The 144,179-nt window shown below is 42.2% G+C and overlaps 1 protein-coding gene and 1 long non-coding RNA gene across 12 annotated transcripts; one reads left to right on the top strand and one right to left on the bottom strand.

Annotated features, from left to right (window-relative positions):
- Positions 1-25,289: 25,289 nt before the first annotated feature.
- LOC129047790 (uncharacterized) lies at positions 25,290-27,724 on the bottom strand. Its single transcript, XR_008509541.2, has 2 exons — positions 27,549-27,724; positions 25,290-26,043 (listed from the first exon to the last, which is right to left on the bottom strand). It is a non-coding gene; the product is annotated as an uncharacterized LOC129047790 (long non-coding RNA).
- A 3-nt stretch (positions 27,725-27,727) lies between these two features.
- Positions 27,728-126,796, top strand: MELK (maternal embryonic leucine zipper kinase). 11 transcript variants are annotated; one of them, XM_054519699.2, is made up of 19 exons: positions 27,732-27,923; positions 34,986-35,084; positions 36,553-36,648; positions 38,543-38,628; positions 44,160-44,276; positions 49,230-49,373; positions 52,100-52,168; positions 54,272-54,364; positions 61,280-61,378; positions 82,639-82,707; positions 85,418-85,516; positions 95,185-95,271; positions 104,239-104,370; positions 109,711-109,833; positions 114,535-114,766; positions 118,489-118,585; positions 120,173-120,341; positions 123,940-124,043; positions 126,272-126,796. In XM_054519699.2, exons 3-19 carry the CDS (start codon positions 36,591-36,593, stop codon positions 126,447-126,449), a joined length of 1,956 nt encoding a protein of 651 aa, XP_054375674.1. In that variant the 5' UTR covers positions 27,732-27,923; positions 34,986-35,084; positions 36,553-36,590; the 3' UTR covers positions 126,450-126,796. The 11 variants fall into 11 exon arrangements, with proteins under 11 accessions (XP_009242543.3, XP_054375674.1, XP_024108378.2 ...); XM_063714145.1 differs by having other exon boundaries at positions 27,788-28,122; XM_009244268.4 differs by lacking the exon at positions 34,986-35,084 and having other exon boundaries at positions 27,728-27,923.
- Positions 126,797-144,179: the final 17,383 nt, after the last annotated feature.

Genomic DNA, 144,179 nt, shown 5'->3' with positions numbered 1-144,179 from the left:
ATCACTTGAACCAGGGAGGTTGAGGCTGTGGTGAGCTGAGATCCCGCCATCGTACTCCAGCCTGGGCAACAAGAGCAAAACTCCCTTTCCAAAAAAAAAAAATAATAAAATAAAAATAAAAAAATATATAGAATACTTCATTAATAATTTTTTCTGCCAGACACGGTGGCTCACACCTGTAATCCCCGCACTTTGGGAACCTGAGGCAGGAGGACTGCTCGAGCTCAGAAGTTTGAGACCGACCTGGGCTCATATCTACAAATATATTTTTTTAAATCAGCTGGGCATGGTGGCACATACATCTGGTCCCAGCTAATCAGAATGCTGAGTGGTGAGGATCACCTGAGCCCAGGAGTTTGAGACTGCAGTGAGCTGTATTTGTACCACTGTATGCCAACCTGGACGACAAAGTGAGATTCTATCTCAAAAACAATTTTTTTTCTAAGTGATTACATGTTGAAATCATATTATGTATCTATTGGGTTAAATAAAATATTAAAATTAATTCACCTTTTAAAGAAAACTTTTTAATATTGCTACTAGAAAATTTAAAGTTTGAACCCAGGAGGCGGAGGTTTCAGTGAGCCAAGATCGTGCCACTGCACGCCAGCTTGGGTGACAGAGCAAGACTCCATCTCAAAAAAAAAAAAAAAAAGAAAGAAAATTTAAAGTTATAATATGGCTTGCATTATATTTCTATGGGATAGCACTGCTAGAGAGAAATTGTGATGAAGACCCATGGGAAATGTATCAAAGTTGAAATACATGGAAAACTTAACTAAATGGTTTAATAAGTACATTTCAATAATATTTTTTAGCATTGTGTCAAAATTATAAAGTGGCAAAAACATTAGCTTTTCATAAAATAACCCTTACTAATGAAATTTAATGGTATTTGCATTTCATTACTCTGCCAATTTAATAATTGGTATTTGGTTCTAAGTCTGTTAAAAGGAGTTTTGAATCTTCTCTGTTACCTACTTGCATGCGCATTTGTTTTTTGTTGTTTGTTTGAGATGGAGTCTCACTCTGCTCCCAGGCTGGAGTGCAGTGGCACGATCTTGGCTCACTGCAACCTCCACCTCCCAGGTTCAAGCAATTCGGCCTCAGCTTCCTGAGTACCTGGTATTATAGGCGCGCGCCACCATGTCCGGCTCATTTTTGTATTTTTACTAGAGACAGGGTTTCACCATGTTGGCCAGGCTGGGCTTGAGTTCCTGACCTCAAGTGATCTGCCTGCTTCAGCCTCCCAAAGTGCTGGGATGACAGGCGTGAGCCACCATGCTGGCCTGCATGTGCATTTGCAATTACAAATGTAGTGACCCAGGAATGTTGTACTGACACTCACATTCTAGTAGATGCATGGCCAAAAACAATTTGATTTCCCAAAATGGTCAACAACACTCAGTAAGGTTCCCAACAAAACAAAGTACATTTTTCTTACATTTACACAGCAGTTTGGTTCCTGGAAAATTCAGTGAATGTTAAAACCATGCAAAAATACTTCTCTTTGTGTGTATGTGGCGTGGGGGCGTGTATGTAAAACAGAATCAGCTCAGATCATTATAAACAGATTTTTATCTTACAGGAATCTCTGGTGATACAGTGGAAAATCCTAAAAGACACAAAGCAATTATTTGCTATGAAGAGAGTGTGGCATCCCTGCCCTCCCCCATTACATGCTTATAGCATCTCAATATTTTGTAAACATTTTTTGGGGGGAATAATTATAGATTCACAGGAACTTCCAAAGAAATGTCCAGGAAGTTCCAGTGCACCCTTCACTCCATTCTCCCTCAATGTTAATATCTTCCATGGCTACAGTGCAATAACAAAACCAGGAAATCAACATTGGTACAATGCACAGAGCCTATTCAGATAGGAAACCAACATTGGTATAATCCTCATAGCTTCTTCAGACTTCACCCATTATACTTGCAGTCATTAGTGTGTGTGTATGTGTCTTGCTTTATATAACATTACCACATGCCTAGCTTTGTATAATTACCATTATAATCAAGATACACAACTGTCGAGTAGGGAGGGATCGTGGCGGTGAGGAGGCAGGACTAGATTGCAGCTCCCACTTGGATGGACAGAGCAGTGTGTAGCCTCTCGCACCGTGAACTTTTGCTCCAGAAGTACTGCGGGAATAGATCAGGAAAGCCAAGAGAACCCACAGACCCTAGGAAGGAAGCAGATTGCTCCTGCAGGACCTGGGAGACACCCTAAATACTGTGTTGGTATCCATGGCTGAGAGACCTACAGATGGTCACATCACATGACTCTGTGCAGACAACCCCCAGTATTAGCCAGGAGCCTGGTAGACCTGCTGGGTGGCTAGATCCAGAAGAGAGATAACAATCACTACAGCTCTGCTCTCAGGAAACCACATCCCTAGGAAAATGTTCCCACATCAAGGGAACACCCCATGGGACAAAAGAATCCGAACAACAGCCTTGATCCCTAGACCTTCCCTCTGACAAAGCCTATATCAATGAGAAGGAACCAGAAAACCAACTCTGGTAATATGACAAAACAAGTTCTTCAACACTCTGCAAAAATCACACCAGCTCAGAAGCGATGGATACAACCAAGAAGAAATCCTTGATTTTCCTGAAAAAGAATTCAGAAGGTCAGTTATTAAGCTAATCAAGGAGGCACCAGAAAAAGGCAGAGCTCAATTTAAGGAAGTCACAAAAATGATATAAGAAATGAAGGAAGAAATCTTCAGTGAAAAAGATAGCATAAATAAAAAACAATAAAAACTTCAGGAAACAATGGATGCACTTATAGAAATGCAAATGCTCTGGAAAGTCTCAGCAATAGAATTGAACAAGCAGAAGAAAGAATTCAGGGCTCGAAGACAAGGTTTTCAAATTAACCCAATTCAACAAAGACAAAGAAAAAAGAATAAGAAAATATGAACAAAGCCTCCCAGATGTCTAGGATTATGTTAAACGACCAAACCTAAGAATAATCGGCATTCCTGAGGAAGAAGAGAAACCTAAAAATTTGGAAAACATATTTGGGGGAATAATCAAGGAAAACTTCCCCAGCCTTGCTAGAAACCTAGACATCCAAATACAAGAAGCTCAAAGAACACCTGGGAAATTCATCGCAAAAAGATCATCACCAAAAAAAAAAAAAAAAAAAAATGGCCGGGCGCGGTGGCTCATGCCTGTAATCCCAGCGCTTTGGGAGGCTGAGGCGGGCGGATCACCTGAGGTTGGGAGTTGGAGACCAGCCTGACCGATATGGAGAAACTCCATCTCTACTAAAAATACAAAAATTAGCCAGTGTCGTGGTGCACGACTGTAGTTCCAGCTACTCAGGAGGCTGAGGTAGGAAAATCACTTGAACCCAGGAGGTGGAGGTTGCAATGAGCTGAGATCGTGCCCCTGCACTCTAGCCTGGGTAAACAGAGTAAGACTCTGTCTAGTAAAAAAAAAAGGATCATCTCCAAGGCACATTGTTGTCAGATTATCTAAAGTTAAGATGAAGGAAAGAATCTTTTTTTTTTTGAGATGGAGTTTCGCTCTTGTTGCCCAAGCTGGAGTGCAATGGCGCAATCTCGGCTCACCGCAACCTCTGCCTCCCGGGTTCAAGCGATTCTTCTGCCTCAGCCTCCTGAGTAGCTGGGATTACAGGCATGTGCCACCACGCCCGGCTAATTTTGTATTTATGGAGGAGACGGGGTTTCTCCACGTTGGTCAGGCTAGTCTTGAACTCCCGACCTCAGGTGATCCGCCCGCCTCGGCCTCCCAAAGTGCTGAGATTACAGGCATGAGCCACCTCGCCCAGCCCTACCTAGATTGGCGTTTATTATTATTATTATTATTGTTTGTTTGTTTGTTTTTTGAGACGGAGTTTCGCTCTTGTTGCCCAGGCTGGAGTGCAATGATGAGATCTGGGCTCGCCGCAACCTCCAATTGGCTGTTTTTACTTAGTATGATTCACTTGAGGTTCATCCAAGTTGTATGTGTTAATAGCTCTTTCACTTTTATTGCTGCGTAGTAATCCACGGTTTGAATGTTCCGCAGTTCGGCCATTTATCTATTGAAAGACATTTAGAGGCTGGGCGTGGTTGCTCATGCCTGTAATCCCAACACTTTGGGAGGCCAAGGCAGGCAGGATCACTTGAGCCCAGAAGTTTAAGATCAGCCTGGGCAACATGGCAAACCCCCGTCTCTACAGAAAAATGAAAATTAGCCAGGCTTGGTGGTTCACACCTGTAGTCTCACCTACTCAGAAGGTTAAGGTGAGAGGATCACCTGAGCCTGGGGGCGGGGGGGAGGAGGTCGCAGTGAGCTGAAATCGTGCCAGTGCACTCCAGCTTGAGTGAGAGTGACACTGTCTCAAAAAAAAAAAAACACCTTTAGATAATTTACAATGTTTGGCTATTATGAGTAAAGCTGCTGTGAACATTATTACAAGCTTGTGTGTGAAAAAAAAATTTTATCTGAGAAAAATGACCAAGAGTGAAATTGCTGAGTCATATGTTAAGTCCATTTTGGGTTGTAAAAAAAAAACAGCTCTGGCCGGGCAGGGTGGCTCATGCCTGTAATTTCAGCACTTTGGGAGGCTGAGGCAGGCAGATCACAAGGTCAGGAGTTCAAGGCCAGCCTGACCAACATGGTGAAACTCCATCTCTACTAAAAATACAAAAATTAGCCAGGCATGGTGCCACGCGCCTGTAATCCCAGCTACTCAGGAGGCTGAGGCAGGAGAATTGCTTGAACCCGGGAGGCGGAGGTTGCAGTGAGCTGAGATCGCACCACTGCACTCCAGCCTGGGCAACAGAGCGACACTCCGTCTCAAAAAAAAGAAAAAAGAAAAAGAAGAAGAAACAGCCCAAGTATTTTTCAGAGCAGCTGTACCATTTTATGTCCCATCCAGCAAAGTATGAGGGACTCAGAGTCTCTGCATCCTCACCAGCTCTTGGCATTATCACTATTTTTATTTTAGCCATTCTTAGTACTTTGACAATCAAAATTTGCCCACAAATTTCTAAAATATTACCCAGGTGGTAGCATTGTGTCTACTGAGAATCATTAGATGACTGGCTCTCAAACTAGGCTGTGCATTCGGATTGCCTAGAGCACTTTATAAACATACCTGTGGCTGGGTCCCTGCTTCACAGATTCTAGTTTAGTTGGTCTGGGATGTGACCTGGCCATCAGGAATTGTAAAAGTTCCCCAGGTATTTCAATGTACAAACAAATTCATGAATCATTGATACTATTCCCACGTCTCAGTCATTTTAGTCCTAAAGTTTCAAGATCCTGTGGATGAGATAAATCAAGGGTTGAGGCCAGGCGCAGTGGCTCGTGCCTATAATCCCAATACTTTGAGAGGCCGAGATGGGCGGATCATGAGGTCAGGAGTTTGAGACCAGCCTGGCAACGTGGTGAAACCCTGTCTCTACTAAAAATACAAAAATTAGCTGGATGTGGTGGCGTGTGCCTATAATCCCAGCTACTCAGGAGGCTGAGGGAGGAGAATTGCTTGAACCCAGGAGGCGGAGGTTGCCGTGAGCCAAGATCATGCCACTGCACTCCAGCCTGGGCGACAGAGCAAGACAATGTCTCGGGGGCGGGGTGGGGGAATCAAGGGTCGAGATCATTTCTCCAGAATAAGATTTACAGCTAGTGCAGCATTATTTTCCCAGCAGAATGTCAGTAGAGCTCAAAGGGGAAGCAAAAGTAACTGTGGCCTAACATGCTGGGTTAGAAGAAGAAACTTCTTAAAATAGATATATAAGACTAAAACTAAGTCCAAATTACATAAAAACAAACCACAAATGCCTAGGACGCATTTCAATTCCTAGACATATGATGTAGTGGTACCAAAAGACAGGCTTTCGAATTAGAAGTTCTGGCCAATCGCTGGGCATGGTGGCTCACGCCTGTAATCCCAGCACTTTGAGAGGCCGAGGAGGGTGGATCACTTGAGGTCAGGAGTTCCAGACCAACCTAGCCAACATGGCAAAACTCTGTCTTTACTAAAAATACAAAAATTAGCTGGGTGTGGTGGTGCACGCCTGTAATCCCAGCTACTCGGGAGGCTGAGGCAGGAGAATCGCTTGAACCAAGGAGAAGGAGTTTGCAGTGAGCTGAGATTATACCACTGCACTTTGGCCTAGGTGACACAGCAAGACTCCATCTCAAAAAAAAAAAAACAAAACAAAGACTTAGAAGTCCTGGTTTTGAGTTCTGGTTTTTCCACATAAGAGCTGTGGGATCTTGGATGAGTCATTTGACCCCTCTAAACTTCAGTTTTCTATCCCTGAGATCTGGAGTAATGATGAAAACCTCAGAGGTTTTTGGCAAAGCTTAAAGGGCCAGTATGTGCTGTATTTTTAACAAAAACATGCTGCAATTATGACACAATTATTACTGATAGGAAAATTAGAAATATTTGTTATCCAGACCTCATCCAACTCACTCTAACCAATATCTGATGACCACATTTTATGTAATATTTAATATATATTATCATGGCCAGGCACAGTGGCGCATGCCTGTAATCCCAGCACTGTGGGCGGCATGGCAGGTGGATCACTTGAGGTCAGGAATTTGAGACCATCCTGGCCAACATGGTGAAACTCCGTCTCTACTAAAATTCCAAAAATTAGCCGGATATGGGGGCGGTGCCTGTAATCCTAGCTACTCAGGAGGCTGAGGCAGGAGAATTGCTTGAACCCAGGAGACATAGGTTGCAGTGAGCTGAGATCACACCATTGCATTCCAGCCTGGGCGACAGAGCAAGACTTCGTACCCCCCCTGCCCTGCCCCCCCCAAAAAAAGGCCTGGTGCGGTGGCTTACACCTGTAATCCCAGCACTTTCAGAGGCCGAGGTGGGCAGATCACCTGAGGTTAGGAGTTCGAGACTAGCCTGGCCAACATGGTGAAACCCCATCTCTACTAAAATACAAATATTGGCTGGGCGTGGTGGTGGGTGCCTGTAATCCCCAGCTGCTCAAGTGGTTGCGGCAGGAGAATTGCTTGAACTCGGGAGGCAGAGGTTGCTGAGATCATGCCATGTACTTCAGCCTGGACTACAAGAGCATAACTCTGTCTCAAAAACACATACACGGCCGGGCGCAATGGCTCACGCCTGTAATCCCAGCACTCTGGGAGGCCGAGGTGGGCAGATCACGAGGTCAGGAGATCGAGACCATCCTGGCTAACACAGTGAAACCCCATCTCTACTAAAAAATACAAAAAATTAGCTGGGCATAGTGGTGGGCGCTGTGCCTGTAGTCCCAGCTACTCGGGAGGCTGAGGCAGGAGAATGGCGTGAACCCAGGAGGCAGAGCTTGCAGTGAGCCGAGATCATGCCACTGCACTCCAGCACTCTAGCCTGGGTGACAGAGCGAGACTCCGTCTCAAAAAACAAACAAACAAACAAACAAACAACAAACACCCCCCCCCCAAAAAAAACCCCACAGAATAATATAATTTTATTTATTTATTTATTTATTTACAGAAATAAGGTCTCATTATGTTGCCCAGGCTGGTCTTGAACTCCTGAGCTCAAGTGATCCTCCCGCCTCTGCCTCCCAATATGCTGGGATAACAAGCATCAGCCACCATGCCTGGCCCAGAATAATATAATTTGGGGCTTCTTAAGTTTAGTGTGCCTGCGAATCACCAAGGGATCTCTTTAAATTTCAGATCTGATTCAGCAGGTCTTTGGCAGGGCCTGAGGCTCTGCATTTCTTTTGTCGTTGTTATTTCTGAGACAGAGTCTCGCTATGTCACCCAGGGTGGAGTGCAGTGGTGCGATCACTGCTCACTGCAGTCTTGCCTTCCTGGGCTCAAGCAGTCCTCCCATCTCAGCCTCCCAAGTAGCTGGGACTGCATGCCACCACACCCGGCTAATTTTTTTTTTTTTTTTGAGATGGAGTCTTGCTCTGTCACTAAGGCTGGAGTGCAATGGTGTGGTCTCAGCTCACTGCAACCTCTGCCTCCCGGGTTCGAGCGATTCTCTGCCTCACCCTCCCAAGTAGCTGGGACTACATGCGCCTGCCACCACACCTGGCTAATTGTTGTATTTTTTTAAATAGAGACGGGGTTTCACTATGTTGGCCAGGCTTGTCTCAAACTGCTCACCTCATGATCTGCCCACCTCAGCCTCCCAAAGTGCTGGTATTACAGGTGTGAGCCACCGCACCCGGCCTAATTTTTGTATTTTTTGTAGAGACAGGGTTTCACCGTGTTGCTCAGGCTGGTCTCGAACTTCTGGGCTCAAGTGACCCTCCTGCCTCAGCCTCTGAAAGTGTTGGGATTACAGGCGTGGGCCACTGTGCCCTGCCAGGCCCTGCATTTCTAACAAGCTCTTAGGTGACATCTGTGCTGCTTGTCTGCTGACATTTTGAGTAGCAAAGATATAATTTTCAAATACCATAACTCAGCTTTAATAACTGTTAACTACTGGCCAGCTTTGTTTCCATCTTCTTATCCATTCTCTGCCCCAGATTATTTTGAAGTAAATCTTGGACATTCTATGATTTACCTGTATTTAATTACATATCTCATTGAAAACTTCAAAATGCTTCCTTTGAAAAATATAATCATAATAGCATCAGGAGCTCCTCAAAAGTTTAACAATGATTTCTTTTTTTATTATTTTTATTATTTATTTATTATTATTATTTTTTGAGACAGAGTCTCGCTCTGTCGCCCAGGCTGGAGTGCAGTGGCACAATCTTGGCTCAATGCAACTTCCACCTCACGGGTTCATGCTGTTCTCCTGCCTCAGCCTCCCGAGTAGCTGGGACTATAGGCGCCCGCCATCACGCCTGGCTAATTTTTTGTATTTTTAGTAGAGACGGGGTTTTACCATGTTAGCCAGGATGGTCTCGATCTCCAGACCTCGTGATCCGCCCGCCTTGGCCTCCCAAAGTGCTGGGATTACAGGCATGAGCCACTGCACCCGGCCTAACAGTGATTTCTGAGTATCATCCAGTATCCAGTCAATTCACATTTCCCTGATTGTCCCATGAATGCTTTTTTATTGTGATTTGTTAATATGTCTCTTCAGTCATTTTTTTATTTTATTTATTTATATATTTTTGAGATGGAGTCTTGCTCTGTCACCCAGGCTAGAGTGCAGTAGTGTCATCTCAGCTCACTGAAACCTTTGCCTCCCAGGTTCAAGTGATTCTCCTGCCTCAGCCTCCTGAGTAGCTGGGATTACAGGCTCTCACCACTATGCCCAGCTATTTTTAGTAGAGACAGGGTTTCACCTTGTTGGTTAGGCTGGTCTCCAACTCCTCACCTCGTGATCTGCTCGCCTCGGCCTCCCAAAGTGCTGGGATTACAGGCGTGAGCCACCATGCCCGGCCTCTTCAGTCATTTTTAACCTGAAGATTCTCCTTCCAGCTTTTTCTTTTCCTTACTTTTATTTATTTACTTATTTTTAAGAAACTAGGTATTTGTTCTGTAGAGTTTTCCAGTGTGGATTTTGCTGCCAACATCCTCCTGATGTTGTTGAGCATGTTCCTTTCTCTCTTGTATTTCCTATAAATTGGTAGTTGGATCCAGAGCCTTAATTGGATTCAGGTTTGATTTTTTTGACAAGGCTACCTAATAGACGGTGCTGTGCATTCCATCAGGAGCTGCCTCATGTCTTCTTGTCTTTCTGTCCATAATCTTTGTAAAGGAGTCATCGGGCCTAACAATGGAACCCGTGATTGGGGTCTGCTGCCACCGGGTGGTAGCAGCATGCCATAGCCGCAGGTTCAAGGAGTAGTAAAAGGAAAGAAACACTGCTGTGAGATCCCAGACGGTAGGACTTGTCCTCTTCATTGAACCTACAATAAATCATCATTATTCTCAAAGACGATACTTCAAAGCTACTTTTATTTTATTATTATTATTATTTTTGAGACGGAGTCTCACTCTGTAGCCCAAGCTGGAGTACAGTGGCGTGATCTCGGCTCACTGCAATCTTCGCCTCTGGGACTCAAGCGGTTCTCCTGCCTCAGCCTCTCGAGGAGCTGGGACTGGCGGCACCCGCCACCATGCCCAGTTAATTTTTTTTTTGTATTTTTAGTAGAGACGGGGTTTCACCATGTTGCCCTGGGTGGTCTCGAACTCCTAAGCTCAGGAGATCCACCCGCCTCGGCCTCCCAAAGTGCTATGATTACAGGCGTGGGTCACCACACCCAGCCTATTATTATTATTTTTTAGAGAGAGTCACCCAGGCTGGAGTGCAGTGGCACAGTCATTGCTCACTGCAGCCTTAACCTCCTGGGCTCAAGCTATTCTTCCATCTCAGCCTCTTGAGTAGCGGGGACCACAGGCACACACCACCACGCCTGGCTAGTCTTTTTTTTTTTTTTGCTTTTTGCTTTTGGTAGAGATGTGGTCTCACTAAGTTGCCCAGGGAGCAAAGCTACTTTTAAAATAAGGCCGGGCACTGTGGCTCACGCCTGTAATCCTGAACTGAGGCAGGAGGATCGTTTGAGGTTAGGAGTTCAAGGCCAGCCTGGCCTACATGGTGAAACCTCGTCTCTACTAAAAATACAAAAGTTAGCTAGGCGTCCAGGTGCGGTGGCTCACTCCTGTAATCCCAGCACTTTGGGAGGCCGAGGTGGGCGGGACACCTGAGGTCAGGAGTTCGAGACCAGCCTGACCAAGAGGGAGAAACCCTGTCTCTACTAAAAATACAAAATTAGTCGGCGTGGTGGCGTGTGCCTGTAATCCCAGTTGTTCAGGCTGAGGTGGGCGGAATACCTGAGGTTGGGAATTCGAGACCAGCCTGACAAACATGGAGAAACCCCATCTCTGTGGCTGAGGCAGGAGAATCACTTGAACCTGGGAGAAGGAAGTTGCAGTGAACCGAGACTGCGCCATTGCACCCCGGCCTGGGCAACAAGAGCGAAAGTCTGTCTCAAAAAAAAAAAAAAAAATTAGCCAGGCATGGTGGTGCATGCTTGTAGTCCCAGCTACTCTGGAGGCTGAGGCAGGATAATCACTTGAACCTGGGAGGTGGAGGTTGCAGTGAGCCAAGATCAGGCCACTGCACTCCAGCCTCGACAAAGAGCAAGACTGTCTCAAAATAAATACATAAATAAATTAAATTAATTAAATTAAATTAAACAAGGCTGCTGGGTGCAGTGGGCTCACGCCTGTAATCCCAGCACTTTGAGAGGTGGAGGTATGAGGATTGCCTGAGCCTAGGATTTCAAGGCTGCAGTGAACTATGATCAGCCACTGTACTCCAGCCTGGGTAACACAGCAAAACCCTGTCTCTAAAAAATAAAATAGTCTAATGCTGTCTAATAGCATGAAATAATAGTTACAATTTATTAACCCCAAGAACCTTATATCCATATCTCATTTAATTCTCACAACACCCAGGAATATTAAACCATGGTGTTCATGTTTTGTAAAACAGTGGTGATGCTAGAGTTTGGTGTCAAGACTTGTTCTCAACCATTTCTGTGCCAGTCTTCTGCTTTGGTCTATATTGGAGTCACCTGTCCTTCCTGTCTCCACCCTACATCCCCTTACAGTGGTGCTGTTATTTTTTCTGTTTGTCCCACTGTCCTCCATTGCCATCTATTCCCCCTGGGAGACTGAACTTTCTCTTTAGTTTTTTTTTTTTTTTTAAAGACAGAGTCTTGCTCTGTCGCCCAGGCTGGAGTGCAGTGGCACAATCTCAGCTCACTGCAAACTCCACCTCCCAGGTTCAAGCGATTCTCCTGCCTCAGCCTCCCGAGTAGCTGGGATTACAAGAGCACCCCACCACACCTGGCTAATTTTTGTATTTTTAGTAGAGACGGGGTTTCACCATGTTGGCCAGGCTGGTCTCAAACTCCTGACCTCAAGTGATCCACCTACCTTGGCCTCCCAAAGTGCTGGGATTACAGGCATGAGCCACCACACCTGGCCTTACTTTTCCTTTCTTTCTTTCTTTTTTTTTTTTTTGAGATGGAGTTTTTGCTCTGTTGCCCAGGCTGGAGTGCAATGGCACGACCTCAGGTTACTGCAACCACCGCCTCCTAGGTTCAAGCGATTCTCTCGCCTGTCTCCTGAGTAGCTGGGATTACAGGGTCCAACACCACGCCTGGCTAGTTTTTGTATTTTTTTGTTTATTTCTTTATTTTTTGTGATGGAGACTCCCTCTGTTGCCCAGGCTGGAGTGCAGTGGTGCAGTCTCGGCTCACTGCCTCTGCCTTCTGGTTTAATCAATTCTCCTGTCTCAGCCTCCCTAGTAGCTGGGACTACAGGCAAAAGCCACCACGGCCAGCTAATTTTTTGGGTTTTTTTTTGTTTTGTTTTGTTTTGTTTTTGAGACGGAGTCTTGCTCTTGTTGCCCAGGTTGGAGTGCAATGGCACGATCTCGGCTCACTGCAACCTCTGCCTCCTGAATTCAATTGATTCTCCTGCCTCAGCCTCCCGAGTAGCTGGGATTACAGGTGCCTACCACCATGCCCAGCTAATTTTTTTTTCTTTGTATTAGAGACGGGGTTTCACCATGTTGGCCAGGCTACTCCCAAACTCGGATGACCTGAAGTTGGAAGTTCGAGACCAACCTGACCAACATGGAGAAATCCCGTCTCTACTAAAAATACAAAAAATTAGCCAGGCGTGGTGGTGCATGTTTGTAATCCCAGCTACTTGGGAGGCTGAGGCAGGAGAATCACTTGAACCCGGGAGGTAGAGGTTGCAGTGAGCTGAGATTGCGCCATTGCACTCAGGCCTGGGAGACAAGAGTGAAACTCTGTCTCAAAAAAAAAAATGTATCCTTTTTCCCTCTGGGCTCCATGCAGGTCCCTTTCCTTCTCCATTTTTGTTACCAGCAATTTACGGTTTCCTTGATTATCATTTCGCTGATAACTATGTTACCAGAAAGGGCTCCTGACGCACATTCCAAGAGAGGGTTCTTGGATCTCACACAAGAAAGAATTCAGGGTGAGTCAGTAAAGTAAGTGAAAGCAAGTTTATTAGGAAAGTAAAGGAAGAAAGGAATGCCTACTTTACAGACAGAGCAGCCCTGAGGGATGCTGGTTGCCCGTTTTTATGGTTATTTCTTGATGAGATGCTAAACAAGGGGTAAATTATTCATGCCTCCCCTTTTTAGACCATATTGGGTAACTTCCTGACGTTGCCATGGCATTTGTAAACTGTCATGGTGCTGGTGGGAATGTAGCAGTCAGGACACCCAGAGGTCACTCTCGTCGCCATCTTGGTTTTGGTGGGTTTTGGGCGGCTCCTTTACTGCAACATGTTTTATCAGCAAGGGCTGTATGACCTGTATCTTGTGCTGACCTCCTATCTCATCCTGTGACTTAGAACGCCTTAACTTTCTGGGAATGCAGCCCAGTAGGTCTCAGCTTCATTTTACCCAGCTTTATTCAAGACGGAGTTGCTGTAGTTCAAATACCTCTGACAATTATACCCTCTTAGTTATGTGCTTTCTGTTCTCTTGGTTAAGGTTTGTTCGTTTGTTTTTGAGACAGGTTCTCTCTCTCTTGCCCAGGCTGAAGTGCAGTGGCGTGATGTTGGCTCACTGCAACCTCCGCCTCTGGGGTTCAAGCTATTCTCATCCCTCAGCCTCCCGAGAAGCTGGGATTACAGGCACCCACAACCACGCCTGGCTAATTTTTGCATTTTTAGTAAAGACAGGGTTTCACCATGTTTGCCAGGCTGGTCTCGAACTCCTGGCCTCGTGTGATCTGCCCGTCTCAGCCTCTGAAAGTGCTGGGATTACAGGCATGAGCCACTGTGCCCAGCTTTGGTTAAGGTTTGAAGGTGTCACAGGGTGAACTCCAGAATTGGGGTTCAGCCTGGGAGGCCCCTTGGGTTCCTGGCTTCACAGGAAGGAATTCACAGCCTGGTTAACATGGTGAAATGCCATCTCTACAAAAATACATATATTAGCCGGGTGTGGTGGCACATGCCTGTAATCCCAGCTACTCAGAAGCCTGAGGCACAAGAATCACTTGAACCCCAGAGGCAGGGATTACAATGAGCTGAGATCGCACCACTATACTCCAGCCTGGGCGACAGAGTGAGACTGTCTTAAAAAAATAAATAAGTAGCTGGGAGTGGTGGCTCACACCTGTAATCCCAGCACTTTGGGAGGCTGAGGGGGGTGGATCATGAGATCAGGGGTTCAAGACCAGCATGACCAGCATGGTGAAACGCTGTTTTTACTGAAAATACAAAAAATTAGCCGGGCGTGATGGTGCGTGCCTGTAATTCCAGCTACTTGTGAGTCTGAGGCAGGAGAATCGCTTGAACCCAGGAGTCAAAGGTTGCAGTGAGCTGAGATCGCGCCATTGCACTCTAGCTTGGGCAACAAGGGCTAAACTCCGTCTCAAAAAAATAATAAATAAATAAATAAAAATAAATAAATAAAAAGTAGCCTTCATAGGCAGAGCAGCCCTGAGGGCTGGTGGGTGGCTGTTTTTATGGTTATTATGGTTATTTCTTTATCATATGCTAAACAAGGAGTGGATTCTTCATGAGTTTTCCAGGAAAGTGGCAGGGAATTCCTGGAACCTAGGGTTCCTCTTTCTTTCAGAGGATATAGGGTAACTTCTAGACATTGCCATGGTGTTTGTAAACTGTCATTGCACTTGTGGGAGCTTCCTTTAGCATGGTAATGTATTATAATTAGCATATGATAAGCAGTGAGGATGACCAGAGGTCGCTTTCCTGGCCATCTTGGTTTGGGTGGGTTTTGACCGGCTTCTTTTACTGTATGTTTTATCAGCTGGGTCTTTGTGAACTGTGTCTTGTGAAACTAGTCCTGCTAAACTCCTGTCTCAAAGGAAGTGCCTTCATTTCATCATCAACATTCTTAAAATTTTTTTCCTTTTTTTTTTTTGAGACGGAGTTTCGCTCCTCTTGCCCAGGCTGGCATGCCATGGTGTGATCTCGGCTCACTGCAACCTCTGCCTCGCAGGTTCAAGCGATTCTCCTGCCTCAGCCTCCTGAGTAGCTGGGATTACAGGTGTGCGCCACCATACCCGGCTAATTTTTGTATTTTTAGTTGAGATGAGGTTTCACCATGTTGGTCAGGCTGGTCTTGAACACCTGACCTTGTGATCCACCTGCCTTGGCCTCCCAAATTGCTGGGATTACAGGTATGAGCCACCACACCCAGCCATGAACATCTTTTCATATGTTTAAGAGTCATTTGTTTTTACTGTCTGTTCATATCTTTTCCCTATTGTTATTCTGGTTGTTCTGGTTGTTAGCATTTTGTTTTGTTTTGTTTTGTTTTGTTTTTGAGACAGAGTCTCGTGCTCTCGCCCAGGCTGGAGTGCAGTGGCACCAGCCATCTTGGCTCACTGCAAGCTCTGCCTCCTGGGTTCACGCCATTCTCCTGCCTCAGCCTCCCAAGTAGCTGGGACTACAGGCGCCCGCCACCACGCCTGGCTAATTTTTTGTATTTTTAGTAGAGACGGGGTTTAACCGTGTTAGCCAGGATGGTCTTGATCTCCTGACCTTGTGATCTGCCTGCCTCAGCCTCTCAAAGTTCTGGGATTACAGACGTGAGCCACCGCGCCTGGCCTTTTTGTCTGTTTTTTTTGAGGCGGAGTCTCACTCTGTCGCCCAGGCTGGAGTGCAGTGGCGAGATCTCTGCTCACTGCAACCTCTGCCTCCCGGGTTCACGCCATTCTCCTGCCTCAGTCTCCCGAGTAGCTGGGACTACAGGCACCCGCCACTATGCCCAGCTAATTTTTTTTATTTTTAGTAGAGACAGGGTTTCACTGTGTTAGCTAGGATGGTCTTGATCTCCTGATCTCGTGATCCACCTGCCTCGGCCTCCCAAAGTGCTGGGGTTACAGGCGTGAGCCACTGTGCCCAGCTTAGTTTTTTTATTGATTTAGTTTTCCTTATTGATTTGGAGAAATTATGTATTAAAGAAGCTGGCCCCTTGTCCGTACATAAGTGATAAATATTTCCCACTTTTTTTGTTTGCTTTTGAATTTATTTGTGTTTTGATCATGTTGATGTTTTAATAGTTTTATATAATTGTGATGGTTAATTTTAGGTGTTGCCTCTACTGGATTGAGGAATACCTAGAGAACTAGTAAAGCATTGTTTCTGGATGTGTCTGTGAGGATGTTTCCTCACAGTCAGTGGACTGAGAAGGGAAGATTCACTCTTAGTGTGAATGGGCACCATCCAATTGTCTAGGGGCCCAATAAAACAAAAAAAGAGAAGAAAGGATTTCCTCTTCCTTCTTCCTCACTCCCCTCATCCCCAGAGCTGGGATATTCTCCTCCTCTTGCCCTTGGACATCAGAATTCCAGGCTTTTCAGACTTGGGACTTCAGGGCTTACAATCACCCTCCTGCAGGGTTATCAAGCCTGCGGCCTCAGAGTAAGAACTGTACCATCAGCTCCACTGGTTCTGAGGCTTTTGAACTTGGACTGAACCACAATACTGGCATACTAAGGTCTCCAGATTGCAGATGCCCTCTTGTGTCTCCCATAATCACCACAGCCAATTCTCCTTATTAATCCTCTCTCTCTTATATTTATATCTCTTTGGTTTTTTTTTTTTTTTTTTTTTTTTGAGATGGAGTCTCACCCTGTCACCCAGGCTGGAGTGCAGTGGCAGGATCTTGGCACACTGCAACTTCCGCCTCCCGGGTTCAAGCTATTTTCCTGTCTCAGCCTCCCGAGTAGCTGGGATTACAGGTGTGCACCTCCACACACAGCTAATTTTTGTATTTTTAGTAGAGACGGGGTTTCACCATGTTGGCTAGGCTGGTCTCGAACTCCTGACCTCGTGATCCACCCGCTTTGGCCTTGGCCTCCCAAAGTGCTGGGATTATAGGCGTGAGCCACTGCGCCCGGCCTCTTATATTTATATCTCTTAATGGTCATGTCAATTTGGAGAACCCTAACACAATAGTCTATTATTTTTTGATAGAAAATTTTGTTTAAAAATGCATATAATAGGCCAGGCGCAGTGGCTATTTTTTTGAGATGGAGTCTGGCTCTGTCGCCCAGGCTGGTGTGCAGTGGCAGGATCTCGGCTCTCTGCAACTTCTGCCTCCCAGGTTTAAGTGATTCTCTTGCCTCAGCCTCCCAAGTAGCTGGGATTACAGACACACGCCACCACGCCCGGCTAATTTTTTGTATTTTTAGTAGAGGCAGGGTTTCACCATGTTGGCCAGGCTGGTCTCGAACTCCTGAGCTCAAGTGATCCACCTACCTGGGCCTCCCAAAGTGCTGGGATTACAAGCTTGAGCCACCACACCCAGCCAGGAATGAACTATTGATATACACAACAACTTGGATGAATTTCCAGGAATTTATACTGTGTGAAAAAAGACAATCCTAGGTTACATGGTGTAAAATTCCATTTATATAGTTTTTTTGAAATGATAAAACTTCAGAAATAGAGGAGAGATTAGTGTTTGTCAAAAGGATAGGGGGTAGAGGTGGGGATAGATCCAGTGGGAGGTAGAAGTTGTTATAAAAGGACAACATAAGGGATCCTTGTGATGTTGGAACTTTTCATTGTCTTGACTATATTGGTAGGTACATGAACTTACACAGGTGAAAAATTATATAGAACTTAATGTACACATATACAAATGAGTAAATTGGGGAAATCCAAATAAGACCAATGGATTACTGAGCCAATGTCAATATCCTGATTATGATATTGTTCTTTTTGTTCTTTTTTTTTTTTTTTTTTTTGAGACGGAGTCTCACTCTGTCGCCCAGGCTGGAGTGCAGTGGCATGATCTCCTCTCACTGCAAGCTCCGCCTTCTGGGTTCACGCCATTCTCCTGCTTCAGCCTCCCGAGTAGCTGGGACTACAAGCGCCCGGCACCACGCCCGGCTAATTTTTTGAATTTTTAGTAGAGACGGGGTTCCAACATGTTAGCCAGGATGGTCTCGATCTCCTGACCTCGTGATCTGCCCGCCTCGGCCTCCCAAAGTGGTGAGATTACAGGCGTGAGCCACCGCGCCTGGCCGATATTGTTCTATAGTTTTGCAAAATGTTACCTTGGTTGAAACTGAGTAAAGCATACAAGGGATTTCTTTGTATTATTATTATTATTATTATTATTATTGTTATTATTTTGAGCCAGAGACTTGCTCTGTCACCCAGGCTGGAGTGCAGTGGTGCCATCACAGCTCACTGCAGCTTTAACCTCCTGGGCTTGGGTGATTCTCCCACCTCAGCCTCTTGAGTAGTTGGGACCGCAGGTGTGAGCGACCACACTGGACTGATTTTTATATTTTTTGTAGAGATGGGATTTCACCATGCTGCCCAGGCTGGTCTCAAACTCCTGGGCTCAAGCAATCTGCCTGCTTCGGCCCCTCAAAGTGCTGGGATTACAGGCGTGAGCCACCACACCCAGTCTGTGTTATTTTTTACTACTGCATATGAATCTGCAATTATCTCAATAAAATTTTCAATGAAAAATGCAGGCAATACAGTAGTTTAGAAAGTAAATACTAACAGTCTTCTCTCTCCGTGCCTACTCTAGAGAATTTCATTCCCTAGAGAGAATGTTAACACTATAATATATATTTTTCCAGACTTTTTTCTATACTTCCACATTTTTCTAAACAAAAGTGAGGCTGTGCTATTTATGTATCTCAGTAGCTTATTTCATTCACATAAAAAAAAAAAAACCAGACATCTTTCCATAGCATTTAGGGTTGCCAGATACAGCAAATAAAAATACAGGATGCCTATTTAAATTTGAAATGGCTGATCTTTTAGCATAGGTATGTCCCTAATATGTTGCTATTTTATTTAGCAATACTAATGGGAGTAGGCTTACTTAATTATTTTGAAAAATAATTGCATAATATTCCTCTGTATAACATTTTGCCTTTGCCTAATAATGAGGATGCTCTTTAGATCACAGTGTTCATCATCATTCTCATTAATACAGAGAGTCTCTTATATTTCTTTTTTTTCTTTTTTGAGATGGAGTATCACTCTGTCACCCCGGCTGGAGTGCAGTGGTGCGATCACAGCTCACGGCAACCTCCGCCTCCCGGGTTCAAGCAATTCTCCTGCCTCGGCCTCCTGAGTAGCTAGGATTACAGGCGTGCACCACCATGCCTGGCTAATTTTTATATTTTTAGTAGAGACAGGGTTTCACCACGTTGGCCAGGCTGGTCTGTAACTCCTGACCTCATGATCTGCCCACCTCAGCCTCCCAAAGTGCTGGGACTACAGGCATGAGCCACTGGGCGAGACGGAGTCTTGCTCTGTCACTGGGCTGGAGTGCAGTGGCACAATCTTGGCTCATTGCAACCTCTCCCTCCCGAGTTCAAGCAACTCTCCTGCCTCAGCCTCCGGAGTAGCTGGGATTACCGGCGCCCACCACCACGCCTGGCTAGTTTTGTTTTTTTTAGTAGAGATGGGGGTTTTACCATGTTGGCCAGGCTGGTCTCAAACTCCTGACCTCAGGTGATCCACCCACCTCAGCCTCCCCAAAGTGCTGGGATTATAGGCGTAAGCCACCAAGCCCAGCCTAAAACTTTTTTTTTTTTTTCAATCTTCCTCTGTTGCCCAGGCTAGAGTGCGGAGGTGCCATCTCGGCTCACTGCAACCTCCAACCTCCTGGGTTCAAGCAATTCTCGTGCCTCAGCCTCCTAAGTAGCTGGGACGACAGGCGTGTGCCACCATGCCTGGCTAATTTTTTGTATTTTAGTAGAGAAGGTGTTTCACCATATTTCCCAGGCTGGTCTTGAACTCCTGAGCTCAGGCAGTCCACCCGCCTTGGCCTCCCCAAGTGCTAGGATTACAGGCATGAGCCACCACACCTGGCTGGTACCTTAAATTTTAATTATTCTAACTCCTATATTTAATTCAGTGAACACTAAGAACTGCAGTGGAAAAAGCCTTGGCTTTGGATCCCTGGCTCTGCTTCTTACTAGATACCTAACCACCTTTTATTTTTATTTATTTTTTACTTTAATTTAGAGATGGGGGGCTGGGCACGGTGGCTCATGCCTGTAATCCCAGCACTTTGGGAGGCCGAGGTGGGCAGATCACCTGAGGTTGGGAGTTCGAGACCAGCCTGACCAACATGGAGAAACCCCGTCTCTACTAAAAATACAAAATTAGCCAGGCGTGGTGGCACATGCCTGTAATCCCAGCTACTAGGGAGGCTGAGGCAGGAGAATCTCTTGAACCTGGGAGGCGGAGGTTGTGGTGAGCCGAGATCACGCCATTGCACTCCAGCCTGGGCAACAAGAGTGAAACTCCATCTCAAAAAAAAAAAAAATTTAGAGATGGGGTCTTGCTCTGTCTGTCACCTGGGCTATGGTGCAGTGGCATGATCTTAGCTCACTGCAGCCTTGAACTCCTGGGCTCAAGTAATCCTTCCACTCAGTCTCCTGAATAGCTGGGACCACAGGTGTACACCACCACACCTAGCTAATACCTAATGTCCTTCGGCCTTAGTGTCCTCATCTGTAAAATGGGAACAGAAATAATTATTTTACAGGATTAGAAATAATGTATTTACAACCCCGTAATCTAGTGTCTAGCAGAGAAGGAAACTTAAGAAATAAATCATTGTTTATTACAGTAATGTTAAGATTCTGTGGTGAGTACTAAGGGATAAACAGAATTAAGATTCCTGAAATGTTTTGTTACTTTTTTTTTTTTTTTTTTTGAGACAGTATCTCGCTCTGTTGCTCAGGCTGGAGTGCACTGGTGCCATTTCAGCTTACTGTAACCTCTGCCTCCCAGGCTCAAGTGATCCCCCCACCTCAGCCTCCCAAGTAGCTGGGACTACACTATACCTGGCTTACTTTTTATTTTCATGTAATTTTTTTTTTTTGAGGTGGAGTCTTGCTCTGTTGCCCAGGCTGGAATGCAGTAGCTCTCTGCCTCCCCAGTTCAAGCAATTCTCCTGCCTCTGCCTCCCCAGTAGCTGGGATTACAGGCGCACGTGCCACCACGCCCGGCTAAGTTTTTTTTGTTGTTGTTGTTGCCCAGGCTGGAGTACAGTGGCACGATCTCGGCTCACTGCAAGCTCTGCCTCCCAGGTTCACGCCATTCTCCTGCCTCAGCCTCCTGAGTAGCTGGAACTACAGGCGCCCACTACCACGCCTGGCTAATTTTTTGTATTTTTAGTAGAGATGGGGTTTTACCGTGTTAGCCAGGATGGTCTTGATCTCCTGATCTCGTGATAGGCCCATCTCAGCCTCCCAAAGTACTGGGATTACAGGGGATTACAGGGGATTACAGGCGTGAGCCACCTCGCCCAGTCTTGTTTTTTTTGTTTTTTTTTTTCTTTTTTTGAGACAGAGTCTTGCTCTATCACCAGGCTAGAGTGCAGTGATGCGATCTCAGCTCACTGAAACCTCCGCCTCCCGGGTTCAAGCAATTCTCATGTCTCAGCCTCCCGAGTAGCTGGAACTACAGGCGTGCGCCACCACATCCAGCTAATTTTTGTATTTTTAGTAGAGATGGGATTTCACTATGTTGGTCAAGGTGGTCATGAACTCCTGACCTCTGGTGATCCACCCACCTCGGCCTCCCAAAGTGTTGAGATTAACAGGCGTGAGCCACCGCTCCCAGCCTGGATTTTCTCTTATATAACCACCTAACAACAGTTCAGTTATCAAAATTACAAAATTTAACAAATTCCTGAAGTAGTTTCTGAATTCAAATCCCTAAAGTATTTGTAATAGCTTCTTAAAACTATTTCCTTTTCTAGCAGGACTGTGACCAAAACCCTAATTTTCTATGGCTTCCCACTTGCCCTTGGATTGGATGTAAAATCTGTGCATGGCTTGTTGCCCGAGGCTGGCTAACCTGCAGGCCCACAGAAGGCAAAGGGCTTTGCACTGAGAGGCGCCTTCAGAGACTGGACGCCAGCCTTTTTTTCCCGTTCCACTGATGACTCAGCCACACGTGGCACTGAGATTCATGGCATTCACTCTGCCAACAGAGAAGCACAGCTCTCACCCTGCTTTGGCAGGCCTGGCACACTCCTATGCTGGCCCAGCGTCTGCTCTGGCTTTCTCTGAAATGTAAATCCATTCTTTTCCTGGTCAGCACACCTCCCAGCTCTAGCCTGGCACACAAGGCTCTCCCACTGGGTCCTCTGCTTACCAGCTCTTCCTCTTCTGCCTTCTTCCATCCTGTGCTCCACCCAACTGGCCTTTCTCCACGGTGACTTGTGTTTTCTTGCCCCCTGCTTCTGCACACATATTTTCCCCTGCCTGGGGAATGCTCTTCTTCCCCTGTTGGATTTTTCTATTATTTTCAAGGCCTAGCTCCAGTAGAAAATATTTCAATCGCTTCCCTCTGAGCTCTAAACAAGATAGCTACCTGCACTTGTATTTCGCACTTCTATGGGGTCCTTCATTAGTGTTAGCCAACCGTAGTATGGGTCTGTCTATGGGTCTGGTTCCTCTGTCTGTGAGCTCCCTTGGGCAGAAACCACGTCTCTTTTCTTCATTTCTCTGGTATTGCCCTGAACAGGGCCTGGCACAGGGTAGACATCGGTGACTGATGAAAGAATGAATAGCACAAACTACCCTGTGAGAGAGGGGCAGGCTTTTGAATATAGAGATGATGCATGGATGTGCACATAAATCATTTAAAAGACGGTTGTGGGTTTTATTATTGCTGCTAATGGTGTTGTTCTTGGTAGAGATGTTACATTCGGCTGGGTACCGTGGCACTTTGGGAGGCCGAGGTGGGTGGATCACCTGAGGTCAGGAGTTAAAGACAAGCCTCGCTAACATGGTGAAACCTCATCTCTACTAAGAATACAAAAAATTAGCCGAGTGTGGTGGTGCGTGCCTGTAGTCCCAGCTACTTGGGAGGCTGAGGCAGGTAAATTGCTTAAACCCAGGTGGTGGAGGTTGCAGTGAGCCAACATTGCGCCAGTGCACTCCAGCCTGGGTGACACAGTGAGACTCCATCTCAAAAAAAAAAAAGAGATGTTAAGATGTTACATCCTGGCCAGGCACGGTGGCTCATGCCTGTAATCCCAGCACTTTGGGAGGCTGAGATGGGCAGATCATGAGGTCAGGAGTTCTAGACCAGCCTGGCCAATATGGTGAAACACCATCCCTACTAAAAATACAAAAATTAGCCGCGTGGTGGCGCACACCTTTAGTCCCACCTACTTGGGAGGCTGAGGCAGAAGAGTCGCTTGAACTGGGGAGGCGGAGGTTTCAGTGAGCCCACTGCACTCCAGCCTTGGCAACAGAGCGAGACTCCATCTCAAAAAAAGGGAAAAACAAAAACATAAAAAAGGATGTTACATCCCAAATGGCCTGACCTACCCAGTTAGTGACTCTTTTTTTTTTTTTTCTTTTGAGATGGAGTTTCACTCTTTTTGTCCAGGCTGGAGTGCAATGGCGCGATCTTGGGTCACTGCAACTTCTGCCTCCTGGGTTCAAGTGATTCTCCTGCCTCAGCTTCCCAAGTAGCTAGGATTACAGGTATGCGCCACCATGCCTGGCTAATTTTGTATTTTTAGTAGAGACGGGGTTTCACCGTGTTGGTCAGGCTGGTCTTGAACTCCTAACCTCATGATCTGCCCACCTCTGTCTCCCAAAGTACTGGGATTACAGGCATGAGCCTGCCCAGTGGACCAGTGATCCGAGAGTTACAAGCTCTTCTTGTAACTGTTTTAGGGTACCATGAACTATACCCGTAATTAGACTGCAAACTTAATTGATAAATATTGTGTGTGTTCTGACTGCTTCACTGGCTGACTGTTCCCCGTCTCTTTCCCTCTCCTCAGGCGTTCCTATTCCCTGAGACACAACAATGTTGAAATTAAGCCAATTCATAACCCTACAATGGCCTCTAAGTGTTCAAGTGAAAGGAAAAGTCACACATCTGTCACTTGAAATAAAAAGCTAGAAATGATTAAGCTTAGTGAGGAAGGCATGTCCAAAGCTGATAGGCTGAAAGGGAAGCCTCTTGTGCCAAATAATTAGCCAAATTGTGAATGCAAAGGAAAAGTTCTTGAAGAAAATTAAAAGTGCTACTCCACTGAACACGTGAGTGATAAGAATGCGAAACAGCCTTACTGCTGATAGATAGTAGTCTGGAAAGAAGATCAAACCAGACACAAAATTCCTTGAGCCAAAGCCTAATCCAAAGCAAGGCCACAATTCTCCTCAATTCTGTGAAGCCTGGGAGAGGTGAGGAAGCTGCAGAAGAAAAGTTGGAAGCTAGCAGAGGTCGGTTCATGAGATTTAAGGAAAGAAGCTGTAGGCTGGGTGTGGTGGCTCATGCCTGTATTCCCAGCACTTTGGGAGGCCGAGGCGGGCGGATCAACTGAGGTGGGGAGTTTGAGACCAGCCCGACCAACATGGAGAAACGTCATCTCTACCAAAAATACAAAATTAGCCGGGCGTGGTGGTGCATGCCTGTAATCCCAGCTACTTGGGAGGCTGAGGCAGGAGAATCACTTGAACCTGGAAGGGCGAGTTTGTGGCGAGCCGAGATGGCGCCATTGCACTCCAGCCTGGGCAACAAGAGCGAAACTCTGTCTCAAACAAAAAAAAAGAAGACAAAAAAAGCTGTCTCTGTAATATAAACATGCACAGTGAAGCAGCAAGTGCTGATGTAGAAGCTGCAGCAAGTTATACAGAAGATTTGGCTAAGATCATTGATGAAGGGGGCTCCACTGAATAACAGATTTTCAATGTAGAGGAAATAGTTCTAGGTTGGAAGAGGAGCCATCTAGAACTTTCTTAGCTAAAGAGAAGAAGTCAATGCCTAGCTTCAAATCTTCAAAGGACAGGTTGACTCTCTTGTTAGGAGCTAATGCAGCTGGTGACTTGGAGTTGAAGCCAGTGCGCATTTGCCAGTCTGAAAATCCCAGAGCCCTTATGAATTATGCTGAATCTACTCTGCCTGTGTTCTATAAATGGAACAACAAAGCCTAGATGACAGTATAACTGTTTATACTACGGTTTACTGAATATCTTTTTTGTTTGTTCGTTTGTTTGTTTTTTTGAGGTAGGGTCTCACTCTGCCACCCATGCTGGAATGCAGTGACGTAATTACAGCTCACAGTAACCTCGAACTCTTGGGCTCCAGTGATCCTTCTGCCTCAGCCTCCTGAATAGCTGGTATTACCAGCATATGCCGCCACAGCTGGCTAAGGTTTACAGCATACCTTAAGCCCACTTTTGAGACCTACTTCTAAGAAAAAAAGATTCCTTTCAAAATATTAATGCTCATTGATAATGCCCCTAGTCACCCACGAGCTCTGATGGAGATGTACAAGGAAATGAATGTTGTTTGGATGTCTGCTAACACAACATCCATTCTGTAGGCCATAGATTAAGGAGTGATTTTGACTGTCAAGTCATTTTATTTACGAAATACATTTTGTGAGGTTACAGCTGCCATAGATAGTGATTTTATGCTGGATCTGGGCAAAGTAAACTGGAAGCCTTCTGGAAAGAATTAACTCTTCTAGATGTTATTAAGAACATTTATGGCCAGGCGCTGCTGCTCATGCCTGTAATCCCAGCACTTTGGGAGGCTGAGGTGGGCGGATCATGAGGTCAGGAGATTGAGACCATCCTGGCTAACACGGTGAAACCCCGTCTCTACTAAAAATACAAAAAAATTAGCCGGGCGTGGTGGCAGGCGCCTGTAGTCCCAGCTACTCAGGAGGCTGAGGCAGGAGAATGGCGTGAACCCGGGAGGCGGAGCTTGCAGTGAGCCGAGATCATGCCACTGCACTCCAGTCTGGGTGACAGAGTGAGACTCCATCTCCAAAAAAAAAAAAAAAGAACATTTATGATTTATGGGAAGAGGTCACCATATCAACATTAACAGGAGTTTGGAAGAAATTAATTCCAACCCTCATGGATGACTTTGAGGGGTTCAAGACTTCACTTGTGGAAGTAACTGTAGATTTGGTGGAAACAGCAAGAGAACTAGAATTGGAAGTGAAGCCCGAATATGTGACTGAACTGCTGCAATCTCATGATCCAACTTGAATAGATGGGGAGTTTCTTCTTACGGATGAGCAGAGAATGCTTTCTTGAGATGGAATCTCCTCTTGGTGAAGATGCTGTGATCATTGCTGAAATAACAACAAAAGATTTAGAATATTCCATAAACTTTGTTGATAAGGCAGTGGCAAGGTTTCAGAGAACTAATTTTGAAGGAAGTCCTATTGTGGATAAAATGGTATCACACAGCATCACATGCTACAGAGAAATCTTTCATGAAAGGAAGTGTCCATCGATGCAGCATTGTTGTTTTATTTTAGGAAATTGCCACAGCCATCCCAACGTTTAGCAACCACCACCCTGATCACTCAGCAGCATGGAGGCAAGACCCTCTACCAGCAAAAAGATTATGATTTGCTGAAGATTCAGATGACCATGTTAAATTAAGTTTAGCCTAAAGCTGCCTCCTTTTGCATTTTAAGTTCAGACTAACAATTTCTTTCTCTCTCTCCCTTTCTTTCTTTTTCCTTCCTTCCTTCCTTCCTTCCTTCCCTCCTTCCTTCCTTCCCTCCTTCCTTCCTTCCCTCCTTCCTTCCTTCTCTTTCTCTCTTTCTTTTTTTGAGATGGAGTACTTGCTCTGTTGCCCAGCCTGGAGTGCGGTGGCACGATCTCTGCTCACTGCAACCTCTGCCTCCCAGCAGAGAGAATCAAGAGATTCTCCTGCCTCTACCTCCTGAGTAGCTGGGATTATAGGCAAGCGCCACCACGCCTGGCTAATTTTTTGTATTTTTAGTAGAGACAGGGTTTCATCATGTTGGTCAGGCTGGTCTCAAACTCCTGACCCCAAATGATCTGCCCCCGCCCCCCACCAAAGTGCTGGGATTATAGATGTGAGCCTTTGCACCTGGCCTAACAGTTTCTCCATACATAGTGAATTGTAGACAACTACAATTGTAAACGTGTAAAGAGACTGTAACCTTGTAACAGGTAGCGAGTCTCAGTCAAGCACAGCAGCAGAGTTTTGGCCAATCACAGGTGGCCAACTGTTTAAACAGTGCTCAAAATAGTCAGAGGTTGAGTTGCAACCAATCCAGCTGTTTCCATACTTGACTGCAATTTCTGTAAGTCATTTTCCTTTTTCTGTCCATAAAGGTTATTTGAACATATGGCAGCCCGAATCACTGTGAATCTATTTTGGTTCCAGGGATTGCTGGATTTTGGACTCATTCTTTGGTCAATTCAACTCTGTAAAGTTTAATTTGTCTAAAGATTTTCTGGGCCGGATACAGTGGCTCACGCCTGTAATCCCAGCACTTTGGGAGGCTGAGGCGGGAGGATCGCTTGAGGCCAGGAGTTCGAGACCAGCCTGGCCAACATAGCGAGCTCCCGTCTCTACCCACAAATAATTTAGCCAGGCATGGTGGCGTGTGCCTGTAGTCCCAGCTACTGGGGTTCTTATTTCTCGTGGCAACACATTTTGGAGAGGGGGAGGTATTCCTGTCTTTGCTGGGTGGGAGAACGGCCAGTGGGCAAGGGAGGACGAAAATGAGAACTGTGACTGCCAGAGGGCACGTCAATTTTAGGAAGAGAACGTAAGAAAGTTGGGTTCTGTGGAGACTTGGCATATCCACGCCACCTGGAAAATCATCACGTGCCCTCCGGAGCAAGACCAAGGCCTCAAGTCACCCCTCGCAGCCCATTGGACCTCCCGGCCATCCCTTTCAGGGCTCCACAGCGACCTCGAACCGTTGCCCCGGTGAGAATCCCGCGGCACTGTGCGCGCCCCCGCCTGCCGTGCGCGTCAGCTTCTCTGGGATCCGGCGCCGCGCGCGCCCCCGCCGCGCCCCCGCCCCTTCCGGCCCGGGAGATTTGATTCCCTTTGGCGGGCGGAAGCGGCCACAACCCGGCGTTCGAAAAGATTCTTACGAACGCTGTACCAGCCGCTTCTCTCAGGACAGCAGGCCCCTGTCCTTCTGTCGGGCGCCGCCCCGCCGTGCCCTCCGCCCCTCAGGTCAGTTCTTCCGCCTGCCCGCCGCAGTCGCAGTTGATGGGTTGATGGCTGGGGTCTGGGCTGTGCGGGGCCCAGCGGCCCAAACCCAGTTTGCTCCTGGCTCTCGGGAGACTGGAGGATTTCATCGGAGCCCCGCGCTTCACCAGCCCTGTTCCCTGGATAAGATATTTGACCTTTCCGACCCTGGGTTTTCTCCTGCGTAAGTGGGGATAATGACCGTGTCTACTTAACAGGGTTATTGAAGAGGTGTTCAGGCCAAGCGTTTGCCACCTAGGAGGCTGCGATAGGTGTGAATTCCCATTTCCCGTTTCGTTTCCGTGACTCTTCCCCGCGAAAAAAGTTGACAGAAGGGTTTCGAGTTTTTTCTGTTTGTACAACTCAGTTTACTGGGGCAGTCCAATAAAAAAGGAGATGTGTTATCACTACCTTTTCAGAGTCCAAATCCATCCTCTCCTATCATCCCGGCAAAGTAGTGGCTTCAGAGGCTCACACTAAAAGGGGAATTTTTTTTTCTTTTTCTTCAAGACGGAGTTTTGCTCTTGTTGCCCAGGCTGGAGTGCAATGGCGTGATCTCGGCTCACCGCAACCTCCGCCTCCCAAGTTTAAACGATTCTCCTGCCTCAGCCTCCCGAGTAGCTGGGATTACAGACATCCGCCACCACGCTGGGCTCATTTTTTGTATTTTTAGTAGAGACGGGGTTTCACCATGTTGGCCAGGCTGGTCTCCAGCTCGTGTCCTCAGGTGATCCGCCCGCCTTGGCCTCCCAAAGTGCTGGGGTTACAGGCGTGAGCCACCGCGCCCGGCCTAAAAGGGGAATTTTCACCGAATGCTGTATCAGTAATAGGAGCAGCAGGGTTGCTCCCACCAAGAAACCTGGTGTAGGGTTGTGGGAGCTGGAAAGGGTAGACTCAGGGAAGGCTGCCCAAGAGAGGAATCAGGTCCATAGCACTTAGGACGGGTAATTACCTTTGGTATTTCTCCTTTGTTAGTGGAATGAGGTGAGTATCAGGAGCCTGGATTGTTGCTTAGAGGCCAGTGTTCCTAACTTTGGTTTATATTTTGGTTTCTGTTTCCTATGGAGTCTGGCTAGAAAGTCAGAAAAATCAGAAAAGCCCTTACTGGGCCTTCGTGGGCTTGTTTCTCCCAAGGGTCTGTCCTTTCTGTGTGATTACTATGGACCAACTAGATGGGCAGATCAATCCCAATGAGTGCCTCATTGTTGGTGCTCCCAGAAGCCTTTGCAAGGGAGCAGGGCAGGATGCTAATTAAATGTGTTACAGGCCACATTATAAACCATTCTGAGCCCGGCGTGGTGGCTCACGCTTGTAATCCCAGCACTTGGGGAGGCCGAGGTGGGCGGATCACGTGAGGCCAGGAGTTCTAGACCAGCCTGGCCAACATGGCGAAACCCCGTCTCTACTAAAAATACAAAAAAAAAAAAAAAAAAAAAAAATTAACCGGGCATGGTGGTGCATGCCTGTAATCCCAGCGACTGGGGAGGCTGAGGCACGAGCATCACTGGAACCCAGGAGTCGGAGGTTGCGGTGAGCCGAGATCTAGCTATTGCACTCCAGCCTAGGTGACAGAACGAGACCCTGTCTCAAGCAAATAAACAGACAAAACCCAAAACCCAAAAAACCATTCTGTATTCTACTTCCTGTTTGAAATTATCCTCAGCATCAGTGTCTTTCCAAGCTCTGTAGATAAGGTAAATGTATTTATGCGGCAAGTAATAGAATAGCCCAAATAATATTGTTAAAAAATGCCCCCAATTTGTTGCTATCCTTTGAAATTTAACCATAAACGTCTTCTCATTATCCCAATTCCTTGCTCTTCTGAGAAGTTAAAGACTCCAATTATAGGCCGGGTGCGGTGGCTCACGCCTGTAATCCCAGCACTTTGGGAGGCCGAGGCGGGTGGATTGTGAGGTCAGGAGTTCAAGACCAGCCTGGCCAAGATGGTGAAACCCCGTCTTTACTAAAAATACAAAAAAATTAGCCGGGCATGGTGGCACACACCTGTAATCCCAGCTACTCGGGAGGCTGAGGCAGAATTGCTTGAACTCGGAGGGCAGAGGTTGCAGTGAACCGAGATTACACCACTGCACTCCAGCCTGGGCGACAGAGTGAGACTCTGTCTCAAAAAAAAAAAAACTCAATTATATATACCCCCAATTCTTCTATTTATTTAGTCAAGCCCAGAAGGGCACTCAGGTGTCTGGGGTCTAATTTCCTTCTTCATTATTCACAGTTGAGAGGCTGTCTTCCACATTGACTGATAATATACCTCCTTCAGCAGCTACAAAGTTGGGTTACTCTGTTCCCAAGGCTTTTCTGTATTCTATATTAACAAACTCTAGAGGATAAACAGGGCACATGAGAATATTTAGAACCAGCTCCACATTCACAAAGATTTACAAATCAAGTATAATCTGCTATTAGTGTAGCAGTTTGTAATGTAAGCACCAGTTTTCTCATACAGCAGCAACAACGATATTGCCTTGATTCAGTAGCTATAATCTAGGCCTACATTGGTATTACTCATCCAAAGACATGGTGTAATTTGAGAGAAGGGGGTAGATAGAGAAAATGGAAGAAAGAAAGAAAAAAAAAGTGCATGGCTTCAGTCTTACCTTAGTTGTTAAATGGACAGCTTGCCCATCTCTGCTAGTTTTCCAGAGGCCATGACTGGGATGTTTATAAATTTATAACTCTTTTAGGAGAAGTCTATTAAGTTAATTATGACACTCTTAAATCCCTAATCTGGGAAGTGAATTCCAGCATTTTACAAATTGCTTTCTCTTTCTGAGTGACAAAATTTGAAATAGCCCAGTCCTTTGCATGGAATGTAAACGTGCATTCAGATTTATAGTCCAGTGCGCCTCCATTTCCATTCTCCTGCTCTGTTTCTTCTCCTGTATCAGGATTCCAAAGATTTCTGAGCCTTAGGTTGACCTCTATACTTTTACTGTTTTTATTGCCTTTTGGAATTTCTTAGTCCTATGGTTCCTGTTTGTTTTTAGGATGAGGTTCCAGTTTATCCCCACATTTGCCCCACTGACAAATGCCCTTTAAGATATTTCTGAATTAGTGTTGCTGTTTAAAGTATTTAATCCTGTGCCTTCAGGTGCCCAGTGAGAATAAATTTGTCCTCTGTGGTATCTCCTTGCCTTGAGTAACTTTTTCTACTCCAGTGGAAGCAGAATGTTTCATTTTCTATCAACAATTTTCCCTCAGCACTGGGACCTGACCTTGCTTCTTCTAATGTTTGCCTACCCTGTTCATGCAGATTTCGTTAGGTTAAATATTCAACCTACTTATTAAGTTGGGTCCAGTGTGATCTCTTCCTAGGAAATGGCTTAATATTGTTTATTTTATCGGAATGTCTTTTTGCATGTTATCTTTTTGTGTGCTATTTCTGCTTTGATGTTGAAGACTGAACCCTGTTTTTTAAAGCCGATTTAATTTTTTTCTTGAGTGTTGATATTTTTCCTTCTAAAGCTTCTGCTCTAGTTTTCTATTCATTGACCAAATTTTTGTTTGTTTGTTTTTGAGATGGAGTCTCACTCCTGTCGTGCAGGCTAGAGTGCAGTGGCGTGATCGCAGGTCACTGCAACCTCCACCTCCTGGGTTCAAGCAATTCTCCTTCCTCAGCCTCCCTAGCAGCTAGGATTACAGGTGTGCGCCACCATGCCTCGCTAATTTTTGTATTTTTATTAGAGACGGGGTTTCTGCATGTTGGTCAGGCTGGTCTCGAACTCCTAACCTTAGGTGATCCACCTGCCTTGGCCTCCCAAAGTGCTAGGATTACAGGCAGGAGCCACTGTACCCAGCTGGCTTTTTACTTGCTGATAATAATTTTCTTTTTCTCTCCAAGTAAAATGATTCATGGAATCAGTGTTTCAGGCATAGAAAAATGATATTTTTAAAATGTCCTTTGTGGCTCTTGGGGTTCTGATAACTTCATTCAGATTTTTTTTCCACCTCAGTTTTAAGAAGACTACTCATCATTGTATGAAGGGCCTTCTCTTATTAAACTCTGTCTTCCTTTATAAGCTCACCACACTTCTGAGGTCGAACTCACACTCTAGGTCTTTCAAATTCATGGCCATTATTAAGGCTTAGTAACATGCTAGTCACTCAGTTCTGCGTAAAGGCAGGGTGAAGAACAGAGAATTTGAAGGTAGTTTACGTGGCACTTGCCACTCATCAATTTGAGGCTTAAACAGGCTTGCTTGGCCAGGGCGATGGCTCATGCCTGTAATCCCAGCACTTTGGGAGGCCAAGGAGGGTGGATCACTTGAGGTCAGGAGTCTGAGACCAGCCTGGCTAACATGGCGAAACCCTGTCTCTACTAAAAATACAAAAATTAGCAGGGTGTGGTGTTGTTCGCCTGTAGTCCCAGCTTCTTGGGAGGCTGAGGCAGGAAAATAGCTTGAACCTGGGAGGCGGAGGTGGCAGTGAACTGAGATCGCACTACTGCACTGCAGCCGGGGCACCAGAGCGAGACTCCATCTCAAACGAACAAACACAAACTAGCCAGGAGTGGTGGCATGCGACTCCTGGCCTCAAGTGATCCACCCACCTCAGCCTCCCAAAGTGCTGGGATTACAGGCGTGAGCCACTGCACCTGGCTTCGACTAGTTCTTAAATTTTTAATTTTTGTTTATTTTTTTGAGACACAGCTTCGCTCGTTACCCAGGCTGGAGTGCAGTGGCGCAATCTCGGCTCACCGCAACCTCTGCTTCCCGGGTTCAAGTGGTTCTCCTGCCTCAGCCTCCCTAGTAGCTGGGATTACAGGCATGGGCCACCACGCCTGGCTAATTTTTTATATTTTTAGTAGAGACGGGGTTTCTCCATGTTGGTCAGGCTGGTCTCAAACTCCCGACCTCAGGTGATCCGCCCGCCTCAGCCTCCCAAAGTGCTGGGATTACAAGTGTGAGTGAGCCACCGCGCCTGGCCGTTTTTTGTTTTTAGTAGAGACAAGGTCTTGCTATATTGCCCTGGCTTGTTTTGTACTCCAGGCCTCAAGCAATCTTCCTGCCTTGGCCTCCCAAATTGCTGGGATTACAGACATGAGCCACCATGCCCAGCTAACGTTATGCTTCTTCCTTTTGCCACTCCTAGCTGTAGGTTTGGTATGGGTAAGACCTTAGCTATCTATGTTTTCAACATTTCAAATATTTGTCTTTTGCTCTTAAGTCTTTACAACTGTTACTGATTTTGTATGGTGTGAGATAGAGATCCAATGTGTTTTTTTTTTTCCTTCACCTCATGGCTAACCAATTATCCCAGCTTCAGAGCTGCATTTCCATCACCTGTTACCTCTAAAAGCCGCCTCAGTTCAGTACCTGTCAACTTTTACTTCCTCTAGGATCTTTGCACCTAAATTCCCTCTTTCTGGAATATTCTCCCTCTAATTCTTTGTGGGCTATGACTGTTAAGGCCTACAGACCAAAGACCACATCTGTAGTAAAAATCATTAGATGTATTTAGTTTGCTGCAGCAGGAGAAACCATACTCTTGAGAATTTTGGGTAGTCTCAGAGTGAGTTGAAAGGGGCAGAATGAGGGAAGAATGAGGTGGGGCTGAGGATGTCATTGAAGACAATGAAGTCAGCCAAATAAAGGATCTTTATTTTAACAACCTTGTATGGAAACATTGTTTACATGGTTATGTTCAGATTCTATTGAAACCATTGTTCAAGTTTTGATAGGAGTATCACAGTCTGATTACTGGCAGGGCTGATTTTTCTCAATTCTCATCCTTTGAATTAGAGCTTGGCTTAAATGTTACCTTCTCAGAAACCACTGTTGCTTATTTTTATTTCAGTATTTATTATAGATAATAATAATAGTAATTATTAGTTTTTTGAGACAGAATCTTGCTTTGTCGCCCAGGCTGGAGTGCAGTGGCGTGATCTTGGCTCACTGCAACCTCTGCCTCCCAGGTTCAAGCAATTCTCCTGCCTCAGCCTCCCAAGTAGCTGGGATTGCAGGCGCACACCACAAGGCCTGGCTAATTTATTTATTTATTTATTTTTGTGAGATGGAATTTCGCTCTTGCTGCCCAGGCTGGAGTGCAGTGGTGCGATCTCAGCTCACCACAACCTCCGTCTCCTGGGTTCAAGCTATTCTCCTGCCTCAGCCTCCCGAGTAGCTGGGATTACAGGCATATGCCACCACACCCGGCTAATTTTGTATTTTTAGTAGAGATGGGGTTTCGCCATGTTGGTCAGACTGGTCTCAAACTCCTGACCTCGTGATCCGCCCACCCCGGCCTCCCAAAGTGCTGGGATTACAGATGTGAGCCACTGTGCCCGGCCTAATTTTTTGTATTTTTTAGTAGAGACCGAGTTTTGCTATGTTGGCCAGGCTGGTCTTGAACTCCTGACCTCGTGATCTGCCCACCCCGGCCTCCCAAAGTGCTGGGATTATAGGCGTGAGCCTCCGCACCCGGCCTATAAATTATAATTATTAATTTGTTGTCTACTTACTTGCCTTTTGTCTTCTCCACTAGAATATACACTCCATGAGGGCAGAATCACATTTCTTCTCCATTATAGCCCTAGTGCCAAGGGCAGGTTTGGCATATCATAGGTGCTCAGTAAATATCTGTATGAATAAATGAATGAATAAGAGCAAATTCAAGAGTTTTCTAGAACTGCATTAGCAGTTCTTCCAGACACACAGCTGATATCTAAAAGTCAACCAGGAGGGTATTTTCCACAAGTAAGACAGAGATGGTATGAGTGTGACTTTGTATATTAATGTGCATAACAGGGCCCTACTCATTTCTATGGTTTTTTAAAATAAACTACTTAATTTTAAAACTCAGGGAGACAAAATCAATAAGATCTACCTAATTTTTTTTACAACTAATTTTTATATATTATTTGATGTATAATTAACAGTATATATAACCCACATAAGTTGTGAAGCATAATAATAAAATACATATCATATACATAATAAAATTGTGTATGACTGGGGTCTTAGTTTGGGTTTTCCTGATGACTACTGATAATTTTTTCATGTCTTTTTTTTTTTTTTTTTGAGACAGAATCTCGCTCTGTTACCCAGGCTGGAGTGCAGTGGCGTGGTCTCAGCTCACTGCAACCTCTGCCTCCTGCCTCAGCCTCCCGAGTAGCTGGGACTACAGGTGCGTGCCACCACCCCTGGCTAATTTTTTATAGTTTTAGCAGAGACAGGGTTTTATGGTGTTAGCCAGGATGGTCTCCATTTCCTGACCCTGTGATCCACCTGCCTTGGCCTCCCAAAGTGCTGGGATTACAGGCGTGAGCCACCACCGCACCCGGCCTTTTTTTTTGAGACGGAGTTTCACTCTTGTTGACCGGGCTGGAGTGCAATGGCGCGATCTCAGCTTACTGCAACTGCCGCCTCCCAGGTTCAAGCGATTCTCCTGCCTCACCCTGCCAAGTAGCTGGGCTTACAGGCTCCTGCCACCATGCCTGGCTAATTTTTATATTTTTAGTAGAGACACGTTTCGTCATGTTGGTCAGGCTGGTCTTGAACCCTGACCTCAGGTGATCTACCCGCCTCAGCCTCCCAAAGTGCTGGGATTACAGGTGTGCACCACCTTGCCCAGCTTCGTGTCTTTTTTTTTTAAATTATTTTTTCTTCAGGCAGCCTCCCGAGCCAGAGTAGGCTCAGGGACTCCCTTTTTCATGTTTTTGTTGGCCATTTGTGTTTCTTTGAGAATTTTTTTTTTTTTTTTTTTGAGACAAAGTCTGGCCATTTCGCCCAGGCTAGAGTGCAATGGCACGATCTCGGCTCACTGCAACCTCCACCTCCCGGGTTCAAGCGATTCTCCTACATCAGCCTCCCAAGTAGCTGGGATTACAGGTGAATGCCACCACGCTTGGCTAATTTTTTGTATCTTTAGTAGAGATGGGGTTTCACCATGTTGGCCAGGCTGGTCTCGAACTTATGATTTCGTGATCTGCCTGCCTTGGCCTCCCAAAGTGCTGGGATTACAGGCGTGAGCCACCATGCCCGGCTGAGAAAAGTTTTTTGTATCATTTGCTTATTTTGCTGTTGAGTTTTTCTTATTGTTTTGTCAGAGTTTATGTGTTTTCTATGTACATCCACTACTATATTTGTTGCAAGTATCTTCTCACATTTATGATTTTCTTTTTTTGATGGTGTCTTTGGATGTATAGAAATGCTTATTTTTATTTTTTTTAGAGACGTCTTGCTATGTTGTCCAGGCTGGCCTCGAACTCCTGGGCTCAAGCTGTCCTCCCAAGTGGCTGACAACACATGCACCACTGTGCCCAGCTGAAGTTCTTAATTTTAATGTTGTTTAATATATGAATTTTTTCATTATTATTATTAGTATTTTATTTAAGTGATCCTCTCCTATCCTGAAATAATGACAATATTCTTTAAAAAGTTTTAAAGGTTTATGTTTCATACTTTTTAAGTCTTTATCTGGAATTCATTTTTGTATATGGTGTGAGATAGGAATCCTTTTTTTCATATGGCCAATAATCAGTTTTTTCAGTATCATGTAAATGCATAAGACTTATTTAGATTTGCAGTTACAAGAATGGAGGAGATGATCTGGTATTGTTTCCTTTATTGATTATGTACTCTCTGTCTTCTAGGTTCTTTTTCTAATTCCAAATAAACTTGCAAGAGGACTATGAAAGATTATGATGAACTTCTCAAATATTATGAATTACATGAAACTATTGGGACAGGTAATTGTTATTTTTTTTTGGAGGCAGTGGATAGATCAACTATTTGAGAGTATAGATTATTTAGGTAGGCATGAGCTTTTTCGTCTAACCCATACAGTTTTAACAATTCTTCTACCTACTTCAGTAAGAAAAAGTGGAGCAAGCAGAGAGGAGAATAATAGGAGAAGCCCTGTAGGTTATTGCAAGGACTTTGACTTCTATTCTAAATAATAAATTTATTCTAAATATTTTATTTCTTTTTTTTTTTTTTTTTTGAGACGAAGTCTCGCTCTGTCGCCCAGGCTGGAGTGCAGTGGCGCGATCTCGGCTCACTGCAAGCTCCGCCTCCCGGGTTCATGCCATTCTCCTGCCTCAGCCTCCTGAGTAGCTGGGACTACAGGCGCTCACCACGCCCGGCTAATTTTTTGTATTTTTAGTAGAGACGGGGTTTCACCGTGTTAATTAGGATGGTCTCCATCTCCTGACCTCGTGATCCGCCCGCCTCGGCCTTCCAAAGTGCTGGGATTACAGGCATGAGCCACCGCACCCGGCCTTCTTTTATTTCTTGACTTTTATTATGAATTAAAGTCATTGGAGAGTTTTGAGTTAAGAGGTAATCTGACCTTTGTTTTTACAGAGTTGCTGTGGCTGCTTGGTAGATAAAAGGTTGGATGAAGGAGGGCAGGAGCAGAGGCAGGGAGATGTTAGCAGACTATTGCAATAATTCAGGTGTTGATGCTAGAGATGATGGTGGTGTGGATGAGGGTGATGTAGTAAAAGCAGTGAAAGGGGTGGGACATTGCACACACACATATATACACACGTATGTGTGTATGTTTTTATTGAGGTATAACATATAGTAAAATATGCAAAGTGCAGTAATCTCAGTGGAGTTTTACACAAATATATGTATACACATACCCGTATATTCCCTGCGTGGATCAAGACATAGACCATTTCCAGGGAGTACCTGCCTGCTTTCCCCCAAGGTAACCACTGATATATTTTGAAGACAGAGCCAATGGGATTTATTGATGGGTTGGAGTGCTAGAGAAAGAGAAGGGCTAAGGATGGTTCCAGGGTTTTTGGCCTAAGCACGAGGGAAAATGGAGTTGCCCTTTGTTGAAAGGAAGAAGACCATGGGAGAGACTACTAGGAAGTTCTTTTTGGAAATGTTAATTTGGAGATTTCTTTTAGCTGCCTGAGTGGAGACATTTATCCAGCTTTTGATCCAGTTTTGAAAAATAATTGCTTATCTTCAAAGTTTTTTTTTTTTTTTGAGATGGAGTCTCGCTCTGTCACCCAGGCTGGAGTGCAGTAGCGCGATCTCGGCTCACTGCAAGCTCCATCTCCTGGGTTCACGCCATTCTCCTGCCTCAGCCTCCCGAGTAGCTGGGACTACAGGCGTCTGCCACCATGCCAGGCTAATTTTTTGTATTTTTAGTAGAGACGGGGTTTCACTGTGTTAGCCAGGATGGTCTCAATCTCCTGACCTTGTGATCCGCTTGCCTCGGGCTCCCAAAGTGCTGGGATTACAGGCGTGAGCCACCGTGCCCGGCTTCAAAGTTTTAAAACTGAGTGGAAGTTTCATATAATTTATCTTTGGCCTCAGCAACTTTATATTGTGTTCTAGCAGTGTTAATTATAAAGGAAATTTAATTGCAGGGTTAATCATAAAGCAGATTTCTAAAGTGAGTTCTGTTTTTTTTTTTTTTATTACAAAGTTAGAGATACAGTATCATGGTAAAAACAAAAACCTTCAGCTAGACATTGGATAACAAGAAGCAACAGGAAAAAAAAGCCACAAACTTCTAGGAAAATTTGGCTTGATAGAGTCTTTTAAAATTATTATATATAAAAAGGTGTTTGTGCCTGAGTCCTTGCTTATGCTTTCATAATACGTTTTCCTACTTAGGTGGCTTTGCAAAGGTCAAACTTGCCTGCCATATCCTTACTGGAGAGATGGTAGCTATAAAAATCATGGATAAAAACACACTAGGGGTAAGTTTAAATTTATTTTAAAAATAGTCTACTTATAGATCAGTTTTGTGAATTAAAACCTGAATTGTTCTAATGTTCTAGTTACTGCTCTTAGAATAATATTTTTATAGCTTTTAAAAAACGTATAGATCTGTGGTTTTAAGAAGTAATCTGGGGGAAGGGATTACTTTGTTCTTCAGATTTTAATGCAGGGCAGTGGCACATATTTGAAGTCTGTAGCATCCATCTGTAGTCTGTAGGTGTTTCTGGATATTAATGTGTCCCAACTTTCTTTTCTTTTCTTTTCTTTCTTTCTTTTTTTTTTTTTTTTTGAGACAGAGTCTTGCTTTGTCGCCCAGGCTGGAGTGCAGTAGCGCGATCTTGGCTCAGTGCAAGCTCCGCCTCCCGGGTTCATGCCATTCTCCTGCCTCAGCCTCCCAAGTAGCTGGGACTACAGGCGCCCGCCACCATGCCCGGCTAATTTTTTGTATTTTTAGTAGAGACGGGGTTTTACCTTGTTAGCCAGGATGGTCTCAATCTCCTGACCTTGTGATCCGCCCGCCTCGGCCTCCCAAAGTGCTGGGATTACAGGCGTGAGGCACCGTGCCCGGCCCCATCTTTATTTTCTTATGATACTAAATATAAATCATTTTGGTACTATAGATAGGTAGATAGATAAATATTACGTCCTAGTTTTGTTTTTTTTTTTGAGACAGAGTCTCACTTTGTCGCCCAGGCTGGAGTGCAGTTGCACAATCACAGCTCACTGCAGCCTGTACCTGCTGGGCTTAAGTGATCCTCCCACCTCAGCCTCCTGAGTGGCTGTGACCAGAGGCACACGCCACTATGCTCGGCTAATTTTTAAACATTTTTCTAGAAACAAAGACTCACTCTGTTGCCCAGTGTGGTCTCAAACTCCTGGCCTCAAGCAGTCTTACCATCTCAGCTTCCCAAAGTACAGGGAATATAGGGGTGAGCCACTGTACTTGACCTGTCCCGGCATTTTATTCAAAATGGCTTTAGAAGTTATCTAATTAAATCCTTTTCCTAATCAGCCTGTTTTTCCTCTATGTGAATTCTTCCAGGAGGAACAGCTTGTTACCTCCTAAGGCAGCCCATTCAATTTGTGGTCTTGGCTACAATGTATAAAAAGTTATTTTTTATGTTGAGATAAAGCCTGTCTCTTTTGATGTTTTTTCTGGGGCTTCTATACCCATTCCAGTGTTTGAAGTCACCTTGAGTCATCTTTTTTTTCTAATTCCTTCTACCATTCTTTTTTTTTTGAGACGGAGTCTTGCTCTGTTACCAGGCTGGAGTGCAGTGGCGCGATCTCGGCTCACTGCAACCTCTGCCTCCCGGGTTCAAATGATTCTCCTGTCTCAGCCACCTGAGTAGCTGGGACTACAGGCGTGTGCCACCATGTCCAGCTAATTTTTGTATTTTCAGTAGAGACAGGATTTCATCATGTTGGCCAGGCTGGTCTCAAACTCCTGACCTCAAGTGATCCACCCACCTCGGCCTCCTAAAGTGCTGGGATTACAGGCGTGAGCCACCACTCCCAGCTTAACATTTTGTAAATGTTCTTAATTATCAAACATAAGAAATAATTTTTGGTTGGGTGTGGTGGCTCATCCCTGTAATTCCAGCACTTTTGGAAGCTGAGACCAGAGGATTGCTTGAGGCCAGGATTTCGAGACTAGCCTGGGCAATATGGCAAGTCTTGTCCCTACAAAAAATAAAAAAAAATTAGCCAGGTGTGGTTGTGCATGCCTGTAGTCCCAGCTACTTGGGAGGTGGTGGTGGGAGGATCCCTTGAGCCCAGGAGTTTGAGGCTACAGTGAGCTGTGATTGCACCACTGCACTCTAGCCTGGGCAACAGAGCAAGATCTTGTCTAAAAAAAGTGTTTTTTTGATGTTTTTATCGTTGGAATGAGATAGGGCTTAATATCAATTGTTACGTACTTTTTTAATTGTTAAAGATATAAGTTCTGATTAACACATAAATAAGTCAAAGGGAGCCAGGCAGGGTGGCTCACACCTGTAATCCCAGAACTTCGGGAGGCCAAGGTGGGCGGATTGCCTGAGCTCAGGAGTTTGAGACCAGCCTGGGTAACATGGTGAAAGCCCTTCTCTACAAAAAATACAAAGAATTTAGCTGGACATGTTGGTATACACCTGTAGTCCCAGCTACTTGTGGGGCTGAGGTGGGAAGATCACTTGAGTCTGGGAGGTCGGGGTGCAGAAAGCCGAGATGGCACCGCTGCACTTCAGACTGGATGACAGAACAAGACCCTGTCTCCAGAAAAACAAAAAAAAGTCAAAGAGTATGTAAGTAGTTTTGTTACAGCAATGTCATTAAATTATTTGAATTTCTTCCTAAATATATGCTAAAATCATACAGTGACCAGTATAAGAAATTAATTTTAATTATCTGTCAGTGGACAGTTCAGGCTTTCCTTCAGTTTTTTTGTTTTATTCAATTTTTTGTTTTCTATTTATTAATCTAAGAAAAAAGCATTAAAACCATTTTTCTTGAGCATTTAAACCTGAGTATCAATTAGATTAATTCCCTTAAGCAATTTAAATTTCAGGTATAACTTTAGTATGACTTACTTTAACACTTCAAATACTTAAATAGCAAACAAAATGTTATTACAAAATGTGTCATCACACTGCTGCTCAAAACTTATTCTAAAGCTTAGTATGACATTAATTCATGATTTCTAAACTTGTTTTTATATTTTCTGTTGTTATTATGCTTATTTTAGTTATTTCCTAGGATTTTAATAATATTTTGATTACTTCCATGGTTTTATTTATTTATTTATTTATTTTTGAGACGGAGTCTTGCTCTGTCGCCCAGGCTGGATGGACTGCGGTGGCGCGATCTCGGCTCACTGCAAGCTCCGCCTCCCGGGTTCCCGCCATTCTCCTGCCTCAGCCTCCTGAGTAGCTGGGACTACAGGCGCCCACCACCACGCCCGGCTAGTTTTTTGTATTTTTAGTAGAGACGGGGTTTCACCGTGTTAGCCAGGATGGTCTCGATCTCCTGACCTCTTGGTCCGTCCGCCTTGGCCTCCCAAAGTGCTGGGATTACAGGCGTGAGCCACCGCGCCCGGCCGATTACTTCCATGGTTTTAGTCATCAGGCTTCCTCCTCACAAAGAAAAAAGATGATCATACCAAGATAGTCAAAGTTACAGTTGATTCTTTGTCAAGACATGACATCTGGTTGCATAGTCTTGGGTAATTGGGTCCTGAGCCACTGGCCATTAAGACGGAGTCCCTTTTTATTTTATTTTTTTTTCAAGATGGAGTCTTGCTTTGTACCCAGGCTGGAGTGCAGGGGTGTGATCTCGGCTCACTGCAACCTCTGCCTGCCCGGTTGGAGCAATTCTCCTGCCTCAGCCTTCCATGTAGCTGGGATTACAGGCACCCGCCACCATGCCTGGCTAATTTTTGTATTTTTAGTAGAGACGGGATTTCACCATTTTGGCCAGGCTTGTCTTGAACTCCTGACCTCGTGATCCGCCTGTCTTGGCCTCTCAAAGTGCTGGGATTACAGGCGTGAGCCACTGCAGAGCCCCCCCGCCTTTTTTTTTCTGAGATGGAGTTTCGCTCTTGTTGCTGAGGCTGGAGTGCAATGGCAACCTCCGCCTCCTGGGTTCAAGGGATTCTCCTGCCTCAGCCTCCTGAGTAGCTGGGATTACAAGCATGTGCCACCATGCCCAGCTAATTTTGTATTTTTTTTTTTTTTTTAATTTTTTTGAGGCAGAGCCTCACCGTGTCGCCAGGCTGGAGTGCAGTGGCGCCATCTCGGCTCGTTGCAACCTCCACCTCCCAGGTTCAAGCGATTCTCCTTGCTTCAGCCTCTCAAGTAGCTGGGATTACAGGCACCCGCCACCATGCCTGGCTAATTTTTTTGTGTGTGTTTTTATTAGAGATGGGTTTTCACCATGTTGGCCAGGCTGATCTTGAACTCCTGACCTTGCCATCTGCCTGGATCGCCTGCCTCGGCCTCTCAAAGTGCTGCGATTACAGGCGTGAGCCACCGCACCCAATCGGAGTCCTTTTTTTTTTGAGATGGAGTTTTGCTCTTGTTTCCCAGGCTGGAGTGCAATGGATCGATCTCGGCTCACCGCACCTTCCACCTCCAGGGTTCAAGCAATTCTCCTGTCTCAGCCTCCAGAGTAGCTGGGGATTACAAACATGCGCCACCATGCCTGGCTAATTTTGTATTTTTAATTTTGTGTTTTTAGTAGAGACAGGGTTTCTCCATGTTGGCCAGGCTGGTCCTGAACTCCTGACCTCAGTTGATCCACCCACCTTGGCCTCCCAAAGTGCTGGGATTACAGGCATGAGCCACTGCGCCTGGGCCAGAGTCCCCTTTTTTTTTTTTTTTTTTTTTTTTGAGACGAGTTTTGCTCTTGTTACCTAGGCTGGAGTGCAGTGGCATGATCTTGGCTCACCGCAACCTCCACCTCCCGGGTTCAAGCAATTCTCCTGCCTCAGCCTCCCGAGTAGCTGGGATTACAGCCATGCGGCACCATGCCTGGCTAATTTTATATTTTTAGTAGAGATGGGGTTTCTCCATGTTGGTCAAGCTGGTCTCGAACTCCCAACCTCAGGTGGTCCTCCCACCTCATCCTCCCAAAGTGCTGGGATTATAGGCGTGATCCACTGCACCCTGCCTCAGGGTCCCTTTTTATAATGAAGTTTTACTTGTTACTTGATGATATCTCTAGGCTTCTGTCCTTTAAAGCTTTTTCAGCTTGGCTTATCTTCCTCTCCCCACCCAACTTTTTATTTTGAAAGTTTCAAGACCTCAGAAAAGATAGGAGACTGAGACAGTGAATACCCATATACCTTTCACCGAAGTTCACTGGTTTTTTGCTCAGCATACTTCTTAAACGGTGTTGCTGAGGCTGAAAGTGGTAGCTCAGGCATGATAACTGAGTAGTGTTTCTGTCATTTTCCTTGTTTGGAATGCTAACCTTCTAAGGAGTCTGAGATTGTTTGCTGGATGTTGTACTGTTGACCCACATGGAACCTGTTTTTCATAAAATCTCCAATGCCCTTTTTACGTACATGCAAATAAATTTTGCTATATTTTTCTGTAGTGTTGAACAATTTTTGGGGGGCTTTTTGATAGCTTTTGCTACTTAGTATTTTTTTTTTTTTTGAGACAGAGTCTCGCTCTGTTGCCCAGGCGGGAGTGCAGTGGCGCAGTCTTGGCTCACTGCAAGCTCCGCCTCCTGGGTTCATGCCATTCTCCTGCCTCAGCCTCCTGAGTAGCTGGGACTACAGGCGCCCGCCACCATGCCCGGCTAATTTTTTTGTATTTTTAGTAGAGATGGGGTTTCATCGTGTTAGCCAGGATGGTCTCAATCTCCTGACCTCATGATCCGCCCACCTCGGCCTCCCAAAGTGTGGGATTACAGGCGTGAGCCACTGCACCCGCCCAGCTACTTAGTATTAAAAGCTGTTAGTATTGGAGCTTGGAACACCACCTGAATAAGTTTATTGCTCATTCCATATGATGTTTTGTCACAGAGTGATTTGCCTCGGATCAAAACGGAGATTGAGGCCTTGAAGAACCTGAGACATCAGCATATATGTCAACTCTACCATGTGCTAGAGACAGCCAACAAAATATTCTTGGTTCTTGAGGTTAGTAGTATGTTCCAGATACCTGAAAACATTTGGTCACTTTATCAATAGTAAAAGAGAAAAGTACATTTCACTTGAAAGATTAGAAGAGATGTTAAGCGACTTACCTGTTTTGTTCCATTTGTAGCAATTTAGATCAAATAGATGTGTATAATAAATTGGAGATTCAATGTAAATGTCACTTTTCTAATACACCCCTAATGGGGTAGTATGGTTTAGTAGATAGAATATGTTAGAATTTTCTCCTAGAGGGAAGGACTCATTCTAGTTTTTTTTTTTGTTTTTTGTTTTTTTTTTTTGAGACGGAGTCTCGCTCTGTCGCTCAGGCTGAAGTGCAGTGATGTGATCTCTGCTCACTGCACCCTCCGCCTCCCCAGTTCACACCATTCTCCTGCCTCAGCCTCCTGAGTAGCTGGGACTACAGGCGCCCACCACCATGCCTGGCTAATTTCTTATATTTTTAGTAGAGACAGGGTTTCACCGTGTTAGCCAGGATGGTCTCAATCTCCTGACCTTGTGATCTGCCCGCCTCGGCCTCCCAGAGTGCTGGGATTACAGGCATGAGCCACCGTGCCCAGCCTCATTCTAGTTTTATATGATATATTAATTTCCTAGGGCTGTTGGAACAAATTACTACAGACTTGGTGGCTTAAAGCAACAGAAACTCATTGTCTGACAGTTCTGGAGGTTTGAAGTCTGAAATCAAAATGTCGGCAAGGCTGGTTCCTTCTGGAGGTTCTGAGGGGGAATCTGTTTCCTGCCTCTTTGCTAGTTGTTGGTAGTTGCTGGCAGTCCTTGGCACTCCTTGGTTTATAGATGCACCACTTGCATCTTGGCCTCTGTCTTCAAATGGTGTTTTCCTCTCTGTGTAGCTGTGTCTCTGTCCAAATGTCTCTCTTCTTAAAAGGACCCAAGAATTAGGCTTACCCTGATCCAGTGACAGTTCAACCCACAACACTGGGTAGCTTCCAGTGTCTTTTATGTAAACCAAGCAATTTCAAGTTTTAACTTGCCATTTTTGTCTTGAAAGATGTCTTTAGAACTTGTATTATTCAACTTGTTTAGTTTTCGTTAGTCTCAGCCAAATAATATGTAATTTGCACATGATTTTCACAGGATAGCACTGTTTTAAAAGCATATTTTAAAAATCATAATTTTGGCCAGGTCCTCTCATGCCTATAATCCCAGCACTTTGGGAGGCTGAGGCGGGAGGATCATTTGAAACCAGTGGTTTAAAACCAGCCTCAGTAACATAGCAAGACCCTGTCTCTACATACAAACAAAAAGAAAAAAAAAGCCGGGTGTGATGGCGCGTGGTGCACACCTGTCATTCCAGCTCCTCAGGAGGCTGAGGCGGGAGAATTGCTTGAGTCCAGGAGTTTGAGGCTGCAGTGAGCCATGATAATGGCACTGTACTCCAGCCTAGGTGACAGAACAAACCCCTGTCTCTAAAATATAAAAACAGAAAAATTATAATGTTGAATGTTTTGGATCTAGAGCTATTTTCTCCTGTTACTACACTGTAGATCTACCTACATGGTCCACATTTTAAAACCTCTTTGGTTTTAAAACTTCTTTGGTAATTTTAAAACCTCTTTATATTTTTAGCTGATCCCTTTGTTCAAATAAAATTCTTAGGGCCAGGCGCAGGGGCTCACGCCTGTAACTGCAGCACTTTGGGAGGCCAAGGCTGGTGGATTATTTGAGGCCAGGAGTTCGAGACTAGCCTGGACAACATGGGAAAACCCCATTTCTACAAAAAATACAAAAACTTAGCCAGTTGTGGCGGTGCATGCCTGTAGTCCCAGCTACCTGGGAGGCTGAGGTAGGAGGATCACTTGAGCCTGGGAGGCAGAGCTTTCAGTGAGCTGAGATCGTGCCACTGCACTCCAGCCTGGGTGACAGAGCGAGACTCTGTCTCAAAAATGAAAAAGAATTGTTAAAAAACAAAATCTCCCAAGCATCCATGAACCTAGGAGAAAATTTAAAAGGTACAAGAGAGTGGCTGGGTGCAGTGTCTCGTGCCTGTAATCCCAGCACTTTGGGAGGCCAAGGTGGGAAGATCACTTGAGCTAAGGAGTTCGGCACTAGCTTGAGCAACATAGTGAGACCTTGTTTTTACTTAAAAAAAAAAGAAAAAAAGGCTGGGTCTGGTGGTGCACACCTGTAGTCCCAGCTACTTGGGAGGCTCAGGTGAGGAGCCTGGGAGATATAGGCTACAGTGAGCTATGATTGCACCACTGCACTCCAGCCTTGGCAAAAGAGTGATACCCTGTCTCAGAAAAAAAGGTACAGGGAGTATATATTACAAAACAAAATCCTCTCTTTCCCCTACATCCCAGTCATCCAATATTCTTTAATTTTTAAATTTTATTATATTATTAATAGAAATGGGGGTCTTGGCCTGTTGCCCAAGCTGGTCTTGGACTCCTGGCCTTAAGCAATCTTCCCTCCTCGGCCTCCCAAAATGTTGGGATTACAGGCATGAGCAACTATGCCCCACCCTAGTCATCACATTTTCTTTTCTTTTTTTTTTTTTTTTTGAGACGGAGTCTCACACTGTCCTGAGTGCTGGAGTGCAATGGCGTAACTTTGGCTCACTACAACCTCCGCCTCCCGGGTTCAAGTGATTTTCCTGCCTCAGCCTCCTGAGTAGCTGGGATTATAGGCACGTGCCATCACCCCCGGTTAATTTTTGTATTTTTTAGTAGAGACGGAGTTTTACCATGTTGGCCAGGCTGGTCTCAAACTTTTGACCTCAGGCAATTTGCCCACTTCAGCCTCCCAAAGTGCTTGGGATTACAGGAGTGAGACACCGCGCCCGGCCCTCAAATTTTCTTTTCTCTGAGCCATTCATGTACTTTTCTTGTGTCTCTTGTAGATACCTACATATATTTTATATGTATGTGTATTTTATATGTGTGTGTGTAGCTTACACACACATGGTGTGACACAAATGGTCACAAATTATTACTTTGCACCTTGTTTTTTTCCTATGTAACAATTGATCTTAGAGACCATCTGAGCATATTAAGATATTTTAGACATTTTATTTCTCTTTATTTTGTATTTATTTGAAAATAATGAAGTAGGCTGTTTTCTTTTTGTAAAACTTACTGGATAACATTAAAAAATTTCCTATTGAGGTATAATTTACATAAAATAAAATGTACACATTAGGTATGCAGTTTGACAAATGTATATACCCGTGTACCTCCCACCCCAAAGTATAAAACATCTTTATCACCTCAGAAAGTTTTCTCCAGCCCTTTTGAAGTTTTCCCTGTAACCATAGCCACCCTGCCCTTACCAGCAACTACTCATCTGATTTCTATCACAGCAGATTAGTTTAATCTATTCTAGACTATGATGTAAATGACTCATCATACAGTATTCTTTTGCTTATTTTGTTAGGCTTCTTTTGCTCAGCATAATGCTTTTGCAAGCCACTATATCAATCTATAGTCTTAATGACTAACAGTACTGGACATTGTTTCATATCAATTTGTAAAGAGCTTCCTCTTTTTTTTTTTTTTTTTTTAATTACTGCCTAGAATTCCATTCCATGTCTATATAGTTTATATAGTATCAGCATTTAGGTCTGAATGCTGGTATTCCCCACAAATTCGTATGTTGAAACTTAATCCCCAGTGTGATAGTATTAAGAGGTGGGGCCCTTTAAGGAGGTGATTGTTATGAGGGCAGAGTCCTTATGAATGGGATTAGTGCCTTTATACAGGAGGCTTTAGGGAGCCTGTTTGCTCCCTTCCACCATATGAGAATACGTAGTACATGCCAACTGTGAGCAACAGAACCTCACTAGACACTGAATCTACTGGCACCTTGATGTTAGACTTCCCAGCCTCCAGAACTGTGAACAATACACTTCTGTTGTTTATAAATTACCCAGTATAAGGTATTTTGTTATAGCAGCCCAAATGGACTAAGACAGTTGTTTCCAGTCTTTTGCTTTTACAAACACTGCTGCTGCAGTAAATGATCTTTAAGGTACCTTTTTTGTTGTTGTTGTTGTTGCTTGTTTTTTGAGACGAAGTCTCACTCTGTCACCCAGGCTGGAGTGCAGTGGTGCAATCTTGGGTCACTGCAACCTCTGCCTCCCGGGTTCAAGCGATTCTCCTGCCTCAGTCTCCTGAGTAGCTGGGATTACAGGCGCCTGCCACCACGCCTGGCTAATTTTTTGTATTTTTAGTAGAGACGGGTTGGCCAGGCTGGTCTCGAACTCCTGATCCACCCACCTTGGCCTCCCAAAGTGCTGGGATTACAGGTGTGAGCCACCGTGCCCAGCCAAAGTACTGTTTTTTGATATGAGTGAGTACATCTGTAAGAGCAATAACTAAATGTGGAACTGTGAGGTCAAGTCTATATGCATTTGTAATTTTAATTGATATTGTTAAAATGGAAACCCAGCTCACAGAAAAGTGGAGCTGCCCTGGGAAAGGGATGGAAAGCCTTGAGCTTTGTGCTCTGGTACCTGTTCTGCAGCCTCTGAGATACCTCTGTAGACCTGGGCTCCTTCTGGTACAGATTGAAAACCACTGGTCTTTGGGATAGAGAAACAATAATTACTGCTGGGTTTTTAAATTTCAGGTAATTACACTAAATGAGAGTACATTAAGATGAGAATGGGTTTTAATACTTTGCTATAAAAATAGAAAACCCTGGGTGAGCTTTTTAAAATCACAGTGGTAGTTGGTTTTACTTCTACTTACTGGTAATAAAACTGTTCGAAGAAAGAGTTATTGTTCTCATTCCTGGAGTCATTATTGACTTGTTTGATCCTGAGAGTGTACTTTTGAATATACCTTACTCGGTTCCATTCCCTATAAAATCAAATTAATAATATCTCTGAGTTAAGTGTACTTTTTTATTTTAAATTTCTGTGAAGTGATTTTTAAAGTTGTAACAATATCTGTGATTCCATTGCTGTTGAAGTACTGCCCTGGAGGAGAGCTGTTTGACTATATAATTTCCCAGGATCGCCTGTCAGAAGAGGAGACCCGGGTTGTCTTCCGTCAGATAGTATCTGCTGTCGCTTATGTGCACAGCCAGGGCTATGCTCACAGGGACCTCAAGCCAGTAAGTGACTGCATCACAGTTAGATGCTCACCTTCAGCATCATTTACCTGTTATTTTTAGGTTTACAAATGATCTGTTTAGGAATCTGTCTTAGGTTTGCTTTTTGTTGTTGTTGTTGCTCCAGTCATACCTATCAGATTTCTTTTTTCCTCTTACTTTTTTTTTTTTTTTTGGAGGTGGTGTCTCACTGTGTCACCCAGGCTAGAGTGCAGTGGTGTGATCTCGGCTCACTGTGACCTCCGCCTCCCGGATTCAAGCAGTTCTCCTGCCTCAGCCTTCTGAGTAGCTGAGATTACAGGCACAGGCCACCATGCCCGGCTAATTTTTGTATTTTTAGTAGAGATGGGGTTTCACCATGTTGGTCAATCTGGTCTTTTTTTTGGAGACGGAGTCTCACTCTGTCGCCCAGGCTGGAGTGCAGTGACGCGATCTCGGCTCACTGCAAGCTCCGCCTCCTCCTGGGTTCATGCCATTCTCCTGCCTCAGCCTCCCGAGTAGCTGGGACTACAGGCGCCCGCCACAACACCTGGCTAATTTTTTATATTTTTTAGTAGAGACGGGGTTTCACCGTGTTAGCCAGGATGGTCTCAATCTCCTGACCTTGTGATCCGCCCACCTCGGCCTCCCAAAGTGCTGGGATTACAGGTGTGAGCCACTGCGCCCGGCCAGGCCAGTCTGGTCTTGAACTCCTGACCTCAGGTGATCCATCTGCCTTGGCTTTCCAAAGTGCTGGGATTGCAGGTGTGAACCACTATACCTGGCCTTTTTTCCTCTTTTGACTTCTGGAAGGTGTTTTTTTTATTTTTATTTTTATTTTTCTGTTGTTCACACAGGAGTGCAGTGGTGCAATTTTGGCTCACTGCAGCCTTGACCTCTAGGGCTCAAGTGATCCACACACCTCAGCCTCTTAAGTAGCTGGGAGTTCAGGTACGCACAACCCTGCCTGACTAATTTTTTAGTTATTTGTAGAGACAGGGTTTCACCATGTTGCCCAGGCTGGTCTGGAACTCCTGACCTCAAGCTGTCCTTTCGCCCTGGCCTCCCAAAGTGCTGGGATTACAGGTATGAGCCACCGCTCCTGGCCTTGGTAGGCTTTTTGGATGCATTTATGAGCATTCTGTGATCTGTCAATTGTGTGTGACTTTATAAATGTCTTGTTTTTTTTTTTTTTAAGCAAGATCTCACTCTATCACCCAGGCTGGAGTTCAGTGGCATGATCAGGGCTCACTGTAGCCTCAATCTCCTAGGCTCAAGTGATTCTTCCACCTCAGCCTCCTAAGTAGCTGGGACTACAGGCGTATGCCACCATGCCCAGCTAATTTTCTGTATTTTTATTTTATATATGTATGTATTTATTTATTTTTTTTGAGACTGAGCCTTGCTCTGTTACCCAGGCTGGAGTGCAGTGGTGCCATCTTGGCTCACTGCAACCTCTGCCTCTCAGGTTCAAGTGATCCTCCTGCCTTAGCCTCCTGAGTAGCTGGAATTACAGGTGCCTGCCACCACTCTCGGCTAATTTTTGTATTTTTAGTAGGCCCGAGGTTTTGCCACGTTGGCCAGGCTGGTCTCAAACTCCTGACTTCAAGTGATGCGCCTGCCTTGGCCTCCCAAAGTGCTGGGATTACAGGCGTGAGCCAGGGCGCCTGGCCGGAAACTATCTTTTTCCATCTGTTTATACTGAACTTGTCGATTTGAACTCACTCTTTTGGTTTAAATTTTTTCTTGGCACAAATTGTGTTTGCTTGTAATTGACCCTCAGAACACCAAGGAGAAAATAGGAGAAAATGGTTTATGCTAGTGAGTCTTGTGGGGAAGTGATAGAGTGATCGCCCAGGCTGGAGTGCAGTGGTGCGATCTCTGCTCACTGCAAGTTCTGCCTCCCGGGTTCACGCCATTCTCCTGCCTCAGCCTCCCGAGTAGCTGGGACTCCAGGTGCCTGCCACCACGCCTGGCTAATTTTTTTTTGCATTTTTAGTGGAGACAGGGTTTCACCGTGTTAGCCAGGATGGTCTTGATCTCCTGACCTTGTGATCCGCCCGCCTTGGCCTCCCAAAGTGCTGGGATTACAGGCGTGAGCCACTGTGCCCGGCCCTTTTTTTTTTTTTTTGAGTTGGAGTTTCGCTCTTGTTGCCCAGGCTGGAGTGCAATGGCACTGTCTCGGCTCACCCCAACCCACGCCTCCCGGCCTCAAGCAGTTCTTTTGCCTCAGCCTCCCAAGTAGCTGGGATTACAGGCATGCGCCACCATGCCCGGCTAATTTTGTATTTTTAGTAGAGACAGGGTTTCTCCATGTTGGTCAGGCTGGTCTCGAACTCCTGACCTCAGGTGATGTGCCTGCCTCAGCCTCCCAAAGTGCTGGGACTACAGGCATGAGCCATCGTGCCCAGCCCTTCTTTTCCCTTATATACTTCTTGTCATTTCATTAGTTTCTAGTCATTTTCAGTTTGTTGTAACCCAGACTTTTGAACAGAAACAACCTTAAATCGTTTTTACTCATTTTAATTAATTAATTTATTTTTAAAAAATGAGACCAGGTCTTGCTGTGTTGTCCAGGCTGGTCTTGAACACCTGGGCTCAAATAATCCTCTCCCATCTGCCTTCAGAGTGCTGGGATTACAGGCATGAGCTGCCAAACCCGGCCTTAAATCATTTTTAGAAATGGCTAGAGGTGGGATGTGATATAAGGAAGTCAGTATGCAGTTATCAAAATATCTTTGTTTTCCCAGGAAAATTTGCTGTTTGATGAATATCGTAAATTAAAGCTGATTGACTTTGGTCTCTGTGCAAAACCCAAGGTAAGTGCAGAAATAAGATGCATCTATGTTCTTTGTAAATGCATTCATTTCTTAGTGTATGATTTCGTCCCGACTTCCTCTTAGTCTTTATTGAGCTTGGTTGCATCCATTGAGAAGAATGTTAAATTTCATCCCTGGTATGGGTAATTTTTGTAAGTTCTCTAGATGATCATAACATGCAATCAAGATTGAGAGTCACTGCCCTAGTTCTAGGATTGGTCCTGCTGAAGACTCCATGGGTATGCTGTGAGAATTTGCAGTGCAGAAGTGATTTGAGGCTATTACAGCAAAAATGCTGACTTGACCAGTGCTTGCAGTTTGAGTATATTGCCACTAGATGATGCCTTTGTTTGTTTAGATAAAAGTTGAGAATTTAGTGCAAATCTGTTAACCAAATGGTTCTATAACTAACAATTAGTTACATTTTGAGAAACAATCCGCTTTCCTTTTAAAAGAAGGAAAAAGCCCATATGCACTTCTAAATTTATAACTGTTATATATTTCCTTAATTTGCATTCCATGGTTACGTATTGGTGTTCTCCAGCATAACTTCTCTTTGAGGTGACTTTGAACTTTCTGGCTCTGCTGTCTGCAGCAGATCTCCTGTGTGGCTGCCTGTTGGAGGCTTCCTCTGGAGTTCTCTAATCATGGTACTCACAGTCTCTAAAATGAGCTGTCTACACTCATTAAGAATGTTGAAATTGCAGACTTGTCTCAGGCTTTTGTAATCCCATGACTGTTTCCTGCCCCGATCAGAATTAGCTAGGTGCAGAGGGAAGCAGATTTTGCCCCTTTGGCAGAATGTCTGATTCTTTCTGATTTTTCTCTCCTTCCCTTGGCTCTTCAGAAACTATCAGTGGAGTCTTTTTTCTGGGAACCAAATGCTGGAAGGCAGGTTTTTTTTTTTTTTTTTTTTTTTGATTGACAGACATATAAAGAGAAAACATACTTTGAACAGATAAACTGGTTTAAGTTGTTCTCCATGGGAGGCAGTGGAGAAGGTTTGTGACAGACCCTGTGAGCCTTCATTTATGGCTGCCATGGATTACCCACACAGACACCATCTAAGGAAAGTGGGGTTGCCTGGGAGAGGATTGCCTCAGCCTTCTTCCGAGGAGCGCACTCCTGGGCATGTTGTTTCAGTTGTAAATGACATCTCACAATTCACAAATCCTTTGCCAGCTGTAGGAACTCTATACAGCTGTTGGACTGTAGCTTTGTTTTCATTATGTCTTGGTATTTCCGTGAGAGGGCAGAGGAGGATGAGCAGATTACTCATTTTAACAGATCTGGAAGCTAAGGGAGTGATTTGTCTTATAACTGCATCTAGAAAACAGACTTTCAAGGCACTGTTTTATGTAACATATTGCTTTTTTCCCTTTAAGAAAATAGAGCTCTTTTGTATTTGTAAAGATTTCATACTGGAGATAAGGTCCAGTAAATAAATTTTTCCCCCCTGGGATACTTGGGGATGGAAAGACGTGGATGCTTGGATATATGCTAGGCTTATTTATGTATGTGGGTATTTAGGGAAGTATGAACCTGATTTGACTGAGCTAAGGGGAAAGGATTTGTTCATGCCAGGTTGTAGTGGTGTTGGGAATCCGGAGAAGCAGAGACCACACGTGCATGCACACGTGTATACAGAGTATTGTGTTGGCTGCAGAAATCCTTTATTATGTGGGGTGGTTTTTCATCTAGCTTCTCTTTGCTTGTGCTCAAATAATTTTTATCAGCCAGGCGTGGTGGCTCATTGCCTGTCATCCCAGCACTTTGGGAGGCCGAGGCAGGTGGATCACCTGAAGTCTGGAGTTCAAGACTAGCCTGGCCAACATGGCAAAACTCCGTCTATACCAAAAATACAAAAATTAGTTGGGCGTGGTGGCACACTGCATGCCTGTAATCCCAGCTACTCTGGAGGCTGAGGCAGGAGAATCACTTGAACCCAGGAGGCAGAGGTTGCAGTGAGCCGAGATTGCGCCATTGCACTCCAGCCTGTGTGACAGAGTGAGACTCCGTCTCAGAAAAAAAAAAGAATGTTTATCAAGGTTTAATTCTCTTAAGGGTTGTAATTAATAAGTTTCATTTTTATCTTATTGGCAGGGTAACAAGGATTACCATCTACAGACATGCTGTGGGAGTCTGGCTTATGCAGCACCTGAATTAATACAAGGCAAATCATATCTTGGATCAGAGGTAATTATTCATTGATTAATTCATTATATAATCAACAGACATTTATATTGGTCACCTGTAGTGAGTCAGGCACTGTGCATTGGGGGTATAATGATGAAGTAAGAAATAATCTTGTTAATCAAAGAGTTCAGTCTATTTGGAGAGTGAGACATGATTACTTATAAATGAAATTAATAACTTGCAATAAATATAGTAACATATAATATACTTATGAAGCAGGGATATTTCTGGTGTCCTTGTTGTGGCTGCTTTTGTATTAAATAGTGCCATAGTTTGGACTTGTTAGTCTAGCTGGATAGAACAAAAGACCAAGGTTCCAGGCTCAGTTTCAGAGATGCTGGTTAGCACAGAGAAAACCTGTGCTTCGCCCATCCAGAGCTGACTCTCCAAGGCCAGCAGCCCTGTGTAGGAGTCCAGGCTGAGAAGGACTGGGCTTTGCCTGATTTATATTTGCTGTATCTCAAATTATCAAATTAGTCAGCTCCTGCCATTCTCTGGAGTACTAGTTTTGCTGATGTGAGTGTCATAAGATTAAAAAAACACTTTAGTTGTGAAAAGCTCAGGAAGTGCTCAGTTAAACAGGTTTCCTATTTCAGGACATGTCCAAATCTTTTTTTGTTTTGTTTTGTTTTTTTTTTCGAGACGGAGTCTCGCTCTGTCACCCAGGCTGGAGTGCAGTGGCGCGATCTTGGCTCACTGCAACCTCCGCCTGCTGGGTTCAAGCAATTCTCTTTCTTCAGCCTCCCAGGTAGCTGGGATTACAGGCAACTGCCATCACGTTTGGCTAATTTTTGTATTTTTAGTAGAGACGGGTTTCACCATGTTGGCCAGGCTGGTCTCAAACTCCTGACCTCAAATGATTCACCCACCTCGGCCTCCCAATTATAGGCATGAGCCACTGTGCCCAGCCTCCAAATCTTTTTTTTTTTTTTTTTGGAGATGGAGTCTCACTCTGTTGCCCAGGCTGGAGTGCAGTGGCACAATCTCGGCTCACTACAAGCTCTGCCTCCTGGGTTCACGCCATTCTTCTGCCTCAGCCGTCCGTGTAGCTGGGACTACAGGCACCCGCCACCATGCCTGGCTACTTTTTTTTGTATTTTTAGTAGAGATGGGGTTTCATCGTGTTAGCCAGGATGGTCTCGATCTGCTGACGTCGTGATCTGCCCACCTCGGCCTCCCAAAGTGCTGGGATTACAGGAGTGAGCCACCGTGCCCAGCTCCAGCCTCCAAATCTTTAATGTGCTCTTGTACAGTGTGATCCTTCAGGAAAGGAACATCACAGATAGCAGCTGGTCCGGATTTTATTTGCCTATGGGATCCACTTTTGATGGAGAGCATCTTTTGGAACTAGTGTAAGGAACTTTGGGAATACCAGGTTACTTCATAACATGAGAAGATGGGAACTATTTTTGGTGACTTTTTATTTTGATATAATCTCTAACTTACAAGATAGTGCAAGAATAGAATGAGGAACTTTGGTATATCTTTTACTCAAATTCACAGTTATTTACATTTTTCCTTATTTGCTTTATCATTCTCTGTATATATGCATATTATTTTTTTTGAATCATTTGAGAGTTAGCTAGAAACATCATATCCTTTTATTACTCAATACTTCTATATATATTTTTCCTAAAAGCAAAGACCTTTTCTTTTATAACCACACTTTAGTATCAAAATTTAACATTGATACAATTTATTGAATTCATAATTCATATTCAAATGGTATTAATTGTACCAATAATGTCCTTTATAGTTTTATTTTCCCCCCAGTCTAGGATATGGTGCAGGATGCATTTAGTTATTGCATCTAGTTATTGTGTCTCTTTAGTCCCTTTTAATCTGGAAGACTTCTTTAGGCTTTCTTTATTTTTTTTTGATCTCAGCATTTTTGAGGAAGCCGGTTATTTAGTAGAATGTACATCAATTTGAATTTATTTGATGTTTCCTTATGATTAGATTCAGGTTATGTATTTTTGGCAGAAATACCACAGAAATGATGTTGTAGCCTTCTTAGTGCATTATAGGAAAGGGACCAAATGTTTTCTGAACATTTATCATAGTCCTGGAATCATGCTGGATACTTTTTATTTTTAATCGTGCTAAGATACTAATAAGATAAAATTTACCATCTTAACTGTTTTAAAATGTATAGTTTAGTAGTACTGAAATATAACCACATTGTTGTGCAACCGATCTCCAGAGCTCTTTTAATTTTGCAAAACTGAAACTTTATACCTGTTAAACAATTCTTCATTTCTGCCTACCCTATTCCCCTGGCAACTACCCTTCTGCTTTCTGTCTCTGTGAATTTGACTAATCTAGGAACCTCATGTAAATGGAATCATAAAATGTTTCTCTTTTTGTGACTGGCTTGTTTCACTTAGCATAATGTCCTCAAGGTTCATTCGTGTTGTAGCATGTGTCAGAATTTCCTTTCTTTATAAGGCTGAATAATATTCCATTGTGTGTATATACCACATTTCGTTTATGCATTCATCCATTGGTAGATACTTAAATTGCTTCCACCTTTTGGCTCCTGTGAGTAATGTTGATAGGAATATGAGTATACAAGTATCTCTTTCAGATCCTGCTTTCAATTCTTTTGGGTATATATTCAGAAGCGGAGTTGCTGGATCATATTGTAATTCTGTTTTTAATATTTTGTGGAATCTCCATACTGTTTTCCATAGTGAGTGTACCATCTTACATTTCCACCAACAGTGTACAGGAGTTTCACATGGGCTGGGCGTGGTGGCTCATGCCTGTAATCCCAGCACTTTGGGAGACTGAGGTGGGCGGATCATGAGGTTAGGAGTTTGAGACCAGCCTGGCCAACATGGTGAATCCCTGTCTCTATTAAAAATATAAAAATTAGCCAGGCATGGTGATGCGCATCTGTAATCCCAGCTACTCGGGGGTTGAGGCAGGAGAATCGCTTGAACCTGGGAGGCAGAGGTTGCAGTGAGCCGAGATCATACCATTGCACTCCAGCCTGGGTGACAGAGCAAGACTGTCTCAAAAAAAAAAAAAAAGAGTTTCACATGCTGGATACCTTTAATAATTTTCAATTAAGCTCTACAGACTTTTTTTTTTTTTTTTTTGAGACAGAGTTTCACTCTTGTTGAACAGGCTGGAGTGCAATGGCATGATCTTGGCTCATCGCAACCTCAGCCTCCCGGGTTCAAGCGATTCTCCTGCCTCAGCCTCCCTAGTAGCTGGGATTACAGGCATGTGCCACCATGCCTGGCTAATTTTGTATTTTTAGTAGAGACGGGGTTTCTCCATGTTGGTCAGGCTGGTCTCGAACTCCCGACCCAAGGTGATCCATCTGCCTTGGCCTCCCAAAGAGTTGGGATTACAGGCATGAGCCACCACGCCTGGCCACAGACATCCTTTTAAGTGAATACTGTTACCTTATCCCATAAGATAAAGAAGATGAAGAAACTGAGGCTCAGAAATTTGGTGCCTTTGGAGGGTCACACAGCTGGTGACTGAGTGAGATTTGAGTGAAGTGAGGTACTGTTTCCACTATTCCATTTAGTTTCCCAGAAGGAGTGATAATCGTATGCCTGATCTCACAAGATTCCTAGAGGTGATGAGAATCTGCTGATTTGAGTGTATCTGGGTTTTTCCTATGTAATTTTAAATTGTTTTCTTGTCCATGTTAGTTCAATTTCCTATCCTCAGAGTGTCTAAAGGATAGTGGACTGAGGAGTCATTTGAGATACTTACTAAATGATGCAGAGCTCAGGGTGGTAACTCTCTCAGAGATTTTGGTTTCGTTTTCTGAGATGGGGCTTTAAGAATCTTCATTTAAAATACTAATAAAATAGTTGATTCTGATGTTCACGGTCCTGATTATGCTTTAAGGACATGTTCCATTGTAAATATCTCTAATTTCTTCAGTAATTTTTCATGGGAAATGGTTTCAGTTCTCTCTTCCTCCCAATTATTTTATTATCTTTTTTTTTTTTTTTTTTGAGACAGAGTCTCACTCTGTCTCCCAGGCTGGAGTGCAGTGGCATGACTGGTTCACAGTAGCCTTTACCTCCTAGACTCAAGCAGTCCTCCCACCTCAGCCTCCCAAGTAGCTAGGACTACAGGTGTGCACTACCACACCCGGCTAATTTTTTAAGTTTCTTTGTAGAGATAGGGTCTTGCTGTGTTTCTGGGGCCGGTCTTGAACTCCTGGGCTCAAGTGATCCTCCCACCTTGGCCTCCCAAAGTGCTGGGAGCCAGTTATTTTTTCATGTCAACTGGTAGTTTATGGATTTACTTGCATTTTCTTTGGTTTATGATTTTAGTTAATTTATTCTCATATTCAATTCAAAACAGTGAAGTAAAGGTACTTTAATTGAAAAATACTTTTTCTGCTTTCTTTTCTCTAATAAGTGTTGGTAGCACTATGGGGATGTTATTATCATTTTATTCCTCTTTAAGTTTAATCCTAGACATAATCTTTCTGTTGACTTCTTGTGTGTTTGTTTGTTTGTTTGTTTGTTTTTTGAGATGGAGTTTCGCTCTTGTTGCCCAGGCTGGAGTGCAATGGTGTGATCTTGGCTCACTGCAACCTCCACCTCCTGAGTTCAAGCGATTCTCCTGCCTCAGCCTCCCGAATTGCTGGAATTACAGGCATGTACCACCCCGCCTGGCAAATTTTGTATTTTTAGTAGAGACGGGGTTTCTCCATGTTGGTCAGGCTGGTCTGGAACTCCCAACCTCAGGTGATCCGCCCGCCTTGGCTTCCCAAAGTGTTAGGATTACGGGCGTGAGCCACCGCTCCTGGACTTTTTTTTTGTTTTTTGAGACGAAGTCTTGCTCTTGTCCCCCAGGCTGGAGTGCAGTGGCCTCCTGAGTAGCTGGAATTACAGACATGCACCACCACACCCGGCTAATTTTTTTATCTTTTTAGTAGAGACAGGGTTTCACCATGTTGGCCCTGCTGGTCTTGAACTCCCTACTTCAGGTGATCTGCCTACCTCGCCTCCCAAAGTGTGGATTACAGGCATGAGCCACCATGTAGTTCACTCTTACCTGTGCAACCTCTTTGCTTTGAATTTTTTTTGAGACGGAGTCTCGCTCTGTTGCCCGGGCTGGAGTGCCATGGTGTGATCTCAGCTCGCTTCAACCTCTACCTCCCAGGTTCAAGTGATTCTCCTGCCTTAGCCTCCCGTGTAGCTGGTATCACAGGTGTCCACTACCACAGCCGGCCAAATTTTGTACTTTTAGTAGAGACGGGGTTTCACCATGTTGACCAGGCTGGTCTTGAACTCCTGACCTCAGGTGGGAGGAGGCCCGTTTTGGCCTCCCAAAGTGCTGGGATTATAGGCGTGAGCCACTGCACCCGATCTGCTTTGAATTTAATACCATGAATGAGTGTCATGCCATCATGTCTCAATTTATAGATTAAATATTTGACATCTCTGAGGCATAAATGGTCAATTTCTGACCTCCTGCAACTTGGAAGAGTAATCAGGTGTTTGCTTCAAGGCAAATTGTTCACTTGAGACATCATAGTAGAGTCCTAATAATTTGATATGATTTGGTAGACAGGACTAGGGGTTAGATTTGGCTTATCTAGTTTAAGTACTACCCAGATATGTGATGCTGCTCAAGTTATTTTAACTGTTTTCTCTTTCTTTGTTTTCTTCCTTCCTTTCCTTCTTTCCTCTTTTTCTTTTTTTCCTCTTAAAACTTTCCTAAGCCTGGGAGGCAAATGTTGCAGTGAGCTGAGATTGTGCCACTGCACTCCAGCCTAGGCAACAGAGTGAGACCCTGTCTCCAAAAAAAAAAAAATTTCCTAAGGCTCAAATGAGAGTAAGAGCTGCGACTTCTCCTCAGCTAATGGTGGCATCATTACTGACTAAGGCCAAATACTGCTTGAATAAATCGTTACTGCTTAGGACTCATGGGACACATGGATATCACATATAAAGGTTAAGCTTTTTTCTGGGATTTTGAGATTTGTAGGACTATTTGTGCTGGTAGGCTAATTTCTAGTGTCTCTCTCTCTCTCTCTCTCTCTCTCCCCCCCCCCCCCCATATATATATGTGTATATATACATATGTATTTGAGATTTGTAGGACTATTTGTGCTGGTAGGCTAATTTCTAGTCTCTCTATATACATATATATATTTTTAGATGGAGTTTCACTGTGTCACCCAGGCTGGAGTACAGTGGCGTGATCTTGGCTCACTGCAACCTCTGCCTCTTGGATTCAAGCGAGTCTCCTGCCTCAGCCTCCCGAGTAGCTGGGACTATGGGCATGTGCCATCATGCCTGGCTAATTTTTGTAGTTTTAGGAGAGACAGGGTTTCACCATGTTGGCCAGGCTAGTCTCGAACTCCTGACTTCAGGTGATCCGCCTGTCTTGGCCTCCCAAAGTGCTGGGATTACAGGCATAAGCCACCAGGCCCAGCCACTTCTACATTTGAAAAGTCAATCATTGAACTTTATTAAAGTTCTCTACATAGAATTTTATAGTACAGCTTAGTCATACTTGCTGATTATCAGTAAATTTTAAGACATCCTCATGCCTGTTTACATAATCTTTATATGTAACCTAAACCTTCAGTAGCACTGTAGAATTGTCTCATCTTCTTATCATGTCCAACCCAGCCCAGCCTACTGGAAATTATTTTCTTTTAAGTGTTAGAGTCCAGCTGGAGGAGAGTGCGTTAAATTGGAAGTTAGGAGGCCTTCCTGGGTGGCCTCCAATTGACTGGGTGACTTTAGACAAGCCTCCTTAGCTTCAGATTCTCTGACTATAGAATAAGCAGGTTGAAGTGGTTGATATCTGAGTTCTTTTTTAGCTTTGTTACAACTCTGTGATTGTATCAAGAGTCCTACCATTCTGAAATATGTTTGAATTTTTGTTTCAGTAATTTTTCTTTTTCCCTCTTTCTTTCAGGCAGATGTTTGGAGCATGGGCGTACTGTTATATGTTCTTATGTGTGGATTTCTACCATTTGATGATGATAATGTAATGGCTTTATATAAGAAGATTATGGTGAGTATTACAAAGCATAGAATTTCAATGTAGAACTTTTCTATACTGAATAGTATATGCTTTCATTCATAAATATACAAAAACAGGCAAAAAAGTTATTCTCTGCTATTAGAAGTCAAAATCATAGTTATTCTTTGGGAGTGGTTAAGGAGTGGGCTTCTGTTCTGTTTCTCTTTTTTTTTTTTTGAGACGGAGTCTCGCTCTGTTGCCCAGGCTGGAGTGCAGTGGCGCGATCTCGGCTCACTGCAAGCTCCGCCTGTCGGGTTCACGCCATTCTCCTGCCTCAGCCTCCCGATTAGCTGGGACTACAGGCGCCGGCCGCCACCACGCCCAGCTAATTTTGTTTGCATTTTTGGTAGAGATGAGGTTTCACGGTGTTAGCCAGGATGGTCTCAATTTCCTAACCTCGTGATCCTCCCGCCTCGGCCTCTCAAAGTGCTGGGATTACAGGCGTGAGCCACCGCGCCCGGCCTCTGTTCTGTTTCTTAATCTGGGAGTTGGCTACACTTGTATACAGTAGTTCCCCCTTGTCAGCGGTTTTGCTTTCTGCGGTCTTAGTTGCCCATGGTCAATTGCGGTCTGAAAATTGGTGAGTTTATGTAATACGGTAAGATATTTTGAGAGAAAGAGGCACATTCAGGCCGGGCGTGGTGTCTCACGCCTGTAATCCCAGCGCTTTGGGAGGCTGAGGCTGGCAGATCACGAGGTCAGGAGATCGAGACCATCCTGACTAACGCGGTGAAACCCCGTCTCTACTAAAAATACAAAAAATTAGCTGGGCATGGTGGCGGGCGCCTGTAGTCCCAGCTACTCGGGAGGCTGAGGCAGGAGAATGGGGTGAACCCAGGAGGTGGAGCTTACAGAGCCGAGATTATGCCACTGCACTCCAGCCTGGGTGACAGAGCAAGACTCTGTCTCAATTAAAAAAAAAAAAAAAAAAAAGGCACATTCACATAACATTTTTAACAGTATATTGTTATAATTATTCTATTTTATTATGTTATTGTTAATCTCTTATTCTGCCTAATGTATAAATTAAACTTTATCAAACTTGTGTGTGTGTGTGTGTGTATATATATATATATATATATATATAGAAAGAAACATAGCACATATAGGGTTCATTACTATCCGTGGTTTCTGGCATGCATGGGTGTTTTGGAAAGTATTACCTGCTGATAAGGGGGACTACAGTATTCAGTTTTTGAAAACTCATTGAGGTGTACTCTTATGATATACAAACTTCTTTTTTTGTTTTTGGAGACAGAGTTTCGCTCTTGTTGCCCAGGCTAGAGTGCAATGGCGCGATCTTGGCTCACCGCAACCTCTGCTTCCCAGGTTCAAGCGATTCTCCTGCCTCAGCCTCCCTAGTAGCTGAGATTACAAGCATGTGCCACCACGCCCGGCTAATTTTTTGTATTTTTAGTAGAGTCAGTGTTTCTCCATGTTGGTCAGGCTGGTCTCGAACTCCTGACCTCAGGTGATCCGCCTGCCTCGGCCTCCCAAAGTGCTGGGATTACAGGCATGAGGCACCGCGCCCGGCCCAATATATAAACTTCTGTACATATACTTCCTCAATGAAAAGCTTAACAAAATAAAAACAGAATGCTGTGTCAAATCACATTTTCCTTTTGACTTATAAAATAGGAACCTCCTCTTTTCTTTTTTTGGAAGACAAAATTTTGGCTTCAGGGTACAATAAAACCACAATTGAGATCACCTACTGTAAGCTTTGTTAAAATCCTATATATCAGAGACAGAGAGTAGATAAGTTGTTGCTTGGGGTTAGGGGTGGAGAGTGACTGCCTGTGAGTATGGGTTTTCTTTTTGGGATGATGAAAACATTCTGGAATTAGAGGTGATGATTACACAACTTTGTAAATATACTAAAATCTACACTTTAAAAGGGTGAATATTATGGTATGTGAATTATGTTCGGTTAAAAAATCAAAAAAATCATAGGAAGGAAAATAGGAAAATTATTTTAAAGAATTAATATTTCAAAGCAAACTAACAAAAGAAGACATGTAAAGAGTAAGAAAGAACATCTTGTGTTCCATAGCAAACTGAGGTCAGGCTAGCAGAGCAGCTTCTCCGAATGCTTCACTCTCTTTCTTCTTCTTTTTTTGGGATAAGGTCTTGCTCTGTCACCCAGCCTGAAGTGCAGGAGTGCGATCATGGCTCACTGTAGCCTTGACACCCTGGGCTCAAGTGGTCCTCTCACCTCAACCTCCCAACTAGCTGGGACCACAGGCACTGCACCACTACACCCGGCTAATTAAAAAAATTTTTTTGTAGAGATAGGATCTTCCCTATGTTACCCAGGCTGGTCTCAAACTCCTGTGCTCAAGTGATCCTCCCACCTCAGCCTTGCAAAGTGCCGAGATTACAGGTGTGAGCTACTGTGCCCGGCCTTCTGAATGCTTCCTGAATCCAATTCTGTTTAACAAATATTTCCTGAATTTCTGCTTTATATAAGATGCTGAAAGGCATAGAAAAGACCTATGAAACTTTATTGCCCACCAGGGCCTGATTTCTTGTTGGAAACAGGTATAAGCTATCTAAAAACGGCAAAGAGTGAGGAATGCCATATTATAACAGAGTGTAAATGAAGTTAATATAGGAGTTGGGGTGGCTCTGGGAGGGCATCTTAGAGGAAGTGAGGTTTGAGCACGTCTTTAAAAGAAGGGTAGAAGTGTTTCAGAAAGGGATGTGGGCAAGAGCATTCCTGATAGTACAGATAGTATGAGCAAAGGCATAGAGGTGGGAGAGACGTGGGGAGGAATGGGCAGTTTTTTGTAGCTGGACCATTGGATCTCTAACAATTAGATGAGGAGACTACCTAGAGCAACTCTCACTTCTAGGAAGTAGCATACAGTGTTGAAAGTGGTAGACCCAGTTGGCTTGTTGCCCACTCTATAGAACACCAAGTCTAAGGACACTGAGTTCAATCTTCAACTTTTATTTGACTTATAGTTTTTCCTATATCCCACCTTGGAAGATTCTTTAAAGTTGATTCCCAAGCTTCAGAGAATAGCTTTGGGAAGAGATGGAACTGCAATAGTTCCAACTCCTTGAAGACTGAGGAGCTCTGATTCTGCAGGATCAAAGAGAAGCAGTGTGAGCGGTAACTATTAACACCGCCTTGGGGACCCATGTGTGTCCAGGCTTCTTCTTGTGAAGGGGAGATAAATGAGGCAGTGGGCTGGAGGCCGGCCTCCTAGAGCCTGCTGCTGTAGCCAAGACAGCTTGTTTTCCTCCTGTCCCTTCTTGAGCCTTCTTGATCTTTGCTGGGTAGCACTCGTTGCTTTGGCTTCTGCATGCGACTGTCGCAGCAGTTCCTGACTCCATAGAGCCATACCTGACTGCATCAACATCAGGATATGGGGGAGAGTAGGGTTAGGATCTTTTTGTGGCTTTAGCTCCAGTCAACAGAAGTGGTCTTTGGGCAGCTCAGTAACATTTATCCAGTTATACTTCTACAAAATATTAGGTTGGCCTCTTGAATTCTTCCCTCTTTTTGCTACTCTTTTCTGTAAAGTAGGACTGTGTTTTTTATTCTGAGGATAATTGTATTGTAGTATAGGTTGAGTATCCCTAATCTGAAAATCCAAAATTTGAAATGCTCCAACATTTGACACTTTTTGAGTGCTGAGATGATGCTCAAAGGAAATGCTTACTGGAGCATTTCAGGTTTTGGATTTTCAGATTTGGGATATTCAGTCAGTAAGCGTATAATGCACATATTCCAAAGCCTGAAATCTGAAACACTTCTGTTCCCAAGCATTTGGGTAAGGGATACTCAACTTGTATTATAAGCTGCTAGGATATTTTACCCTATTCTTGTTTTGGGAACTCCATCCCAAAGAAATAAGCTGACAGATTTCTCCAAAGTGAACTAGAATTGAATCTGCTAGCTGGTGTAACACGGAATATTACACCTCCTAGACTTCTAGAAAGACTATGTGGAAACAGATAATGGTAGAATTTCACTGTTGGAAAGCACCTGGGAAATCATGTTTTCTGACCCTTGTTGCTTGTTTTATATTTAATCCTCACTAAAATGTTTCCTGCCTTGGCTATGTCTATGTACTCTCTCTCAGGGTGGGGGAAGTTAGCTAATGGATTTAGTTCTTCCTAACCCTAGTTGCGCATTAGAATCGCTTGGGGTGCTTTAAAAAGTATTGGTTCCACCCCCAGAGCAATTAAATCAGAATATCATTGATGTTTTTGAAATTCAGAATCTTCAGAATCTCTACTATCTGTGGACTTTGGTAAATTATTTAGCCTCTCTGTGTCTTAGTTTCTTTGTCTGTAAAAATGGATGAAATAACACAGCATAGGGTTGTTGTGAAGATTAAATGAGTTAATCCATGGAAAGCATTTAGAGTGGTGCTCAATAAATGTAGCTATTATTTTTTTTTTTTGAGACAGCGTCTCGCTCTGTCGCCCAGGCTAGAGTGCAGTGGTTAGATTCGGCTCACTGCACCCTCCACCTCCTGGGTTCAAGCAATTCTTCTGCCTCGGCCTCCCAGGTAGCTGAGACTACAGGTGGGCACCACTATGCCTGGCCAATTTTTGTATTTTTAGTAGAGACGGGGTTTCACCATATTGGTCAGGCTGGTCTTGAACTCCTGACCTTGTGATCTGCCCGCCTCTGCCTCCCAAAGTGCTGGGATTATAGGTGTGAGCCACTGCACCTAGCTGCTATTATTGTTTTATTTTTGTTTGTTTGTTTTGTTTTTTTCTGTGACAGAGTCTCACTCTGTCACCCAGGCTGGAGTGCAATGGCGCGATCTTTGCTCATTGCAACCTCCGCCTCCTCAGTTCAAGCAATTCTCTTGCCTCAGCCTCCTGAGTAGCTGGGATTACAATCATGCGCCACCGTGCCTGGCTAATTTTTGTAGTTTTAGTAGAGAAGGGGTTTTGCCATGTTGGCCAAGCTGGTCTTGAACTCCTGACCTCAAGTGATCCACCACCTTGGCCTTCCAAAATGCTGGGATTACAGGCATGAGCCACCACATCTGGCAATTATTTTTGAGACAAAGCCTTGCTCTGTTGCCCAGGCTGGAGTGCAGTGGCGCCATCTTGGCTCACTGCAAGCTCTGCCTCCTGGGTTCAAGCGATTCTCCTGCCTCAGCCTCCCAAGTAGCTGGGATTACAGGCGAGTGCCACCAAGCTCAGCTAATTTTGTATGTTTAGTAGAGATGAGGTTTCACCATGTTGGCCAGGCTGGTCTTGACCTCCTGACCTCAAGTGATCCTCCTGCCTTGGCCTCCCAAAGAGGCTGGGATTACATGCATTTCTAAATGAGATTTGCCAGTATTTTGTCCAGGACTTAAAATTGGCTCAAAAATTAATGTGCACTTTTTTGGCAACTATCTTTGTATGTTTGGTTTTGGTTTCATGATTTGTATTAGCCCCATAAAGTTACATTGGGGAGTGTTCTTTCTTTTACTTTTCTTTGGGAGAGCTTAACAATTTTTTTGTGGATGTTTTGTAGAATGTGCTTGGAAGTTCAACTCCACCTGTGCCTTCTTTATGGAAAGATTTTTAACTAACATATAACATTTAACTAACATAGATCATAACATTTCATTTGAAGCTCTCTAGTGGCCTCTTTCTCCTCAAGTACAAGCCAGCGTTTGCCCTGTGTGCTGTGGGTTTTCCCCCGTGTAATGTGGCCTCCCATCACCTCACTGCCCTCGTGGTCTACTCCCTGCCTCACTTGTGCCACCCACATTGTCCTCCTTGTCATTTCTTTTTTCCCCTTTTTCTGGAACACGCTAAGGTGTGTCTGCCTCAGGGCATTTGTACTTACCCTTTCACCTGAAATGGTTTTCTCCAGGAGAGATGCTTTGTTCCCTCCCTTCTTTCAGGTCTCTGTTCAAATGTTCTCTAATCAGAAAGACAGCGACTTGTTTATGTGTTCATGTGTTTGTTCATTTACTCATTTATTCCATGTCATTTCACCTTAGGGAGGATAAAATAGTTACCAAACACCTAATATGTGCCAGGCGCTTTTCTAGATGTGTGGGGTGTATCTGTGAATAAAACGGATGAAAGATCCCTGTCCTCGTGGAGTTTATCTTCTAGTGGTGGGGATATAGAGAAAGACAATAAGCATAATAAGTAAATTTTACTAAAAGATGAGATGTACTTTGGAAAAGAGAAAAAAATTAAGTAGGATAAAGAGGAATCAGGAGTACAGATGGGGTAGTTGTGGAGGAAAGGGCCAGTAGGTTGCATGATTAAATAAGGGGGTCAGGATAAACTTCTTGGAGGCGAGATGTAAGGAGACTTGAAGGATGTGAGAGTGTCAAGTGGATATCTAGGAGAAAAATATTTCCAGCAGAGGGAACAGCTAGAGCAAAGACTGGGAGGTAGGAACATGCCTGGTGTTGTCAAGGGAGGGCGAGAGGGCCAGTGCAGCCTGAGTTTAGTAAGTGAGGAGGGCAGTAGGAAAGGAAACCTCGGGAACAGGTGGTCAAGCTGCTTTGGGCTGGGTAGGCTCTCATAAGGACTTTGGCATTTTTTCTACGTGAAATGGGGAGCCATTGGAAGCTTTTGAGGACATGATTTGGTTTAGTTTTTAACAGGATCATATTGGCTGCTATGTGGAGATGCCTGTAGGAAGTGAAGAAGAGAACCAGGGCATCTGGTCAGGAGGATATTGTAATGATTCAGATAAGAGATGGTGGCAGTGGAGGTGGTAAAAGGTGGGTAGATACTAGATGTCTTTTTTTTTTTTTTTTTTTGGGGACAGTCTCGCCCTGTCACCCAGGCTGGAGTGCAGTGGTGCGATCTTGGCTCACTGCAACCTCTGCCTCCTGGGTTCAAGTGATTATCCTGCCTCAGCCTCCTGAGTAGCTAGGGTTATAGGTCCTTGCCACCATGCGTGGCTAAGTTTTGTAGTTTTAGTAGAGATGGGGTTTTGCCATGTTGGCCAGGTTGGTCTTGAACTCCTGACTCAGGTGATTCACCTCCCTCGGCCTCCCAAGGTGCTGGGGTTACAGGTGTGAGCCACTGCTTCTGGCCTGGATGTCTTTTTTAAAAAATTATTTTTGTATTAACAAAATTAAAAGTAAAAGTAGACCTGTATGTGCAAAGGGTAAAGTAAAATTGACCCTTTGTATATACAGTAAAATTGACCCTTTGTATATACAGGTCTATGAATTCTAACACATATATAGATTCATATAACCATTGCCACAGTCAGAATGTAGAACAGTCTGGATGTCTTTTGAAGGTGTGGCTAACATGATTTGTGGATGGATTGGATGAGGAGAGTAACCTGAGTAGCTAGAAAGTTGGAAAATTATTAAAGGTATCTAGCATGTGAAACTTTTTTTTTTTTTTTAAGGCAGAGTCTTACTTTGTCACCCAGGCTGGAGTGCAGTGGTGTGATCTCGGCTCACTGTAACCTCTGCCTCCCAGGTTCAAGCGATTCTCCTGCCTCAGCCTTCTGAGTAGCTGGGATTACAGGCTCCCATCACCGCGCCTAGCTAATTTTTGTAGTTTTAGCAGAGATGGGGTTTCACCATGTTGGACAGGCTTGTCTCAAACTCCTGACCTTAGGTGATCAGCCTACCTCAGCCTCCCAAGTGTTGGGATTACAGGCGTGAGCCTGGCCATAAAACCTGTTTCTTAGAGGCAATCATTGCTATCACGTTTATCAGATTTTTATGTATTTTTTTTCAGACATTAGCCTGCATATGTAAGGAATTATATATTTATATATTTTCTCTTTCTGCTACCCCCTTCCCAGTTTTGTTTTTTTTTTTTACACAGATGGTAGCATACCATAAACACTGTTCTGCACTTTGTTTTCCTCCCTTAGCAGTGTGTCTTGCAAATCATAACACTTCATACCCACTTCAGAGCCTCTTCATTCTTTTTATGATTGCATAGAATTGCATTGTATGCACGTACCATAATTTATTTAACCAGTCCTAGGTTAATGGACATTTAAGTAATTTCCAAGTAGTCATTTGTACATTGTGAATATAATAAATCTGTAAGAAAATTTCTAGAACAGTTGTTGGGTCAAAGGTATGTGAATTAGTAATTTTGATAGATATCGCCAAATTGCTTCCCAGTAAAGTCCTGTTGGTTTATGCAACTACCAACAGTAGCATAATAATGCCAGTTTCTCCATATCCCCCCACCAATACAGTGTATCACTGTTTTTGATTGTTATGTTTAAGACTTATTTTTGCTCTGCAGGAATTTTTAGTTTTTATTTAGTGAAATTCATCAATCTTTTTCTTTCTTTCTTTCTTTTTTGTTTTTAGAGACAGGGTCTTGCTCTGTCACCCAGGCTGGAGTGCAGTGGTGCAGTCATAGCTCACTGCAACCTCAATCTCCTGGGCTCAAGTGATCCTCCCGCCTCAGCCTCCTGAGTAGCTGGAACTACAGGCGTGCGCTACCACACTTGGCTAATATTTTTTGTAGAGATAAGGCCTCGCTATATTGCTGAGGCTTGTCTCTGGCCTCAAGCGATCCTCCCAACTTGGCCTCTCAAAATGTTGGGATTATAGGCATGAGCCACTGTGCCCAGCCTGTCAATTTTTTATTGTCATATTTGGAAGGGCTTTTTGACTTTATTTTTTAAAATATCCGTGTTTTCGTCTAGTGTTTTTATGGTTTCACTTTTTAAAAATGTTTAAATGTTTGATTCATCTAGAATTTGCTTTAGTATGTTTTCTTGACTTTAAACATCATTAAAAAAAACTGTGGAGATTTGCTTTCGTATTCTGGATTCTGGATTTTAAAGATCTAATTGTAGGCCAGGTGTGGTGGCTCATGCCTATAATCCCAGCACTTTGCGGGGCTGAGGCAGGGACATGGCTTGAAGCCAGAAGTTTGAGACCAGCCTAAGCAACATTGTGAGACTCTGTCTCTACAAAAAATAAAAAAAAAAATTAGCTGGGCATGGTGGCATTTGTCTTTAGTCCTAGCTACTCAGGAGAGTGAGGTGGGAGGATTGCTTGAACCTAGGAGTTCTATGCTGCAGTGAGCTATGATTCCACCAACCATTGCATTCCAGCCCAGGCCATAGACTCCATGTCTTTAAAAAAAAAAAAAAAAAGAAGGCCGGGCCCGGTGGCTCACGCCTGTAATCCCAGCACTTTGGGAAGCTGAGGTGGGCAGATCACTTGAGGCCAGGAGTAGCCTGGCCAACATGGTGAAACCCCATCTCTACTAAAAATACAAGAATTTTCTGGTCGTGGTGGTGCATGCCTGTAATCCCAGCTACTTTGGAGGCTGAGGCGTGAGAATCATTTGAACCTGGGAGGCAGAGGTTGCAGTGAGCTGAGATTGTGCCACTGCACTCCAGCCTGGGTGACAGACAGAGACTCCTTCTCAAAAAAAAAAAAAGAAAAAGAAAATTGAATTGTGATGGCAATGTAGCCATATATACTTAAGATTTGAGGTTCATTTTTAACAATAGTGTATGTAAGTCCTTATTTAAAATAGTCTTGCTAATTTCAAGTTTTGCAGACGACTTGTTAAATCTAATTAGGTATTTTTTTAACTTTGTGTTTTGGTTGATATACTAAAAGTAGAAGTGTCAGCTCCATTACTGTTTGCTTGTATTCATAGTCTTCAATCTGTGGTTTCTTTGCAAGAGTCTTGAGCCACTTGTCTTTTCAATGAGGATTTAGCTTCATTAAACCGTATACTATAATCTGTAAATCCATTAACTGTGCTCCTGTAAAGCACGGTGCTTTGCAATACCATTCTTTCTTAAGAGTGTCTTATAGTGTAGGTTATATAGGGACTAGGGAGCGTACCAGTGCCGATCCATGTACTAAATATTAACAAAGCTCAATTTTTTATTTATTAGATAGATAGAAAATGAATATAAATAGAAGTCCTAATATACTCTTTCCACACCTCGGTGATCATCTTGCATATCCTCTGTGGTACACATGCCCCAACTTTGAAGACTGCCAATCAAGAATGAGTGAATGGTCAACTCTAAGTGTTTTTTTTTTTTTGAGACGGAGTCTTGCTCTGTTGTCCAGGCTGGAGTCCAGTGGCGCGATCTCAGCTCACTGCAACCTCTGCCTCCCAGGTTCAAGCAATTCTCCTGCTTCAGCCTCCTAAGTAGCTGGGATTACAGGCGTGTACCACCACACCTGGCTAATTTTTGTATTTTTAGTAGAGACAGTGTTTCACCATGTTGGTCAGGCTGGTCTTGAACTCCTGACCTCAAATGATTCACCTGCCTCAGCCTCCCAAAGTGCTGGGATTACAGGCATGAGCCACTGTGCCTGGCCTAACTCTACGTATTCTTTAGGCAGTCCCTTGATGAGTATACCACCTCTCAGCCAGGTTAATGAGTGTCAGTCAATTAGGGATTATTCTACCTGGAAATTACTTGAAGTTGTGGGTATTCTATGATACTGAATAAGAACAAGAGGGGCCACGAATATAACTGGGGCTAGGATTGGCATTCTTCTGTAAACATTGAGCCTTCTAACCATACTTACTTCTTGGTTATGAGATACTATGCCGTAAAGGATAACTAGAGTCATTTTATCCAGCTAAAATTTTGCATATTCACCTAGACCATAAAAAGTCTTAATAAAGATGTATGATGTGTAAAACAAAATGAGGTATTATGTGGATTTTTTTAAAAAATGGAATGATAAAGTTTTCAGTGAGTTTTGAACCCCCCAAAAATGATGTAGAGACTGGGGGAGATGCCTTCTGCAGGCCAGGTCTAAGTCTCTGTAGGTGTCCAGAAATGGAGTTCTGTGTTTGTTTGAGTTGTGCTGAATGAAATCTCTTCTGTCTAGAGCATCTGCAGCAGTCTTTTGGTGGTTTAATTCTTTCTGCTTTTTCCTCTACTTCCTTGTTTCCCCCCTCCAAATGGATAGAGCTTTCTGAAGTGTGTGTGTTGCATATCTTTGGGGCTATTGCACATGGCTGCTCAGAAAAAATAAAATGTTTGCTGGCGTGCATATTCTCATCCTATTGTCACAAAAGTAATACTTAAAATGCATGAGTTTTGTTACTTACCAGGCTGTGCTCTAAATGAGGTGGTTGCTATTATTGTCTTCCTCTTACAGATGAAGAAACGAAGGGACAGAGACCTTAAATAACTTATTCAGGGTCTTATAGCTAGTGAGTAGCAGAGCTGGGATTTGAACCCTAGCAGTCAAGCTGGGAGCCCATTCTTATAACCACAATGAAATATTGTTTCTCAGCTCTGTAGCTGCTAGTGAGAATCACAGATGCCTAGAGGAAGAAGGATCCCCTCCCAAGCATCTTTTTATGCTTATTAATTTGGGAATATTCCCAGACATCCCATCTTTTCTAATTTACTAAGGCTACAAATTAGTTCTCCTAATTCATTTAGGTATTACTGTGCATCAGCTTTCCCACAAATTTTAGGTGTCACTCTGGAAGGGTACTTACTGGTCCTTGTTTCCTTCATCAGCAGCATTAGAGCATTGCAGTAATCAATTATTTTCAAGATCCATTCCAGCTCTGAGTAGCTATAAGTTCTTTGACTTCTGTTTCTTCACATTCAATTTTTCTTGTTTCAGCCTAGCATTCTCTTCCTTTTTTTTTTGAGATGCATGCCCAGGCTGGAGTGCAGTGGCGCGATTATCGGCTCACTGCAACCTCCGCCTCCTGGGTTCAAGCGATTCTCCTGCCTCAGCCTCCAGAGTAGCTGGGACTACAGGCGCCTGCCACCATGCCTAGGTAATTTTTGTATTTTTAGTAGAGACGGGGTTTCACCATATTGGCCAGGCTGGTCTCGAACTCCTGACCTTGTGATCCGCCTCCCTCGGCCTCTCAAAGTGCTGGGATTACAGCCATGAGCCACTGCACCTGGCCGCATTCCCTTCTTTTGAAATTTTGAATCTTGATTCTGCACTCAAGTAATAACAGCTGTCCCTGCCAGCATTGCACCTGCCAGCATTTGCACATTTCTTCAATATCCCTAAACTAAGTTGTTCATTAAAAAACTGAATAGAGGCCAGGCGTGGTGGCTCACGCCTGCAATCCCAGCACTTTGGGAGACCGAGGTGGGCGAATCTTGAGGTCAGGAGTTCGAAATCAGCCTGGCCAACATGGTGAAACCCCATCTCTACTAAAAATACAAAAAAATTTAGCCGGGCATAGTGGTGCATGCCTGTAATCCTAGGTACTCAGGAGGCTGAAGTAGGAGAATTGCTTGAACCTGGGAGGCGGAGGTTGCCGTGAGGTGAGATCGTGCCTCTGCCCTCCAGTCTGAATGACAGAGTGTGAGACTCTGTCTCAGGGAAAAAAAAAACTTGAACAGAACCACTCCCTAAGTGTTCTGAGTATTGGTTTTTAGTTTTATTCTGTTTCACTTACCCACAAAGATAAGATAAGTAACTGTTATTTTACTTACCCACCACACCCAGCTATTTTTTGTTATTATACTTCTTCTTTTAGACGAAGAAACTATAGCACGGCAAGGTTAAATAGCTTATGTAAGGTCACACAGCTAGTAAGAGGTAGATCCTGGATTTGAACCTAGCCAATTTGTTTTCAGAGCCTTTCTTAGGAAACAGGGCCAGAGAGACTGAATACCTTACCCTGTTAATACCTTACTGAAATGGAACTGTTCATGGTGATCCTAATTTATTGACTTAACTCTAACCTTTGCTATATTTTTACCTGTTTGGACCTTAATCCTCTATGCTGTTTGTTTGTCTTCATTTGTTGTTACTGCAAGTTCACATTCATATGGCAGCCGTGGAATTCATACTATTATCAGTATATTGTTTCATCAATAAAAGGTGAATGTACCAACATACAGACTTCAGTGTTTTCTACTTTTATTTATTTGAATGCACTAGTAGATCCTAGATTAATCCTTTGAGGGAGAGAGCTTACCTTAAAATAATAAAAAAGTATATCCTAATAGTATATGTGAGATTCAAGTTCTGATATTTTTGAAAAATTAAATATCTTTGCAGTGGAATGAATATGGTAGAAAATGTCTAATTCTTGTTCAGTGGAGATTTGGCCTTCCTAATTAATAGTATTTACTAATACTTGTATATTCTTTGTTTCTCCTACTCTGAATTTCATTTTTTAGTTTTTCATGTATTTGCAAGTTGAAAATTGATTCAAATTAGGACTTTTATGCATTATTGTGGAATTTAATTTCACACATTATAGATTTTGAAATTTATTGTAATCTTGGCTCAGAACTATTGTTCCGAGTCGCAGTGTAATACAGTCTGCTGGTTGAATCTAATTAAGGTGTCGTATCACTTGCATGCAGTATGTATCTTTGCCTAGAATGTTCTAAAATTCCTCACTTGGGAATAACACTTTCCTCAGTTCTTGGTTTGATTGAAAAACCCAGCAATATTTGATGCACCGTATGTAACTCTTGTTTAAAAGGCAGATTTCGTTTATCTTTTGCATTTGTTGACTATTTTAACCAAAATACTCAACTGCACTTTCTAGCATGATTACTAATGGCTTGAGTATTAATCTTATTAATGTCACCTATATTCATTTGTCGTCACTGCATTCAAAGACAAGCACGACTGTACTCCAGCTGTGGTATACAAATATTAGGGAAGTATAAATAATTTAGCAATTGAAAATTGAGTAGTTTGACAACAAAATTGCTGCCTAACAATTACAATTTATAATTTTAAAGAAAATGAGCAAGCTGTCTCTTTATGAAATTATATTTTTACAATTACGGAGTTTACTACAGCATTATGATTATGTGTTGGAGAGATGGCCTGCCTCTTTTAGAACAGTGTGAAAAACAAACAATTTCAAGCCACTGGAATTCCCACGATTATTTTGCTTAGTCCATAGATCTTTTCTCCCCCTCTTCACTTGGATTCTCCCACTGTTATCTGTTTCTTGCTCTCATTTGCAAGGTAATTGTCCCTTAAATAAACAAACACAAATTCTTTAAAGAATAGCAGAAACAAAGGTCCTATCTCTGACCCTTTTTTGCTCTGTAACAGTGTTTCTCAACATTAACACTATTGGCATTTGGACCACATAATTCTTTGTTGTAGGGGACTGTCATGCATTATAGGATGTTTAGCAGCATCCATTACCTTTACCCACTAATTGCTAGGGGTAATCTCCAAGTAGTGACAATTCAGAATGTTTCCATACACTACCAGATGTCCCCTTGTAGGACAAATCATCCCCAGTTGAGCACCAGTGCCCTACAATATTGAACAAGTACTTAATCTCCCTGGCTGAGAGTTGGTTTCTCCATTTGTATAATGTGGTTAATAGTCCCTGCCTACTACAGAGGGTAAAATATATGTACAAGTGTTTTGTGCATTTTAAAGCACGGTGTACAAATAAGAGATTGGGTTAAGCCTGGCAGCAGAGCTCATTTTTGGACTCTATTTTGGCCAGTATTTCAGCACAGAGAATGAAGTTGAGAATGTCAGGACATGGTAATGAGTCACAGGCCTTATGACCCACTTGTGGATGATACTCTACAGAGGTGTTCTGCCCAAATAGGGGAATTGGATGGGGACATTGCAGGAGGTGATGTGAACAGGGCTTGACTAGATGATGTGTACCTTACCAGACAATCCTGAGATTCTGAGATAGCTGCAGTGGGGCAGTGCTCCATTGGGAAGGCCTATGACATTCCTCAGAATGCCTTTAGCCTTTCTTGCTGCACTGAGTATTTAGCACTTTTGGATACACGGCTTTTGGCCAATGTGTCCATCTCTGGCCTCAAAAAAGGAATACTACTTTTTTGAATATTCCTATCTCCTCCTATTTATTTCAGATTCAATACAGATTTATTGTCTCTTACATGCAAGGCAGTATGCTGAGTGCTTTCACATATATTCTCTTAGTTTATAATCCTGTAAGTGGCATTAGTTGTATTACAGATAGAAATAATGGTAGTAATAGTATCAGCAGCAGCAGTTGAAGCTAACATTTATCGAGCTCTTACTGTGTCCATCGTACTGTGCTAAGTGCTTTATGTATACTAAATCATTGAATCCTAGCAAAGTTTCTATGCAGTAGGTGTTGTTATTATACTTCTTTTTTTTTTGAGGTGGAGTCTCACTCTGTTGCCCAGGCTGGAGTGCAGTGGCGCGATCTCAGCTCACTGTAACCTTCACCTTCCGGGTTCAAGTGATTCTTCTGCCTTAGCCTCCCAAGTAGCTGAGACTACAGGCACGTGCCACCACACCCAGCTGATTTTGGTTGTTATACTTCTTTTTTTAGATGAAGAAACTGAAGCACAGCAAGGTTAAATAGCTTGTATAAGGTCACCCAGCTAGTAAGAGGTAGATCCTGGATTTGAACCTAGCCAATTTGTTTTCAGAGCCTTTCTTAGGAAACAGGGCCAGAGAGACTGAATAACTCTTACAAGCCCATGGAGCCAGTAAGAGGCGGAACTGGGATTCAAATATAATATATGACTCCAATCCATTGCTGTTCCAATGTGCCAAACACCACACTTCTCATTCACTTGTTTTCTCTGCTTCTTTCTGGATAGGATTGCTTCTATGGTGCCAGCTTATAGCAAAGCACAGGGGAATCTATTAAAAGATACTTTAAGAATTCAAAATAGGTTGATAAAAAGGGGTGATTAAAAGGCAAAGAGGAATTTGGAATCAGTATGGTAGAGCTCTCTTATTTAGTACTTTGGTCTGAGTATTTATTTTTACATTTGGTTTCTGTGGAGTACTCCTACTTTTAGTTAAGAGTACTTTTCAGAATTTAAAGGCATAATGTCTCCTATTATGATAGTTTCAGAATTTAAAGGCATAATGTCTTTTTTATTATGATAGATCTGGTTATGGGCCTGTTATTTGTGTGTTGGAGCAGACCAGAAAGGGCTGAAACCTGGAATCAGACTTGTCCTTGAGGTGGGCAGATGCTGGTGTGGGGGAGGTGATGTGAAGCAGCTAAACCCTAATAGATAGTGTATGAGCTTCCTAGGGTCGTTGTAACAAAATACTGGAGAGTGATGGGTTAAAACAACAGAAATGGATTCTTGAGCAGTTGGAGGGATACTGTTCAACCCAGTACAGATAGTGTCCAGAGAGTAAGCAGCAAACGGCTTTGCAAACAGCAGAGGGAAGACCACCCAGAGTACAGGGAGTGAAGCTGACAGAGGACACTCTAGGAGCAGGCTGTGATCGGAGACTCAGGCAGCTCACGGCCATTTGATCAGCACATAGGAAGCTCTTTGTTCCAAGCTGATCTCCACTCTCTATGGGACCCTGGCAAGAGCAAGCTGAAATATTTGAGACCGGGCAAATAAGCAGTTTGCCAAGAAAGAGAACAAGGCAAGTCCTCAGGACTGGGATCACGAAAAGCCTGGGTCTCAGGAATAAAGTAAAGCTCAGATACGAGAGTGGGGCCAAGTAGGTCAGGGCCAGTCATGCAGCAACTGTGACTCACTACTGCTGAGTCCCAGAGAGTTGGCTAGAGCATCTAAAACCCCTCCTTCCCAGGGATAGGCATGGAGCCCAGGCAGCAGTGAGCCTTCAGATTGGGGTCCAGTTGGCTGTAGATGAAGCGTGGTAGGGGAGAAATAAATTCAAGGCTTCATTGCTATAGTTCAAAAACAAACTTTGAGCCAGGCAGGGTGGCTCACGCCTGTAATCTCAGCACTTTGGGAGGCTGAGCCGGGTGGATCACCTGAGGCCAGGAGTTCAAGACCAGCCTGGCCAACATGATGAGACCCTGTCTCTACTAAAAATGCAAAAATTAGCCAGGCATGGTGGTGCACGTCTGTAATCCCAGCTACTCAGTAGGCTGAAGCAGAAGAATGGCTTGAACCCGGGAGGCAGAGGTTGCAGTGAGCGAAGATTGTGCCATGAGACTTCATCTCAAAAAAAAAAAGAAAAAATTATGAAGGGTAACATTCATTGCAGAATTGTTTATGATATAATTAGGAATTGGTCTATGACAAACTCCAGAGGGTCTCCAAAACGAATGAAAGACAAAATGCACTGAATAAGGGTTCTAGGTTAGAAATGTAAGTGCAAGTGTGGCAGGCCAGGTCTCACTAATGCAGGCCTCCATTACAACTGTCCCAGCACTGACTGAGTAGCTAGGTTATACATTAAAAGCTGATTGAGCCAGTGCCCTTATACCAAGGCTGGAATGTAACAAAGAGCCCACCAAGAGTTTTGCCTAGGCTTTTCCATGGCCTTGAAGCATTTCAAGATAACGAAGGAATTCTTCTCAGGACTCTTTTAGGATTAAACAAATGTTATTGGGGGTCTGAAGAAAGCACAAACAATTTCACTGGAGTCTAAAGGAACTCCCCAAACCTTTATGATTTAGCAGGATACAAGATAAGGGTAATCACCTCAGCACCTAGACCCATTTAGATTAGGTAAACTTACTGAGGCTCCAGAAGGTCTTCAGGACTCAGACCTTAGTTATAGCTTAAAAGAAGTTAGTCACTTATGTTTTTAGATAAATGCACACTTACACGTAGACATATAGCTTAGAAGGTGTATAAGCTCTGGAAAACTTTGTAATTTTGAGTTGGTCTGGTGATAATTTCCAGGCCTTTTCCCTGTGGCTGGTTACAGAAATAAAAACTCTTCCTCCCCAGTTCATCTACATCTTGTTATTGGGCCTCAAGAAATAGCAGCCCAAGAGGCCGGGCATGGTGGCTCATGGCTGTAATCCCAGCACTTTGGGAGGCTGAGGCGGGCGGATCACCTGAGGTCAGGAGTTCGAGATCAGCCTGACAAACATGGCGAAACCCTATCTCTACTACAAATATAAAAAATTAGCCGGGCGTGGTAGCAGGCACCTGTAATCCCAGCTACTCTGGAGGCTGAGGCAGGAGAATTCCTTGAACCCGGGAGGCAGAGGCTGTAGTGAGCCGAGATCACTCATTGCACTCCAGCCTGGGCAACAAGAGCAAAACTCCATCTCAAGAAGAAAAAAAAGAAAAGAAAAGAAGTAGCAGCCTGACCCTCAGTTTAGTCTGGGAACACAAAGAAGACAAGGACAAGCACAAGCACACATACACACACACACACACACACACACACACACACACACACACGCCAACTATAAGTGAATGCAGCTGGAAGGATGGAGGCAGATAGGTGAGGAAGCCATTGACTCGTACCAGCATTGGGGTTCTCTGTTCTTATGAACTGTCTAGGATATAATTCTTACAGAATCAGTCCACCTTAAAGGTGAAGGGGAAAACAGACAGGTATGGATCACTCAGAGTCCTAGGATGTTATGGCAGGCTGGCTTTCAATTATGTTAAAGAAGTAATAAAAGTCCCAGAGAAGCATTGTCAAACAATGAATCTAAAAAGAAAGGGTCAAAAATCAGCCTCTCTGATGAGTAGACGGACTGACCTACAAGTGTTTCCTAGGAAGAACAGTAGCTTTCATTTTACAAATGACTTTTAATATTATTACATTTTTATTCCTTTTATCGAAAGCACTCAGTATTAACCCAGAGAGCCCATTCTCTCTTTCCTTTTTTTTTTTTTTTTTTTTTTTTGGGAGACAAGAGTTTTGCTCTTGTTGCCCAGGCTGGAGTGCAATGGCGTGATCTCGGCTCACTGCAACCTCTGCCTGTCAGGTTCCAGCGATTCTCCTTGCCTCAGCCTCCTGAGTAGCCGGGAATTATATAGGTGCCCGCCACCACACCTGGCTAATTTTGTATTTTTAGTAGAGACGGGGTTTCTCCATGTTGGTCAGGCTGGTCTCAAACTTCCGACCTCAGGTGATCCGCCCGCCTCAGCCTCCTAAAGTGCTGGGATTACAGGCGTGAGCCACTGCACCCAGTCTGAGAGCCCATTCTTATTTATACCTTGCCAGGGCACCTTAACACTTGCCAGAGACAAAAACCGACAAAGTCTTTTTTGTTTGTTTTGTTTTTGAGACGGAGTTTCACTCTTGTTGCCCAGGCTGGAGTACAATGGCACAATCTTGGCTCACTGCAACCTCCACCTCCCGGGTTCAAGTGATTTTTCTGCCTCAGCCTCCTGAGTAGGTGGAATTAGAGACATGCGCCACCACGCCTGGCTAATATTTTGTATTTAGTAGAGACGGGGTTTCACCATGTTGGTCAGGCTGGTCTCAAACTCCTGACCTTGGCCTTCCAAAGTGCTGGGATTACAGAAATGAGCCACTGTGCCCGGCTCAGAGTTTGTTTTTTAATTATAGCAATGAAGCCTTGAATTTATTTCTCCCTACCAAGCCTCATATATGGCCAACTGGACCCCAACCTGAAGGCTCACTGTTGCCTGGGCTCCATGCCTATCCCTGGGAAGGAGGGGTTTAGATGCTCTAGCCAACTCTCTGGGAGTCAGCAGTAGTCAGTGACAGTTGCCTGTGACCTTTTTCTCAATTTGTTGTTAACTTTGTTAATGTTTTTTTTTTTTTTTGAGACAGAGTCTCGCTGTATTGGCAGGCTGGAGTGCAGTGGCGCAATCTCGGCTCACTGCTACCTCCGCCTCCCGGATTCAAGCAATTCTCCTGCCTCAGCCTCCCGAGTAGCTGGGATTACAGGTGCGTGCCACCACGCCCGGCTAATTTTTATATTTTTAGTAGAGACAGGGTTTCACCATATTGGCCAGGATGGTCTTGATCTCTTGACCTCGTGTTCCACCTGCCTCGGCCTCCCAAAGTGCTGGGATTACAGGCGTGAGCCACCACGTCCGGCCATTGATGTTTTGTTATACAGAGATATCAAACGTTAATTTTGTCATATATTACTCTTTATAGTTGTTTGCTTTGCTGTCATGTCTAGAAAGAAAGATTCTAAAAATAATCACTCATGCTTTCTCTAAGTACTCTTATGGTTTTGTATTTTCTTTCTTTTTTTTTTTTTTTGAGACAGAGTCTCGTTCTGTTGCCCAGGCTAGAGTGCTGCAGTGACACGATCTGGGCTCACTGCAACCTCTGCCTCCTGGGTTCAAGCAATTCTCCTGCCTCAGCCTCCCAAGTAGGTGGGACTACAGGCGCCCGCCACCACGCCCAGCTAATTTTTGTATTTTTAGTAGAGACGAGGTTTCCCTGTGTTAGCCAGGATGGTCTTGAACTCCTGAACTCGTGATCCACCTGCCTTGGCCTCCCAAAGTGCTGGGATTACAGGTGTGAACCACCGTGCCCAGCCTGGTTTTGTATTTTCATTTAATCTGGGTGGAATTAATTTTGGTATGATGTTCTATGAATTACGGTTCAATCAATTTTTCTCAAATAATTAACCTGTTATCTTAGCATCATTAAACAATGTGATTTCTGCTGTGAGAAACTGTTGTGTTGCTTCCTCTGAATTGGGAAAGAGGATGAGTGTGGCAGGTTTGTAAGAGATATTCTATCATGTATTAGTATTTAGCCAAGTCCCTGATCTTGTCTTTGATGACTTGGTGGCCATAATTTCGGAGTATACTAGGTTGTATACATTTGCCTTCTTAATCTCTTTTAGTCCTAAAAGAGGTATTTACCTTAGAAAGTGGCTTTCATTAGTTTTCTTCAAAGATTGTGAATTCTGTTTTGTAGATGACCTGTTTTTAACCATAGCCTATGTACTGTCACCAAATATGCTTTTCTGCTGCTTCATTTTGTCAGCTGATAATTGCTCTGAGATTATAAACTAATACTTGTTTCAGCAGTACAAAAATGGACTATAGTGTATACTTACTGTCCATTTAATACTACAGATTCCAAAGCCATATGACATTTTTGTTTTCTACTGTTATGTTCTTTGTGCTCTAGCCCGTCTCTGATATGTGGATAATTTAGAGGCAATGATAGTATTTAATATGCTCGATTTTGTTCTTTAAGGCAAGAAATTGATTTTTTTTTTTTTTTTTTTTTGAGATGGAGTCTCGCTCTGTCACCCAGGTTGGAGTGCAGTGACGCGATCTCAGCTCACTGCAACCTCCGTCTCCTGGGTTCAAGCGATTCTCCTGCCTCAGCCTCCTGAGTAGCTGGGATTACAGGCGCCTGCCACCACGACTGACTAATTTTTGTATTTTTAGTAGAGACAGTGTTTCACCACATTGGCCAGGCTGGTCTTGAACTCCTGATCTCAGGTGATCTGCCCGCCTTGACCTCCCAAAGTGCTGGGACTTCAGGTGTGAGCCACCACGCCCAGCCAAGAAATTGATTTTTTTAGTTAATAATGTTTACCAAGTATTGTAGTTGAGTGAAGTCTTCAAGCTTAAAAGTAAACCTTCAGCATGTTATTACCTAAGGAATTTGTGTCAAGGCTAATTGAACCTGAATCTCTTAAATGTTTTGTTTTTGTAGAGAGGAAAATATGACGTTCCCAAGTGGCTTTCTCCTAGTAGCATTCTGCTTCTTCAACAAATGCTGCAGGTAAACTTTATTTTTAAATAATAGAAGTCTATTGTAATTGTTTGGTTCAACTTTTAAGATGTCTGTGGTGCTACATCATTTCCTATTAGCTTGAAAAAAATCCCACTCTTATCTACCTTGAAAATGTCCTCTATTAGATCCTTTCTTAATTATGTTGTAAACCCAGTTTATTTTAGACACCTACCATATGTTATAGCTGGTGTGGTTTTTCTTACTTTTTTTGAGCATTTTCTGTTTTCTCTAACTAGTTCTTGTTCCACTCTCTTTTATTCCCAAATTATTAATTGATTGATTGATTGATGGAGATAGTCTCACTCCTTAGAAGACCCCCAGGCTGGAGTGCAGTGGCGCGATCTTGGCTCACTGCAACCTTTGCCTTCTGGGTTCAAGCGATTTTTCTGCTTCTGCCTTCCGAGTAGGTGGGATTACAGGCGTGAACCACCATGCGTGGCTAATTTTTGTATTTTTAGTAGACACAGAGTTTTGCCATGTTGGCCAGGCTGGTCTCGAACTCCTGACCTCAAGGTATCTGCCTGCCTCAGCCTCCCAAAGTGCTGGGATACAGGCGTGAGCCTCTACACCTGGCCCCAGCTCTTTTTTTTTTTTTTTTATTTAGATGGAGTCTCCCTCTGTTACCCAGGCTGGAGTGCAGTGGCGTGATCTTGGCTCACTGCAACCTTTGCCTCCCAGGTTCAAGTAATTCTCCTGTCTCAGCCTCCTGAGTGGCTAGTACTACAGGCGTGTATTTTTAGTAGAGACGAGGTTTCACCATGTTAGCCAGGCTGGTCTTGAACTCCTGACCTCACATTTTCTGCCTGCCTCGGCCTCTCAAAATCCAAAATGCTGGGATTACAGGTGTGAGCCACTGGCTTTTTTTTTTTGAGACAGAGTTTTGCTTTGTTGCTCAGGCTGGAGTGCAATGGTGCGATCTCAGTTTACCACAACCTCCGCTTCCTGGGTTCGCAGGTTCAAGTGGTTCTCGTGCCTCAGCCTCCCAAGTAGCTGGGATTACAGGCATGTGCCACCATGCCTGGCCAGTTTTTGTACTTTTAGTAGAGTTGGGGTTTCACTGTGTTGTCCAGGCTGGTCTTGAGCTCCTGACCTCAGGTGATCCACCCACCTTGGCCTCCCAAAGTACTGGGATTACAGGTGTGAGCCACCACTCCCAGCCTGGCCTCTTTTTTTAAAAAAAATTTTTATAGACAGGGTTTTACTCTGTCGCCCAGGCTGGAGTGCAGTGGTATGATCTTGGCTCACTACAGCCTTGACCCCTAGGCTCAAGTGATCCTTCTACTTCAGCCTCCCAAGTAACTGGGACCACTAGTACACACCACCACACCTGACTAATTTTTTGTGTTCTTTCTTTAGTTTTCTTTTTTTTGGTTGTTTTTAAATTTTATTTATCATTTCATTCCTTATAATTACTTTCAGCAAACTCTGTATTTTTTGTAGAGATGGGGTTTCGCTATGTTGCCCAGGCTGGTTTCGAACTCCTGAGCTCAAGCATTCTGCCTGTCTCGGTCTCTCAAAGTGCTGGGATTACAGGTATGAGCCACGGCATCCCGCCTATTCCCAACTCTTGCACATTAAGTATGTTAGTAGATACTCAATAAATACTTGAATGAGTTAATGCACTATTGAATGGGCCCTGTTACCTAGTGCAGTGGTTCTCAAACTTCAGCAGATATCAAAATTACCCCAGGCTTGTTAAAATACAGATTGCTGGGCTCCAGCCCCAGAGTGTGGAATTCAATAGATCTGGGGCAGGACTGAAATTTTGCATTTCTAACAAGCTCCCAGAAGACGCTGATGCTGCAGGTCTTGGGGCCACACTTTGAGAACCACAGATTTAGTGGAATGAGCCTCTGAGGGTGAAAGATAGGAGTGCTGAAGCCTAGCTAAGCACTCTACCAATTAATCAATGTATCACCTAATCTGATCTATAAAATGGGGGTTCTGAGCCTGGCCTCACTGCTATGTAGTGTTATAAGGACAAAATGAGATTGATAGGAGACACTTTGAAAATATGAGTATCTTATTAGTGCAATTTTTTTTCATTATGTATTCAGAATATCTTCTGGTTTTTTCATCCACTAAGTCATCTCCATCTTTTATTCAAAATTTACCTCAGGCTCACTCACCTTGATTAAGTAGGGCCAGGCCACCAAATCTCCGTAATGAGATTGAAAATGCCTTATTCTTTCTTCTAGACTCCAAAATGACCTTAATCTTTGTTGATTAATTTTTCTCTCCTTACATTTGAAAATTACAAATGGAAAGGTGTGCTTTTCAACTTGTTCTGTGTGATTGTAAGCTCATTGGAGGTAGAGATTTCATATTCAGTATGAATGCCCTGCATTGTGGCTGCTTGAATGTTAAATTGGTGAATATTTCCCGTGAATAGGTTTTCCAGCAAAAGACTATTACATCATACAATAGATTGACTGAACTTCATGAATAATGTCCATACCAATGAAGTTCATGTTTGTTAAACATTTATCTTCTAAGCCTGTGTTGGTGGCTATAGTTTTCTTGCCTCTGTTGCCTTTTTAAAAGAATTTATTCCAAGGCCATTTTAAAGTCTTTGACAGCATTTTTGTGATGATAAAGTTTACATCTGTTCTGATGCATTTTTAGTTCTCAGGAGGAAAGGTGTTGTATGTTCTCTATTTGAAATGTTAATCTCTAGCTACTTTTTAATGGCCACTAGGTGGACCCAAAGAAACGGATTTCTATGAAAAATCTATTGAACCATCCCTGGATCATGCAAGATTACAACTATCCTGTTGAGTGGCAAAGCAAGAATCCTGTAAGTAAAATGAAATCCAGTAGAATTTTTTTTTTTAAATTTTGTGTGGTCTTTGGGTGAATTCAGAACCTAAAATGATGTGGTCTAAATATATAAGAAAATATATTAATCAGATTGGTGTTTGGGAGACTTGTAACCTAATGGACAGTGGTTCCTTAACCCCATCTGCAAATGAGAATTACCTGGGACCTTAAAAAGAAATACCTGCTCCCCATCCCAGAACACTTAATGGGAGTTTTTAAAAGCTCCCAGGTGTTTCTCATGTGCAGTCAGTCACAGTGCTCTGGGAATCTTGGGCAAGTTACTTAACTTTGCAGAACCTATTTATTCATCTGTAAAAAGTAGGTTAAACCAGTTCTACTTCCCAGAGAAGTTATGAGGGTACAGTAGTTCTCAAACTTCTTAGTTTGAGGATCCCTTTATACTCTTAATGTTCATTTATTCATTAAAAAATAACGTGATAAAAGTATTACATACTAACACAAATATTTTTATGAAGAATAACCATTTACAAAATAAATTTAGCAAAAAGAATGACATTGTTTTACAACTTTGCAAATTTCTTTAAAGTCTGGCTTAATAGAAGACACCTGTATAGCCACCTGCTTCTGTGTTCAGTCTGTTTTGGTAGGTTGTTTTGATTGAAGCCAAGGAATAAAATGCAGCCTCACACAGATATGTAATAGGAAAAGGAAGAAAAATTTTAATAGCCTTTCAGACAGTTTCTGATATCCCATTAAAACTTGAAAAATGGTAGTTTCTTAAAGGGTAATTGCATGTCGAATCTGAAGCCATATCAATGAAATTTTTTACTGTATTCCATAAAATCCATTGTTCTGTCCATTGGATCTTTTCCCCACATAACGTGATGCATTAGTTATTTGGAAAACATTGGTTTGCTGAGTTATGCAAATCTTCCAAATGTTAACACATTTCATTATACAACATTAAATCACATTCCTTAAAATCACTACTGAGCTCAGTAGAAAAGTCTTTAACTATTGGAAAGCACTCAAGATCATGGTGGCAAATAAAAGTTTTCTAAATTCTAATTTTTGCTTAAAAGCTCAAATTCTATAATTGACAACAAATACGTCATTTTCCTTGAACTGACAAGTTCCCTTCGTTCATTTTTGAGAAAATGTCTGCTGAACATTTAAGTCTAAATAACTATAGTTGGTCAGTGTTCTTTCTCGTCAAAATGGTGTTCTTTGAAAAAAATGGCTAATTAGTCCAGGCACGGTAGCTCACACCTGTAATCCCAGCACTTTGGGAGGCTGAGGCAGGTGTATTACTTGAGGTCAGCAGTTCCAGACCAGCCTGGCCAACATGGTAAAACCCCATCTTTACTAAAAATGCAAAAAATTAGCTGGCATGGTAGTGCCTATAATCCCAGGTTCTCGGGAGGCTGAGGCAGAAGAATTGCTTGAACTCGGGAGGCAGAGGTTGCAGTGAGCTGAGAGCGCCACCGCACTCCAGCCTTGGGTGACAGAGCGAGACTCTGTTTCAAAAAGAAAAGAAAAGAGGCTGGGTGTGGTGGCTCACGTCTGTAATCCCAGCACTTTGGGATCCCAGGCGGGCGGATTGTGAGGTCAGGAGTTCGAGACCAGCCTGACCAATATGGTGAAACTCTGTCTCTACTAAAAATACAAAAATTAGCTGGGCGCGGTGGCACACACCTGTAATCCCAGCTACTTAGGAGGCTGAGGCAGGAGAATCGCTTGAACCTGGGAGGAGAGTGAGACTCTATCTCAAAAGAAAAAGAAAAAAATGGCTAATTGAGCTCATAATTCAGTCACACAGGTGCTTTTCCTCGAGACAGCTATCATACTTTGGTATGTAGAAGTACATTATGCTACTTCCTGTTTAGTCACACAGAGTATTAAAAACATGTACTCAAAGTAAAAATGTAATAAAATTAATATCTTTTATTGGTTTATCAAGGAAATTCTTAATTGAAACTGGCTTCTTTTCGAACTATGGGTATATGACAAAGAATACAATATTTTAGTACAGTTTGGTGCCACTGCATTGATTCATACTAAGGGGCCAGCAGTTTCATTTATTTGTTTAATTTTAATTTTTTATTTTTTTGAGAGGGAATCTCGCTATTATCGCCCAGACTGGAGTGCAATGGCACGATCTTGGATGACTACAAGCTCCGCCTCCCAGTTTCAAGCAATTCTCTTGCCTCAGCCACCCGATTAGTTGGGATTACAGCCGCCTGCTACAACGTTTGGCTAATTTTTGTATTTTTAGTAGAGATGGGATTTCACCATGGTGGCCAGGCTGGTCTTGAACTCCTGACCTTGGGTGATCCGCCTGCCTTGGCCTCCCAAAATGCTGAGATTACAGGCATGAGCCAGTGCACCCAGCTGCCAGCAATTTTATCACTGCATTCATACCATCCATACACATGTCAACACTTTGAAGAATGAAAAATAATATTATTATAAAAATAGTTTGACCTTGGAGACTGTCAGGCATCTGCAGACTGTGCTTTGAGAACTGGTCTAATATGCGTATATGTAAAAAACATAAACAACACCAAGTGTTATTTAAGTTTAAACAATTTAAAAAATATTATTTCTACATTGTTTTTAAAAAATGCTTTTTTTTTTTTTTTTTTTTGAGATGGAGTCTCGCTGTGATGCCCAGGCTGGAGTGCAATGGCGCAATCTCGGCTCACCACAATCTCCACCTCCTGGGTTCAAGTGATTCTCTTGCCTCAGACTCCTGAGTAGCTGGGACTACAGGCATGTGCCACCATGCCCAGCTAATTTTTATATTTTTAGTAGAGACGGGGTTTTACTATGTTGGCCAGGCTGGTCTTGAACTCCTGACCCGCCTGCCCCAGCCTCTCAAAGTGCTGGGATTACAGGCATGAGCCACTGCGCCTGGCCTTAAAAATGCTTTTTTTCAAACAAATGGCCACTTGGTAAAAATGTGGATATTACTATAGGACTTGGATATTTTGTGTATTAGTTATTGCTGCATTAAAAACTACCCTGAAATTTAGTGGCTTAAGACAATAATTTGGCTGAGTGCAGTGGCTCACGCCTGTAATCCTAGCACTTTGGGAGGCCGAGGCAGGTGGATCACCTGAGGTTGGGAGTTTGAGACCAGCCTGACCAACATGGAGAAACCCCGTTTCCACTAAAAATACAAAATCAGCTGGGCGTGGTGGTGCATGCCTGTAGTCCCAACTACTGGGGAGGCTGAGGCAGGAGAATCACTTGAACCTGGGAGGCGGAGGTTGCAGTGAGCCGAGATTGCGCCGTTGCACTCCAGCCTGCGCAACATGAGCGAAACTCCGCCTCAAAAAATAAATTAATTAAAAAAAACAATAATAATTTACAATTCTGTGGACCAGATATTTGGGCTGGGTTCAGCTGGGCCGTTCTTATGTAGGCCTTACCTGTGGTCTTGGCTACAGTCGTCTTGTAACTGGGCTGAATGGTCCAAGCCTCACTAGAAAGACTGGCTGTTTCCTGGGCCACATGTGTCCATCAGGCTAACCTGGATTTTTTATATAGCAACTGGATTTCTTTCTTTTTCTTTCTTTCTTTTTTTTTTTTTTTTTTGAGACCGAGTCTCACTCTGTCACCCAGGCTGGAGCAGTGGCACGATCTCTGCTCACTGTGCAAGCTCCGCCTCCCAGGTTCATACCATTCTCTTCCCTCAGCCTCCCGAGTAGCTGGGACTACAGGCGCCCGCCACCTCCCGGCTAATTTTTTGTGTTTTTGGTAGAGACGGGGTTTCACTGTATTAGCCAGGATGGTCTCGATCTCCTGACCTTGTTATCCGCCTGCCTCGGCCTCCCAAAGTGCTGGAATTACAGGCATGAGCCACCGCACCCAGCCAGCAACTAGATTTCAAAAGAAGAAAGAGGATAAGCCCTAATGCTCTAGAATTTTTCAAGCCTCTGCTTGCATTGTACTTACTAATGTCCCACTGGCCAAAGCAAGCCATGTGACAAAGCCCAGAGCCACTGTGGAAGGTGTATCTTTCAAGGTTGTACAATTCTTATTCCCTATTTATAGATAAGGGAACGGAAAAATGAAAAACAACTATTTAAGAAATAAATTTAGTGAGAAGAGTGGCATTGCTTTACATCTTTGCCAATTTCTTTGAAGTCTGTCTTATTAGAAGACAACTCATGTGCTTCTGCATTCAGCCTGTTTTGATAATGTCGTTTTGACTGAAACAAATGAAGAAAATACAGCCTCATACAGATATGTAACTAGAAAAAATAGAAGTATTTTAATAGTGTTTCCAGATAATTGGGGATGTTCTCTGATATCTAACCAAAACTTTTGCAGTGGACTAGGACATGTGCATGGATCAACAGAATAGCTTAGAGGTGTGTCTCAGATATGCCACAGCATAGAATTGGTAGAGCTGTGGGGTATTTGCTTTCTGGAATAATCACACCAATGTAAATATCCTTCCCAGTAGCCAGCTCATCTTGGAAAGATAGACTATACTTGCTCCAAGCCCCTTCTCACTATTCTGCCCACTATTAATGGGCCATGTGGCCTGAGCTGAAATCACTCCTGATTCTCCTATGATTGTCAACTCCTAAAACTTCTCTTACCTAAATTCCCCCAGCCCTACATGACATCTTTAATATCTATTGAGCAAATACAACATAATTCTAACGGCAACCACACCAAGATCCTAAGAAAAGCAGAATGTGCAAGCGTCTGAGCAGTGTAGCAGCAGAACCAGGGAAGCTGTGATGTGCCCCTTGTGAGGTGGAGAGAGTGGGTGGTGCAAATGCCTGTGTTCAGCCATTGGGGGTCATCATTTCTCCATGTGTGCAGGGCTTTGCACATCTTCTCAGCCATGATCCTAATAGGATAGAATACATTACTGTTTGTGTTAGATGCCAAAATGAAGGAAGTATCTGCTTTCTACAACCCCAAGAGTTTTTTTTTTTTTTATTTGGGACACAGTATAAAGTAAAATATATAAAGTTCTGAGTGTTCCAAAAGAGTATACAGTTTCCCTTACATCTTTTTTTTGTTTGTTTTTTTGAAATGGAGTTTCGTTCTTGTTGCCCAGGCTGGAGTGCAGTGGCGTGATCTCGGCTCACTGCAGCCCCTTCCTCCTGGGTTCAAGCGATTCTCCTGCCTTAGCCTTCCGAGTAGCTGGGATTACAGGCATGCGCCACCATGCCCGGCTAATTTTGTATTTTTAGTAGAGACGGGGTTTATCCATGTTGGTCAGGCTCGTCTTTAACTCCCGACCTCAGGTGATCCGCTGACCTCAGCCTCCCAAAGTTCTGGGGTTACAGATGTGAGCCACCACGCCCAGCCTCCCTTACATCTTAATTTAATAATTGCTACTATTTATTGAGCACGTAGAGTAGAATAGTGTACTATTATAGTAAGGGCTCTCTGTATATTATACTGTGGTAAAATATAGGTAGAACTGTTAGGATAGTACCTTTAAGAGTCAGGCACTATCCTATGGGCTTTATGTTTTTTAACTCCTTTAATCCATTTAATCTGTACACCAACCCTCCGAGGAAGGTACTATTATTGCCCCCTTTTGCAGATGAGGCATCTGAGACACAGAATCATTAAGTGACTTGCCCATGGTCAAACAACGAGTAAGTGTAGAACCAGGCTTTAAACCCATACCAAAGGGTTCTGGAATGGAATGGATCTGATAGGCTAGCTGATTCAAGCTCAGGGCCCACGTCCTGTGTATTTGCAGCCTTTGTGGCAAGCATTGCTTATCTGGTTTCTGTTGAAGTAGCTACTGGAGCAGAGTGATGGAGAGGTGGCATTGTGTTATGGTAGGAAAACCTGGGGCTAGGAATGAAAAATGCCAGTCTTAGGCAGATCACAGTAACTTTTCTGAGTCTTCATTTTATCCCTCTAATATGGGTATTCTAATGTCAATCTGTGTATGTTTGGGTCATGTTTTGCCATTTATAGAGTACCTTAACATGTCGTATCATTTATCTCTTTTGCCTGCCTTGCAGAGCTGTTACAGGATCAAATGAATTATATACGGGAGAGGCATAATGGATTGTTGTTGCTTTTTGAAGGATTTGCTTTTCTCTTTCAGTATTGTGTTTCATCAAGAGTGAACTATTAAAAAAAATTCAGATTTCCTTGAATATTTAAGGTATAGACGCTGTCTGTTCTGTAACTCTATGCATGATCTCCTCCCATTTTCATACATAGTTCTGGTACCCAAGTATTGTATCAAATAGAAATTATAGTCAGTTCCATTTTCTGCCCTAGTGAACAGGAAATGTAGTAGGCACGGATAATCCAAAATAATTGGCTAGCTTTTGGTATGCAGTTTTGTACTTAATTTGAGTATGTGTGGCTGAGAATTCAGAGTGCTTTAAGTATTGATCCTCTTTGGAAAACAGAGCTTGAGATTAATCATGTTTTTTAGACCCTTGGTATCTTTTCTAAACCCCACTCATTTCATTGTTTCCAGTTCAGGAGCCCAGCAGAGATGGTAGAACCTCCTTCTTCCATCTCCTCCTGCCTTTCTCACACATATGCCTTGTGGTAAAGGCGGAGGCTGCAGGAGAGAGGGGTTCTTTTACAGTTAAAAAAACTTTTTTTTTTAAACTTAAGATGATGGAGGGAACCTCAAAAATTTATTTTCTTGCTTGAGCAGTGTTGACATCAACAAGAGGATACCAGGTATTAAGGTGTCTAGGCTTCTGAGGTTGAGACCATCTTGAGGTGGAATCTACAATTCTAGGAGCAGTCATAGTCAAAGCAGCACAATGAAAACTTATTCTTAGTACTTTGGACTTTCACAGTACCACTAGTATAAACCTTTGTGGTCTCTACTTTGTAACCCATGAGGTTGTGCTTATATCAGTCAATAATGCAAGGCTGTCTCAGTCTGTTTGAGCTGCTGTGACAAAATACCATAAATTGAGTGGCTTAGAGAGAACAGAAATTTATTTCTTGCAGTTATTTTTACTCTGGAGAGTAAAAATAAAGAAAAAAAAGATCAAGGCACCAGCAGATTTGGTGTTTGATGAGGGCCCGCTTTCTGGTTCATAGAATGGCTCTTTCTTGCTGTGTCCTCACATGGTGGAAGGGGAGAAAGGGGAGAGGCCTCTGGAGCCTCTTTTCTTTCTTTTCTTTTCTTTTTCTTTTTCTTTTTTAAAGAGATAGGGTCTCATTCTTTCACCCAGGCTGGAGTGCAGTGGCTTGATCATACCTTACTGTAACCTTGAACTCTTGGGCTCAAGTGGTCCTCCCACCTCAGCCTCCTGAGTAGCTAGGACTACGCATGCGAGCCACTGCACCTGGCTAATTTTTGAATATTTTTTTTTGTAGTAATGGGGTCTTGCTGTATTGCCCAGGCCAGTCTCCAACTCCTGGCTTCAAGTGATCCTCCCACCTCAGCCTCCCAAAGCCCTGGGATTACAGGCATGAGCCATTGTACTTTGGCCTGGGGCCTCTTTTATAAGTGTAATAACCCCATTTATGAGCAGAGCCCACTTGTGACCTACTCACCTCCCAAAGGCCCAACCTCCTAATACTATTACACTAGTGATTAGGTTTCAGCATATGAATTGAGGGGAAAAATTTGTCTTTACTGTTTCTTTTCATGATGGCAGCCTGACTTTCTCTTGAGCTTGTTGTTACAAGTGTGATGTTCAAAACAATGGAAGCTCATGATATTGCCCTGCCTTGTGCTGGGCAGACCTCTCTTTCATGTTATGTTTGGTTCTGAATACCTCACTTTGATGTGTAATATCAACCTGGAGTGTGATCTAAAGAAAGGGCCAGAATAGTAAGGGGAGTTAATCATTAAAGTGGAGGTTGGCGGAACTAGAAAACGGAAGACTTGCAGAGGAAAGTTTGCTTATAATGGGAATATGCAAATTTCTGAAAGGCTCTTCTATCACAGAGGAAATAGAATTATGACTGTTGGTGAAAATAACCAGTTTTTGAGGGCCTATTCTGTTGAGATGTTGTACTAGGCACTTGCTCTATGTTGCATATATTGCAGGGCACGTACCATCTCTCTCTAACAGATGATGAAACTGAGACTCAGAGGTGTGGTCATGTTCAAGGACACATGGTTATTAAGTCCTGTTGCAATTAAAACTAAGGTCTGTCTAATTCCAAAGCCTGTTAGCTGTCAGGTTGTACCAATTCCCAGTGGACAGAGATCACAGGGAGACAGACCTCAGGCAGCAGGAGGGAGATGCTAACCATTCCAGCTGTTCTGTGTACTCTGGAGAGGAGGCCTTTAAGCAGAATGTAAAGCATCCCTCACTTGGGCTGCCATAAAGAGAGATTTTTTTTTTTTTGGAGATGGAGTTTCACTGTCGTTGCCCAGCCTGGAGTGCAATGGCTTGATCTCAGCTCCCCAAAACCTCCGCCTCCTGGGTTCAAGCGATTCTCCTGCCTCAGCCTCCTGAGTAGCTAGGATTACAGGCATGCGCCACCATGCCTGGCTAATTTTGTATTTTTAGTAGAGACGGGGTTTCTCCATGATGAGGCTGGTCTCGAACTCCTGACCTCAGATGATCCACCCACCTCGGCCTCCCAAAGTGCTGGGATTACAGGCGTGAGCCACCGCACCTGGCCTAAGAGAGTTCTTATGTTGGAAAGATGAACTTTAAAGTTGTATTCCTCTGCTTCTCTTCCCATGTAATCTTCTGAGCTCCCTTCCAGGTCCAGGCCAGACTATTCCTGATTCCTGCCTTTTTGTTCTCAGTGATCCTTGCTTGGTTCTGAGAACCCATTTCCAGCCCTACCTTTAGTGAGGTACCATCATGTAGGGATTATTTGGATAATTTCTGTCCTTAAGCAAAATGAATTTTGTGTAGAGGCTCTTACTTTTTCTTTTTTAAAGTTGTGGTTCAGCAAAATAATGATCGTGTGGCATCTGTGGCACCATCGTAAAGGCTCCTTGAATTGTGCTAAACGTAAACATAACCTGAGGTACCCTGTGCTCTACAAGTTTGAATCACCCTTTTACCAGTCTGTTGTATAGCCACTGATTTTAGATGCCTAGGTGGCTGCTCTTTGATGAAAATGCCAATGCAGGTTTTGCAGTGGGGAAGGGGGGTATACAGTCCCTGGGCTGTACAACAGAACTTTTTTTTTTTTTTTTGAGACAGTCTCGCTCTGTTGCCCAAGCTGGAGTGCAGTGGCACAGTGTCAGCTCACTGCAGCCTCCGCCTCCTGGGTTCAAGTGATTCTTGTGCCACAGCCTCCCAGGTGGCTGGGATTACAGATGCTCGCCACCACGCCTGGCTAATTTTTGTATTTTTAGTAGAGATGGGGTTTCACCATGCTGGCCAGGCCAGTCTCAAACTCCTGACCTCGGGTGATTTGCCTGCCCCAGCCTCCCAAAATGCTAGGATTACAGGTGTGAACTACTGTGCCCGGCATTGTACAACAGAACTTTAACAACAGTTGCTCAGATGATGATGGAGATAAAGAGCTGGGAAAGAGCTCATCTTCTTGAAATGCTTGCTGGAATATGCTTACTTCTTAAAAGATTATAGAGAATGTTGATTCTTCCCCAAGAAATTGACAGATTCATGTTTTACATAATGATATTTGATTGTATAAAGTAATTATACTGATTTTAAAATGTGAAAACAATGAATATATTTGTAATTTTTTGTTAATAAAGTGCATAATTTTTTTTTGTAGTTTATTCACCTCGATGATGATTGCATAACAGAACTTTCTGTACATCACAGAAACAACAGGCAAACAACGGAGGATTTAGTTTCACTGGTAAGAAATACAGCATGGGCTGGGCGCAGTGGCTTACACCTGTAATCTGAGCACTTTGGGAGGCCGAGGTGGGAGGATCACTTGAGGTCAGGAGTTCGAGACCAGCCTGGCCAATGTGGTGAAACCCCGTCTCTACTGAAAATACAAAAATTAGCCGGGTGTGGTGGTGCGTGTCTGTAATCCCAGCTACTCGGGAGGCTGAGGCATGAGAATCACTTGAACCCGGGAGGCAGAGGTTGCAGTGAGCCGAGATCACACCACTGCACTCCAGCCTGGGCGACAAGAGCTAAACTCCATCTCAAAAAAGAAAAAGAAAAAAAATACAGCACCAACTTGAGAGTAGTATCTTTTGTTTCATTGTTCTTTGTTTTATCAGTACATGAAAAATAGTGTAGCATTTTCAGACCTGTGATTTTATTATGGGTACAAATATTGCATTTAAAAAATATTTACATATGATTTCCACACAATCCTGATGTGTGCTATATATCTTCTTTAAAAATGAACACTCCAAACTTAAAACATTGATGAAGAAGAATTACAGTGAAAAAATAATTAAGAAACAACTGGCCAGGCGCGGTGGCGCTCAGGCCTGTAATCCCGGCACTTTGGGAGGCCGAGGCGGGCGAATCACGAGGTCGGGAGATTGAGACCATCCTGGCTAACACAGTGAAACCCCGTCTCTACTAAAAATACAAAAAATTAGCTGGGCGTTGTAGTGGACACCTGTAGTCTCAGCTACTTGGGAGGCTGAGGCAGGAGAATGGCGTGAACCCGGGAGGTGGAGTTTGCAGTGAGCCGAGATCACGCCACTGCACTCCAGCCTGGGCGACAGAGTGAGACTCCATCTCAAAAAAAAAAAAAAAAAAGAAACAACAAACTAGTGCACAAAGAATGGACAGAGTTCTAATTTTGACTAAAGTTCTCTAACATGCAACTGAGTTTCTGCTGTGGAAATGAGGTAAACACAAAGCAATTTTCTTCTCACCTGAAAGCAACAGCAGCATCAAGTCACCCCTAAGCGGACAGACCAAATACCATGAAAGCATTATCATGATTTCTGGTGTTGGATTATTTTGGCTCTTTCAGATGCTCAATCTCTAGATCATACCTGTGTTTTAGTGTGTGTGTGTGTTTTAAGAGATCAAGGCAGTCTTAGCTGTCTCTAATGTGAAGGGTGACTTGTACCTCGCTTTGCTCCTGGCCCAGTACTATGTCTTCTATCACCTGTGATTTATGTTTGCTTTATCTGTTCTTTAACTTGCAAGGTGAAGTCCTTAAGCAATTTTTTAAAAAAATTAAACAAAGCTTTGCTAAGGCACAATTCTTTTCAGTAAGGAGAAAATATAAAGGAGTTCTTCTGAATGACATAATAAGTAAAGACACACAAAATGTATCTGGAAATGGTAGTGTAATTTACTTTTTCATGGATAATGCCTTTAGGGAAATAATAAGAATTGGGAATTGCTGTAAGATTTGTATGGTCCTCAGTCTTTCATTAGTGAAAATTTGAAGTTTCCATTTAAGCAACCTAAAAAAATAAATTGTAGGACATTTTCTTTGGGATAATCTTGAATGGAAGACTATACTTTAGATACAGAAATTTTGAAAAATGTTATTATAGAAAAATTTACCCACCAAAGTAGAGAGAATAGTATAACAACACTGAGTTTCCATGTTCTCATCATTCAGTTTCAATAGTTAATAACATTTTGCCAATTTAATCTATATCCTACCACTTTCTCCCTTCTTCCCTTTCCAGCTGGGATATTTCCAAGTAAATCCCAGATAGCATGTCATTTTATCCAGGACAAATTGGTATGAGATCCACAAACTTTAAAAATCTGAATCTTAAAAGTAACATACTTAAGCCGGGCGCGGTGGCTCATGCCTGTAATGTCAGCACTTTGGGAGTCCGAGGCGGGTAGATCATGAGGTCAGGAGATCAAGGCCAACATGGTGAAACCCTGTTTCTACCAAAAATACAAAAATTAGCCGGGTGTGGTGGCGCGCGCCTGTAATCCCAGCTACTCGGGAAGCTGAGGCAGGAGAATGGCTTGAACCTGGGAGGCGGAGGTTGCAGTGAGCCAAGATCATACCACTGCACTCCAGCCTGGTGACAGAGTGAGACTCTGTCTCAAAAAAAAAAAAAAAGTAACATACTTAGAGTTTCAATAATCATTGAAAAAAAGTCTTTAAAATGATATCTTTTATGACGCCTCTACCTATAATTTTCAGACTTAAAAGTGAAATGGAGGCCAGGCGCGGTGGCTCACGCCTGTAATCCCAGCACTTTGGGAGGCCGAGGCGGGCAGATCACGAGGCCAGGAGATCGAGACCATCCTGGTTAACACGGTGAAACCCCATCTCTACTAAAAATACAAAAAATTAGCCCGGCGTGGTGTGGGTGCCTGTAGTCCCAGCTACTCGGGAGGCTGAGGCAGGAGAATGGCGTGAACCCGGGAGGCAGAGCTTGCAGTGAGCCGAGATCGTGCCACTGCACTCCAGCCTGGGCGACAGAGCTAGACTATCTTGTCTCAAAAAAAAAAAAAAAAAAGAAATGGAAATACAAATTATTTGCTTTCCTTCTGGTGCATAAAACATAACAAAGCATAGTAGAGGTTGTTTCCTGGTGTTACAGCTCTCTAAAGATCTTCTCAGTTATTCTGAAATTTAAGCATGACCAACATCAAGAATGTAGTGAGGAAAGTAATAGTTTTTCTTCCTTTGTACTCTTTTCTCATTCTTAAATCCCTGTTCATACCTCGTTGAGTCCCAGGGATGAGTAGGATATAGGCTACTCACTCTAGATGAGAGATTCTCACCTTGGCTGTATAGTGGCATTTCTTGGGAACTTTAATTCTGATGTTTAGGTCTCAACCCCATAGATGATGATTCAGTTGGTCTGGGGTATGGCCAAGGCATCAGAATGTTTTTAAATCTTCCCAGCTGATGGTGGTATGCAGCCAGAGTCAAGAAGCAGTGCTCTAGATTCTTGCTGTTCAAAGTGTGGTCTAGGACCAGCAGCATCAGCATCTAGGTGCTTATTAGCTGTGAAGAATCTCAGGCCTCACCTCAGACCTACTGAATTGGAATCTGTGTCAAATCTCCAAGTGGTTCATATGGTTAGTAAAGCTTCAGAAGTGTTGGTCTAGGTCAGTTCTCAACCAGGAGTGATTTTGGCAGTCGGGCATTTGGCAGTGACTAGAGACGTTTTTGGTTGTCATAACTGGGGTTTGTGTATGTGTACTAATGCCATCTAGTGGGTAGAGGCCAGGGATGCTACCAAACATCCTTCAATGCACAGAAGAGCCCCTCACAACAAACAGTTATCCAGGTCAGATGTCAATAGTGCCAAGGTTGAGAAACCCTTGTCTGGGTAGCTCAGAGAATTCATGCTGGCTCTACATACTTTCCAATTTGAAGAGCCTCAGGAAAACCAGGTTTGAGATTAGCCAGGGTCTGCTGTGTTTTTCTGTGACATCCTGAGAGCTCTGCCTTCACTTTTGGGGCTGATTAGACAGGACAGAGAGAGAGTAGTTCTGTGTGATCCATATGCTGGTATGGTGCTGCTGATCTTTGTGCAGAGAGAGAGAGAGAAACAATATTATTCTCAAACATTCAACTCGTAAGAACTCCTACTTTTATATTATATACAGGAGCACTCTGGAACTGCTTTTTCTATGCAGCGGTGAGCCTCCTATGTCTCATGATTTTGAGTGATCTCATTGTATTCCTTTTGAGATTCCCAACAGTACTTTCCTTACTGTCTCCCTGTTCCTCCAGCCCTGAGTGGCTCTGGATTGTGGCAGCAGCCAGTCCTCTGCTAGGGGACCTTCACTAAGGGTCACATGTGTGTTCGAGAACCTGTTCAGTCCAGGACAGATCCATTTTCCCCACTCCTGTGATGTAAACACCCATGTGTGTAAAGACTGAAGGCCTCAGGAGGAGGGTCTCAGGAAGGGTAGGGGCCACTCCTCCATGTCTGTACCCCTGTGCACTAGTAGCTGCCTCTCCTCAACCCAGGTGCCAGGACACTTCTTTAACATTTAACTGGGGATTTAAGAATGTTCTTAGTTTTCTAGAAATGGAACTTTCTCATAGGTAACCCTATCACTTTACTTTCAGACATTTGACTTTCAAAAGAGGGAATTGCCTAAAAGATAAGGGAAACCTTTGTCTTAGACTTGTGGATTGACATCACCTGACAGCATAACTAATCTGTTGATTTATCTGTTATTGAACACAGAACTCTCCTGTGCATCTTATAATGAGAAGTATACAGTGGCACTGGCCAGAAAGTTATGAAAAAGAGCTTTTTTTGCATAGGGAAAAGGAGGGTTTAGAGGATGGTTGTAGAAATCCTAGGCATGTTTAGGAAACTCCATCTAAAACTCTTAGCACTATCCAGGAATTGTTTACAATGCTTGGGTTATGCCATGCCATCATTGATAAGAAAGTGGCAACTTGTTTCTTAGCCATTGTCTCTAGTCAGTTTATGACATCTCTTTCAAAAAGGTGGCTATCGTACATGGGGCTATCATAGATGTGGGGTGGGAAAAAGTCTTTAATGTAGTTTTTGGAAAGTGGAGAGTGATTATAAGTATATATTTTCCACCCCACCATGGTTTCCCAGACACCTTCTCCATGAAGCCTCTTCTTCTTTTCTTTTCTTTTCTTTTCTTTTTTTTTTTTTTGAGATGGAGTCTCCCTTTGTTGCCAAGCTGGAGTGCAGCAGCACAATCTCCGCTCCCTGCAACCTCTGCCTCCCGAGTTCAAGCGATTCTCCTGCCTCAGCCTCCCATATAGCTGGGATTACAGGCGCCTGCCACCACACCCAGCTAATTTTTGTATTTTTTGTAGAGACAGGGTTTCACCATGTTGGCCGGGCTGGTCTTGATCTCCTAACCTCAAGTGACCCACCAGCCTCAGCCTCCCAAAGTGCTAGGATTAAAACATGTATGAGCCACTGTGCCTGGCCATGAAGCCTTACTGTCCTTTCTTTGCCTCACCCTGTTTGGATTAAAGGCAACATTTCATAATTTATGACAGTATTTTATGCTTCCCCTACTAGATTGATTGGGCCATTATGCAAATTTCAAAGCATATACTATGATCGTGGCCATCTAAGTTATTAACTAATAAAATTCATTACTAAAAACAGAGTTGGTAGTTGACTTTTGAGTCATGTACTTTGTGAGGGGGCTACATAGCATGAAAGACTATTCCGTACTGTTAAAAGTTAACACTTTTGTAGGGCAGATAGCCCCATAGTTTTCTCAGTACATTATTTAGAAACTTTCCATTAAACATAGTGGATTGAACAGCTAAGTTTACATCGAACACTTCCTGAAACCTTAACAAAAAGGGATAAAAAGGCAAAACATTTACAAACAGAATAAAAGGGGAGACAAAGGGATGTCATTAGAAGTTTGGAAGATATAGATAAGTGGTATAAGTGGTAGTTGTCAGAACATTTTGCAGAAAGCTGAAAGCTAAGTGCTTGCAGTGAGAAAGACGTCAAGCAAACTGGTGAGAGCTCCAGAAAGGCTCAGGAATCAGAGGTACCAGGAGCCTCTGAAGTCAGGGAAGTGAAGAGGAAAATCAGGAAGATGGGTGAAAGCCTGTATTAGAAGCAGTTAGAACCCTAGATTCCTTTCTCTACCTGTGCTGCATAACAGCCTCCTCTTCCCCATCGCTGCAGAAGACGAGGTCACAAGGCATTCTTGTACCAAATACAGCTCAGATGCAGATGATGAACCATTCTGAAATGGATGCACAAAGTCTTCATATTGAACAGTGAACCACCATCTCGAATTCCCTTCCCTATTCAACTTTGAGAATGCTGAAACCAGGATTTGTATCCTATTTGCAGTGATGGTTGGGAAAATATTGGAAGATTTATCTCCAGGGAAAAGCTAAGATAAATGTCCTACTATATTAGTGGTTGGGAGTTCAGGTTCCTGTCTGTTCATCTTAGAGAGGAGCCTTCAAGGTATTGAGCAGCCCCGTCATACACATAGAACCTCTAATCAGCTGTGTAACATAATTCTTCACTTTTAAGTAGAAACAGACAACCAAAAATCACTAGAAATTTGAGGAAGACTTCTAACATGAAAGTCGGAGATCAAAACAAATGGAGTAAGGTGGGGAGAGGAAAGAAGAAAAAGTAGATACTGAGAAAAAAAACCCAGATATGCAGGGAGCGGGAGAAAATGGCTAAAAACTGCTAATTAATATTCTCAAGTAAGAGAAGTGATTTTCATTCTTGACATAGGAATAAGATGAATAAAAATGAACATTCCAAGAGATAGCTCTTGAAAATCTGAAATATGACCACAGAAATTAAAAGCTCAGTAAAAGTGTTTGAAAATGAAATTCATTTGAAATCTTTTAAAAGTAGAACCTGTTGGGCCAGGTGCGATGGCTCACGCCTGGAATCCCAGCACTTTGGGAGGCCGACGCGGGCACATCATGAGGTCAGGAGATTGAGATCATCCTGGCTAGCACGGTGAAACCCCGTCTTTACTAAAAATACAAAAAAATTAGCCGGGTGTGGTGGCGGGCGCCTGTAGTCCCAGCTACTCGGGAGGCTGAGACAGGAGAATGGCGTGAACCCGGGAGGCGGAGCTTGCAGTGAGCTGAGATCGCACCACTGCACTCCAGCCTGGGTGACAGAGCAAAGTAGAACAGCTGGGCATGGTGGCTTACGCCTGTAAACCCAGCACTTTGGGAGGCTGAGGCGGCAGGTGGATCACTTGAGACCAGGAGTTCGAGACCAGCCTGGCCAACATGGTAAAACCTCATCTCTACTAAAAATACAAAAATTAGCCAGGCGTGGTGGCGGGTGCCTGTAATCCCGGGTACTCAGGACCCTGCGGCGAGAGGATCGCTTGAACCCAGGAGGCAGAGGTTGTAGTGAGCCGAGATTGCACCATTGCACTCCAGCCTGGGCGATAGAGCGAGACTCTATCTCAAAAAAAGGAAAAATAATACAAGAAGAAATATTCCAGGCTGGGCACTGTGGCTCACGCCTGTAATTTTAAAACTGAGAGGCCAAGATGGGAGGATTGGTTGAAGCCAGGAGTTCAAGATCAGCCTGGGCAACATAGTGAGACCCTATCTCTATTTTATTTATTTATTTATTTATTTATTTTTGAGACAGAGTCTCGCTCTGTCGCCCAGGCTGGAGTGCAGTGGCGTGATCTCTGCTCACTGCAAGCTCCGCCTCCCAGGTTCACGCCATTCTCCTGCCTCAGCCTCCCGAGTAGCTCGGACTACAGGCGCTGGCCACCGCGCCCAGCTAATTTTTTGTATTTTTAGTAGAGACAGGTTTTCACCGTGTTAGCCAGGATGGTCTCGATCTCCTGACCTCGTGATCCACCTGCCTCAGCCTCCCAAAGTGCTGGGATTACAGGCATGAGCCACCGCGCCCGGCCTCTATTTTATTAAAAATTAAAAAAAAATTTAAAGTTAAAAACAAAAAAGAGAAATATTCCAGAACCGAAGAATATGAGTTTTCAAGAATGAAGAGGCCTAACATGGGATAAAACAGTAGATGAGAACAGATTCACACCAAGGCCTGTTTTAGTGGAATTTCAGAAAACTGGAGGAAAATAATAAGATTCAGGAAGTTTTCAAAGATAAAAATGAAAGTTCATACACAAAGGCTGGAGAATCAAAACCTAAATGACTATAGGTTTTTCAGTAGCTGTACTAGAATGAAGAAGAGTATACTACCATCAAAACTGCAAAGATTATTATCAACCCAGAATTTTCTGCTTAACCAAATCGGAATCAAGTGTGAAGATAGAATACAGTCATTTATCAGATATGCAAGATCTCAAAAAATTTACCCCCCATGCATGTGCCCTCAGGAAGTCACTGGAGGATGTGTTCCAGAAAAATGAGAGATTAAACCAAGAAAGAAGAGTACTTAGGATCTGGGAAACTGGGGCTACATTGTAAGATAGAGGGGAAAGGAATCCCTAGACTGACAATTGAGTAGCTGGCTGAAAAGCCGGTCCAGAGTGGAGCAGAGGATGCAGACATCAGGTGGAATCTCTCTAAGTGGGGAAGCAGTTAGCAGATGTGTGTAAACATGTTGAGAGGAGGTAAAGTGTTGGAAAGGGTGGAGTTCAATTTGTAAGGAATAACTGACTCTTTTATTTTTATCTTCAGGAAAAACAAAGGTATGAAAAAATGGAAATGCAAGAATAGCACCCTGTGTGGTTTAGCTGCAGAGCTGATATTCAGCCAGCATGACCACATTGGTTGTTAAAATATGAGTGTATTTATATACTGACTGGTAAATAACCACTATCTCCAGTGCCCTCCATGTTGCCCTGTTACTTCCCTTTGACACCCTGGACACTACTCCCTCCCCTCTTCTCACAATTAAAAGATTAGTAATTGGAAAGGCAGGCATCTCCCAGGACCCTATTGACCTCTTGGCCTCTATTTTGATGGTTGATGTCAGGGTAACAATTAAATATTTTGAACATTATCCCTACTTAGTTGTGAATGCTATTTACATAATCATAATAATGCAAATATTAACTTAGCTAAACATTGTGATAAAATTATAGTAGGAGGAAACAGGGAGGAGATGTGTGGGAAAGGAAGGGAGTTGTAGTAGAGCTAAATTCATATTTCTCATACTAGGAAATTTATACATGTTATCTGAAGCTGAAAAAAATTTTAAGCCATGTAAGCATTTAGTTTGGAAATACAGAATTAATAGCAGAAGAAATAGCTAAGTGTTTAAAAGTTGTTCCTTAGTGGGAGAGGAAATTGTATGTGTGTGGAGGTGTTGTGCAATGGTTGCTGTTTTTCATCATGTGCTGTGTAAACCTATTGACTTTTAAAGTTCTGAATGTTACACTGAAGAAAAAAATTAATTAAAGATAGAACATCATTTCCACAAACAAGTGGTCTTCTAACCAACTTGATTTTCTTTTCCTTTAGTGGCAGTATGATCACCTCACAGCTACCTATCTTCTGCTTCTAGCCAAGAAGGCTCGGGGAAAACCAGTTCGTTTAAGGCTTTCTTCTTTCTCCTGTGGACAAGCCAGTGCTACCCCATTCACAGACATCAAGGTAAGTGTTACAGCCTGTTGTGTCTTGCCACGTGCCCTCCCTGTTCCTGAGCGCATATACCACTGGAAGGTAAACTTCCTGGTGTCAAGGAGTCAGAGGCAAGATGTTTTATGATTTCAATATTTTTGATGAGAAAAATGGGAAGTTCTGAAGTTGAACTCTAATTTTTTTTTTTTTTTTTGAGACAGAGTCTCACTCTGTCATCCAGGCTGGAGTGCAGTGGCGTGACCTCAGCTCACTGCAACCTCTGCCTCCTGGATTCAAGTGATTCTTGTGCCTCAGCCTCCCGAGTAACTGGAATTACAGGTGTGCATCACTACATCTGGCTAATTTTTGTATTTTTAGTAGAGACGGGGTTTCGCCATTTTGGCCAGGCTGGTCTCAAACTCCTGACCTCAAGTGATCAGCCTGCCTCGGCCTCCCAAAGTGCTGGGATTATAGGCATGAGCCACCGTGCCCGGCCTCTAAAATTCTGAATGTTAACATGGCATTTTACAAACCTCCTCCCCCGACTCCTTTTTTTTCATAATAGCAATTCCTGATGGCTATGGAAAATGTTTAAGCCAGGCTGGGCGTGGTGGCTCACGCCTGTAATCCCAGCACTTTGGGAGGCCAAGGCAGGTGGATCACAAGGTCAGGAGTTCGAGACCAGCCTGGCCAATATGGTGAAACCCCGTCTGTACTAAAAATACAAAAATTAGCCGGGCGTGGTGGTGAGCACCTGTAGTCCCACCTACTTGGGAGGATGAGGCAGGAGAATCGCTTGAACCCGAGAGGCGGAGGTTGTAGTGAGCTGAGATCGTACCATTGCACTCCAGCCTGGGCGACAGAGCAAGACTCTGTCTCAAAAAAGAAAAAAAGAAAATGTTTAAGCCACAGATGAGCTAAAAGGAAAATAGAATTTACCTATAAACCAACTACCTGTGGAGGATGTAGTTAATATTTATTGTGTCTTTCCAGTCTTTTTTTTAAAGTGTGCTTTTACATGCATTCAAGTACTTTTAAAGGACACATTATTGAATTGCAGAGAACAAAAAAATTGTTGGGAATAAGATCTGTGATACCGAATATATAATACTTTATATGACATGAAATATTTTGGTAAATATTTTGTTATTTATGTTAAGGGTTTAGGTTTTTGTTTCTTTTAAAAGTTGCATACTGAAATGGAGCATGTTGATTAGTGTTTGTTATAACCAAATTATTTTTCTCTACTTTGCTGTCTTTGTCTCAGTTTTGTCACGGACTTTAAAAAATTTTTTTGTTTTATTTTTTGAAACAAAGTCTTGCTTTGTTGTCCTGGCTGGAGTACAGTGGTGTGATCATGGCTCACTGCAGCCTCAACCTTCCAGGCTCAAGCGATCCTCCTGCCTCAGCCTCCCTAGTAGCTGGGACTACAGGCATGTGCCACCACGCCTGGCTAATTTTTAATTTTTTATAGAAATGGAGTCCAGCTATGTTGCCCAGGCTGGTATTGGACACCTGGGCTCAAGCAATCCTCCCTCCTTTGCCTCCCAAAGTGCTAGGATTATTGGCGTGAGTGACTGCACCTGGCCTGTCATGGACATTTAAAATGGTGAAGAAGCTTACATACATAGAGGCACCGTGTCATTCCTAAATCCTAAATGCTGTGTTAGTCCTTGTTTTGTGTGATTCTTTGTATTTCCCATGGCTTAAAATTCAGCTATCCAAATACTTTGCCAGATGGGTATGGAACTTTGTAATGTCATCTTCCCTCAGATTAATTCGGGTTGCAATGTAAATAATCTTAGCACTAGGAAATTCTACCTCATCCTCAGAGAAAGGTAGTTGGTTGGCCCTGTTTATGAAATCCAAGATAACACAATTGACTGTGTGGATGAAAGTTTTTTTTTTCCCCTTTATAGGCCTCAAAACTGTGAAAAAAAAACAAAAAATGTTAAAATGCCACCTCTTTTATGATCTTTTGTTGAATTCCCCCTCCCTCAAATTCCTTTAATATCTATCTCATTTAGATCTCCTTTTGGTACTCATCAGTCATGTGCTACAGGTATAGTGGGTCTTATGTCACTGCCCGACCTAATCTGCCCCTCTTTTTCCCTCCCTAGTTGGTCAGTACACTGACTGTTGTGTAAGGAAATCTCTGAAGGGAGATAATCTTATTCCTGCATGGTTTTCTAGTCTGTTGTTGGGGAGTTTTAGTGGCTGGTAAATATTCTGTGCCTAGGCAGCTCTTTTGCACATGGGCTCCTTGAATCAGCCAATCCCACATCCCACCCACACTGCCAAAGCCTTTAAACTTTCAGGTGCAAGTAACACATTTGGGTCCAGGAAAATGCAAAACCCTGAATTTTGCATCTGCTCAAGGTAATTGGAGAAAGCTATTAGATACCTATACCTCTATGCTTAGAAAAATCACTTTCACTAAATTTTAAAATTTACGACACCTCAGTTAAGGGGCCTGAGACATTTTCCTGAGACATTGGATTGTCTTTTTTTTTTTTTTTTTTTGAAACAGAGTCTCGCTCTGTTGCCCAGGCTGGAGTGCAGTAGTGTGGTCTTGGCTCACTGCAACCTCCGCCTCCTGGGTTCAAGTGATTCTCCTGCCTCATCCTCCCGAGTAGCTGGGATTACAGGTGTGTGCCACCACACCCGTCTAATTTTTGTATTTTTAGTAGAGATGGGATTTCACCATGTTGGTCAGGCTAGTCTCGAACTCCAGACCTCAGATGATCCATCTGCCTCAGCCTCCCAAAGTGCTGGGAATACAAGCGTGAACCACCACGCTCTGCTTGGATTTTCTTATATCTGAATTGGCCTGGTCTCAATTGATCTGCTTATATGAGTTGTAAGTGGAAAAGACCTGGAAAGATATTTACTCTTATCTTCCATCTACTACATAATGAACATTTACCTAATAATTTAATTATTTGCAAAGTCATATTATTGAATCAGTTTTATGACAGATCAAGAGACATTTTAATGACAAATGAAATAGAAATCAAATTTTGGGTTCGCTTCTAATCTTTATGCAGATTATTGAGACATGAAGCAAGTCACATAGTCTGGTTGTACTGTTCTTCCCCTTGATAGAATTATCCCTTTTCTCTGGGGTGTTGTTTATAAGAAAGTAAGTAATCCTGATCGATCAGTCAATCAATAGGTGGCCCTTTCAGTGAAACAGCAGTACAGACTGATCCAAGAATCAGAAATAACCACATCATCATCAGTGTCATTAGCATTTTCAGGCCCCATGCTAGGCTGCTGGGAAACAAATCTGTGTAAAGTATGATACTTATTCTCTAAGAGTCAAGTTGAGGCAAGACATATATATACATAGATAATACTGCATCATAGTAGATGATGGGGGCCAGAGAAGTGGCCAGAGGTGTCCTGGGGAGCTTTAGAGGACAGGAATGATCACCATGGGATCCAAACTGGACCAACAGTCGAGGTTAGAAAGATGGAAAAGAAGTGGCACAACATTCAGGGCACGATAAATGGAATCAGCAAAAGCAGGGGCACCTAATTTTGCTTGATGTATTCTGTTGACAGTGGCTGGACTTGTGTTAAAAAAGAAGACTTCAAGTAGGGGAAGAGAGAGAGAGAGAGCGCAAGTGAGCTGGAAGGGTGGACAAGAGCCAGACAGTAGAGAACCTGAAAATGCACATCAGAATTTTCGACTTTGTTCAATAGTTAATGAGGAGCCATTAATTTGTGAGCAAGAGAGAGAGACATGAACATGATTTTGAAAAATTCATCCAGTGGTGTATACAATTGTTCAGTCAGGGGTGATATGTGTGCTATTAGTCCCTACCGAAGTACCCATGACAGCCGTCATTCGTACAGCACTGTACTTCTCCCCACCAAGCCTAGACTTAGCTTTAGGATTTTTCTCAGCCTAGCTCTCCATGCGTCCAGTTCCAAATGACGGTAATTGGTAATCCTGGAGAACTCTGTCATCCTTGGTTGAGACAGTGGAAAGATTAGTGGTAGAGACAATATTGTCTGTTTGAATAGTCTAGGTATGAGAAGATTTGTCCTTGATCTAGGATAGTGGCAGTGAGACTTTGGGAAAAAAAGGATGAGATATAAGAAATTCAAGTAAAATTGCTTGGCTAGATTAACAATATATTGAGGGAAAAGGAAGGAAGGAGAAATAAAAACTCCGAGTACACCCACAGTCTTGAATTCAGGGTATAATTAGTATACCCTTAGTTTATAGAGGAGGAAGAATGAAAGAACATAAGATATTTTGGTGGCGTTGTTAGCACAAGACCCCAAATGTCCTATCCCTAGGAGATCCTTCATAAGGCTAATTTTCTTCCTGGTAGAAATTATTCACTAACCTGTATATTCTTACAAAGAAGAAACCTATATTTCGAAGTTGTTTCCCCTCCATCTTCTACTTTGTCAGATCTTTTTATTTGTAAATTTGCAATAGAGTTGTCTGGTGTTATAGTGATTATGTGATAATGAAAAGTAGTATGCCATATAACATAAGAATGTTGCCAGACATATTATTTGAGAGTCGGAGATTTTCCTTTCTGGTAATTTGAATTGAAATTTTCTGACTTCGTTTTTCTGTACCGGATGGTCAGCTCCTTCAATATAGTGTCTCCTATTCATTTTTGTTTCCAGGGCCTTGCCCTATGCATGGAATACAGTTTTGTGCTGCATAAAGACAATGTTGGACTGCATTTATGATGGTGGTCCCATAAAATTATAATACCATGTTTTTACTCTACCTTTTCTTTTTTTTTAGACAGAGTCTTGGTGTATTACCCAGGCTGGAGTGCAGTGGCACAATTTCTGCTTATTGTAACCTCCACCTCGTGGACCCAAGTGATCCTCCCACCTAAGCCTCCCAAGTACCTGTGCCTACAGGCACATGCCTGGCTAATTTCTCTTTTTGTAGAGATGGGGTTTCACCATGTTGCCCAGACTGGTCTCCAACGCCTGAGCTTAAGTGATCCACCTGTGTCAGCCTTCCAAAGTGCTGGGATTACAGGCATGAGCCACCACGGGGACGGCCTTTTTCGGTTTAGATTTGTTTGGATACATAAATACTTATTGTTGTGTTAAAGCCACCTACAGTATTCAGTACAGTAACGTGCTACACAGGTTTGTAGTGTAGGAGCAATAGGCTATAACATATAGCCTAGGTGTGGCCTAGGTGTTGTAGTAGGCTCTGACGTCTCAGTTTGTGTAAGTACCTTTTATGATGTTCACACAGTGATAAAATTGCCTAATAACACATTTCTCAGAATGTGTCTCTGTCGTTAAGTGATGCATGACTGTATTTTAAATATTGAATCATAATACTGTCGTCTTTAAGTTCTTCTGTCTTTCATTGAATAGTCAAATAATCGGAGTCTGGAAGATGTGACCACAAGTGATAAAAATTATGTGGCGGGATTAATAGACTATGATTGGTGTGAAGATAATTTATCAACAGGTGCTGCTACTCCCCAAACGTCACAGGTTAGTAATTTTTATTACTATTTAAGGCAGAATCTATTGTTTCAATTATAAAAACAACCAGACTAATGTGAAACCAAGGTGTGCTTGCAAATTTAATGAATGCTTAAGCCACTGAAAATGTTAATGAGAGATAACTGGAATACGAATGAAAGGGAAGTCAATTATATCCAAGTTGAAGAAAGCCAAGATTCTATTTTAGAGCTCTTTACTGCTCCTTTATTTCCTGTTTGTTATTATTATTTTTTGAGACCGAGTCTTGCTCTGTTGGCCAGGCTGGAGTGCAGTGGCACGATCTCGGCTCACTGCAACCTCTGCTTCCCAGGTTCAAGTGATTCTCGTGCCTCCCGAGTAGCTGGGATTACAGGTGCCTGCTGCCTCTTCTGGCTAATTTTTGTATTTTTAGTGGAGACGGGGTTTCACCGTGTTGGCAGCTGGTCTCGAACTCCTGACCTCAGGTGATCCGCCCACCTCAGCCTCCCAAAGTGCTGGGATTACAGGCGTGAGCCACTGTGCCCGGCCTTCTTTTTTGTTTAAAATGAGGTATAATGAGGTAGACTTTACATGTAGTTAAATAGGTAAAGTCACCTTTTTTAGTGTGTAATTCTATGTGTTTTGACAAATGCATACGGTTGTATAACCACCACCAAAATTAAGATATAAAACAGTTCCATTACTCCTCAAAATTCCCTCATTCCCCTTGTGGTTAACTTCCCCTCCCAACTGTCGGTGGCAATTGATCTTTTTTCTTTCCTTTTGATAATCTTTTTATTGTGACTTTAAGTTTGTTGAGCTTTTTAGATTAATGAATATTAGTATAGATTAATGTTTTTCATCAAATTTGGGACACTTTCAATATTTTATTTGCCCCACTCTCTTTGTTTTATCTTCTGGTACTCCCCTTCCATGTATATTGGCACACTTGATGGTGCCGTATAGTACGCTGAGGCCCTGTTCATTTTTCTTTATCTATTTTCATTCTGTTTCTCAGACTAATTTCAGTTAACCTGTTTCCAAGTTTCAGATTCTTTCTTCTGCTTACTGAAAGTTCTGTTTAATCCCTCTAGTGAATTTTTTGTTACGGTTATTGTACTCTTGAACTCCAGAATTTGTTTTGTTCTTTTAAATAATTTTATCTTTATTTATACTCTCTATTTATTGTGACATTGCTCTTACACTTTCCCTTGGTTCTTTAGATGTTTCCTTTTGTTCTTTGAACATATTTAAAAATTGATTTTCAGTCTTTGCTTGGTAAGGCCCATGTCTGGACTTCTTCAAGGACAATTTCTATTGACTGTTTTTGTTTTTTTCGTGTATATGGGCCATCCTTTTTGTTTGTTTGTTTTTTGTTTGAGACAGAGGCTCGCTGTATTGCCCAGGCTGGAGCACATTGTTGGGATCTCTGCTCACTGCAACCTCTGCCTCCCGGGTTCGAGCAATTCTCCTGCCTTAGCCTCCTGAATAGCTGGGATTACAGGCACCCGCCATCATGCCTGACTAATTTTTTTTTTTTTTTTGTAGTTTTTTTTTTTGAGGCAGAGTCTTGCTCTGTCGCCCAGGCTGGACTGCAGTGGTGCTATCTTGGCTCACTGCAAGCTCCGCCTCCTGGGTTCATGCCATTCTCCTGCCTCAGCCTCCCTAGTAGCTGGGACTACAGGCGCCTACCACCATGCCCGGCTAATTTTTTGTATTGTTAGTAGAGACGGGGTTTCACCATGTTAGCCAGGATGGTCTCAATCTCCTGACCTTGTGATCCGCCTGCCTTGGCCTCCCAAAGTGCTGGGATTACAGGCTTGAGCCACTGCGCCTGGCCTTTTTTTTGTGTTTTTGTAAAGATGGAATTTCACCATGTTGGCCAGGCTGGTCTTGAACTCCTGACCTCAGGTGATCTGCCTGCCTCGGCCTCCCAAAGTGCTGGGATTACAGGCATGAGCCACCGCGCCCGACCATACTTTTTTATTTCTTTGCATGTATATGTCTTGTAATTGTTGAAAACTAGACATTTTAAATAATATCATGTGGCAGCTCTGGTAATCAGATTTATCCCCTCCTCAGGATTTGGTATTATTGCTGTTTGTTGTTGTTGGTTAGTGACTTTTCTGAACTAATTCTGTAAAGTCGTTTAGGTCAGTGTTGGGCTGCATTTATGATGGTGGTCCATGAGATTATAATAGCATATTTTTACTATACCTTTTCTCTGCTCAATTAGCATAGTGATCAGCTAATGCTTGGCGAGGTTTCCTTAGATGCCTGGAATCAATTTGTCTCTCAGTCTTTGTGCCGGCTCTGTGTACATCTGGGGTATGCCTTCAACTTTCAGCCAGGCAGCTGACAACTCTGCATTAGATTTCACTTCCTATTTGTATAGAACCTCAAGGTCAGCTTGAGGTGAGATCTTAGATCCTTCTAAAGTGTGGTGTTTTTTTTGTTGTTGTTTTTTTTTTGAGATGGAGTTTCGCTCTTGTTGCCCAGGCTGGAGTGCAGTGGCACGATCTCAGCTCACTGCAATTTTCGCCTCCTAGGTGCAAGCGATTCTCCTGCCTCAGCCTCCCAAGGAGCTGGGATTACAGGCATGTGCCACCACACCTGGCTAATTTTGTATTTTTAGTAGAGACGAGGTTTCGCCACGTTGGTCAGGCTGGTCTCAAACTCCTGACCTCAGGTGATCACATTCCTTGGCCTCCCAAAGTGCTGGGATTACAGGTGTGAGCCAGCGCACCCAGCCTGCTTTTTCTTTAAAACAATATTTATATAAATTTATAGGGTACAAGTACAATTTTCTTACATGCATAGTGGTCAAGTGAGGGGTTTTAAGGTGTCACCTGAATAATGTACATCGGACCCCTTAAGTAATTTCTCATCACCAACCCCCTTCCATATCCTCGCCCTTCCAAGTCTACATTTTCTATCATTCCACTCTCTACACCCATGTGTACACCTTTTTTTAGCACCCACTTATGAGTGAGAACGTGCAATATTTGTCATTCTGTGTCTGGCTTGTTTCACTTAAGATAACCTCCACTTCCATCCACCTTGCTGCAAAAGATAGGATTTCATTCTTTTTTATGGTTGAATAGTATTCTATCTATGTGTCTGTCTGTCTGTCTGTCTCACATTTCCTTTATCTAGTCATCTGTTGATGGACACTTGGGTTGATTTTGTGTCTTTGCTATTGTGAATAAGTACTGAGATAAATATACAAGTGCAGGTATCTTTTTGATGTATTGATTTCCTTTCCTTTGGGGAAAGAAGTAGAGGGAATTGCTGCTTTTGCACGGTCCATACTATCTATCTCTGGAAGTTAGAATAGCCTTATGTTAGACATTTTATTTCATTTTCTGTTTCCTTCAACCATCTTTCATGTATCTTATATCTTTTTCTGTCTTGGCTACATTCAGAGTAATTTCGGATTTATGTTTCTATCCAAATGTCTCTATTTCTTTTATTCTGTTATTTGACACGTGCATTGCACTTTTCATTTTTATCATGTTTTTATTTCTAGAAGTCTTTATTCTTCTTCAAATCTATTTGAACAGTTTTGGTAGTCTTTTGTTCTTTTCTCATGTTTTTGTTTCACTATTTTAAACATGCAAACATACTTATTTATGTTCTGTATTTGATAATTTTAATATCTGAAATGTTTATGCTCATAGTGCTTGTGTCTTTTGGAATTTTTTATGTAGGTTTATTTTTCTTTGAACTCTATGGGAATTATCTGAGGCTTGGGTTAAGGGCTTGAGTTGGGTTGGAGTGAAGCTTTTCTTTCAGGTAGGAGTTGTGCTTGCTTCTACCAGGTTCCTGGGGCACAACTTAGCCTAGGACTACTTTAAGTTAAATTTAGGCTTGAGGTTTCTGGGACCATGCAGGTTGTATTAATTTGGACCTTTATGTGTCTGAAGACTGGCCTGTGTTTACTTACAAATTATTAAAAGAAACTTCATTTTTCTCCTCCCTCAGAACCAAGACCAAGACACCCTTTTTCTTGCCTATTCCGTTTGAAGAGCAGATTTATATTTAACTCAGCCTTTCATTTTAGTTATAGCCCTTCCTGGCTTTACATGGGAGCTTTGGATCTAACTCACCACCTTGCAGAGGCCCAAGGCTTCTGTGGCTGTAGAAACACTTGCTATAGGTTATCAGAGGCAGAAGATAGATGCCCTTAGGGCAGCAGAGAGTTTCAGCCTTTTGGTTACTCCTTTGGATTGATTCTCATGTTTTTAGTTTGGCCTGTCAGGATTTTCCTTACTCTCTTGCAAGCTCAACCATAAATTTAAAAGGATTAAAAAAGTGTTTTTTATCCAACATTTCTGTTAGAGTAGTTTAACATGTTTTTTCTGCCCTAATTGCTGACTAAACTTTTTTTTTTTGGTACATGTCATAGGCAAGCCGTGACTATCTAGCTATGGAAAACATTTCTTAGCGATTGATTTGTGGCCATTCACAATATTGCCTAGGATCTGGGTATGTGTATACACTCAGCCTGTATCATGTTGAAAATTACTGTCAATAGAACAGATTAAAGTGATCTACATGTATTAAAGAAAACTATATATTTTCAAATTTCCTAATATTGTCAATAATATCCTTTTGATAATTCATTTTAATAAAAATAGTACAAGGTAGTTTGCAAATGATTAAGGAATGTTGTAAAGAAATTGACTTTTCTTCTTCAGTGTGCTTTATCTAGTAACTTTTTTTTTCCAGTTTACCAAGTACTGGACAGAATCAAATGGGGTGGAATCTAAATCATTAACTCCAGCCTTATGCGGAACACCTGCAAATAAATTAAAGAACAAAGAAAATGTATATACTCCTAAGTCTGCTGTAAAGAATGAAGAGCACTTTATGTTTCCTGAGCCAAAGACTCCAGTTAATAAGAACCAGCATAAGAGAGAAATACTCACTACGCCAAATCATTACACTACACCCTCAAAAGGTATTTGCTAAGTGAATTAAGCAGTAAGAAGTTTCATTTTTCTTACCACGTTAAGTAAACATATAGCAGGTCAGAAATGACTAGCATTGCTTTCAGGAATTTCTAGGAGAGGTGAAGCTGTTTTTTTTATCATGTCATTTGCATTAGTTGAAATGAAAGCATATTTGTCAATTTCAATTTCTTCTCAAATGATACCAAGTTTTTCCTCTTTTTCATGTTTATAAAATTGAATCATAGCATTGTAGGATATCGAAGCTGAAAGGCAAGTTAGAGCTCATTTAATCCAACTCCCTTTTTCACAGCTAAGAAACCTGAGACTCAGAAGGAGTGAAGTGATTTGCCCAAGGTTATATACCTAGGTTTAGACCTTGCATGCCCATTTACCCTGACTTATGGCTCAAGTTGACACCTCCGCTGAGCCTTTACTTATCTGGATCTTCAGTTCTGGTGTCTGGTCCTATTCTGCCCTATGGTATTACTGCCTGTCCTCAGCAGACAGGGTGAATCCGTGATGCCCTTCCAGATATCTGTCTTTGTCCAGTTATCACAACTTCCTCATTTCCCTTGGTTTCCTCTTCAATTTAGTCATCACCAGTTATTTAAACCATTTCCTTTATGATACTTCACTGTTTTGGTTGCTGGCCTTATCTGGACACATTCTATTTGATCAGTCTGCCTCTTAGAATACAGTGCCTAGAACTAAACTGAGTTTTCTAGACTAGGTCTCACTAGGATAAGAGTGGTAAGTGTCATGACAGTAGAGACTCTCTGCCTTGTTTATTGCAGCATGGCATGGTCTGTAGTAGGGGCCATACCTGTCTGGTACATCGTACATGGTGCTAGACCTGATGCCTAGTACATAATAGGGGCCATATTTATGTAATGAAGTAATAAATTAGAGCCCAAAGGAATTTTATTTACACTGATCCTGTTTATGTCACTTTAAAAAATGTTACCTAAACTTTATTAGCCTTTTTCCCCCCACCAATTGTGACCTTCTCTAGTTTTAAGATTCTAACAAACCTAAACTCTGGAGCATTGCCATGTAAACTGCTGTGAAACCACATCCTACCATTGTGCTTCTAGTGTATTAATGGAGCTCATAGCCAGTTTGAGGGGTTAACTTCTTATCTATAAAGATATTATGGAAGACTTTGCCAGAATATTTGCTAGAAGTCCCATTTTTATGTTAATGACATTTTCCATTTCATCAACTCAAATAACACTTTCCGCCAAAATGTGAGGCCAGTTTGGTGTCCTGATGATGTGTGTGTTTGTGTGTGTGTGTGATGGTGTGTGGGTGGGGGTGGGGTGGGGTGGGGTGTGGTGGGGCTGCCTGTGGTTGTTATGAGAATTCAGTGAGGTAGCCTCTACCCTGCAATGGTAGCTGCTATTGCATTCTTTCCCAATGAAAGGGTCTCTTTCTGTTCTGTTATTTCTTACTGTAAATACAGTACCCTTTGTGAATCATGAGATTGGGCAGGGAGATAAAATGGACCTCAGCTCACCTTAGCTCATTCAAGGATTTTTTTTTTCCCTTTTTTTCTTTTTCTTTTTTTTATTTCTTTGAGACAGAGTCTTGCTCTGTCGCCCAGGCTGGAGTGCAGTGGCGCGATCTCGGCTCACTGCAACCACCGCCTCCTGGGTTCAAGCGATTCTCCTGCCTCAGCCTCCCTAGTAGCTGGGATTACAGGTGCCTGCTACCACGCTCAGCTAATTTTCGTATTTTTAGTGAAGACAGGGTTTCACCATATTGGTCAGGCTGTTCTCAAACTCCTGACCTCAGGTGATCCGCCCTTTTCAGCCTCCCAAATTTCTGGGATTATAGGCATGAGCCAGTGTGTCCGGCCCAGGGCTTTTTTATTTAAAGAAACTTTTAATGCCATAATCCCTTCCATTATTGACACTTTTTACTTTTTGTGTAACTCTGAAGGTTTTGCAATGTGGGTAGTTTGGAATTTATTTTATAATCTTGAAATATTATCAGTTGACATATGTTGCCATGACGAGAAATATTGTGTTGGTCAAAGCTATTATTGGTTGTTTCTTTTCAAACACAAGAGCCACTTAAGGAAGCAAGTGGCTGAAGCCATGATTGCTAGCTTCCACTGGCACTTTGCGTTTTTCTTTCTTTTCTTTTTTCTCTCCTCTCCTCTCCCCTCCCCTCCCCTCCCCTCCCCTCCCCTCTTCTTTTTTTTTTTGAGACAGAGTTTCGCTCTTGTTGCCCAGGCTGGAGTGCAGTGGCGTGATCTTGGCTCACTGCAACCTTTGCCTCCCAGGTTCAAGCAATTCTTCTGCCTCAGCCTCCTGAGTAGCTGGGATTACAGGTGCACACCACCATGCCCGGTTAATTTTTTGTATTTTTAGTAGAGATGGAGTTTCAACATGTTGGGCAGGCTGCTCTCGGACTCTTGACCTCAGGTGATCCACCTGCCTCGGCCTCCCAAAGTGCTGGGATTACGGGGGTGAGCCCACCATGCCCAGCCCTGCATTTTACTTTCATTGTGAGTTATTTTTGACATGAACATTAATTTCATTTTTGTCACTCCTACACAATGCAGGCATTGGCAGTTTGTTGAAGGGCAGTTCTGTATGGTGATAGATACTGTCTGTATACAAAGATGAAAACTGTTTTTATAGATATTTCTGATTGCTCTTATTTTCTTGTTCTTGTGGAAAGTGAGAATATAGCCAAATAGTCATAAACAAAACCAAGCCCCTAATCTCTTTTAAAAATTTTGATATATCTTTGTTTTTATAGTGTGAATATTATTCTAAAGGGTATAAAACTTTTAGATCATGAGCTAATCAGTATAACCAGATTTGTTAGTACAAATTTGTCATAAACTATCTGGAATGCAAATACCCTACTTAGAATAAAACACAAAATTCTGGAACAGGGAATATAAAAAATAATCAAAGCTTACATCTCTTTTTTTTTTGAGATGAAGTCTCGCTCTGTCTCCCAGGCTGGAGTGCAATGGCGCGATCTCAGCTCACTGCAACATCTGCCTACTGGGTTCAAGGGATTCTTCTGCCTCAGCCTCCCAAGTCACTGGGATTACAGGCATGCGCCACCACGCCCGGCTAATTTTTTTGTATCTTTAGTAGAGATGGGTTTTGACCATGTTGGCCAGGCTGGTCTCGAACTCCTGACCTCATGATCCGCCCTCCTCGGCCTCCCAAAGTGCTGGGATTACAGGCGTGAGCCACTGTGCCTGGCCAAAGCTTACGTCTCTTTAATAACCTATGTCAAGCTTTCACAGGGGTCTGTTCTTTTTGCCTAACATGAGTTGAATCGGTCTGTGAATTGAATTAACACCTTTTAATACTAGATCAATTAAAAGCATAAATTGGGCCCTTGTATAAATACAGATTGACTTTTATTTTTAGAAAAAGAATCAGTAATTATGAGATTTGTATTTATATGATCTGTTTAGATTTATAATATGATGTTTATAATAAAATTAAAAGCATGGCCTCAATTTGCAGTGAAGAAAAAAAAAGAAGAGCCACACATACAAGGCAAAATGACTTTGTTTTTATTATAAATCACATGGAAACGTATCTTGAAAGAATTAGATCCTTTGACATCACAGGTCAAGTGATTATACTATTTCTGAGTCAATGAATGATGTGATACATGCATTATTATTAATAACAGAAATTTCAGAACCATAGTATGTGCTGCATATGGATTGTGTTTGTTCTGTTTCTAATAGTTAGAAACCAGTGCCTGAAAGAAACTCCAATTAAAATACCAGTAAATTCAACAGGAACAGACAAGTTAATGACAGGTGTCATTAGCCCTGAGAGGCGGTAAGTGTTTGGTATTTTTAGACTCTACTCTTTAGTATATGTAACCAGATTTCCTTTTTCATGTATTAATAGACCTGATTAAGGTAAATCATCACATAGATTCTGTTGGAGAGTAGGAATATCTGTTTATATGTGGATGACCTGTGGCCATTCCTGGACCCGTAGCCACTGCCTTCCTCATGGGGTAGAATCATGAAACTGATCAGCAGTAGGACGGCACCTTAAGTACAACAGGCTGGGAAGACAGTGGTCCTCACCCCAGCCAGCTGGTTACCTCTCTGAGGCCCATCTTACCCTTCTCTTCTGCCAGTAAAATACAGATATCCTCTAACAGATTGTAGTCCTCCCAAATCATAAAGATACTGTTGTTTCAAAGAAAATCCTCTGTATGAAAAGTTCTACAGCATAGGTAACCCTTCAAGTTGCTATTCTTTTATAGCAATTTCTTAAAGGCATTGTCTATTTTCAAGACAATTGGGAGAATTAGAATGTGAACAGGGTATTAGATGATATTATGGAATTATTATTAATTTATTGATGAAGAAACTGAGTAGATCAGGAATAAAATGATTTATCAAAGCTATACAGTACAAAGCTGGAGCCAGAACCCAGGTCTCTCATTCCTAATCCTGTGGTTTTTCTCCCACATTCTGGAAGTACCGGAGAACTACCTAGAAAGCCAACTAACACCACAGTAGTTTCTGCTGAAAAATGCATTCAGGTTCCAAAATATTTACATAAGTGACCATTTTTAGAACATTATCCGTATTTGGTAACTGCTTAGCTTCTCAATAATGTATATATATGTGGTTGAACTAGTTTCCTTAATTTTATTTAACATTTTTCAGTGCAATGGTACTATGGTTTTTTTAAATCTCAGTGTCAGTGCTTGAAATACTTAACTATCTCCAACCAGAGAAATTTCAGAACAAAAGGATAAAATATGCCTAATAAACAGCCATATGTAACGCAAACTTCTCAGCACGCTTTATGGTATTGTCTTTATGGAAGACAACATCCTTGTTCATTGGAGATGTATACTGAAGTGTTTCAGAGTAAAGTGTCATGATATGTTCAGATGAGTTACTTTCAGATGGCTTAGCAAATAAGTAAATTTAATGTATCATCTACATACATTAAATTTATGTGTATATATAGATATATACATTGATGTATATATATAAGTATATATCTATATACATATGTACATTAATATATTATCTATATCCATATAGAAAGCAAATGTGGCAAAATATGAACAATTGTTGAATCTAGGAGGATATACCGGTGTTCATTGTACTCTTCTTTGAACTTTTCTATATATATGAAAAAAGGATATATATATCCTTTTTTAAAAAGGAAGGGGATAAATAGTTTTGCTGAGTGGCAGTTGCCTGGTGGAAGTGTGACAGCTCCTGTCCAGGGGGAGATGGCTTTGGTGCTTCCTGAGGAGGAGAGAGGTGATCTAGCCCTGGCATACCTGAATGAGGCACCCTAATGTGTATGAAGGGACAAAAGTTCGCCCTTGTGGACCCCACAGGCCGGAGGCCCAGCTCTACTTGTGCCTTGTTTTATGTTTTGTTTCAGGTGCCGCTCAGTGGAACTGGATCTCAACCAAGCACATATGGAGGAGACTCCAAAAAGAAAGGGAGCCAAAGTGTTTGGGAGCCTTGAAAGGGGGTTGGATAAGGTTATCACTGTGCTTACCAGGAGCAAGAGGAAGGGCGCTGCCAGAGACGGGCCCAGAAGACTAAAGGTAAGCAGGCTGGGATTCTTCATATGGAGCAGAAGCTGACTGCTAATGGACTGCCTTTTTTTTTAAGGTACTGAATGAATTGATTAGTATTTTTTATTTGAGTATTTATTCACTTAGTTAATATATGTTTTTTGAGCAACTAAAATCTGCATGTTACTGTGCAGTCAGTAAATAGATACAGTCACTCCCTTCAAGGAGCAAACAGCTGTCATTCAAATATTCAAGAACAGGTGGAGGGATTAGTCACAGGGGCAACATGGAGGTGAGGAAGCAGGGGGCACAGATGGAGCGCTGAGAGCTGCCTTAAGGAGGGGGACTTGAGCTCAGTTGTGTCCCTGATTCATGGATACTTTGTAGGCCCTCATGAAATACCTGAATGCATGGGAAGATAATTGGAACTTTGAGTGTGATGTGTGTCAGGAAAATAGTGAGTGACAAGCAGGGAAGGCCGGAAGGGCCTCAAGGCCTGGCTAAGAAGGTGTGGATCTTATTTAATAGACCCAGTATGCTGTAAAAGGGTTAATGTGTCACTGGTGTGGACAATATATTTAGTCAAGGAAGGAAAGGAAAAATAAGCTGTTAGTTGATATAAAGTACTTTTTATTCTCTTGAATTCTCTCTGAGCATTCATTCAAACATCTAATGAATACATGTTTGTTTCGTGGAAGGGGAGTAATTAAGAGATAAAGAGACAAATGAGACACAGCCCATGTCCTTGAGGAACTCTTAGGCTGGCTGTGAAAACAGGCTGGGATGTTGTTCTGAAACACTGGGCTCAGTGCTATAGTAAAAACACATTCCAAGAGGTGTGGGCCCAAGCCAGGGAGAAGATGGTAGTGTGCCCATCATTTGGGGACTGGGTCTGTGTTTAGTTTTTGCACTGAGACTCTCGTAATGAGCATATCTGGGCGGTTTGAGGGAAGGAAAATGCTGAGCTTTTGGGCAGAAGGGTGTTTTAGAGGAGAATGTTCTGAGATCTCATTTATGTTCTGTCTTAAAGTGGAAGAAGATAGGACTTATCCACTAGCAGTCATTGCCTTGAACTTACGTAGTGTGCTGAGACGTTTACGTTACATATGGCTGTTTATTAGGCATATTTTATCCTTTTGTTCTGAAATTTCTCTGGTTGGAGTTAGTTAAGTATTTCAAGCACTGACACTGAGATTTAAAAAAACCATAGTACCATTGCACTGAAAAATGTTAAATAAAATTAAGGAAACTAGTTCAACCACATATATATACATTATTGAGAAGCTAAGCAGTTACCAAATACTAACAGATAATGTTCTAAAAATGGTCACTTATGTAAATATTTTGGAACCTGAATGGCATTTTTCAGCAGAAACTACTGTGGTGTTAGTTGGCTTTCTAGGTAGTTCTCCAGTACTTCCAGAATGTGGGAGAAAAACCACAGGATTAGGAATGAGAAGACCTGGGTTCTGGCTCCAGCTTTGTACTGTATAGCTTTGATAAATCATTTTACATTTGTAAAATCTGAAATAATTCCTACCCTGGCAACCTCACAGGGCTGAGACATAGAAACAAGACTCTACATATGGGATGCTACATGGCATATTAAATGCTTATTAGTATAAGGTGGTGTTTCCAATGTCAAGGATTACTATCAGTGTTGAGCATTTTACCACCCATGTATAGACCCATGGTCCTAATTAGCACAGTCCTAAGATCGAAAAGTTTAACTTTAGGTCATTAACACTTTTTAATGCTTTTAAGTTTTTGCAAAACTGAAGGACTTTCTTTGGGAAATTAACCTTATTTTTTTTCACCAACTTCAAATACTGTACTAAAAACTATACACTTACCAGAAGAGTTGCAAGGATAGTAGAAATAATACCTTAGTTTTTTAAGATAGCAAATCATATGTAGTTATGTCCTCTTTTAGGAAGCAGTCTATAAAAAATCCAAAATTTAAGTAGACAAATTAGGATTCATTCTTTATTTTACCAAAGCAGTAATTTATATTGTGATTTGAAGGTGTTCAGTTTATTATTAATATCATCTTAACAGAGCCAATTTAGTTTGGTGAAAAGAGTACTGGATCAGGAACCAAGAAAGAGAGGGTCCCTTCGTTAAAACTCAGTTCCACGACATTTGCTCTATGGGTGTATTGGGTGCACTATTATTTATCTGGTATTTTTGTTATGTTGACTCTCCTTTAACAAATAGATTTATAGAGATATAACTGACATATAATAAACTTGCACATATTTTATTTGTTGTTAATTTTTTGAGGCAGAGTCTTGCTCTGCTGCCTAGGCTGCGGTGCAATGGCATGATCATAGCTCAGTGCAGCCTCAACCTTCTGGGCTCAAGTCATCCTCCTGCCTCAGCTTCCTGAGTAGCTGGGACGCGTGCTACCACACTTGGCTAATTCTTAATTTTCTGCAGAGACAAGGTCTCACTATGTTACCCAGGCTGGTCTTGAACTCCTGAGCTCAAGTAATCCTCCTGCCTTGGCTTCCCAAAGTGCTGGGATTACAGTCATGAGCCACTACACCTGGCCAACTGTGCATATTTTAAAGTACAATTAATATGCTTTGGCATTATATATAACATCTGTGAAACCATTACCACAATCAAGATAATTTTTTAAAACTCAAATTTATTTAAAAGGAAACATATATCATTAGGGTTTTTTTTTTTGTTGTTAATTATGTTTTCGAAATCAGATGGGAACAAATACATATTTAAAAATATTTATCCATGTGCCACCCAGAATTACCTTGTATATCTTATATCACACTATGAGAAGCACTACCTTAAGAAATTTGTATCTCTTCTTTGGGCCATAGGTTCTTATTTTGAAAAGTAAGGTAGTTCATTATTTATACAATGAACTCAAACCTGAAAGATATAGAAACTATGGTTTTGTTTGACAGTGAAGGTACTTACCAGGAAGGGAGGGATTTTTGTGTGTCTAGGACCCACTAAAACAGTGCCTACCACATAGTAAACATTCAAAAAATAGTTGTTGAATGAATGAAGGATAAATATCAATTAGGAATGAAATTATCTCTGAGAATTAGGCTCTCAGTCAATGAGAAAAAATAATATGACATCACTTTTTTAAAGGAGTACCTGTTACATTTATTTCCTCATAGAACTGTCATAAAATCAGCTCCTGGAACTCTATAATATTCTTTAGATAATCCAGAAAGAATTAAGGAAACATATCCAACTAGGTACAAAGCATACTTTGTTTATCTTTCTGTGTTATACATTTCAGGACTGTTAATGTCTCTTAAAATAGTGTGGGAAGGGGAAAACAGGCAAAGCTCAAGCAGTTAGATGGGTGCTCTTTAATATTTATTTCTTTAAAAGGATTGGTAGGAGAGTAAGATGAAAGTATGAAAAGGAAGCTATGGGTGTGGTTACTAATAACCATAATTTCTCCAAGCTCTCCCAGTGTGCCATTAACTCACTAAGGGTTGACTGTAAATTCCTTTGATATTTTTTTAGGAAATAGTTCCATTTGAAACGGTACTATATTGAGGAGTTTTGGAACTCTTGATCTGGTGTGATGGTCTTTGTGTTGACGTAAAAATTTACTTCTCATCTCTTCTTTTTCTTTTTTAAGCTTCACTATAATGTGACTACAACTAGATTAGTGAATCCAGATCAACTGTTGAATGAAATAATGTCTATTCTTCCAAAGAAGCATGTTGACTTTGTACAAAAGGGGTAAGAAGCACATTTACAAGCTGTTGCATTTATTAATATCTTTTGGACTTTGAGAAAATAGGGGTTGGGTGGGCGCGGTGGCTCACGCCTGTAATCCCAGCACTTTGGGAGGCTGAGATGGGCAGATCACTTGAGGCCAAGAGTTCAAGTTCAGCCTGGCCAACATGGAGAAACCCCGTCTCTACTGAAAATACAAACAATTAGCTGGGCATGGTGGCACATGTCTGTAGTTCCAGCTGCGTGGGAGGCTGAGGCATGAGAATCACTTGAACCCGGGAGTGGAGGCTGCAGTGAGCTGAGATCACACCACTGCACTCCAGCGTGGGTAACAGAGCGAGACTCTGTCTCAAAAAAAAAGAGAAAATAGGAGTTGATCTCCTCACCCCTGTGCTTTAGAAAAAATGTATTTCTCCCACCTCATTCCCAAAAGCTTTTAAGGTAGTGTTATTGCTTATAATTTATTCTCTTTTGTTTGGTTCAAGCTATAGAAGTTTTAGAAGCGCAGATATTGTCCCACTTTATTTCAAAATAGGAAAATTCAAAATTCTTCTGGCTTTCTTGTAGATCCTCTATTTTCCTTTGATTTTCTGCTTTACAATAATATTTATAAATTATAATCTAAATTTGTGAGACATTTCAAACAAATCAGGGATTTATATAGAATCCTTCTCTTCATGACTGGCTATTTTACAGGGCTGGGTTTTCAGTGCTTTAGGAAGTTTTTTCACCTTACCTCTCTCCCTCTGTTGAAGAAACTGCCATCAAAGACTCCTTGGTTATGATCTCCTGGTCTCAATAGCCAGGCCTCTTCTGATTACCCAAGATGGCCATATTTCTAAGCATTTCCATTCGATTATTTCCCTTTAAAATTTCTTTATTAAAGCAACCAGAAGAGGCATGCATGGATTTAAACATGTAAATAGAATAGGCAATATAGAGTAAGATTTGAAGAAACAATCTTGTGCAGATATAATTTTAGTTTTTACTTATCTGTAAATGTTGGCAAGCATTCCTTCTGTGAACCCTGGCATTCCTCTCAGGCTTCATTAGAACACATCTCTCCCACTCTGATCTCTTCTTCATGCTTGGGGCTTATGAGCCTCTGGGCATATCTCTGTCACAGGCCTCTCAATGATCTGTTATCTAACATGTGACTAAATTGTTCTATGCCTCATCTTCCTGTCAAGAATCTTAACTGCAGGGTGCTCCTTTTGGCATTTCTGATGTTGACTGCTTATTTTTGAGAGATCAAGCCTCTTTCCCAAAATACATGACTAAGTTAGTAAGAAAAAGAATATTTTGGTACATAACAATATGAAACAGAAAAAAGTACATAACAGAAACAATGTAACTTCTCCACACATCTGTGGAACAGCACCTAATCAGGAACCCTTAAGTATTTAGGGAATTGAAACTTAAAATCTGTCCTATTTATTGAAGATTGGTAAGACAAACAAAACTCTAAAATAGAATGTAAACTAACTAAAAATTATTACATGAATTAAATCTATACAGCTTTTCAGGATCATACATATGTCTTAAGATGAGTTTCAGGCTTCATTTTGACTAGGCCTTTCCATTCTCAGAGTAGATAATGCGGCAGTTCTAGCTATAAATGCCATACGTTTCAGTTATGGGAATATACCATTTCCTTGAGCTTTTTCTTCTGCTTTTCTTTCTGCCATAAAGTGATGTGATGATCATCATAAGAGGTTATCTCTTATTACTAATTAGAAAAACCTCAAAAACACATGTGCCTTTCTGACAGGTTACTGGCTTCAGCTTTATTTATATGAAAGACAGAAGTTTCTGACAAGGCTCACACACATGAAATATTATCTTTCTTGCACTTTCCTTTGTTGTGAATGTTGTGGAAATGCCCAGTGTTTGCGGATTACACTGTTGAAAGGATTGCATAAAGAATGCCAGATTTCTTGAGCATGAATGGCATGTATAGCTATGAAACAGGGGCTTTTCTTTGGAGCAAGGGAGAATTCTAATAAAGCCTTTTCATGCTTATTCTTAGGATCCTAGTGCAGTTTCTGGGAAAACACCAGTCATACTCTATTACTAAAGCATAGCTAGGTCATTTGGAAACTGTAAACAGTAATACATTGCTTAATATGAAATAATGGTTCATTTCCTCCACTGGCCTCCTAGAGGCTTAGAAAACTCTTATACAGAATATGGTTCTCCTACTAACTAGCTTCTTATCTTGTTTTTCACAGTTATACACTGAAGTGTCAAACACAGTCAGATTTTGGCAAAGTGACAATGCAATTTGAACTAGAAGTGTGCCAGCTTCAAAAACCGGATGTGGTGGGTATCAGGAGGCAGCGGCTTAAGGGCGATGCCTGGGTTTACAAAAGATTAGTGGAAGACATCCTATCTAGCTGCAAGGTATAATTGATGGATTCTTCCATCCTGCCGGATGAGTGTGGATGTGATACAGCCTACATAAAGACTGTTATGAACGCTTTGATTTTAAAGTTCATTGGAACTACCAACTTGTTTCTAAAGAGCTATCTTAAGACCAATATCTCTTTGTTTTTAAACAAAAGATATTATTTTGTGTATGAATCTAAATCAAGCCCATCTGTCATTATCTGTTACTGTCTTTTTTAATCATGTGGTTTTGTATATTAATAATTGTTGACTTTCTTAGATACACTTCCATATGTGAATGTAAGCTCTTAACTATGTCTCTTTTTAATGTGTAATTTCTTTCTGAAATAAAACCATTTGTGAATATAGCAGGCTTCTCTTCTTTGTATTTGATTTTGATCCAAATAAAACCTCAAATGGCTTCCTGACTATTAAGTAGAGACTATTTGGAGTATGTTTTATGTGTTATCAAATATGCCTTGGGCAGAAAAACAGATAAGAATTCATTTGCATAATTTTTTCCTGTCTCTGATTTAAGTAGGATTTATTGAGATCGTTAACTAAGTCACAGCTGTGGTTACCAGAGTTAAACAACACATTTAATATGTTGAATAAAAGAGTATTGACTTCAGTAAGTATGTTTGGTCAACAAATGATAAGTATCCGAACTATGAATCCCCCCTGAAATGTTACTCTATGGTAATTTCCCTAAGTCTCAATGTTGGCCCCAAATTTGTATTTTTATTTCATTTTATTGGTCTCCAAAGGCTAGAACTCAAGTTATATTGGTATGGATTTCACCAATTAAACTAGTTGGAGAAAAAATAGCACTCCTGGTCAGTAGTGAAGAGAATGTTTTGTCATTCATTTATTCAATAAATGTTTACTAAGTGCTTACAAGCATTAGGTCCTCAGGCTGAAGCTGCTACTGTCTAGTAAACCCAAGGATTTACTAGATGTATTTGTAGCATAGCGGGACCTACCCACTTTGCATGGAATTAGAAACGAATTCTTGGAAGAAACAGCATTTGTCATTGAAGGATATATAGGAGTTCAGCAGAAAGAGAAGAGTGAGGAGTATGAATTTTTCTTTTCTTTTTTTTTTTTTGAGACTCAGTCTCACTCTGTCACCCAGGCTGGAGTACAGTAGCGTGATCTCAGCTCACTGCAGCCTCGACCTCTTGGGCTCAAGCAGTCTTCCCGGTTCAGCCTCCCAAGTAGCTGGTACTGCAAGCGTGCGCCACCACACCCAGCATATTTTTTTACTTTTTGTACAGACAGGGTCTCACTCTGCTGCCCAGGCCTATCTCAAAACTCTTGATCTCGAGCAGTCCTCCCACTTCAGCCCTCCAGAGTGCTGGGATTACAGGCATGAGCCACCACCCCCGCTTGGTACATGACATTTTTGAGAGAACAATACGTGTAAAGATAGGGAATTATAAAATGTCATTATGTGTTTGGGGTAGAAGCAGAAGATAGTGGAAGCGGGAAATGACAGTAGATGAGGATTGAAAGTTTAGATGGAAATAAGTCATGAAAGTACTTGAATGCCCATTAAAATAAGTGTTTTGGCAAAGGAGAGCTGTCAAAGGGTTTTTACTTTTTTAACAACAGCTTTATTATGATGTAATTCATGTATCATAAGATTTACCCCTTAAAGTGTGTACAATTCAGTGGGGTTTTAAGAGTATATTCAGGTCGGGCGCCATGGCTTATCCCTGTAATCTCAGCACTTTGAGAGGCTGAGGTGGGTGGATCACCTGAGGTCAGGAGTTTGAGACCAGCCTGGCCAACATGGTGAAACCCCGTCTCTACTAAGAACACAAAAAAGTAGCCGGGTGTGGTGGCATGTGGCTGTAATCCCACCTACTTAGGAGGCAGAGACAGGAGAATCACTTGAACCTGAGAGGTGGAGGTTGCAGTGAGCCGAGATTGTGCCACTGCACTCCAGCCTGGGTGACAGAGTGAAACTCCATCTCAAAAAAATAAATAAAATAAAAGTATATTCATAGTTGTGCAACCATCACCACAATGTAATTTTAGAACATTTTTATCATGTCAAAAAGAAGCCCCATACCCGTCAGCGGTCACTCCCCATACCCCACCCCCCAGCCCCTGGCCACCACTTACCTACTTTCTGTTTCTATGAATTTGACTGGTGTGAACATGTCATATAAATGGAATCATACAATATAAGACCTTTGGGGTTTAGTTATTTTTACTTAGCATAACATTTTCAAGATTTATAAGGTAGCACATATCAGTACTTCATTTTATAACTGAATAATATTCCATTGTATGGATATATCACATTTTATTTATCACTTGATAGACATTTGGATTGTTTCCGCTTGGCTATTATGAATGCTGCTGTGAATGCTTATATACAAGTTTTGTGTGGACATGTTTTCATTTCTCTTGTATATACCTAGGAGCGGAATTGCTGGGTCATTTAACATTTTGAGGAACTATCAAACTGTTTTTCCAAAGCCACTGCACCATTTTATGGTCCTGCCAGTGATGTACGAGGGTTCTAACTTCTCCGCATTCTGTGAAACACTTGTTATCTGTTTTTTTAATTTTAGTCATCCTAGTGGGTGCGAAGTGGTATGGCATTGTGGTTTTGATTGTCTTTTCCCTAATGATTAATGATATAGAGCAGTTTTTAATATGCTTTTGGCCATTTGTATATCTTTCTTGGAGAAATGTCTGTTCAGATCCTTTGCACATTTTAAATTGGGTTATGTTTTTATTGTTGAATTGTAAGAGTTCTTTATATATTCTAGATATGTCTGTTACCAGCTATACGATAATATATATAATATATGATATACAAATGTTTTTTCCATTCTGTGGGCTTTTTAACTTTCTTGATAGTGTATTTTGAAGAACAAAAGTTTTTAATTTTCTGAAGTCCAATTTACCTATTTTTATAAAATATAGAGGTATGATTAATCTTCCATCCCTATGGGAAGTGGCGTGGTTTGAAACAATGATTCTCAAAAGTTTTTGACCACTAGCCACAGCAAGAAACAAGTACACATGATGGAAGCACTTGTAGTGCGTTAGTAGTGTCTATCTCATTTGCTTTTAATTTACGTTTCCCTAATGACTTTGGGATCCATCACATATAAACGTATATGAAGCACTGCTTAGCCTTACTGTAAGTGACAACATATTCTATTTTCTCTTATAAATATCTAGTCTGACAATTGTAATCTCTAAATTAGAGTTCTTTAACACGTTTACTTTGAAGTTAAAATCCTTTTGGGGGATCAGGTTTATTGAGATATAATTTACATACGGTGGAATTTACCCTTTTTAGGTGTACACTTTGATGAGTTTTGATGAATATATGTAGTTGTGTAACTACCACCATAGTTGAGATTAGAATGTTTCCATCACCCTAAAAAGTTTCATCTTGCTCTTTTATATTATAGGCAATCCTTCCTTCTCCCAGGCCCTTGCAATCACTGATAGGACTTCCATCTCTATAGTTTTGTTTTTTTTCCAGAGTATTATATAAGTGGAATCATTTACTACATGGGACTTGGGTATAATTTCTTTTCATTTAGCATGATGATTTTGAGACTTATCCATGTGGTTGTCTATATTAGTAGCTCATTTTTTATTGTTGAATAATAGTTTGAACAATATTATTGACAGTAGTCAATTGGATATACCAAAATGTGTTTATTCACCAATTGAAGGACTTTTGAGTTTTTACTTTTGGGCTTTTATGGTGCTGTAATCATCTGTGTGCAGGTTTTGATGTATGCATGTGTTTTCTTTTTTTTTTTTTTTGAGACGGAGTCTCTCTCTGTCACCCAGACTGGAGTGCAGTGGCTCAATCTCGGCTCACTGCACGCTCCACCTCCTGGGTTCACGCCATTCTCCTGCCTCAGCCTCCTAAGTAGCTGGGACTATAGGCACCTGCCACCACGCCCAGCTAATTTTTTTGTATTTTTAGTAGAGACGAGGTTTCACCGTGTTAGCCAGGATGGTCTCGATCTCCTGACCTCGTGATCCACCCGCCTCGACCTCCCAAAGTGCTGAGATTACAGGCGTGAGCCACCGCACCCGGCCATGTGTTTTCATTTCACTTAGGTAAATATCCAGGAATGGAATTAATGGATCCTGTGGTCAGTGTGTTTGTAGAAGGAACTACCAACAGTTACTAGCACATATGAGAGGTTTTTTTGTTTGTTTTGTTTTCTTTTTGAGACAGAGTCTCCCTCTGTTGCCCAAGCTGCAGTTCAGTGGCGCGATCTTGGCTCACTGCAACCTTCGCCTCCTGGGTTCAAGTGATTCTCTTCCCTCAGCATCCCGAGTAGCTGGGACTACAGGCATGTGCCACCACACCCAGCTAATTTTTGCATTTTTAGTAGAGGCAGGGTTTCACCATGTTGGCCAGGCTGGTCTCAAACTCCTGACCTCAAGTAATCTGCCCACTTTGGCCTCCCAAAGTGCTGGGATTACAGGAATGGAGCCACCGTGCCCAGCCTGATTCTTTTTTTAGGTCGTGTCAGGAAAAATATTGATTCTTTTGATTCGTGAACATGGTATTTGGTCGTCTTTAATTTGTCTCATCAGTGCCTCCATGTGTTTTTGATGCCTTTGAACTGGTATTTTTTAAATTTCAATTTCTAATTGTTCATTATAGAAACACAATTGGGTTTTATATATTGGCATTGTATTTTGCAACTTTCCTAAACTCACTAGTAATTCTAGTAGCTTTTTTGGTAGATTCTTAAGGATTTTCTGTGTAAATAGTCATGTCATTTGTGAATAAAGCCATTTTTTTTCCTTTTCAAATTTTGTGCCTTTTATTTCTTATTCTTACCATATCACATTGGCAAAGACCTCCAGTATGATATTGAATAAAAGTGGTGAGAGAAAACATTCCTGCCTTGTTCGTGATTTTATGGAGAAAGAATAATTCTTTTACCATTAGGCATGATGTTAACTGGGTTTTTCATAGATATTTGCCATCATTTCAATGAAGAGCCCTTCTATTCCTAGTTTGTTTAGATTTTTGTTCATGAACGATTGCTGAATTTTGTCATATCCTTTTTCTGTATCAAGATGATTACATGGGTTTTCTCTTAAATTTGTTCATATAGTGAATTACAACCAATTTACTTTTAATATAATTATATAGTTGAATTTACAGTTACCACTATTTGTTTTTCTTTTAATCCACCCATTTTATACTCATCTTTCTCTCCTTGCCTTCCTTTAGTTCAAATACTTTATATTATTTTATTATTTGCCATCTATTAACATGTTATACATTTGTTTGCTCCCTTGTTAGTGGTCCTGCTAGATTTTAATATGCATGTTAGTTTATTATAGTCTACCATAGCATTTTCCAAACAAAGCAAACATTTTCCAATAGTTTAAATACATTACTCCTTTCTGCAATTTGCATTATTGTTGTCTGCATTTTAAATTTCAAAAGACATTGCAGTTACTGTGTTTTACAATTAATATTCATTTAGATTTACCCACTTCATTGCCCTTGATTTCTTCCTGCATTTCTGTGTTTTTATCTTGGGTCATTTTTTTGCCTTGCAACTTTGCATAAAGAACCCCCTTTTATATGCATTTTAGTGCAGGTCTGCTGATGGTAAATTCTCGTTTTGTTTGAAGACATTTTTATTTTACTTTCACGTTAAAAAGATTTTCCCCCTAGGAATAGAATTCCAGATGGGCAAGTTTGCTTTCCTGCCTGTTCTTTCAGCATTTTAAAGACGTCATTGGGTTGTCTTCTGGTTTCAATCATTTCTTTTGAGAAATCAGCTGTCAGTTTCATTGTTGCTTCTTTGAAGATAATGTTTCTTTTCCTCTGGCTGCTTAAAAAATTATTTTTATTTGCTTTTGATTTTGACTTTGATGTACATTTTTTTGTTTGTTTTGTTTTCTGGAATTTATGCTGGTTGGAGTTTGTTGAGAGACTTGAATCTTTATGTTGATGTCTTACCAGTTTTGAAAAATTCTCTACTGTTTTCTCTTCAAATACTGCTTCTGCTCTAGTCTTTCCTTCTGAGGCTCCACTTACATGGAAGTTAAACCTTTTCCTTGTGTCTCACATACTTTTATTCCCTTTTGTATGTTTTCCACTCTTTGTGTGCTTCAGTTTACTTACTAACATGTCTTCTAGCTCATTAACTTTGTCTTCTTCTTGTGTCTAATCTGCAGTCATACTTATGTATTGATTGTTTTTATTTTTTTAATGGAATCTTTCTAGACACTGAAAAAGATTATTTCTTTTATAAAATTGTAAACATTTTGATTTTTAAAATGTTTTTAAGAGATGGATTTTCACTATGTTGCCCAGGCTGGTCTTTAATCCTGGGCTCAATGAGTTAAATCCAGCTAACCATTTTTGGCTGCAGGGCTCAAGTGATCCTCCTGCTTCAGCCTCCTAAGTAGCTGGGATTGCAGGTGTGCACCACTGCACCTGGCTTATATTGATTTGTCAGTGTGGCTATTGTATTTTTAACTTTAAAGTTTTTATTTGATTAAAAAAACATATTTCATTTCTCCAGTGCAATTTTTCATCTTTTTGTCTCTTCATTTTGTCTTGTTTTCTTGGACATAAATCTCAGCAATTTTTAAAACGTCCTTGTCTAATAAAACTCTAGTTTCAGAATCACCTGTGGGTAAATTTTTATTGTGTATTTTTTCCCTTTGTTTTTCAACACATTTCTTAGAATGTCTAGTAATTTTTATTGAATGCTAGATACTGTGTATTAAAAACTGTTAAAGCTTCAGATGATATCTTCCTCAAGGAGAATTCAGCGTTTCTCTGTCAGGCAGAGAGGGTCAAGGGTGATCAAATTAATTACATCAGGACTGAACTGATGTTTTCAGTTGGACCAGGGCTTTCAACTGAGAGCCTGCTGTATTTACCAAGATCCATGCTCCCAACAGGTCCTGAAAGATATCTAAGTTTTGCCTCTTCAACACTACAAGATTGTGGAAAACTGCTTTGGTTAGTTTTTGGCTTAATTTTTTACTTCCAGCTTTGCACAGCTTCAGAATGTCTTGGGGAGACTGACTATGTGTTTGAGGCTCCCCAAGTCTCCAGTTTTGTTACTGTAGCCCTGTACAAATATAAAAAGCTCTGCTGTTTCTCTGATCCTTGGCAGTGCCCCTCTGTCTGGATAAAGCCTGGGGTCAGCTCTCTGCAGGTCTCTCCTCTCCAGTATTTTGGCTATTAATCCTCATTGCTTCAGTAGCTCCCTGACGCTTTTGAACAAACATTTTTTTATTTTTTATTTCTTTAATAATTTTTATTTCAGTAGTTTTTGGGGTACAGGTGGTTTTTGGTTACATGGATATGTTCTCTAGTGGTGATTTCTGAGATTTTGGTGCACCTGTTACCCAAGCAGTGTATACTGCACCAAATGTGTAGTCTCTTATCCCTCACCTACCTCCCACTCTGCCCCCTGAGTCCCCAAAGTTCATTTTATCATTCTGGTGCTTTTGCATCTTAATAGCTTAGCTCCCACTTCTAAGTGAGAACATATATTTGATTTTCCATTCCTGAGTTACTTTATTTAGAATAATGGCCTCCAGTTCCATCCAAGTTGCTGCAAAAGACATTTCATTCCTTTTTGTGGCTGAGTAGTATTCCATGGTGTGTATATACCACATTTTCTTTATCCACTGGTTGGTTGACGGGCACTTATGTTGGTTCCGTATCTTTGTAATTGCGAATTGTGCTACTATAAACGTGTGTGCATGTGTTTTTTTTCATATGACTTCTTTTCCTTTGGGTAGATACCCAGTGGGATTGCCGAATCAAATGGTAGTTCCACTTTTAGTTCTTCAATGAATGTCCATACTGTTTTCCATAGTAGTTTGAACAAACATATTTTAATCCTTTTTTTTCTAGTTCCTTGCAGGAGTGTTAATCTGCCACAAACTATTCTATCCTACTTTGAGGGAGAAGTCTATTTTACTCTTAAATATGCAGATTAAAGCTTACTCAGTTTATTTCATGACACATTGATTAGTTGCAACCTGCAGTGTATGAAATGCATAAAGGATAAATGTGTGAGACAAATCCAGGAGATGCGTAGAATTATCAGATTTTAGGAAGTGTTTAGTTGTCAAAGGGGAAGGAGATGGTGGAATGAAGAATGCACTGATTTTTCTGACTCAGACATCCAGGTGGATAGGCAAGCCATTTACCAAGATGGAGTAATAAAACAGGAGAAGGATCTATTTTAGAGAATTGAGATTAAGTTTACTTTTGTACACATTGAGTTTGAGATACCTATATGACATCCAAGTGGAAGTTTCTGATATGCAGAAAGAATCACTTATTTGGAACCCAAGAGAGAGATGGGAGCTGGAGCTGTGAATTTGTTACTCATTAGTGGATAGGTAGAAGTTTTCACATCAATTTTGTACATTTTTTAGTTAATCACATCAATTCAGCTGACAAATGCTATTTTACTACCCATCAGGCTGGATCAAGTAAAAATAGGTACTCTGCTAGTTAGGCTAAATATTTTCTTTCTTTTTTTTTTCTTTTTTTTAGACAGAGTCTCTGTCACCCAGGCTGGAGTGTAGTGGCGTGATCTTGGCTCACTGCAACCCCTACCTCCCGGATTCAAGCAATTCTCATGCCTCAGCCTCCAGAGTAGCTGGGATTACAGGCGCACACCACGATGCCTGGCTAATTGTTGTATTTTTTTTTTTTTAGTAGAGACGGGGTTTCACCATGTTGGCCAGGCTGGTCTCGAACTGACCTCAGGTGATCCCCCTGCCTCGGCCTCCCAAAGTGCTGGGATTATAGGCGTGAGCCACCACACCCGGCCTAAATCTTTTCTTTAAGGAAAATAAAACATCAATGGTTGCCATATCATCTAAAAGCTATCATTTAGTTCTAATTCTATAGAACCACTTGAAAAATTAAAGGAATATAGACATGAGTTAGGCAAATGAGGCCAGGCTAGTTCCTAAGAGGCAAATATGATCAGGTTGCTGGCACTAAACTAAATCTGCACAGTTGTAAGTCTGCCTCATCATCTACTGGCCAGCCACACCTAGGCTTCTCTGTAGGACATTTAGGAATCTTACATCCAGAGGAAGGCAGTATGAAGAGATGATAAGGGAACTTATGGTTGAAGAAATTAAGCATTTGGAACCTGAGAAAACTCAGGGCATTACCCTCAAATATCTAAATGACTGTCATGTGTGGGAGATTATGAGACTTGTTTTAGCAGGCTGTGTTGGGGTTCTCTAGAGGGACAGAACTAGTAGGAGAGAGATAAATATATCTCCTATTTATTAAGTATTAAGTTTATTATTTATTAAGTATTTAAGTTTATTAAGTATTAACTTTATTAATTGTTAACTTAATTAACTCAATTAAGTATTGAGTTTATTAAGCATTAACTCACACAATCACAAGGTCCCACAATAGGCTGTCTGCAAGCTGAGGAGCAAGGACAGTCAGTCTGAGTCCCCAAACTGAAGAACTTGGTAGTCTGATGTTCAAAGGCAGGAAGCATCCAGCATGGGAGAAAGAGGTACGCTGGGAGGCTAGGCCAGTGTAGTCTTTTCAAGTTTTTCTGCCTGCTTTATATTCCAGCCACGCTGGCAGCTGATTAGATGGTGCCCACCCAGATTAAGTGTGGGTCTGCCTTTCCCAACCCACTGTCTCAAATGTTAATATCCTTTGGCAACACCCTCACAGACACACCCAGGATCAATACTTTGTGTCCATCAATCCAATCAAGCTGACACTCAGTATTAATCATCACACAGGCTAAGTAAGTCCAGTGAGAAGTTGGAGGTAGAGGTTGCATCTTACTCATCTTTGTGTTTCCAGCATGTAGTAGAGTCTGGAACACATCAGAGGCTCAGCAGATGCTCATAAAGTTGAATCACATTGAACTTGAGCTCACACTAAAAAGCTTTCAGAGACACTCAAAACTATCTGACAAGAGAAAGGGCTGCTTATACAGTGGTTTCCTTGTTGTTGGAGTTGTTCAGACGTTGGACAACCATTCATGGGATATTGTCATAGAAGGGATTTAAGTATTGAACTAAATCCCATTGTCATAAAAGCTTCCTTTAACCTTAGCATCTGTGATCCAGTAACAATATGGAAGATAATGGATCAATTATTTGGGTGTTTGTTGGCTGTAATAGGGAGAAATAAAATGATGATCACAGCAGCGATCATATATTGAGCACCCACTATGTGCCAGACACTATGTTGAAAAATTTATATCAAGGATCGGCAAACTTGGCCTGTGGGCCAGCCTGTGGCCCCTTTTTGTGACGTTTTATTGGAACATAGTCATACTCACATTGTATGTGGCTGCTTTTGTGCTACAGTGGCAGAATTGAGTAGTTTTGACGGAGACTGATGACCTGCGAAGTATAAAGTATTTTACTATTTGAACCTTTACAGAAAAAGTTTGCTGACCCCTGATTTAGGTAAATATAACAACTCTGCATATTATACATATTAACTCATTAATATTTACGTTAACTCTGCAAGGTAGATGGTGTCCCTTTTTACAGAAGAGGAAGCTCAAGCTCAGGGAGGCAAAGTAATAGCTCTCAAGGTCAAAGAACTTATAAGTGGTTTGGATTGGAACCAGGTATGGCAGGCTCCAAAGTCCATGTTCTTTCTTATACTAGAAATAGAAGTTCTACCTCTCTCCTGAAATTGTACCATATATGAAAGCATGATTATATATGATATTTATTAAGACATTGCCTTTTTATAGCAGCAATCTTACACAAACTGTTGAAGTATAGGAAAACTTCACCAGTTCAAACCAGATTACTGTGTATTTACTACAGTTGAGAGTTATGTGATTCTTATTTGTTAAAGTAACAAGTTCAGAGTGTTTTCCTCTGAATAAGAATAGAGTCTACTAAGAAAATAATCAAAAGACTTTCAGCTTCTAGGTTCCTCTGTAATTTCATGCATTTTAAAGAACTTTCTGTTGTTATGTAATATAGGGCCTACAGCATTATATAATTTAAAAAAATCCTATTCTTTGCAATGATTTATAATGCAAATATTTATTAATAATTGTGAGACTAATCTCTTTACAAACTAGTGAGATTTTGTGATAGTCTTAAAAAAGTTGTAATTTAAGTATATCTAAATTAATTTATTTAGGTTGTCCCATAAGCTTCCTGGAATAAAAATATTTTTCCAATTCTTTCCCTCTTCTCCAAAGAGGATTACAGGTGTGAGCTACCGAGTCCAGCCCTGATGATTTATTAATAATTATCATTGACTTTGAGATATGTATACATATATTTGAATAAAGATATATCCTGGGACCCTTCTTCAAACAAGTAGTGAAGCAGCACTGAAGAGCAGATTTAGCAGAGAGTAGCAGAAAGCACTGCACAAGGAGTCTGAAGACTTAGCTTCTAGTTCTGACTCCCACTTACTATCTATAAAATCTCAGATATCTACAATCTCTTTAGGAGAGCTTACCTCTCTCTTAACCATCAATTTTCTCATCTTCATAATGAAATAATAATAATATTTATCCTGTCAAATAAGATAGTAGATACAATGATCTTTTAGAAACCACGAAGATAAAAATGATCAAGACATCTGGATATAAGGTTGGTGGTATTAGTAGTTTTGTTGTTGTTGTGAGTTTATTTGTGTTACACAACAGATCTGGGGTGCCTGTTGCCAAGTGTGGGGGCAGAGCCAACTGCAAAAAATGTGGAGTGTGCCTCTCTAGACTGTGGTACAGATACAGATGCGACTTCACTGCTCTTTTCCTAGGTAGATGGACTCTAGCTGGGGCTTTTTCTGGCTAGCCCAACACTCATCCAGCAGGCTCTACATCAGGATTTGGGGTGAACCTTGGCAGAGATTTAGCTTGTTTCTGAGTTAAAGGAACTGAAAGAAGCTGTGGGAAAGGTATGGGAGACTCTGGAAAAGGGATTGAAATGAAGGTACTATGTTATTAAGCCCTATGTTCACTGGTATTCCCAGAGTGTTGGGTACTGTTTTGAACTGTAAGGTGTTGTGAGGCACCTTTCTTTGGAGAGTAAGTTTATTGCAAGAACTATCTTTCACAGAATTCCGTTCACTACCATGGCAAAATCTCCTGCCCCCACTGCCACATCTAACAGTATTTGGAGTAATCAAAGAGTAAGCAAGAGCCTGAAGGTTAATGTATTAAAATGATGTGATTCAGTGCCTTTGATATTTGACTTTGTAATGCGTCATCTGGAGCACATACTATAAGCAGGAGGGTGAGGTGATGGCGATGATTAACATGCAAGTGAGAATTGCTGAACCCTGAGAAGGTCTGTCTATTCTGGCATCAGTGGGGATACAGATCCTCAGAACCCAGGCAACTTGATGATGTTGTTGGGAAAATGGTAAGAAGCTAAGGAAACTTCGAATAAAATGGATTAGACAGGAAAATGAGACTGGAATGCAAAGAATCTAGGATAGTGGAGATTGGAAGGGCCTCAGAATAAAGACCTGGAAGAAAGAGCACAAGCCTGCTCTAGGAAAACCTCATGGCCAGGTGGTGGCTACACAGACATCTGGTTCAACCAGAAGTCAAAAGGCAGAGTATCTCGTATTCAAATAGAGGATCCAGCACCATCAACTGTTCAGAGTGCTTCTTTATCAGTCTTGGATCTTCAGATAAACTACAGCGAGAAGCCTTACCCCTATGCAGGAGGGCCTAGGGGAAGAGTTCATGCCCCCGACGGGTGAATGGTTTGAGGTATGTGGAAGGTCTGGTCTGGGCTTTAACCTGGTGCTTGCTAAAGGTGGGGTCCATACCTCAAAACTGTCATCTCTAGAAATGGGTTTGATTATAAGGGTCTGGAGGGAGGAGAGGAGCATGTTGAGAGGTGAAAGAATTCAACAGTTACTTGGATGCCGTCCTCAACCCTTGGATGATCAGCTGTTACCTGAAAGCATTAAAGTAACAGGAGGATCACTTGACTGTGGGTGAATCCTTCCCTTAATCCTGTACTTTTTGTGCCTTGGGAGCTGTCTGCCCTGGGACTGATGTTTGTATGGAGACACAGAGTGGCAGGGTGAGGAGAACAAAATGTCAAAATTGGGTGTAATGCTGGTTTCTCACTTATTAGACACATGACCCTGAGGAAGTTGCTTTATCCCTCTAGTTGCTTTAGTTTCATCTATATGAAACTAACGCCTGTGAGACAGTAGTTTTATAAAGAAGAAATTAGAATGTCTAGAAATGTCCTGTAAATGACCTGAATTAATGTATATGAATCATAGAACTTTGCACAAAATGGATGTTTTTAAAAATGCCCTGGGAGTTGGCTTAACATCTAAAAATAAGTTAATGTAATGCACCACTTTAAGAGAATAAGAGACAAAAAACCCTACATGATCATTTCAATAGATGCGGAAAAGAATTGACAGAGTCCAACACCCTTCTGTAATAAAAATAATTAACAAACTGGGAATAGGAGGGAACTTCCTCAGCCTGAAAACCCAAAGTTAGGATTATACTTCATGGTGAAAGATTTGATGCTTTCACTCTATGATCAATTACAATGCAAAGATGTCTGCTTCTGCCACTTCTCTTCAACATTGTACTAGAAGATCTGGCCAGGACAATTAAGCTAGAAAAAGAAATGAAAGTCATCCATATTGGAAAGAAGAAGTAAAACTATCTCTATTTGCAGATGACATGATTTTGTATATATAAAACACTAAGGAATACACACATACAAAAACAAACTATTAGAACTAATAAGTTCAGCAAAGTTGTGGGATACAAGGTCAATATATAAAAATGAATTTTGTTTCTATACACTAACAAGGAAGAATCTGAAAATGAAATTTAAAAAACAACAATTAAGACAGAAAAATACTTAGGAAAAAAGTGTAACACATGTACACTGAAAACTACAAAACGTCATTGAAAGAAATAAGACCTAAATGGAAAGACATCCCATGTTCATGGATTGGAAAACATAATGTTGTTAAGATGGCAGTGCTATCCAACCTGATCCAACAGATTCAATGCAATCCCTATCACAATTTCAGCTGTGTGTTGTTGTTGTTGTTTTTACAGAAATTGACAAGCTGATTCTAAAATTAATATGAAAATGCAAAGACCCACAATAACCAAAACAATCTTGAAAAGGAACAAAGTTGGAGGCCTGACACTTCTCAATTTCAAAATTTACTACAAAGCTACAGTAATCAAGATCGTGTGGTACCGGCATAAGGATATATATATAAGATCAAGAGAATAAAATTGAAAGTCCAAAAATAAACACATTATAATTGTATTATTTTTCTGGTTCTCTCATAATAACCAGAAATTTAGTGGCTGGAGACACAGATTTATTATCTGACAGCTCTGTAGTTCAGAGGTCTATCACAAGTCCCACCAGGCCAAAATTAAGGCACTGACAGGGCTGCATTCCTTTCTGTAGACTCTGGGTAGAATACATTTTCTTGCCTTTTTCAGCTTCTAGAAGCAGCCTACATTCTTTGACTCATTGTTCCCTTCCTCTATTTTCAAAGTTAAGAGAGGCAAGTCAAGTCGTTCTCACATCACATCACTCTGACTTTTTCTGTAGTCACATTCCCTCTGACTCTGAATTCTTCTGTTTCTCTGTTTCACTTTTAGTGATGCCTATGATTACATTGGGCTCATCCAGATACTACAGGATTATTTTCCTATATTAAGGTGGGCTAAATGGCAACCTTGATTCCATCTGCCACCTTAATTCTCCCTTGACATGTAACATATTACATCTGTAGATTCCATGAATTAGGATGTTGTGTGTGTGTAGGGGGTCACATTGTTCTGATTATTACAATGGCCAGTTGCATTTTGACAAAGATGCCAGGACAAGTCAATAGGGAAAGAATAGTCTTTTCAATAAATGGTGCTATAACAAGTAGATATACACATATAAAAAAAAATGAAGTTGGATTCCCTCCCTCATACCACATATAAAAACTCAAAATGGATCAGGGACCTAAATATAAGAACTAAAATGATAAAAATTCTTAGAAGAAAATGTAGGAGTAAATATGACCTTGGGTTAGGCAATAGTTTCTTAGATATGCTACCAAAAGCACAGGCAACAAATGAAAAAAGTTACACATTGGACTTCACCAAAATTAAAAAGACTTTTTGCTTCAAAGGACACCATCAAGAAAGTGAAAAGACAACCTACAGAATGGGAGAAAATATTTGCGAGAACTTGTATCCATTTGCAAAAAGACTTGTATCCAAAATATAAAAGAATTCTTAAAACTCAACAGTAAGAAAACCCAATTTAAAAATGGGCAAAAGGTCTGAACAGAAAAAAATAATAAATTAAAAGTAAAAATGGGCAAAAGGTCTGAACAGATGCCTTATCAAAGAAGATATACAGATGGCAAATAAACATATGACAAGATGCAACATCGTTTGTCATTAGAGAATTTTAAATGAAGAGATACCACTACATACCAATTAGAATGGCCAAAATACACACACACAAACACACACACACACACACACACCAAATACCAAATTCTGACAAGAATGTGGAGAAGCAGGAACTCTCTTTCACTGCTAGCAGAAACACCAAATGTTATATCCACTTTGGAAGACAGTTTGACAGTTTCTTACAAAATTAAACATAATCTTACCATATAACCCAGTAATTAAGCTCCTAGGTCTTTACTCAATTGGTTTGAAAATTTAAGTCCACTCAAAAACCTGCATATGAATGCTTAGAGTGACAATTTATAATTGCTAAAAATTGGAAGCAACCAAATGTCCTTCAATAGGTGAATGGATGAACAAATTGTGGTACATTTATACAAAGGAAAATTATTCAGCAGTAAAAAGAAATGGGCTATCAAGCCATAAAAAGACACGGAGGAAACTTAAATGTATATTTCTAAGTGAAAGAAATCAGTTTGAAAATACTACCTACTGAATGATTCCAATTATTTGACATTATGAAAAAGGCAAAACTATATAAAGACATTAAAAAGATTCGTGGTTGGCCCAGTGCAGTGGCTCATGCCTGTAATCCCAGCATTTAGGGAGGCTGAGGCAGGTGGATCATTTGAGGTCAGGAGTTTGAGACCAGCCTGGCCAACATGGTGAAACTCCATCTCTACTAAAAATGCAAAAATTAGCTGGGCTTGGTGGCAGACACCTGTAATTGCAGCTACTCGGGAGGCTGAGGCAGGAGAATTGCTTGAACCCATGAAGCGGAGGTTACAGTGAGCCTAGAACGTACCATTGCACTCCAGCCTGAGTGATAGACTGAGACTCTGTGTCAAAAAAAAAAAAAAAAAGATTTGTTGTTGCCAATGGTAGTAGTGGGGCAGGGGCAGGGTGTTGAATAGGTGATAGGTGAAGCATAGAGGATTTTTAGATGGTAAAACTATTTCCTATGATACTATAATGGTGGATGCATGACAATTGTTCACAATTGGATGGTGAATACTTGCAAGGTGAATACTTTCACCGTGTTGGCAAAGCTGATCTGGAACTCCTGACCTCAGGTGATTCACCCGCCTTTGCCTCCCATACTGCTGGGATTACAGGCATGAGCCACCCCATCTGGCCTCCTTCTCCTCCTCCTCCTCCTCCTGCTCTCCGTCCTTCTCCTACCCCTCTCCTTCCTCCTCCTCCTCCTTTTCTTATCCTTCTCCTTCTCCTCCTCCTCCTCCTCCTCCTTCTCCTCCTTCTCCTCCTCCTCCTCCTCCTCCTCCTTTGAGATGGGATCTTGCTATGTTGCCCCATGATTAGCTAGTTGACCCAATACCATTTATTGAATATTAATTTAATTTCTTCTTCCTCCTCTTCCTCCTCCACCTCCTCTGAGATAGGGTCTTGCTATATTGCCAAGGCAGATCTTGCACTCCTGGGCTCAAGTGATCCTCTTGCCTCAGCCTTTCAAACAGCTGGGACTACAGGTGCACGTCACTGCACCCAGCAGTGGCTCACTTCTTATTCATCCTTGGCTCACTTCTAACTTCATTTAGCTCATTTATCCAGTCAACATTTATTAAATTTGAACTTCATACTTGGTGCTAAGTGGTATATGGAAAAGAAAACATGCATTATCCTGCCATCAAGTTGCTTAGGGCCTTAGTGAAAAGCACACCGGGTGACACCAAGATGCATACAAGTTTACACATAAGATTTTTTGGTGGGTCCTTTCTACACAATTTTCACTGTAAGCCACCTGTTTCTCACAGCATATGAGAGAAAGGTCTGTCATGTGACCTCTTATTCCTACTGTGAGGCACAGTAGGATTCTCTAAGACCAGCTGTGGTGTTGAATCACTGCCTATGAGGCTGTGCACATTAGTGGGAAAAGCACTAGATTTTGGAAGTCAGGCAGTTGGACTCCAGACCTGGAACACCTTGGGTAAGGCACTGCTTATTTGCAGGTTTGTTTCTGTACACATGCAAACACATACACACCTAATTTAGGGTTGCTCATAGCTGACATCACAAATGACATCAGGGCTCGATGTGTAATTTGGAAAGGTGGAGAGTTTACTTATATAACAAACCTGCACAGGTACCCCGACCCTAGAATAAAAGTTAAAAAAAAGTTTCAGCAAGGTAAGTAGCTCCAGCGGGGTAGCTACAAACGGTTCACTGTGTGATGTAAAAATACTCAAAATACACATTCCTTCCCAAGATGCTCTGGCCTGAACAGCACACCTCTTCTACATTGAGGTGTCCATTCTGCTAACTTGCTTGGTGT

The sequence above is a fragment of the Pongo abelii genome, chromosome 13, assembly GCF_028885655.2.
Source record: "Pongo abelii isolate AG06213 chromosome 13, NHGRI_mPonAbe1-v2.0_pri, whole genome shotgun sequence".
Lineage (NCBI taxonomy): Eukaryota > Metazoa > Chordata > Mammalia > Primates > Hominidae > Pongo > Pongo abelii.
Note: the sequence above shows the minus strand (reverse complement) of the source record. Positions and strands in the feature narration are given on the sequence as shown.

Coding starts and splice junctions, on each gene's coding strand:
- MELK (XM_009244268.4), top strand. CDS start 36,591: ATGAAAGATTATGATGAACTTCTCAAATATTATGAATTACATGAAACT. Junction 61,379..82,638: donor CTTTATATAAGAAGATTATG/GTGAGTATTACA, acceptor TTGTTTTTGTAG/AGAGGAAAATATGACGTTCC. Junction 124,044..126,271: donor GTTGACTTTGTACAAAAGGG/GTAAGAAGCACA, acceptor TGTTTTTCACAG/TTATACACTGAAGTGTCAAA.